Source organism: Eptesicus fuscus, chromosome 9, assembly GCF_027574615.1.
Source record: "Eptesicus fuscus isolate TK198812 chromosome 9, DD_ASM_mEF_20220401, whole genome shotgun sequence".
NCBI classification, from domain to species: Eukaryota; Metazoa; Chordata; class Mammalia; order Chiroptera; family Vespertilionidae; genus Eptesicus; species Eptesicus fuscus.
The window spans coordinates 71,285,656-71,429,834 of NC_072481.1; the positions used below are offsets into that span (position 1 = coordinate 71,285,656).

Here is a 144,179-nt window from a genome sequence, read left to right on the forward strand (position 1 = left end):
CAATTGATTGCCTCTGGGCCGACTGAGCCTGCAACTGAGGTCTGTGCTCTTGACTGGAATCAAACCCTGGACCCTTCAGTGGGCCAACACTCTATCCATTGAGCCAAACTGGCTAGGGGCACTTTCCTCCTCCTGAATCAAGCCTGCCCATATCCCCTTTGCCACTACTGGACTCAACCCTTCCTGCCCAACCTTATCTCCCTCATCCCCAACTAAACTACCATAAAGACCCATTTGTCTCTCTGTTCTATCTTAATGTCCAAATTCCTTCATTCTGGAAAATTTCCTTTCCCTTCCCCTATTCCCATATTGCCACCTAGTATGGTTTGGTTATAGGCTTAAACTCAGCACTAAGATATTTATTTATTTATTTATTTACTTTATTTATTTATTTATGTTTAGGATGAAAAAAAGCCATCATTTAAATACTGCAAGTAGATTTCGTCTGGCAAGAGACAAGTCTTCATAAGTCCTTTAGGGGTGGACCATACCTTTGTTTTGGGAAACTAGATGGTTGGAGATGGATGGAAATAAGAATCCACGTAAGGTTCTTGAGGAGAGAACTGTGAGAAAATCGTGAAACTGAAGGTAGATGTTTTCAGTCTGAGAAGCTGGATGTTCTGTTTGGTAGCAGACATGACGTCTACAGTCAAGTAGGAGTGCGGTAGGGAGGCAGAGAATGTTTCTTGGATTGCAACAAATTTAGCTGATGCTGTATCTGAATTTTGGGTTGTTCCTGCAGGATGTGGGATTTCTTTATTGAGAGTTGCTTGCTAATAACAGCAAAAAGTTCTTACATATTTATCACGTGCCAGGACTGAGATAAAATTTTGCAAGGAATAATTCCTGTAATCCTCACAATTTTAGTGTTTTTCAGATGAAAAAAAGAAGGTTCTGAGAAGTTAAAAAATCATGTCTTGAAAATAGGAGGAAGATTCCAAGATGTGAACACCAGGAGTCTGACTCCACAGCCTGTGTTCCTGACCTCTACAAGTCTTTGTTTTTTAAAATCTCACACTTGTAAAAATGTTTTGGGTTATGTTTTATTATTACCATAGTAGTAAGTGCTTATTATTTGGGAGTATAAACTCAAAAATATTTTACTGGTAGGGTTGTCCAATCACATTTTGCCTCTTTTTCATATACTATCTTGGTATTTGCCTATTGCTCCATATTCATAGGTCATGTTTCTCACAAGGAATTTGAAGTCTCCTTGAATTGTATCTTAAACTTCCACTCTGTGTCCCACAGTAGACCCAATTCTATCCTCCTGAAATACTTGCTGAGTTGAATTAAACTGGTACTCCAACTACCTTCTCCCTCTGGAGCAAAGCAAAGCTAGTGAAAATATGTAACAGTATAGTAGATTTCTAGATCTTCTGGAGAAGGCTAAAGCTGCTTCCAAGCATGCAAACAGAAGAACATCTTCACTTAAAAATAATTATGCTGTACAAACATGAAAAGTGTTATTACAGATTCCCAATGGTGTATAATGGATTTGAACTTTAAAACACCAAAGTGAAGTTAGGGTTTAATTTAGGGTTCTGCTGTTCAGGGAACTCAAAATTGCAGAAGGGCAGAGAACAGCACGCTCAGAGGTGGTTATAGTCCATGCTTTGGCTCCCTCTGTTGGCAGGAAAGAAGCGGTAATTCGGTCATTCTTTTACCTGCAGGAATGCTTGATTCGGGTTGTATAATGGCCACTGTTCAGTGTATGTACTGCCTGTGAAAATTAATCTCTCAGATTTAGCAAAGGGGGAGACCAAACCAACTGTAACTCGCTCCTCAGATGGCAACTAAATACACATCTTCACCCCTTTTACACTGCTGCCTCTGAAGCCAGACTCACGATAAACCGCTTATTGTCAGAGAACACTTGCAGCCCTCATTCTGCTGTGGCTTTCCCAATCTTTTAATTGGCGCACGTGAAAAGTACAACCTTAACTGCTCTTGGTTTGTCACACAAGCCTGCTGACCCTGTATCTTTTTTAAAAATATATATTTTATTGATTTTTTACAGAGAGGAAGGGAGAGGGATAGAGAGTTAGAAACATCCATGAGAGAGAAACATCAATCAGCCGCCTCCTGCACCACCACCACTCCCCCCCCCGCCCCCCCCCCCCCCTGGGGATGTGCCCGCAACCAAGGTACATGCCCTTGACCGGAATCGAACCTGGGACCCTTCTGTCCACAGGCCGACGCTCAATCCACTGAGCCAAACCGGTTAGCACTGACCCTGTATCTTGGTAACATTTTCCATGACATAAGGAGTTTGGAATCAAATATCTAAAATTCTCTGATTCATTAAGTGGAATTAAGGACAAACACACCTTTCCTTAGCACAAGGGTTCTTTCCCAATTCCCCTTGCCATAACTTTTCTATGAGTCTAAGTTGCTATTTACTCATGTCAATGACTCATCATTGGAGAGTGGCTCCACCATCTCCAAGCCAAATTCCTCTGTATGGTATTCCTACAGGGGCACTGAGCATCTCTCTTCCCCTCTACTGCCATGTTCAATCCCAAGGACCAGTGAAGACTCTGAGATGCCACCAGTGCCAGGCACATTGCAGAGTTCGACAGAAATAAGTATGATTGAAAGTCATATCCTATTTTATTTTTAAATATATTTTTATTGATTTAAGAGAGGGAGAGATAGAGAGATAGAAACATCAATGATGAGAATCACTGATCGGCTGCCTCTTGCGCGCCCCCTACTGGGGATCGAGCCAGCAGCCGGATGCTCAACCATTGAACCACACCAGCCAGGCTCACCTTTTTGTTTGTGTGTTTTCTTTGCAGCTTCCCTTCTTTATAAAGGGGACAATAGGACCTGCTCATAGTATTGTGCTGGGGTTAAATAAGAATGTAAGATACCTAGGGCACTAGGATCTCCCTTTCTCTCGTTAGAACACTGATCGAGACGGCTCCGATGCCTGGTGATGCTGAACAGGGAGGAATGGCGCGGACCACGGCCGGGCTGAGGCTGATCCTGGGTCGGTGCAGAACTGGGCAGTGGACCAGGCTGCAGAATGCGCACAGCGGCGGCTCCGCAATTTCCACAGAGGCGGGGCTCGAAAAGGGGCAAACTGATTGGACCGGGAGGCGAGGGATTTCGTCCTGCAGCAGTGGTTGCATAGCAACCACGCAGTTTTTATTTAGATCTTCTATTTCAAGTGGCTTCAAAGTCGTAAAGATAGGGTACCCGGGGCACTGAAGAGCCCCCCAGCCCTCCGAAATCACTCCCCTGATTCGTGGCGAACGCGCCCTTCTGAGCAGGCTCTGGCTTCGGCGCCCGCCACCCCCGAGAATCCCCGCGCCCGCCCGCGCCCGCAGGTCCCCGGCGCCCCCACGCGCGCGGTCCCCCGCAGGGCTGCCGCCCCCGCAGCCGCGTGCTCCGGAGGCGCGGACTTGGGCGGCTGAGCGGCGCCCACGGGGCAGCTCCCGGCCCGGGGGCAGGTCCCCGCGAATGCTGCGGATGGGGGCGCGTCGCCTCCCTCAGTCCACCAGAGCCCGGAGGCCTCCGAAATGTGGCTCTGGGTCTGTGGGGAGCGAAGTGCAACCCGAACCCCGTTTCAGCAAGCCCCGCGCACATAAGCACTCACAAGCCCGCACACCGACGTCGCCGCGCCCGCGCTCCGAGCGGCGGGTTGGGGCCGCCGGCGGCCAGAGGAGAGCCCGGGACCCGCGCGGAGCCGCCGCTCAAAGGTGCGACGTAAGTGCCCGGCGTTACTCGGCCGGCTCAACGGCGCAACGGCCGGCCCGGAGCCCGCATCGCCGGGGCGGGGGACCCGGTAGGCGGGGCGCTCGGGCAGGAAGGGAGCCGGGGAGGGAGCCGGGGAGGAAGCCCGCGGTGATCTGTCCTGCGCGGCGGGGTGCGGCGGCTCGGAAGGTCCGGAGACCCGGCTGCGGCTGCCCTCGGACCGACCGGCAGGGACCGGCGGCTTGTGGCCGCTTGGATCACGGTGAGAGGCGGCCGCCGGGGGAGGACGAACGGATGCCTGCGGCCCGTGTTTGGTGGCGGCCGCCCTGGCTGGCACGGTCTCGGCGACACAGACGGACGGCCGGAGGGGCCTAGGGAACGGCGCCGGGCCCTCGCCTCGGGTTTAACAGAGCAGATGCGCGGAGGCTCCAACAGGTGGCTCCGTGGCGCAATGGATAGCGCATTGGACTTCTAGAGGTTGAAGGCATTCAAAGGTTCCGGGTTCGAGTCCCGGCGGAGTCGTAACCTTTACTTTTTCTTCGCAATTTATTATAAATCCCTGTCATTTCTCTCCTTCCTCTCCTTTTCCTGAACTGTCGAACGCTTCCCGCTCCGCGATCTCTCTCTCCCCTCTGCATTCGGCTTCTGCGGCCCCTTCCCCTACAGCCAGTCCCGCGGGTTTCGGATCACCCCAGCGGCCCGGGGCCGGTGTCTCCGGGCCGGGGCACAGCCGACCAGGAACCTCCCCCGGGAACTGGAAGGAGCGGCCCCGGGCGGCGGCGGAAAAGACACCGTTGGGAATCTGGCCTCGCGGTTTGTCCTCAAAGGAGACTGCGGGGAGGCCGTGTCCCGGGTGCTCTGGGGGAGCTGCCCTCACGCCCAGGGCTGATCCTCCCTTGTCCGGAACGCGACCGCGACTGCCCCGGAGGGGCGAGGAAGGACCAGGAGACGCACCTCCTCCCTTTGCTGCGCGGGGCCGGCTGACCGCCCCTCCCGCCCAGAAGGCTTCCCAATTGTCACCGGAAATCCTCGTGGAATCCTGTCAGAAATGCACATTTCTGGGCGCCACTCCTGGACTGTAGTTCAGGCGATGGGAGGCGGGGCCCAGAACCTGCATTTCTGATAAGAATGCCCGCCCCCCTCCCCTAGATTCCTGTGCAGAGGTCTCAGGTCCCCTCTGCCCGTCAGCTCCTCCGGGCGGAGATTACCATCTGGTACCTCTTCTGACAACTTACACCTTTGCACAGGATTAGGATTCCACCTTATGAAATGCGAGCCAAATTAACGAATAAGTGGAATTTTAAAAATTCATTGTAACAAACGAACTTCATTCATGCAAAAAATACAAAATCCGAAATTGTCAAGAAAGGTACAAGAAAGAGTAAACACCCTTATTGTTCCTGTATCCCAGTCTATACGCCATTCGTGAAAATAATTTCTTGGAAATATTTTCAGATTTTATGCACATGTTAGCATTTTTATATCTATTGTCTTGTGTGTTTATTGATGTCAGTCATTTAGGTGATACACAATTGGTAGTATACTAGCTTTTCTTTTTCTCCTTTCTCTTTATTTCTTTTTAAATATATTTTTTATTGTTGATAGTATTACAGATATCTCCCATTTCCCTCCCTCCCCCGCCCCCCGCATTACCCACCTCTTCCCAGCCCCTACCCATCCCCTCAGGTCTTCACTACCCTATTGCCTGTGTCCATAGGCTATGCATATAAGTATGTAAATTCTTTGGTTTATCTCTTCTCCTCCCCCCAACTCCAGATTGAGGTATACTTGCTCCTTCTATTAAGGCAGGTAGAGCTGCCTTGTTCCACTGTACATGTGTATCATGGAGATTTAACGGCCCCCAATAGTTTGGCATTTAGGTATCCAGTATTTTCCTATTACAAACAATGCTTCCGTGAACACCCTTGTTCTTACATTCTTGTACACAAGTGCACGTATGTTCCTAGGAAGTTGAACTGTTGGGTCAAAGGTTTGTGCATTCTTTGATAGGTATTGCTAAATTGCTCTCATAGAGACTGTATCATTTCACTCTCACCAGCAATCTGTGGGAGTGTCCGTTTCCCCACAGCCCACATGTTATCAAAAAAGATTTCTAGTTGTAGTTTCATGTCTTTTATTATAAGTGAAGCTGAGCCTCTTTACATACACAGAATAATTTATATTTCCTTTTTGTGATTTATCTGCTGTGATTTTTCTTGACTTTTGCTATTGTATCATTTGGTCATATTAAGGAGACCAGCCCTTTGTGATTATGTTATCTTTTCCAGGTTATTAGTCTTTTGGTTTTGTTTATGGTATTCTATTTTTTGCCTTACTGAAATTCATATATTTGGATTATCAATCTTTTCTTTTATGGCTTCTAGGTCTGGGGTTATACTACCTTCAGATTATTAAATAATTTCACCATATTTTAGTGTTTGTAGTTTTTTCTTATATTCAAATCTTTATTTCATCTGAAATGTATTTTTTATAAGGAGTGAGGTGAGAGTTTTGTCCAAGAATCACTGATAATGAATGCCTCTCCTTTTCTACACTAATTTGAAATGTCCCCTTTATCATTTTCTGAATTTCCATATGCATTTGGGTTTCTGGATCCTCTCTTCTCTTTCAGTGATGTGCCTGTTTTAATTCTGATTGACCAGAACTGTGCTATTTTAATATCACAGTATGGCCAGTCCTCTCTAAAAATATGTTTTTTAAAAATATGTTTTTATTGATTTTCAGAGGGAAAGGAAAGGAGAGGGATAGAGAAAGAAACATCAATGAGAAACATCATGGATTGGCTGCCTCCTGCAAGCCCCCTGCTGGGGATTGAGTCTGAAACCTGGGCACATGCCCTGGCTGGGAACCTCTTGGTTCCTGGGTCGACATTCAACCACTGAGCCACACCCGCCACGCCCTCATAACTTTTTTTAAAGATTTTTTTTACCACCTATTCTTGAATTGTTATTTTTCCAACCTAATGTTAATACTTAGCACTTATTGAGCACTTGTTATATACCAGGTACTATTTTAAGTGCTTTATGCATTTTAATGCCTGTAATCCTCCTGACAACCCTGCCCGGTAGATATTATTATCCCCTTTCGTGGAAAGAGGCATCTGAGACACAGAGAGTTGTTAATTTGTCTAAGGATACACAGTGTATCAGGATGGGAACCCTGGAAGCTTGAGTCTGTGTGTAAAACCATAATTCTGTATTGTCTTTTCAGATGAGCTTTAGTTAAAGCTAGTCTGGCTCTAATCTGAGGAGATATTTGTGTTGGAGTTATGTTATTTATATATTAATATAGGGAGGAGAATTGAACTAACTATGATGTTGAGTCTTCCTATTTAAGAATAGCAAGGGATCCCCAGCCAGTTTGGTTCAGTGGATAGAGTGCTGGGCTGTGGACTGAAAGGTCCTAGGTTTGATTCCTGTCAAGGCCACATACCTCGGTTGCAGCCTCCTCCCCAGCCTAGGCCCGTCAGGGCTCCTGTAGGAGGCAACCAATCATTGTATTTCTCTCACATTGGTGTTTCTTTCTTTCTATCCTTGGGTGAAGATTAAAAAAAAAAAAAAAGTAGCAAGGTGCATTTTTTTTCTTTTTTAAGAACACCTATGTCTTTCCATTTGTTCAGTCCTTCTGTGTTCTTAGGAGTGTGTCAAAGTTTGTTTGTTTTTTCTTTAAAAAAATATAAATATATAATTGATTTCAGAGAGGAAGGGAAAGACAGAAACATCACTGATATCAGAGAATCATTGATTGGCTACCTCCCACACGCTCTGTAGTGGGAATTAAGCCCACAACCCAGGCATGTGTCCTTGACCGTAATCGAACCCGGGACCCTTTAGTCCTCAGGCCAATGCTCTATCCACTGAGCCAAATATATATATTCTGTGTTCTTAGGAGTGTGTCAAAGTTTTTTTTTTCCTTTAAAAAAATATCTTACCTTATAATAGACAAATATGCAAATTGACCGCACCTTCGCTACGCCCAAGCCACGCCCACCAACCAAGCCACGCCCACCAACACGCCCACCAGGAAACGGTTGCAGGGACGTTGGGGTGTGGCGGAGCCCAAGGCCAGGAAAGCCTCGGGCGGCTTTCCTGACGTTGGGCACCAGCGGGGAGCCTGCGCCGATCACAGGAGACCACTGGGGGTTGGCTCCTGCGATCGGTAGCAGGGAGGCTGGGGTGCAGCCGAGCCCAAGGCCACAGCCCAGGGCCAAGCCCGGACCCTGAAAGAAGGCAGAAGGCGGTGGCCACAGCCAAGGCCTGGGTCCCCGGTGCCGGCAGAAAACTGGTGCAGGCAGCCAGGTGAATGAAGGTCTATTGCACGAATCTTCGTGCAAACGGGCTACTAGTAAATATATAATTGATTTCAGAGAGGAAGGGAAAGACAGAAACATCACTGATATCAGAAAATCATTGATTGGCTACCTCCTGCACGCTGTGTTTATATATATATATATATATATATATATATATATATATATATATAAAATCTTGAGTTTTTAAAACTTTACTCCTGGATAGTTTTGTTGTTGTTGTAGTTGGGATCTTATTTTCCTTTATATTTTCTAACAGGTTATGGTTATGTATATTAAGGCTTTCGGTATTTTAAGTAATTTAACATCTAGCCATCTTCTTGGATTATCTTGTATTTAAAATACTTTTCAGTTCAAAACCACAATGAGATACCACTTCACACGCATTAGGTGGCCATGATAAAAAAGACGGACAATAACAAGTGTTGGCAAGGAGGTAGAGAAATTAGAACCCCAATACATTGCCAGTGGGGATGTAAAATAGTGCAGCTGCTTTGGAAAACTGTTTGGCAATTCCTCAAAAAGTTGAAAATAAAGTTACTGTATGACCCAGCAGTTCCATTCCTAGGTATATACCGAAGAGAATGGAAAATATGTCTACACAAAACTTGTACATTGTTGTTCATGATAGCATTATTCTTAATAGTGCAAAAGCACAAACAACCCAAATGCCCATCAACTGATGAATGGATAAATAAAACATAGTATGCCCATATAATGGAATGTTATTATATTACTAGCGTTCCCGTTGCAGGAAAAATCCTGCAATAGGATTTCCTGCTGCACTCTACCCCGCCTCCTTTCCTCCCTTGTCACCCGCCCCGCCTTCTCCGCCAGCCCACCTGCTTTTCCCTTCGCCCCCGGCCCCGCCTCCGCTCCGCCCTTGTCACCCGCCCCGCCTTCTCCACCAGCCCGCCTGCATTTCCCTTCGCCCCCGGCCCTGACTTCGCTCCTCCCTTCTCCTCCCCCCCCCCCCCCCGGCTTGCTTGCTTCTTCGAAGCTTTACTCCCTTCTGCAGCTCTTGGTTTCTTTCGACGCTGTCTTGATATGCAAATTAGCCGCCATCTTTGTTGGGGTAATTTGCATACTCGTCCTGATTGGTTGGTGGGTGTGGCTTGGCTGGTGGGCGTGGCTTAGGTGTAGCGAAGGTGCGGTCAATTTGCATATTTGTCTGTTATTAGATTAGATTTGGCAATAAACACAATGAAGTACTGATTCATGTTGCAACATGGATAAATTTGGAAAACATTATGCCAATGATCTTCTTGTGAAAGGAGACAGTCACAAAAGGCCACATATTGTATGATTCCCTTTACAGTTGACCTTTGAGCAATGCAGGAGTTAGGGGTGCCGACTTCCCCACAACTTTTAACTTCCCCCAAACTTAAGCTGTCCCTCAGTATATAGGGGGGGGGTCAGTTCCAGGACCCCTGGCAGATACCAAAGTCCATGGATGCTCAAGTCCCCCATATAAAATGACATAGATCAATAGCACTGAAAATAGGTAAAGAATGTAGTTAATATTTTTTATGCTCATAGAACACAGAGCTGATACTACAGGAGATCCCCCTAACCATCCTTTACCTTATTTCCTCGTCCTAGTGACACATGGAAGAGGGATGGGATGGGATGGTAGGCAGTTTGACAGACATGAACAGAGCAAGGACGATGGGCCAGGTAAAGAAGGTCACCCGGGTGGGAGACAAGTGTAGGGTTGGCCCTCATCCTCAGGGTGACCTTCCCTCCCCTAGCATATTATTGGTCATGCGGTTTGGGCCTCCTAACCCTTCCTCCCTAGAGATAACATCTAGCGGGCAGTTGTATTTCAGTTCCAGGCCCAAAAAGCAGGCAAACCAGACCAGTGACCCCCTGGCTGACCTCAGGACCAGCTACATGGAATAATGACCCCCTGCCCTGGCTGGCTGGTTAATCAGTGGAGACCCTGACCCTGGAAGGACACACCTGGCAAGGTTATGGTTATGTATATTAACCTGGAAAGCTGCTGAATATTCTATTGAGATCTTCCCCTGGGACCTCCCCTAAAAACCACTCCCTTAAAACCCTTAGGACAGCCTGGCTCAGTGGTTAAGCAATGATCTATGAACCAGGAGGCACATGCCCGGGTTTCTGGCTTGATCCCCAGTGTGAGGCACGCAGGAGGAGCCTATCGATGATTCTCTTTCATCATTGATGTTTCTATCTCTCTCTCCCTCTCCCTTCCTCTCTGAAATCAATAAAAATAAGATTTTTAAAAACACACACCTTAGAACAGAAGACCCAGCGCCCCGCTCCTCCTCCTCTAGGGAGCACCCTGGGGCCTTTCTCCTCTCCCTCTCCATCTCTCAGGATCACCACCCCTCAACCTTACCTTCTAAGCTCCAAGGGCCTTCCTTTGCCTCTATAACTTGTTTCCTAAGCCCATTTTTTTCCTATGAATTACTTCTACCTCTGTGATTTTCTAAATAAATGTTCTCTTATAGTTTGAGTATTGGTTCTGAATTCTTTCCCAGGCAAAACTCAAGGACTGAGGTTGCTGAACTAAAGTCCTGTGGTCTGACTCCCACCAGCCTAACACCTGGTGCCATTCTGCAGCCACAAATAAAATAAAATAAAATAAAAAATATAATAAATAATAAAATAAAATGGCATAGATCAATGTATACAATTGCCCTCCACATCCACAGACTTCTCACCATGGATCAAAACAATACAGGTATTTATTGAAAAAAAAAAAAGCATGTAAGTGGACCTGTGCAGTTCAAATATGAGTTGTTCAAGGGTCAATTATATATTAAATATCCCAGGATAAATCCGTAGGCACAGAAAATAAAATAGTGTTTGCCAGGTGCTGGAATGTGAAGTGACTGCTAATGGGTATGGGGTTTTCCTGGGGGGCGAGGGGCGGGGATTAAATGTTCTGGAATTAGTGGTGATAATTTCACAACTTTAATATGTAAAAACTCACTGAATTGTACACTTTTTAAAGGGGAGTTTGGCTCAGTTGGTTGGGTGTCGCCCCATGAACCGAAAGCTTGCAGTCAGGGCACATGTCCAGGTTGCTGGCTTGATCCCTGGTAGGAGGCATGCAGGAGGCAGCTGATGAGTGCTACTCTCTCTCCCTCTCCCATCTTCTCTCTCTAAAAATCAATCAATGTGTGATTGTATGGTATGTGAATTATATCTCAATTTTTAAAAAGGGAAAATAGCCTGGCCAGTGTTGTTCAGTGGTTGAATGTCAACCCATGAACCAAGAGGTCACTGGTTTGATTCCCAGTCAGGACACATGACCGAGTTGTGGGCTTGATCCCCAGTAGGGGGCATGCATTCATGTTTCTACCTCTCTATCCCTTTCCCCCTCTCTAAAATCAATAAAACAGCCCTAACCGGTTTGGCTCAGTGGATAGAGCATCGGTCCCAGGTTCGATTCCGGGCAAGGGCATGTACCTTGGTTGCGGGCACATCCCTAGTGGGAGGTGTGCAGGAGGCAGCTGATCGATTTTTCGCTCTCAATGATGTTTCTAACTCTCTATCCCTCTCCCTTCCTCTCTGTAAAACATCAATAAAATATTTTTAAAAATAAAATTAATAAAACATATTTTGTTTAATTAATTAATTAAAAAGGAAAAATAGTTTTTTAGTTGAATAATTTGTCTTTTCTGGAAATATATTTTCAAGGGAGGTCAAATGGTATTTTTACCTTCTCCTTTCTGATTTTTATGCCTCATATTGTTACTCTTGTAATAACATCAGCTAGTATATTCAGAAAATGGTAAGTAATTTTTCATGAAAATGAAATGGTAAGTAATTTTCATGGCAGTAGTGGACTTACTTTCCTGTTCCCGGTCATTATGGGAGTGCTTCTCCACTAAGCACGGGGTAGTGCGTGCACAGGCACACACATACACATTTATCACATTAAGAGAATATCCCTATTTTTCAATAATCTATGGAGATTTTTCCCCTTTGATCTATTAATAGTGTGAAATATATTAACAGGTTTTCTAATATTTAATCTTTTTTTAACAAATCCCACTTGGTTGTAGTGTATATCTATTTTAATATTCTAATATTTTCAATTTTTGCCTATTTATAAAGATCGACATTTAATTCTCTACCATAAAAACAGCATTGTGTAGAATGGCCCCAAACTGGAAATAACCCAGATGTCTATTAATAATTAATAATCTGTTTGGAGAAAGTGTGGTAGAGTCATATAATTGAGTACAATGCAGACCTTTAAAAAATAAGGAAGATCTACATATACTACTGTGAAAAAATGCCGAGATTAATGGAAAAGGCTGATATGCAAATCAATATGTTTAATATTATTCCATTTGTGTTAACGCTAATAATAATACTAATTATTACATAAGTGCATTACTATGATGGAGAGTGCATAGAAAATTTCTGGACGGACATACAGGTGCTGGGGCAAGAGCCGCAGTGGTATGGAGAGTGGGAACTTCTTTTTTTACTGTGTACCTCTTTGTAATGTTTGAGTCTTCTTCATAATAAACCTACCTTGCAATGGAAAAGTTAATTTTTTTAAAGGTAAAGGAAAAACACCCCAATGCTAATGAGAAAGGGGGAAAAAGGCATTTTGTGCCTATTCTTAGATCACTTGCAGGTGGCATCCCTGTTCCTGCATACCCATTAAAGATTTCCCTAACTTGATTTAACATTTATTGATCCCTTACACTCTACTAGATGCTGGGACTCAGCTATAACTACACCCTCCTACTAAGAGTGGAGAAGCATGTGAACAAGATAAGTCTTTACAGAATGATTCCAGCAGGCACTGTGTCCTGAAGGTCATGTGCACCATGGTAAGGGGTGTGGACTTTACCCTAAAACAATGGGAAGTCACTGAGTAGCTTATAGGGGGGGATGTGTCTTGTATCATCCCTCTGGCTGCAGTGTGGATCCCGGGCTGGAATCGCACAGACCAGAGGCCGGAATACCAGTCAGGGCAGTTGGAATTATCTAAGTAAGAAAACGGTGAGAGGCCTTTTGGCGCCCGCGCCGCTGCGTTGCCCGGAGTGTCGGCGGAGCAACATGACTTCCGCTCTGGAGAACTACATCAACCAAACTGTGGCTGTTACTACTTCTGATGGGAGGATGATAGTGGCAACACTGAAAGGTTTTGACCAGACCCATTAATTTGATTTTGGATGAAAGCTACGAACGAGTGTTCAGCTCTTCACAGGGAGTGGAACAAGTGGTACTAGGGTTGTGCATCGTAAGAAGTGACAACGTTGCAGTCATTGGAGAAATTGATGAAGAAACAGATTCTGCGCTTGATTTGGGGAATATTCGAGCAGAACCTCTGAACTCAGGAGCACACTCAGGAAAAATTACATACATTGGACAGCTGTAAATCTTTGTACAGAAACTGATAATGCTGAGGATGATGTGTGGAATTTTTATAAACGTGTAATTGTGCAATTTTGACTCTTGATTAATAGTGATATGATATGTAAATTATAATATTTTTACATTTTGTTGAATAAAGATTTTTTTTGTCTAAATCAAAAAAAATGGTGAGAGTTGGAATTGAGAAGGTGGTTTGGAGAGACATATAAGTGTACAAATTGGAGACATATCAAGGGAGGCTGAATTGATGGTATTTATTTGATTAATTAAGGGATATCTAGTGGAGAAGGAAAAGCCTCCTGTTTCAAATAGGGCAGATGGGTGGATGCCAAAATATCCACTGGGACAACTAAGAAGAGAGAATGGGTTTTGGAGAAAACGGAGTACCAGTACAGGCCTGTGTTGCGTTTGAGGCCTCTGTGGAACATCCCTGAGAAGAGGTACAGTGGCAGTTGGATAGGCAAATGCCCAGCACTCAGCAAGCTCTCAATAAATGTATTTATTGAAAGAAAAAACGAAAGGAAGGTAGGTATGTGGGAAGAGAGCAAAGGAAAAGAAGAGACAGTGTGGAGCCCAGGAGATGGATCTAGGCTTGAGATTCATTATCTTGCAGATGGCATTTAAAACTCTGGACTTGGACCAGATCATGCAGGGAGTGTGGAGTGAGAAGAGATGACAGTTGACAACAGAAACCCAGAGCAGACATTTGAAGGCTAGGCAAAGCTTAATGAGGTCTTCAAAGAAGCCAAGACAGTACCCCTAACTGGTTTGGCTCAGTGGATAGAACATTGGCCTGTGGACTGAAAGGTCCCAGGTTCAATTCCGGTCAAGGGCATGTACCTTGGTTGTGGGCACATCGCCAGTAGGAGGTGTGCAGGAGGCAGCTGATTGATGTTTCTAACTCTCTATTCCTCTCCCTTCCTCTCTGTAAAAAATCAATAAAATGTATTTAAAAAAAAAAAAAGAAGAAGCCAAAAGGGTAGCCAGAGAGGTAGCTAGAGAGGTAGGAAGGAAACCAGGAGAAAGTGTTACCTCTAAGAACTGATGGAACAGTTTCCCCTAGAGAAGGGAATGAAGAGGAAAAGGGCCACATCTCATATTTTTCTAAACAACTTTAACACTCACCATTTAATTATCTCCCAAGTTTTAAGAAGTATGAATTACCCTCATTTTACAGATGAGAAAATTATGGTGCAAAGATGTTATGAGTAAGATGAAAGGATTAGCTTAGAATGATGGAAAAACGCCTCCTCTTCTGAGGCAAGTAGGAAGAGGACAGAGATGAAAGCATGAAGGTGGTGAAGGGAAGACTGAGGTGCTCATGTTTGAGGACCTGTTTTGTGTGTGCCCCCTTCCGTAGCTGTGCCCAGGACTCCAGGGAGGTATTGACAAAGTGGGAGCTGCCACACAGGGTGCAGACGTTCCCATCTTAATTGCCACTTATGGCCAGTACAGACTCTAAAGACCAGAGGTCAGGAGTGGTTTCATTTCAGGGACTTTCTATATCCCATCAGCATTTAAAAAGCAAAACCTCTCCCAGGCCCCCCTTCATGGTGGCACTGAGCGGCACCTTGGAGATGCTGGCCTTGGTTATTGGCCACTTCCTTTACAGCAGCCTGTGCCCATGCGCCCAGTTCTGAGGCCCCTGGGTCAAGCTTTTGCCACCCCTACCCGCTGCTTTACACCCACTGTCCCCACAGTTCTTTTGTACCAAAGGCCTTTAGTTCTCATGCACTATGCACTCAGAAAAACCCAGGCTTAGTTTTGTTATTGGTTTTTTATTCTCCAGCTTTCAGTGCCAAAGAGGCTAGGCTGTTCGATAGGTGGGCACTGCCCAGGAAATATATTTCAATAAAACCTCATTCACTTTCAGTTTTGTATCTAACCTATTTTTTTGAGTATTGGCTTTGTGCAAGGAACTATGTTGGAAGGAAATATAAAGAGGAATGCGATCAATCTCATTTTCTTAGAGTTATCCTAGTGAGGGACAGAGAGCCATGGATCGGTGATTCCATTAATTAATTAGGATTGGATTTGGCTATGAGTGACAGGAAACTCGAAATAACAGTGGATTTGGCAAGATAGAGGTTTCCAGGGAATGATAGCGATTTGATCATAAGATAACCAGGCTTCTCCTCATTGTTTCTTCCTCAAAATACAACTCCCCGCTCTTGTTCCAAGATGATTGCTTCTGCCTCTCCCATCAGGTCAGCACACAGCTCCTCTCTAAACTCACCTTTCTGTGAAGGACACTTTCCATAAGTTGCATATACACTTTCACTCACATCCCATGAAAAGGTGGGAATCATACCTTCCCTCACCCCCAGGTGGCTATATTTCCAGCTATAAATCATGTATTCTATAACAGTAAAAGAAAGAGAAAAGTTCAGCAGTTTCTGCTGGTGATACTGAAGCAGGTATGCAGATAGCAAAAGTGCAAGGCCAAAATAAAACATAAATGTGACAAAAGAGTTATACTTACTTGCTATGTAACCTTAGGCAGGTTACTTACCTCTCTGTGCCCGTTTCTTCAGTTATAAATTGAGGATAACACCTACCTCATAGGTTTACCTAAATTTTTGTATATGTATGTAATATATATGTTCCATATGTACATGCATATGGAACAGTTACATAAAAATAAGTTGTTATTTGCTAAGTGATTACAAATAAAATAAGAACAAGCACAGTAAAATGGGAAATTCAAGAGTATACACATCAGTGGAGAAAATATGAAAAAGGATTTCATGAAGAAATGTAGACTGTCAGCTCTGTGATGCCTGGGATGACCCTATTCCTTCCCTGGGCACCCCCAGCACCAAGCATAAGCCTCGCACAGAGTAGATGCTCAAAATATTGGTTTCTGAATAGGCCTAAAAGGTCAGTAGTATTTTATTAGGTGGGATGGAGGTAAGAAACGATCTTAGAGAAGTTAACCATATGAACAAAGACATAAATGATGAAAACTCACTGTATCTAGCACCGTAGTTGGCATGCATGGAACTCGATATATGTTGACTGCCTGCAAGCATTCAATATCAACGTTTGGTTTGGCTAAAATGTATTCATCAGGTCCAGGCAGAAATACACATCACTCTAGAGCAGTGGTCGGCAAACTGCGGCTCACGAGCCACATGCGGCTCTTTGGCCCCTTGAGTGTGGCTCTTCCACAAAATACCACGGCCTGGTCAAGTCTATTTTGAAGAAGTGGCGTTAGAAGAAGTTTAAGTTTAAAAAATTTGGCTCTCAAAGGAAATTTCAATCGTTGTACTGTTGATATTTGGCTCTGTTGACTAATGAGTTTGCCGACCACTGCTCAGAGAATTTAATATAAGGGATTGTTACACAGGTGGTAGAGATGCTGAAAGTGTAGGCACCCAGAGATGGCAACAGTAGGAAACCTCTATCACCGCTAGTGCTAGAGAGAGAATGGGAGGAGATGGTGTTACCAGAACCCAGAAGCCTGAGCCAATAGCGGGGAGGCTGCCTGGTGGGATCAAGGAAATGGCAGAGCCACAACCCAACTCAGGGCAGCGAGGGAGATAAATACCCTGACTTCTCCCCTTCTGCTCTCCAGTCTTAGGGCATTGTCTTACCTGAAAGGGAATTCGAGAAATGTAGCTTCCGGCAACCCAGAGTAAAGTAGAGAGAAACAGGCAAATGATCAGCACAAATGGAGTTTGGTGCATGGACAGGGGAGTGGGGATTATAAACCGGTGGTGGCATCATTTTATAGAGGATCTTGAATGTCAGATCTTGAATGTAGGTTTTCCCGCATGTTTTGTTAAGCAAAGGTGGCCCGTAGAAGGTAAAATGCAGGAAGTCATTAAAACTGTTTTAGGAAGACTTCCCCGATGGGGTATGATGGCGAACAGAGAAACAGTAGCTTTCCTCTGAGTACCTGTTACGTGCCAGGCACAGGGAGTGCTAAGTGCTTAGTTAATCATCTCAGAAAGATGATGTTTCTGGTTCTGGATATGAGATGACTTCGTGATACCTGGCTGGGCATATCAGTTATTGGAATAATGTGCATCTGGAGCAAGGCTATAGAGATAAAAGATGGAGATTTTTGAGTCTTCTGAAGAAAGGTGAGAGCAGAAGCTGAAAGAGAGGGAGGACAAAATATTCGAGTCACACAGTATAAGAAATAAGAGGTCAGGCATTAGGGGAAACGTACAAGTGGTGGGCCGAGTAAGAAAGCCAGTGAAGAAAAGTTTATTTTCCTGCAGAAGCCAAAAGAAGCTAGAGCTTCAAGAAGGGAAAGGTCAGCCTGGCCGGCATGGCTCAGTGGTTGAGCGTCCACCTATGAACCAAGAGGTCATGGTTCGATTCCCAGTCAGGGCATGTACCTGAGTTGTGAGCTCGATCCCCAGTGTAGTGTGGGGGCAGGAGGCAGCCAATCAGTGATTCTCTCTCATCATTGATGTTTTTGTCTCTCCCTTCCTCTCTGAAATCAATAAAAAGTTTTTTAAAAAAAGGGGGAAATGTCAGTGGTGTCAAACATTTCCTGGTCAGAAGAGATAAAGACGGGGCGGAGTGGGGGGTGGGGGTGGGGGAGAGCCATTGACTATAGCAGATGGGGTGCATGTAGAAATTGTTTCTCTAACAGGTGGAGTTAAGGCAGCCTAACCGGATGGCCTTGGCCGGTTGAGTGAAATAGGAGACAGGGTAATCTGCTGAGGGTAGGAGTGAGTTTGGGAGGCCTCTGGGAGAATGCGAGCATGCTGTTTATCTCCTATGAGCTCCTTCTTGGAGGGGCTATGTCTTCTTCACTGGTGTACCCTCGTACTTAAGTAATGCATAGAACTCAGTTTTGTGGTTACTAGCTGACTTGCAGAATGATGAATGAATTTGGTGGGAGGTAACCCAAATTGAAAATAAATGTGGAGTAGCACTGAACGCTCAGCTGAAAGTCAATAGCCTCATCGTACTTTCCCAAATCTCAGTAATCTGGACAGATAAATAATAGTTCCATGGCTGGGAGTAAATGAAAAGAACAAACAAAACACCTAGAGAATAAGATGAATGGGATATAGAAATAATTTTTGAAATGTATAACCAATTGGGTCCAAATTGGTTGGGAGGAAAATGTATCCTGATGGGGGTGGAGGATTGCGAGAATAAGTGTCTGGAATGCTTGAGATCATGAGTTCACAATACTTGGGCTTGGGGCCCAGGCACCAGTATTTTGAAACCACATTAGGTAATTACAAGTGCAGCCAAGGTTGGGTTGGAAGGAAAAGAGGGAAGTGTAACAGGAAAGTGGATTTAGATCGTCAAGAGTTCAGAATCCTGACCACTGAAGTTTTTAAGTAATGAGTCGAAGGCCATGATAGTGGTTAGCTGAGGTGCAGTGGAAATGAAGGTAATTGAAATTGATGAGATTGAGCTTGACAAACTGTAGGGTCACCATGATTCCAATGCCTCAGACTAAATCAGGATAATTATGTCACTAAAAAAATAAGTCAACCTTAAAGGACTATAGTCAGGTTAAATATGCAACAAGGGCTAAAGTTGTGATCAAATGAAGGACAAGGAAAGGCACTGGGCCAGTTTAACAACCTTTTATTTCACGTGGACATCTGCTACCCTCCAGATCCAGGCAGCTGAGATGACCTTCTGTCAATAGCTGAAGTAGGGAGAAGTGACAGATATGGCTGGAAGGGCAGATGTTACAGATAAATTCCAAGGGCCCTCCCCCATTTTTTACCCCCCTGCCCTTTGGTAATCATCAGCTTGTTCTCTGTATCTATGGGCCTGTTTCTGTTTTGCTTTGTTTTTAAATATATTTTTATTAATTTCAGAGAGGAAGAGAGGGAGAGATAGAAACATCAATAATGAGAAGAATCACTGATCAGCTGCCTCCTGCTGCCCCACACTGGAGACCGAGCCCACAACACGGGCATATGCCCTGACCAGGAATCAAACCGTGACTCCCCACCCCCACCCCAGTTCATAGGTCGAGACTCAACTACTGAGCCATGGTGGCCAGGCTGTTCTTTCATTTCACTTAGCATCATACCCTCTAGGTGCAACCATGTGCTTGCAAATGGCAATATTTCATTCCTTTTATTGCTGAACTAGAGGCCCAGTGCATGAAATTCATGCACGGTTAGGGGCCCTAGGCCTGGCCAGCGATTAGGGCTGATCTGTGGGGTGACCGGGGACCCCACTTGCACCTGCCTTGGCCTGGCGCCACCCACCGTGGTCCTGCTCTCATCAGGGTCCATTGGGGCCAGCAGCACCTCCACTGCTGCCTGCTACCAGCACCACGCTGCCCCCTGGTGGTCAGCACGCGTCTAATTCCTGGTCAGTTGAACTCCCACCCACGGGGACAATTTGCAGATTAGGCTTTTATTATATCCTATATGCTAAGTGTCTGGTCGTCCAGTCGACTGTTCAGCCAATCAAAGCATAATATGCTAATGATATGCTAAGGTCGCTCAACCACTCCCTATGACATGCACTGACCACCGGGGCAGACGCTCCAACCGGTAGGTTAGCTTGCTGCTGGGGTCTGGGCCAATTAGGACTGGACACACCCTGGAGCCCTCCTGCAGTCCCTCCCCAGTTGGCCAACCTACCACGGGGACTGCGCAAGATGGCCCCGATCGGCCCCAATTGCCAGCCAGGCATAGGGTCCCCACCCGTGTATGAATTCATGCACCAGGCCTCTAGTAGGATAATATTACATTGTGTGTGTGTGTGTGTGTATAAATTCACATCTTCTTTATCCATTTATCACCTATCAATGGGCACCAAAGTTGCTCCTGTATCTTGGCTATTGTAAATAAAACTGCAGTGAACATAGGGGTGCATACATCTTTTTGAGATCCTGTTTTTGTTTTCTTCAGCTACATACCCAGAAATGTAATTGCTATCACATGGCAGCTCTATCTTTAATTTTTTTTTGAAGAATCTCCATCTGTTTCCCACGGTGGCTGCACCAATTTACAATCCCAACAAAAAGGTTCCCTTTTCTCCACATCCTTACCAGCACTTACTGATTTTCTGATGGGTATGAAGTGGTATCACATTGTGATTTGCATTTCCTTGATCAGTGATTTTGAACTTCATTTTTTGTCTATTGGTCATCGATATGTTGTTTCGAGAAATGTCTACTCAGGTCCTCTGCCATTTTTAATTGGATGGTTTTTGAGTGTTAAGCTGTATGAGTTCCCTATATATTTTGGGTAATAACCCCTTATCAGGGATACCATTTGCAAATGTTTTCTCCCATTTAGTAGGTTGTCTTTTTGTTGTTGATGGTTTCCTTTGTTGTACAAAAACTTTTAAAATTTGATATAGTTTTTATTTTTGTTGTTGCCCTTGTCAAAGGAGACATATTGAAAAAGATATTTCTAAGACTGATGTCAGAGTTTATTGCCTGTTTTCTTCTAGAAATTTTATTTCAGGTCTTACACTTAAGTCTTTAACCCATTTTATTTTCATATATGGTCTAAGAAGATGGTCCAATTTCTCTTTTACATTTATCTGTCCAGTTTTTTTCCAGCACACTATTGAAGACTGTAGTGAAAGTTGTGATAAAGCTTCACATTTCAGAGGTAAGCTATGACTTCTTCTTCTTCTACTAACTCATTTTCTCTTTCCTTAATGAACAAGACGTCAACATTTCAGAATGTTGCATGGGGTTTGAGGTCAGAAATTTGGTGCTTGACCACTATGTTCATAGCAGCACAATTTACAATAGCTAAGATTTGGAAACAGCCTAGGTGCCCATCAGCGGATGACTGGATCGGAAAACTGTGGTACATCTACACAATGGAATACTATGCTGCCATAAAAAAGAAGGAACTCTCATCATTTGCAGCAACCTGGATGGAATTGGAGAACATTATGCTAAGTGAAATAAGCCAGTCAATGAAAGAAAAATACCACATGATCTCACTCATTTAGGGATAGTAAAGAACATTATAAAGTGGTGAACAAAAAGATAGATACAGAGACAGTAAAGCATCAAACAGACTTTCAAAGTACAGGGGGAAAGTTTGGGAAAGGTGGGGGAGTTATGAAATCAAACGAAGGACTTGTATGCATGCATATAAGCATAAACAATGGACGCAAAACTCTGGGGGGGGGAGGGCATGTGTGGGTGTGGGGTGGGGGGGGGTAATAGTAAGATATGTACACATATAATACCTCAATAAAAATATTTAAAAAAAAAAAAAAAAAAAAAAAAGAAATTTGGTGCCTGAGTCCTACCAGTCCCTGCTTTGCAAATCTTCTAAGTAGGTTGTAACCATAAGGAAGAACTGCCAAAGTGGAAGTACCACTCGGTGCTAGAAGAGCACCCTGACTGCAGGACTTCTCAGGTAAGCCTTAAGAATAACCCATCATCCCTTACCTTTAATAGAAAAAGTCTGGCTCAGGAATGCCCCAAGTTCAATTTCCGCTTGTTTGGAAGAGGATGACAGGCTTCTCCCTAATAGGGCAAGGGTGACTACACATGGTGACCTCTTAATATAGCAACCTTATTCACTTCAATCTGGTAACTTTCCTTACCTTAGAGAGCGACTATGAAGGAGGTACATGGGAAGTAGAACGTCCTAAATACTACATGCTGAGGCCATTTAACCATGCTAGAACCTTCAGTGCCACACAAAATTTGTGGGTTTTGTTTTGTTTTTATAGCAATTTTTATGTTATACTGTTTAAACTAAGAAAAATTTTAATTATCATCCTACTTTTAAGAGAACATTACAAGGTGCCAGACATGTTGGGGAAGCGTTTCAAACCTTCCAGATTTGCTTAGCTGTCAGCTAAATACTACTAATTCAATAGCATGTAAAAGCACCATGCCGTGCCCCATCAAATCATGAGATACAATGAAAACAATGGTTATTCTGAGTCACTGATTTTTGGGGTAATTTGTAATGCAGGGACAACTGGAACGAACATGCACTATGAACCACCTGTCACCTGAGGCTAAAACAGTTTTTGTCTTACAGTTGGTGTTTAGTGAGTATTTATTAATAACCTTTTCCATTTCAGAAACTCCCCATACCTAATTTCACATTTCATTTTGAGATATTTTCTTTGATAAAACACTGATCTGCTATGACATTTAATTACAGGTCATGCTGTTGACCCTGCTTCATGGAAACTATTAGTAAGTGGAAGCATTCCTTCTTTACTTTTAAAACAGGAAACATTACTTTTAAATTGTGTAACAATGAGATGAATTTTACCCTTTAATTAGATGCTTAAGGAATTGATTACCTAGAAAGTCTTTTTTGTTTTAACACTAACTGAAAATATTATAGGTAGTTATTCTGAATAGTTGCCATTGCTTGAGACTGAATTGCAATAGTATTAAAATTTTTTTTTCATATGAGCATGTTTTCTTCTAACTTGCTATTTCTAAGAGTAGGATCCCATGAATTTATCCCAAAACTTTACTCAAGGTTCTATTGAACTTTGCTATACAGCCTCCCTGCCCCTTACCCCTTTTCATTTTCTTAAAAAACTCTGCCATTTATGGTCTCGATAGCCAAGTATTGCCTCTCATCTCACATTCTTGTTATGGGAAGGACCCAAGGACGTTTTCTCAGGTCTTAATAATAGGAATGTTTCTTTAAAGTAGTTGTTTTTATCTTATGGCAGAACACTGACACAGAACTGATTTTTTGTTAGATGTTAGAAAGTTCACAGCCCACCTTTACCATGTGTCACAGAATTGTTTTATTAACTTTCACCCTGGCTTCATCTAATTTATTCCATCCTCAATTTCCTTTCTCTAATTTCTTCACTTAAAAAAATAGCTGTGTTGTATGCATTTTTTAAATAAGCTGTCTTAAAAACATTTTGAAACAAGACAGGCTATTTTAGAAATTGTTCAAGATCTTAAGGTATTTTGGAAGTCCTTCTTTCATCAGCTTTAACCCAATCTTTCTAGGTAGTCTTCATTATTTTTAAGTCCTTTTGTATCATTCCTTTAGTTTCAACTATGACTTTTATACTGGCCACAAGTAGATCTGTGCATCTCAGTCCAGATCTCTGTATTTTTTGGACCTAAATTTACAGCTAACAAAAGAGCATTTCCTGTCTACTCTCTTTCCCTTACACACACCCCACCCCCTACATCTTTAATTAAAATACTGTTAATTACAATTTGGTTACATATATCTTTGATCATATTCAAGTTTTTTGAATGTTAACAAACGTTATACTTTCTAAATCTTTTAATTCAATTTTCTTTAATAACCAAGCATTGAAAACTTTACAAAATGTCCATTAAGTTTGTTAACGTTCTCTTCCTTTTCCCCCCTCTATGGGTCTAAGCATGGGTGGGATTTTTGTAGACACATCTACTTTTACTCCAAGGGGCACATGATCGAATCTCACTCAAATCAACTTTTCCAAACAGAAAAATCCCTATAAATAAATAGGGCCAGTCTATGTTAATTTTTTGTGATGGTGCTGGTTTCGAAAGACATCTTTGGTAAATAAATAAAGGGGAGAGGTAAAATATTGTGGTCTGCTTGGCGAATCTTAATTGCGAAATTTCTTCTTCTTTCGGAACTTCTTTCCTGCTGCATTTGCTGTTTTTTCAGCCATGATCTCTGAGTACTTCCTCCGGTTGTATCTAAAAATAAAAACCAAACTTTTAAGTTCTAAAGTATGACAAATCAGACTTTAGAAGTTAATGTAACATTTTGGGGAGGTGGAGCCCGCTTTTAAATCTCAAATTTTTATATGTGCATTTTTACCATCTATTCATCACATTTGTACTAAGTTCCTGTGTGTGCATTTTTACCATCTATTCATTATATTTATACTAAGTTCCACCATGTGTAAGGAGCCATACTAGGAGTTGGGGACAGAGGAGTGAACCAGACAAACTCCCTGCCCTCATGGAGCTTATGGTCTAGTGAGAAAAAATGACAACTATAGAGGGAAGCTTTTGAAAACTTTCAGTCACTAGAAACTCATGCACTACATCCAGCTAATATCAAATGCTTTAAATACTTTTGTGGGATAAAAATGTAAATAAAGGACTAAGTAAAACAAAAAGTTGCACTTACCTGTAAACACACAACATACTTCTTAGAACCTTAAGAAATATACCAAAGACCAATGGTTTTCAAAATATGGTCTGGGAATGAGACCCTTCCAGGAGTCCATGAAGTAAACACTATTTTACAAGGATACTAAGACATTGTTGCCTACCGCATGAGTGTACAGGGAGGTTTTCCTGAGGCTAGAGACACAATGTGTTGTATCCCAACAGACTGACATAGAAGCAGATATGAGGCTCCAACTGTCTTTAAGCCAGACATTAAAGAGATTTAAATTTAATTATTTTTGTTTTGTTCATGAAAATATGTTAGTGTGTAATGGGTTTATTACTTTAAAATGAATTGATAAATATTCTTAAAGTTTCTAAATTCTAATTTCCATTATAGTGAATATTGATAAATGGAATCCACAGAACACAAGTTCTCTGGGTCTTCAATAATTCGTCAGAGTGTAAAGGCATCCTCAGACCAGAGAATTGCTACTATAGACTATATTTCCCCATTGGGCTTTGGAAACACAGAAGCACAATTTACTGCAGAAAAATAATGCTGTGGTAGCTAGAAGCTGTCAGTCCAGTTAATTACGAAGTTAAAAAATTCTCTAAACATACAAAATTCCTTTGTTCTAAAGCACATTCACTGTGTTAAGTAAATGTTATCACATTACTAAAGCCGAGGATTAGCTAAAATTCTCTCTAAAACAGAAGCTATTTAAGCCTTTACAACTTTACAGCCCATTCAATGCCCAAAACACAACTTACACAGACTTTCTAACAAATCTAAGGTTAGATTAAAAATAAAACAAAGCCAGCCCTGACCAGGTAGCTCAGTTGGTTAAAGCATCATTACAACAGGCCAAGGTTTTGGGTTTGATCCCTGGTCAGGGCACATATAGGAATCAACCAATGAATGAATAGATAAGTGGAACAATAAACTGATGTTTCACTCTTTCTCTCTCTCTCTCCCCCTCTCTCTATCTCTAAAAATCAATAACAATAATTTGAAAAAAATGAAACAAAACCAAAAACTACCTAACAAAGAAAAGCACATTTTCCATACCCACAATCTGTATTATTTTTAGAACCCTTGATAAATATTTTCACTTTTGCTATTAAACCAATCTGGGATTTTAGCAGAGGTATGCTTTTAAATCTCCTATAATATAATAGAGGCCCGGTGCACGAAATTCATGCATGGAGGAGGGGGTGGCCCCTCAGCCCAGACTGCACCTTCTCCAATTCGGGACCCCTCGGGGGATGGCGGTTGGACATCCCTCTCGCAATCCGGGACCACTGGCTCCTACCCGCTCATCTGCCTGATCACCCCTAACCCCTCTGCCTGCCGGCCTGATCGCTCATAATTGCTCCTCTGCAGGTCTGATCGCCCCTAATTGCCTCTACCTCGGCCCCCGCCACCATGGCTTTGTCTGGAAGGAGGACCAGACGACTGGAAGATGTCCCGGTCAACCCCGTTTAATTAGCATATTACCCTTTTTATTAGTATAGATAAGTAGCTGCTTCAAGGAGCTTTAAACATATTCAAATTGTTCCCATCTTTAAAAATCCTAAGTCCACATCTACTAGCCCTGCCTCTCTCTTCCTCTTCACAACAGAACTTCAGAGAGGTATGTCCATTTCTTCATTTTCTTTTTTTAAATTGCTGAGACTTCTTAAATGTCTTTTTTATTTTAAAAAATATATATTTTTCTATTTATTTCACAGAGAAAGGGTGAGGGAGAGAGAGATAGAAACATCAATGATGAGAGAGAATCACTGATTGGCTGCCTCCTGCACGCCACTTACTGGGGATCGAGCCTAAAACCCGGGCATGTGCCCTGACCCGAAATCGAACAGTGACCTCCTGTTTGACACTCAACCATTAAGCCACAACAGCCATGCCATTTCTTCATTTTCAACTCACTCTACAGTTGTTTTCTTCCCCATCACTTCCCTAAAGCCCCTGCCAAAGTTACTGTAACTAAATCCAAACGAAGTTTTTTTAGATCTTATCTCTCGGCAGCATTTCTGTTAATCACTCCCTCTGGCTTATACCTGCTTAAAACATTCTCTTTCCTTGACTTCTATGTCATTGTGTCCTCCTGGTTTTCTTAATATCCCCTTGGCTATTCTTTCCTAGTCTTCTTTGCAGGCTCATTCATCTCTAACCAGTCAAATATTTTCATCTCTCTAAAGCAGTAGTTCTAAACTGGGAATGCTTATGCTCTGCAGGGGCATTTGGAAATGTCTGAAGACATTTTTTATTGTTATGAATGGAGTATTGCTACTGGCATATAGTGGGAAGAGGCCGAGGAGGCTGTTAAACATCCTACAATGCACAAGAAAGTCCCTCCTAATAAAAAATTATCCCATCCAAAATTTAAGTAGTGCTGCTGTTGAGAAAGCATGATAAAATAAAAGCATTCAAAAATATCTGAAATTTTTTGCTAAGTGGATAGAGCATCGGCCTACGGACTGAAGGGTCCAGGTTCGATTCTGGTCAGGGGCATGTACCTTGGTTGCAGACACATCCCCAGTAGGGGGTGTGCAGGAGGCAGCTGATCGATGTTTCTAACTATCTATCCCTCTCCCTTCCTCTCTGTAAAAAATCAATAAAATATATTTTTAAAAAATAAAAATAAAAATATCTGAAATTTTAAGTTTACGCATATTCTAAAGGAAAGCATACATATTATAAAGTGAAACATAAATTCCTTTACCTTCTAAACTCAGAATCGGCCAGCAGTTCTTCCACAATAGTTTTCTTCCTTTGCTTCTTGGGAATTCGTGAATGGTAGAAGTCAGCTGGATTGTCAACAATGGTGCCAATCTATGAGCAATTGATAAAATAAGTCATATGACACCTGAATGCAATGTTGCTTTCCTATTTCAGAGTAGCTCTTACAAAGTGTATTTATAGAAGTGAAAAACATAAGCATACATTACACCAACATTAAAGTTAATTTTTGCCATTTTTAAGAGCAAAAATAAATCACCTATTCAATCTGCATTAGGTCCTAATGACATTTCTTCATTAGTTTATAATAAACCCAAAATTCCTTATATAATTTAGTGCTAGACAGTAAATTCTTGATGAACAGTGTAATTAGAGGAAAAAAGTGGGACAGATAATATAAACTCTTGTTTTAACTTCCCAATTTAATGAAATCGACACATAAATTCTACTTCACCCCTATTTCATCTCCTAGATCAGTGGTCGGCAAACTCATTAGTCAACAGAGCCAAATATCAACAGTACAACGATTGAAATTTCTTTTTTTTTTTTTTGCAATGAAAACCTCTTTTTATTAAGGTATTATATGTGTACATATCTTACCATTGCCATGAAATTTCTTTTGAGAGCCAAATTTTTTAAACTTAAACTTCTTCTAACGCCACTTCTTCAAAATAGACTCGCCCACGCTATGGTATTTTGTGGAAGAGCCACACTCAAGGGGTCAAAGAGCCGCATGTGGCTCTCGAGCTGCAGTTTGCCGACCACTGTCCTAGATTATTATAAATGCTGCCAGCTTAGAACCTTCTTATTGACCATTCTTCATTAGTTCATAGATTCAAACAAGTAAATTTTACCGAGTGTCTGCTATGTGCCAGGCACTGTCCTGGTTTAGGGAAGCAAAGATAAAGATCTTATGGTCCCTGGCAGTGAGTAGCTCAGTCTTAGAAGGAAGGTCCACAGATAGGTAACTACAAACTTAAAGCATAACACTGTATTATGCTGAACAAAAGATTACAATGCTCTAGAAACTGAGTGACCAATTGTGTCTGAGAGAGAGAAAGGTTTCACAAAGGATGACATTTTAGCTTGGATTTATATGGGTAAAATTTCACCAGCAAACATGGCAGAGCCAAGCACACGCAAAGTCAAATGCCAACAACAGTCTGTGCATGTTCCGAGAAGACTGAATAGTTGAGTGTGTTCACGCATAAGAGGGCTATGTGACAAAGTGAGGGCTGGTGAACTGGTTTGGGTGCAGATTGTGAAAGGCCCTATCAAGGTCACAAAGAATCACTGAAGGTTATCATTAAGTGATATTTGTGCTATCACTGAACAGATTGCCCCTTTTTAAGAATAACTGGCTGCAATATGGAGGATATACTAGAAGGGAGGGCAGACTATTCTAATTAATAATCCAGATGAATGACATGAAAGGTAGTCAAGAACAAAATGAACTTGAGAGCTCCAAAGGATGACTCCATGACTCCATTGGACTTTCATCTGAAAATACTTTGAAAACCAATTTTTAACTTATTTTCTAGTTGCCTGGGGATATCCCTCTACCCTGAAAAGAAGAGTTGGTACAAATGATTCCCTCCTTCCCCCTCCATTCTGTAAGAATTCTTGCTCATAAGAAGCTATTAGGATTCATAGATGGAACACCCACCTTATAGGTTCCTTAACTTTTAGAGAGCTGACCTAGGAACCTAGTTACCATCTGTAACATTGTCTCTCTCTATGGAAAGCCATTACAAGCTGGTGGCTGTATGAATTAGGTTCTGACCATTATATGGCTTGAGCAGATGTGCACTGCAAATATTCATCTATCTTAAGAGTAAACAGAAATAACACTATAATGCTTTCCAAGCTAAAATCCACAGAATGTCACCACCACTATTCTGTTTGCTTCATACCTGGAAGTACTTAGGGAAGCCATCCCTGTCGTTTTTCTTATAAAACCTTTTTGGGTCCATGCCAGCTCTCATCTTCAGTGCTTTGAGATCATTTTTTAGTTCATCTGTTAATTCTGGAGCTTTCATACCAAACCAGCCATCACCTGCTGTTTTTTGTCGTTCTTTCTGAAATTCAGATTTCAAAAATAAACATTCTAACTTTAATAAAGTGTATAAACTATACCTTATTTCCCCCAAAATTGTACACACAGAATATTTCATTAATTAAAACAAATAAGGTGTTACTTTACAGAATGTATTAGTCTCCAGATTTATTTTGTATAAAAGGAATGAAACCACAAAAAGTGATCTCTCTGGTAAATTAGGTAAAGCATTACCAATTTCATACATGAGGGCTCCTTTAAATTTAATTTTGTATTTTAGTAAGAATTGCTGACTTACTGGGAGAATAACCCACAGCTTTAATTTCTATTGTCTAAAATAGCCTACACAAGAGATAATGTATAAAAACATTTTTGCTTCTGAAGCTTATATGTAAACATTAACACTTTCCTTTAGCCACTCAGGTATCTCAAAGTTACTCACTCCAACAGTCCAAAAATTTGTATTACTTCTTAAAAAATAAAAATAACCTGGCCAGTGTGGCTCAGTGGTTGAGAGTCGAACTATGAACCAGGAGGTCACAGTTCCAACTCCCGGTCAGGACACATGCCAGGGTTTCGAGCTTGATCCCCAGTGGGGGATGTGCAGGAGGCAGTCGATCAATGATTCTCTCTCATCATTGATGTTTCTATGTCTCTCTCCCTCTTCCTTCCTCTCTGAAAGAAATAAAAATATATTTAAAAATAAATAAATAAATAAAAATAAATTAGCCCTGGCCAGTGTGGCTGAGTTGGTTAAGCATCTCATCCCATGCACCGAAAGGTTGCCAATTCAATTCCTGGTCAGGGCACATACCCAGGTTTTAGGTTTAGTCCCCGTCAGGGTGCATATGGGAGGCAACTGATTGATATATATCTCTCTGTAAAATCAATTAAAAAAACATATTAAAAAAATTATTCTTTTAAAAACTCCTAGCAAGTGATTTGCTTAATTTTTTGTTGCATTCATACAACCAATATTATCAAGTATCCACCATGTGCATAGGTCTATCATATTAGTGACATTATTGGAGCACCTTCCTTAAATTTCCTCCAAACTCTCTTGATAACTTCTTTATGCTTATCAGTTGAAATGTCAGATGGAAGCAAACCCTCCCACCCCCCCATATTCTGTTTGCTTCATACCTGGAAGTACTTAGGGAAGCCATCCCTGTCGTTTTTCTTATAAAACCAGTTCATTTGGTAGATTAAATAGACCAGATTTTTAGCTGGCTACATACATTAAATTCCCTTCAACAGACTGCAACAGACAAACAGTTCTTGGCCTTTAATGAATGGTACCCATAAGCCTAGAGGAACAGACAAACAGTTCTTGGCCTTTAATGAATGGTACCCATAAGCCTAGACAGTGATCTTACATGGTAATTGTCATTGTTTTTAAGGAAAAAAGTTATATCTATGTGCACCATTCAGTGCACTTTCACTTTGTGAAAATCCATATAAAACATGTTTATGGAACCACATTTTATAAGCCTTTAGGTATCCGTAACAATTTTCTTCAAAAAAAAAAAAAAATTTTAGTTATATAACCATGTCATATATGAGCTGAACATATCTGAACATTCTAAATAATGAGTCACTGTACTTACTCTACGTTGTTTTTGAAGCTGATGTTTTGATTCACGATATGGTGGGACACAGTAGTTTTTTTCAAAATCAGGAGTAATGATGGCTTTCTGCATAATCTGTGAAAATATTAAATTTGTTCTAAAATTACAAAATGTCATATAACTTTTTCATCATTTTTTGCCTTATTATGGAAACATCTCTCAGACTGAAGACTACTCCAAATATATTCACCTTTTTAAAAAAATGTTATTGATTTTGGAGAGAGGGAGATACAAACATCGGAGAGAAACATCAACATCGATCAGCTGCCTCCTACACGCCCCCCATTGGGGATAGAGCGTGTAACATAAGCATATGACTTGCCCAGGAAATTGAACTGGTGACCTCGTGGTGCACAGGTCAACGCTCAACCACTGGACCACACTGGCCAGGCTATATTAACCTTCTTTATGCAAAGTTGTACCTGTCTTTAAATTTGTATATTATATTACAACTAGAGGCCCGATGCACAAAATTCATGCAAGAGTAGGCCTTCCTTCCCCCGGCTGCCAGCAATGGCTTCCCTCTGGCACCGGGGAACCCAGGCTTCCCTTGCAGCCCCAGCTTCGTCCGGAAGGTCATCCAGAAGGACATCCATTTAATTAGCATATTATGCTTTTATTGTTATAGATAAAAATGTTTTAGAAAGCAAACTGAAGGATTATTTTAGGAAATTTATGAAATTGATCAGTTCAACTTTCTTTTACTAATCTGAATTTGAACACATTGGATTTACATTGTGTCCACTTGTATTTATTGGTGTGCAACCAGCCACCTGCACCCAACAACTGGATAATGGGAACAATACCACAATGGCTCTTGAAATCCCTGAAGAAAACCTGACTGGTTTTTAGTAAGTTCTTTTGAAGTTGGTAAACAGCTTGTAATCTGAGGAGACAGGCTAGACCAGTGGTCGGCAAACTCATTCGTCAACAGAGCCAAATATCAACAGTACAACGATTGAAATTTCTTTTGAGAGCCAAATTTTTTAAACTTATACTTCTTCTAACGCCACTTCTTCAAAATAGACTCGCCCAGGCCGTGGTATTTTATGGAAGAGCCACACTCAAGGGGCCAAAGAGCCGCGTCTGGCTCGAGAGCCGCAGTTTGCTGACCATGGGGCTAGACTATTAAGTACATGATACAGATTTTGATTCAACAACATATACTTTTTATGTTATACTAATGAGATCATCCTATCTAGACAAATCTGCTTTTTGCAACTCAGTGTATCTCAGATTATCTTTCAATGTCAATAAATACACAGGTCAACAATTTTCTTAATAGCTGTTATACAACACAGGTTTCCTTCTGACATTTAGTTTTAACAGTTTCTATTAAACATTTTTCCATTAATCATTATAAACACCACCTCTGCACACTTGTGATTATTTCTGTAAAACAAATTCCAAAATGTGTTATTTAAAAATTGTACAGGTAATGCTAAATTGCCTTGCATTCAAATAGTATAAACTCCTACCAACAGTTAATCAGGGCCCTTATCTTTATATTGCCACCAACACTGGGTATTATCTTCTTGTATGTTGTCAGTGGTGTCTCTTGGCTATTTTCATTTGCTGTTGATCATCTTTACACATCAAGTCCTCATCTGTGGGAATGCCTGTAGTTTTTTGTTTTTGTTTTGCTTTTTTTTTTTCATTTTAAATTAGGGTTGTGTTCTAATTTATAGAAATGTATTTTGTATCTTAGTGATATGAATGTGGTCCTTTACTTGTCTTTAAGGTGTTTTTAATTGCTTAACTTGTTAAGCGCCAAGCCTGTTTTGTCTTCCTTTCCCTTTAGCCCACGATATCTGATTTCACCAATATGCTGGCTGCACCAGTGACTGAGGAGGTCTGGATGAAAAGTACAGTGTCAGTCACCGGTGACTGACATGGCGCTTAACATGTTAAGTTTTAAAAAATTTTGTGTAGTCAGTCAAATCTGTTAATCTTTCCTAAATTACTTCTGCATTTTTTGTCTTTTTGCCTAGGATGATTAAATATTATAATAAATACCATTTATATGACTAAAAGAAGCCTTAGCGTAATTAGTAATTTCTCCCAGTGCAAGAACTAAAAAAGACTATTCCTTTGTCTTCAAATTAGTTCATAGGAATACTGCATATATTAATTTGGTCAATAACATTTGACATTATCAATTATTAATCCAGACATCCCCAATTCAGGTTTAGGCTTAGAAGTTTCTGGGTAGTACAGTAGCAGTCTAGACTTTCCTATCACTCAGAAAAGAGAGCAAGCCGTTTAACACATTATTAAGAACTTGTTGTGTGTCAAGTATCATACTAGAGTTTAAGATAGTGGTTCTCCATTGGGAGCAATTGACAATATCTGAAGACATTTTGGGTGTTTGTGAATGTGTGAGTACACGGTGTGAGGTGTGGGTGCTATCTAGTGGGTAGAGGCCAAGTCTGCTGCTAAACATCCTATAATGCGCAGACACTCTCCCACAATAAAGAATTATCCAGTCCAAAATGCAAATATTGTGAGGTTGAGAAATCCTGTTTTAGGAATACAAAGATAAAAGACAATAAAATAACAATTATAGCCGAAACCGGTTTGGCTCAGTAGATAGAGCGTCAGCCTGCAGACTCAAAGGTCCCGGGTTCGATTCCGGTCAAGGGCATGTACCTTGGTTGCGGGCACATCCCCAGTAGGGGGTGTGCAAGAGGCAGCTGATCGATGTTTCTCTATCATCGATGTTTCTAACTCTCTATCCCTCTCTCTTCCTCTCTGTAAAAAATCAATAAAATATATTTTTTTAAAAAATAACAATTATATAACGATTAAATTAACAATAAAATAACGATTAATAATGGATTCAATCGATACTGAGTGTTGCAGAAGCACAAAGGAGGTTAGGGGAAGCACTAGGGTCAAAGAATGTTTCTCAAAGACAGTGATCTATCTCTACATTAGCCTGGGAACGACCAAGGGATGTTTAGGTAACTATAGAAGTCTTTGATGACAAGAACGCAGCAAGTGAATAGAGTTGGAGTAATAAAGGCACCTTAAAAGCTCTGAGGAACCACTGAAAGACTGGTTGGTCGGCAAACTTGCTCAGATTTGTTTTTAGGAAATCTAGGAAGAGCATGGAGAATAGCTTGAAGAACAATGAGTAAGAAGGCTACTGCAGTAGTCTAAAGGCCTGCATGAGCCAGTGACACTGCGGTGAAAGGAGGGAACAGAGTAGAAAGTATGTAAGAAGCCTTGTAGCCTAGGTTTTCTGATTGCAAAATAGAAAGATTCTGGCATCATTAACCATGATAGAGAATACAAGAGGAGGAGCTGGTTCAGGCAGGAAATAGAGAAGTAGGGCAATTAGTGAGGTCAAGTGCCTGAGCACATATCAAAGAACAGACAACAGGCACTTAGATTTAAAGTCTTGAAGAAACACCTGAAGAGGCAGCAAGGCTAGAAAATACAAATGTGAAGCTGTGCAAGGGGACAGCTAAAGCTACCCTATGATTTTCTTCTGAAATTAAATGTACAATTTTAAGTCTTTTTCTGGTGAGGAAGGCAGGCACTCACAGCCTTTAGATTCTCATCACAGTCCAGAACAGTTAAAAACTAAAAGTATGGCAAGAAAAGAAAAGAAAAGAAAAGAAAATATAACTCCCCCTGGGATCATAACTGGTGGGTGCAAGAGAGTCATCCTTTGCAGCTAGGACTTCATAAAAAAAGAGTAACGATTGTTCTGGAAAGAAGGAAAAAAGGAGCACAGCAGGCTTGATGTGATTTCACTGTAGGAAAATTGGTCTCTTATCAAGGACTAATCATTTCTACAAGTAATTGGCTGGTTCTATGTAACTGACCTCATTTTTCTTTTTCTCCTTGATCTGTGTTAGGGTTTTCTTGTTTGATTGTAGTTTGTCTGCATTAAAATTTATATACAAACCACCCAATTGCTTGATACTCAGACCAGGGTCTATGCTGCTGCTTGTCAACTTCAGACTGAAAGAGAAACGATCACTTAAAGATCAAGTAATTAAATCAAAATGGAAACAATTGAGACTATTTCAAAATCACTTTTTCCCCTTCTCTCCCTCTTTACTGTCAACGACCAAAACAAATCCTTATCTTTACAATGAAGTTTTGAAAATCTGAACAAATACATAATCTAGTAAAAGACATTAAGAAAAAAATTCTGGGCCCTAACTGGTTTGGCTCAGTGGATAGAGGACTGAAAGGTCCCGGGTTCGATTCCGGTCAAGGGCAGGTACCTTGGTTTCGGGCACATCCCCAGTAGGAGGTGTGCAGGAGGCAGCTGATCGATGTTTCTAACTATCTATCCTTCTCCCTTCCTCTCTGTAAAAAATCAATAAAATATATTTAAAAAAAAAAAAGGAAAAAATTCTGGGATGAATAATGAATTAAACAAAAAAGTTTTTTGGGAGCACATGCAAATTTATTCCCCAGATTTTCTTTAAGAGGATTAAGGCCATATAATATACCAATAGATTTCTTAACAGGATTTTTATAAAGAAAAGAAGATGAGCTGCCACTGGCAATTTGGCTCAACTTCATATGTAGGTAGTGAGTTAATAAATGTACATACTTTCATCTCTAAAACCAATGAGATAATACATGAAGATAGTAACTCTGATAAAAATTAAAAATAAAACCAATGAGAAAGACAGGTTCTTCTACCCTGAATTTCCAAGTTATCCAAACTTAGAATATTCTGGGTAACCAAAGGATTTGGTAGTGCCACTAAACCAAGGAAGTTTTAAACAGATGAGCATCCATATTTCCCACAGGAACTTTTAAAAAAATATGTCTTTCCCCAAACTTAACAAATTACTCTTCTGCTGTTGGCCTGGTGTCCTGCTATATTAATGTAATGAGAATTTCTACTTTATATTACTGAAAAGTCCTTTTTATAAGCAAGTATACTTGGACTTACAGTCACTTTCTTTCCTAATTATTCATATAAACAGAGCAGCTGAAAGTTTTGATAATCAACCTTTACTAGAAAGTGAAATTCTATTGCAGTGTCTTTAAATTCTCAACCCTGAATGTACATTATAATTATACTACTATGGAGGACCATGGCTTTTAAAAAATAAAAATGCCTGAGTCTATCCTCAGACTGATTTCACTAGGCATCCATTAATATGTAATTCCTTATAAGGATGCCTGTATTTTGTGGATACACTGCTACCACGGCCTATACTTGGGAAAAACAAATTTAAAGCAGAGAAAAAGAAACTAAAGAAGTAGCCCTAAACATTAATGCCTTTCAGTAGGTGACAGATGGCTTTTATTAATTTTCAACTTCTGTACAATCAACATATAGTAAAAAACAAATTCTTTTTCTTTCCTTTTATATTGCTATTAACAATCATACAGGAAAATACTAACAAATGATTTTTAATGTATCACAAAAAGAAGCACTTTTAGCTATCATTGTTGGGAAAAATATGATTAACATAGGCATCCAGAGAGATGAAGGAAATTCTGGATAAAAGAGCTCTTCCATATAGAACTCGAGGCAATAATTTTCTCAATTCCCTGGCTTTTTAATATTTTATATTTTTATGGTAAATTAGCCACTTGAAATGTGTATCAAAAACTTATTTTAAAATAAAGGCAAGACTTACAGTTTAGACGTTGTGCCACTTAGTAAGTCATCTTCATCACTAAACTCATCTTCATTTTCATCTTGGTCTGATGGTTCTTCACTTTTTTCATCCTCCTCCTCTTTTTCTTCCTCAATGGCAACCTCACTTGCCTTGTCTTCCGAATCCAAGTAAAAATTTTTATCAGCACTTAATCCAGGAGTTGTGTCAATTACAAACAATGCATTGTCACATAACTTATTTTCTGAGTCTCCATGTAATGAGCCCCTTTGAACACTATTTTCAACAAAACACATAGTGTCCTCTTCATTCTCACTGTTTTCAGACTGCTGGCTTTCATCACTGCTGAGAAGTAATAAAACAGAATCATCCTGAGATGTGTTGAGCTCAGACTTGTACAGTTTGGTATCACACTCAAAATCTACATCTCTTTCTTCATTCATGTCTTCACTGTCAGCTATAATTGTGCACTCTTCTTCACTACCACCGCCATCACTAGATGCTAAGTCACTTCTTTGTATGGTGCTCTTTCTCTCTTCAGTCCATCTGTCTATTTCCACAACTGCAAATGTTTGAGCTAATGATTTCATTATAGCCTCAGAGTTCAGACTTGAGGGCTTTGATGTAGTTTTGTTATTTTGGGGGGTTGAATGCTTTTGAGAAATTAACTGCTGAAGCCCAGCGTCCTGAAGTTCAGGAAAACTCAACTCAGAATTTTTCTCATTAATTTCTTTCCCCTTATCTATCATTCCTTCAGCTTCTTCATCTAAACTCTTACAATTCTGCTTTGTTATTTCTTTGAGAGGTGCAACATTGGCCTGTTTTTCCTTTCTATTAAGACGTTGGCATTTTTGCACTGTTGGTTTTTTTCCTGACTTTCCATGGACGGAATCATTATCAATGTCATTACAGATTTCATTAGAGAAATTTGGCTTATTTATCTGAGAAAGAGATCTTGCTTGTAAACAAGAAGTTTGTCTAGTATCTGAATTCATAGATGTATTTATCATTTGCTTTTCATTTCCTGGTATAATTTTAGTATCTTTCTCCTCTGTTTGTGCCTGTAATTTCCTCTGCATACTCCTTGTTGTTCTAGTCGCAATACCAGAAAACGTCGAAATTTCTGAGCATGATGATTCAGCATCAGAAATAGCTTCTGAATGTAATTCTTGGCTTGGATCTGTTAGGTATTTAGCCTTACTTCTGGTTCTCGTAGAAGGCACAATTCTAGAAATACCTGAAGCATGCGATTCTGCTTCAGAGACTTCTTCTTCAGTCTGAGACTCACTTATTGAAGTTATTTTCAGCCTTTTCCTAACACTGGACACTGGGGTGCATGCAACTAAGATTTGCCTTCTTCTAGTTATTCTTAAAATGGAATTCTGGGGCTCAGACACAGAACAACTTGACTCTGCTTCAGATGTCTCTCCATCAGTAGCTGGTTTGTTCATTTCTGAGAATGAGGCTCTAGTTCTGCTCTTCCTCTTTCCAGATTTAGGGATTGGACTTTGTTTCCTATTGCTCTGTGATTCAGCAGTACTTGAGTCATCAGATGGAGATTCCTTCCTGCCTTTTGGATTCAACTGAATTCTTTCAGCAGAATTCTGTAAGCCAGAGAACGCACACTGTTAATAAGACATGGGCAAGGTGAGTGAGGCACTACCCTCAGGAGAAAATTTTAAGACAGCACTAAAAAAACTAAGTAAACTAGAAGCACTAAAAAAAACCTCCAGTAAACTAGATGAACACAAAACCCAACACCACCATCCATTATTTAAAAAAACTTACATTCTGTATCTGTCCCTGCATTTGCAGGGCCCTGCTTCACTCGCCTCACCCAAGTCCTTGAGTCTGGCTTTAGAGAGCAAAATAATAATAATGATAATAATGATAATAATAATAGAAAATATTTCTACACCTAAAAATGTCAAATATTCTAGGTGGACCTATATTCCGAAACACATGGGGAAGAGGGAATAAGGAGACTATTATCTCTGAGCAAAGATATGTTTAGGAACACACACCAACAGAACTGGTCGCTGCCCTTACCTTTGCATACGTAAGAGAATTAACGTTCGTTTTCCTTCATCACAGAATCAGAGGTAGCAACAACTAGCGTCCCCGAGAGCCACCAGGCGGCATCACTGTAGACCTCCCCACGCCAAAAGGAGGTGCTGTGGGGTCACCGCCAGCCTCCCCATGAGAAAAGGTGCCCTTCACTCCAAACCCGCTAAATTAGCTCACGCTTGGTGGCCAAAATAAACCCTTAGTACGGTGTTAATAGCGAAGTTAAAAGGTCTGAGCTGTTCATCTGCATTGGAGCTGAACTACCCAAAGCAAGTTAACCAACCTCTCGGTTCCACACTAAGGACCGACCGCCTTAAAGACAGCAAAGGAAGTGACGAGCTCAGCGGCGGCCGGTACGCAGCCGCGCGCTGCAGGCTCGTCCAGAAGCTCCAGCTTCAGGGTCGCCGACCGCCGGCCCCCGCCCCCCACCACCATCACCACCCCCCCCCCATCACCACCACCACCACCACCACACACACTGCGCGGGACCCTGGCGCCGCCCGCCGCCCCCGCTCCCTCCCCCTCCCTGGGCGCCACTCTGCGAAGCGGCGAGCAGAAATGAGGGAGCCTCGCTATTTCCTACCTTCTGCCTGGAGCTTTCAGGCGACGTAGCTTGGATGTCGGCCTGCGGCCGCCCCGACCTGGTGATCACCATCTCACCGGCTGGCAGCCACCTGGCCGGTCTCGGTTCCGGAGCCACGGAAGTGCGTCAGAGAAGGGTCTCGCTCGCGGTTCCCGCGAGAGTTGTGGATCTCGCGAGAACCTCTTCCCTAACCTCCGCCCGCCGGCCGGGTTCCGGCGGTCCCGGGTATTCCGCGGGATTCCCAAGGACTCGGGGTTTAGCGTTTTCTCCGGGCGTACCATCCTTTTGCAGGGAGAGCACGTTGTGGGGGCGGTGACACTCGCAGTGACCGAGGCCTTCGTCCGCGTTTCCCCTTCTCCATCCTTTTGGCAAATTCTAAAGGTTTTAATGTAGCCTGGGGTGTGGCCGAAAGAGACGTTTGCATTACGTATACTTAAAAAAAAAAATCATTCTTGTATTATTTGTGAAGTTAAATATAAATAAAATTTAAATTTAAAGAATTGGTTGGGGTAAAGATGTTTGTTAAATTTCCCGGGAACTCAGACTAGTTAGGAAGGTATATAACCTAAAGGTGAGATGGTGACTAGGGATTGGGAATAAGCAGAAAAGAAGAAATGTTATAGAAATTGTAAAGAGAGTGATAAAAAATGTCTTGCAGTGAAGGGGAGAGAAAGACCTGAATCAATAGAAGCTTTTGGATTTCTTTCAGGATGAAGGGTGGCGAGCTAGAAAGTTTGAGGGGAATGGAAAGAGATTGAAGTAGATGGATGTCGTTGGAAGTGAGAAAGGATGAGTGCCTCACTAAATGTATTCTTTTCTACTTCTTTTATAACAGAAAACCTTTTTCCACCCTTACAAAACAGATTTCTCAGTGGGCACACTGCCACTCAGCTAAATAGCTCCTTGCATTGTTTCCCTTGCAGCCAGATGTGGCTAAGTTTTGGCCAATTACATATAAATTGAGTGTTGTGTAGTTCTTAAGGGACATCTCAAAAGCGAGGATGTCTTCCCTTGCCTCCTCCTCCTCCCTTCCCCCCCCCTCCCCCTTCCCCTTCCCCTCCCTTCCCCCCTCTTCCTGCCTCCTCCTCCTCCTCCTCCTCCTCCTCCTCCTCCTCCTCTTCTTCCTCCTCCTCTCCTCTTCCTCCTCCTCCTCCTTCCTTCTCCTCCTTCCTCTTCTTTTGGTTAATCCTCACCTGAGTCCATTGATTTTTAGAAAGAGTGGAAGGGAGAAGGAGAGACAGAAACATCAATGTGAGAGAAACACAAAAACACATTGACTGGTTGCCTCCTGCATGCACCCTGACCAGGGCAGAGGAACCTGCAACCAAGGTACCTGCCTTTGACCGGAATGGAACCCAGGACCCTTCCGTCTGTGGGCTGATGCTCTATCCACTGAGCCAAACCGGCGAGGTCTTCCCTTGCCTTCTTTAACTTCATTTTACACCATGAAAAGTAGTGTGTGCTATCTGGTTTGCAAGCAGCAAGTTTGTGCCACTTGAGTGATGGTAGAGGCGTGAGAAAGAAGAAAGCATGGGTCCCAGACAACTGGTGGAGCTGCCATATCAGTCTTAAACAGACTACTTCTAGATCTGTTTCATGTGAGAAAAACACTTGTCTTTTTTTTAAGCCACTGTTATTTGGTGATTTTCTGCTATTTGCTGACAAGTCTAATCCCAAATGAAGAATGGACTAAAAAAAGAGAGATGGAGGGTGTAGCCACAGAAGAATATTCCTTTGATGCAGGAGGGAAGAACTGATATTTGAAGCAGAGAGGAGAATGTGAATGTAGGGAAATTAAAGTGGAGAGAAGAAAAGAGAAGGGGATTTTGGATCAATAACTCCAATCCTATCTAATAAAGAGGTAATATGCAAATTGACCATCACTCCAACACACAAGATGGCCGCCCCCATGTGGTCAAAGATGGCCAGCAGGGGAGGGCAGTTAGGAGGGACCAGGCCTGCAAGGGAGGGCAGTTGGGGGCGATCAAGCCTAGAAAAAAGGGCAGTTAGGGGTGACCAGGCCTGCAAGGGAGGGCAATTGGGGGCAATCAGGCCTGCAGGGGAGAGCAGTTGGGGGTCACCAGGCCTGCAGGGGAGGACAGTTGGGGGTGATCAGGCCTGCAGGGGAGGGCAGTTGGGGGCAACCAGGACAAGGATTGGCCCTCTGGAATTTTAGGCATTAACTAAAAGATGAAAGTTTTAGTGCATGAGCCTTCTTTTTTCTTTTTTTTTAAAATGCAGAAATATTTACTTTGGTCTCCTTCATTGTTTTTGAAAATTCTGTTTTAGCTTTTATAAAACATAGAAATAGTCAACACGGTAAAGCAAACATTCAAAACCACCAATGTGGCAAGTTATTGACTTTTTGTGCAGTGAACACACACACACACACACACAATTAGGCTATGATGATGACTTGAGTGCAACCTCCTGTGCTGTGTGCCATGTGTACTCACACCCAGAAGCGACTGCTTCAAGTGCATAATGACAACTTACTCCAGTCACATGTGGCAAAGGCTTGCGGTAAGTGAAATGCTGCTAATTTCCCAAATTAACTTAAAGAAATCCTGGGAGGAGTGACTCCCAGGAAATGAGTGTTTGGACTTCCACCCCCAAGAATTTGGCTTGCCGAAACATTTCACAGGAGTCAGGAAGCATGACGGCAGGAGAGCAAGTTTATTACCATCCATTTCCATTAGTACCCACGTCTATGCACTTCCTTAACGTCTCGGAGACGTGCCTTGCCTGAGAGTTTATTCTGGGGAAAAGCCAGCTAATCACATTGGGAACTTCTGATATGAAAACCACATTAAAAACCTGTTGGCCATCACAGAGGGATGTTCAGTGGAGATGAAGTGGACAGTTACTTAGGCTTCACAGTTGAGCATGGTCTTGTCAGGTGATTCTTTCTTGAAATGCTTGTCTTCACTGTCGAGTGTAAGGCAGATTTCTCATAAGCCCGGGGACAGAGGGAGGGAGAGTCTGGAGAGAAGGCCCCGAGAGCACTCTGCCCCGTGGGCACCAGAATCCATTCACCCTGGGAGCCGCCCCGTGAATGAGACTCAGTATCTATATTATCCTGAATTGGTCTGTCCTGCACTTCGCTGGGAACCTTTGGCTCCAAAGGAACAATAAAGATCTCTGGTCCAGTTGTGACATTCTCCAGCTGGGCTGGTTGTAAGGGACAGTTTCCTTCCAGTGCACGTATTCTTCTGAGCAGCCAACGACTGCAGAGTTTGCAGCAAGCAGCAGACATTCAGAAATAGTAAGTCCTAGTCCCTTGGTTAGAAAAACAGGGAGACAGAAGTTCCACATCCACCTTCTGAACTAAGGAAGTCACAGATAAACTAGCACATGTATAGTTCCCCTTGGCTATTGTTAAGGCTCATTTTGGAAATGGTGTCTCACCACATGGGTACATGATCTGCCATGCGAGGTGACTGTGAGGCAGAGTCCCGCCTCCTCTAATATTCCTGACAAGAATCCAATGCACAAGTCGAACAAGGCAGGCCCTTCCCCATTCCCTATGCTCGTGTAGTCAAACCGCCAACGTGAAAGCCACCCGGAGGAGGAGATCGTGGAGGTGTGTGGCTTCTTCTGACCGTTCCTCCTCCCTTAAGCTTTGATGGTGGAATAAAGTTCGTCTATCTGTGACCTGAAATAATTCCGAAGTTCTGGCCTTTTTGCCTTCATTGTCGGGGTCAGAAGGCCGTTTTCCACAGAGAACAGTTCAGGGTGGAGCGTGATGCCTTTGACCTGCTCGAATGACTTCAGGCCAGACTCCTTCCCCAGCCTCACCAAGTCCTCTAGGATGGCCTCCTTGACTTCCTTGCTGCGGCACAGCTCCTCGAAGGACCCCACCAGGCCTCGCTTCCCCGCCCAGCGGCCCAGCGTCTCCACGTCCGGGACCACGAAGGCTATGAGAAATGCCTGCAAGCTGTCTCCGTGGACGAACACCTGCGCGACGGGTTCGCTCCGTACGTAGATATTCTCGATCTTTTCGGGTGCTATGTATTCCCCTTGTGCCAGTTTAAATATATGCTTCTTCCTGTCGATGATCTTCAAGGCCCCATTCGGTAACCATTTCCCGATGTCCCCTGTGTGCAACCAGCCATGTCTGTCCAGAGCTTCTTTTGTTTTCACCGGGTCCTTCAGGTAGCCTTGAAATACATTTGGTCCTTTCACACACACCTCGCCCTCGCCGTTGGCAGCCAGATAGTTCATCTCTTTCACATCGACGAGTTTTATCAGATTGCAAGGCACTGGGGCACCGACGTGGCCTGCAGTCCATTCTCCGGGGACGGTCAGCGAGCAGCAGGCTGTGCACTCAGTCTGTCCATAGCCTTCATAGAAATGACAGCCGACCGCCGCTCGCATGAACATCAGCACCGTGTCTGACACGGGCGCAGCCCCCGTGACCATCAGCCGGACCTTCCCTCCCAGGTTTGACTGTATTTTGCGGAAGATCAGTTTATCCCACAGGCTGTTGTTTCGAATGACGCCACCGCGAAGCTCTGCTTGTTTCCTCTTGGAGGCGAAGTCCAGTAGCAACCGCTTCAGTGTGGTGTCTGCCTGCCCCAAAATCCTGTCGAACATCCGGTTCAGCAGCCTCGGGACCACGGGAAAGATGGTGGGTTGAAGCACTTTGAGGTCATCCATAAGCAGCTTGAGATCGCCTTGGAAAAATCCTATTTTCGCCCCGTGGCACAGGATCGCACACTGCAAGAGCTGCTCATACATGTGTGCAAGGGGTAAAAAGGAAATGTGTGTGTCACTGACGTTCAGGCCAATCACCTTCTCTGTCACTTTCACAAACGCGGAGAAGTCGCTCACTATGTTGCGATGAGTGATCATTGCCCCCTTGGGGAGGCCCGTGGTTCCACTTGTGAAACAAATTACTGCCAGGTCTTCAGGGGCGGGAGGCTGGGGCTTCTTCCTGTTGGCTCGTCCCAGGTCCTCCAGGGCCTTCAGGCCGATGATCTCCACCCCGCACTTGTTGCCGCGTTCCAACAGGTCGCTTTCATAGGCGTCCATGAGGACTACGATTTTAAGGCCCGGGGTCGACTTATTTTCTACGCCTTCCAGTAACAGGCTGGCCTTCTCTGGCTTGTCCACAAACACCAGGGCGAGCTCAGCATTGTTGACTATGTAAGCGACGGCTTCGGTTCCCAGGGTGTCATAGAGGGGAACGGCCACCATGGAGTAAGCAAAGCATCCATACTCGATGACCACCCACTCAGGTCTGTTCTGGGCAAAGATGCCGACGTACTGGTCGGGCGCGGCCTTGAAGCCCTTGTGGACCAGGGCCGAGCCCACGCACTCGGACAGGTCCGCAACCTGCTGGTAGGAAAGCCATTCGTAGGGCTGGTCTGGCTTCCGAGAGCCCAAACAAGGGCCGTCGTTGGACACGCGGACGCCCCTCTGGAAACCCTCGTAGACGGTCCTGACGTCGTCGTACAAGTGCACCAGGAGCTCGTCGCTATCCAGGAGCGTGGATCTCCGAGCGCCGCCGCTGCCCGCCACCTCCACCGACTGCAGGGAGAGGTCCCCCGGCGGCTTGGGGGCCCTGGGCCTCATGGCGTTCCACAAGGCGGTGAGCGCGGAGAAGGCGCCGAAGCCCAAGGGCGCGTTGGCGGGAAGCCCGCGGACGTACTGGCGGAAGTCGGCCAGCTCCGGAATCCGGAAATACCGGACCAGCTCCTGGGACTGCATGGCCCCGCGCTGGTGGCGCCCTCCGCTGTCTGACTGGCTGAGCCACGGGTTTGGAGATCTTAGACGCCGGAGCTAAGCCGGGGGCCTGCGGCCGAAGGTCTTCCTGGAGGCGGGCGGCACGGGGAGCCGGTCCTCACTCCACCCAAGTCTCCGTCCCCAGGCCGCGCCATCCCTCCCTGCCTGCCGGCCACATCACAAGGAAAGCGCCATCGTCTTTCTCCCCTCTAGACGCCACCAAGCTTACGCCAACCGGAATTCTGTGCCGGCTCCCCCACCCCCCAGAACTTCTCTCGGGACCCACTCCTGGCGTCTGAAGCTCAGGCTCGTCCGGGCCGGCCGGCCGCCCCCACCACCGCACAAACGAGGAGCCGGCCCCGCGGCGCGCGTCACCGGACCCCACGGAGAACCAGCGCCCTGCCCGTGCGGCACCCCCGCCTCAGGCACAGGAGGGGCGGCGCCGAGGCCTCCGCAGCCGCGGGCAGGGCAGCCCCCCGGGCAGGGCAGCCGCGGGGCAGAGGCCGGAAAAGCGGAACGTCCCCCCCCCCCCCCCCCCAACCGAGCGGCTGCTCACGCGCCTCGGCCGCCGGCACTGGAGCTCGGGCGGCGGGGCAGCCTGAGCCCGGCTCCTCCGCGGAGCCCACTGGCGCCGCAGCGGGCACGTCTTCTAATAATAGACGTTCTACATGGTCATTCTGTATTATTACACAGGAAACATTACTTTCAAATTAAGTTTGACTTGTAAGAAGTTCCCAAAGAATCCCATCTCCTGGTTTCAAACCCTGGAGTGTGGGCTGGACCTAGTGACTTACTTATTAGTATAAAGAAAAGAAGGACAAAAGTGATGCGTTACCTGACCCACGCGCGGTGGCCTCCAGCTCCCTGCAAACACTCCCCCCCCCCCCCCCACCCCAACTGTGGTGCCAGGGAGCTCCTACTGCTTAAGGACAACCCGCTGGGCTGGCCCGAGCTGCCCGCAGGTGCCTTCAGCGGCCGCACAACCTCCCCAGGCTCAACCTGGGTGGCAACTCCTGGCGCCTATCTGGTTTGCTGCTCCACCTGGATTGCAACAGTATCGCCTTCGTGGAGGAGGGCGCCTTCCAGAACCTCTTGGGCCTCCTCATTCTGCACCTCAATGGCAACCGCCTCCCTGTGCTCACCTGGGCCGCCTTGCAGGCCCCAGAGCTTCTTCCGGGCCGCCTCTTTCTCATCCCAAGCGCGGCGCTGTGACTGCTGCCTGGAGTGGCTGGGGCACTGGATGGAGAGCTCTGAGCTTGTCGCCCATGTGGCTCCCTGGACTCCGTGGCAGGCCTGGACATCAGTCAGGTGGCCTTTGGGCTCTGACCCATCCAGCCAGGCCTGTGCCCAGAGCCAGCGGTCACCACCGTGAACAGGTTCAGCCGCCTCTTCTCCAAGCTGCTGGCCCGAGGCCCTGGTGGAGGCGGCGGCCACCACCACCTGGAGGCCAGTCATTACCTCCACAGCCTTCCCTCGGTGGAGTGGGAGCCTCGGGCAACAACACCGTTTCTCCTTGGCTCTAGTCTCTGGTTCAGCGTGGCCCAGCACACGGTGTTTGTCCTGTGACCCTGCCACACTGGGTGCCCAAACTGCCTTGGCCAGCGGGGAAATTTTACTTAATTGGGACTGAAAGTGTTTTGTGGTCGCGGGAGAGGGGAACTGGATGGGAGCAGGTGGTGAAAATTCCAGTGGAAGGTGGAAGGAACATTTTGCCTCCAGAGATGGTGCTAGGAAGAGGACAACCCGGGGAAATGTTATGGGGGTGGGGGTGGAGGTGAGGTATGAATTTCTGTTCTTGTCACATGGGCATCAGCTGGAAAAGAAAGAAGAAGGAACATGATGGCCCTCTGATAAGAAGGCTGGGAATTCCTAGAGTCTCAGGGCTCCACCTCCATCCCTCCTCACTCCCCCTCCCGCCATGGACTCACTGCAATGCCTGAATTAGAATCAGTTCTTGGCTAGGTATTGAGAACTGGGCCAATTCTCCTCATGGGGCAACCCGTTGACCCAGACCTTTTGTTTTCTCTCTCAATCCTCCTCTCCCTGGGCCTGAAGACACTAGGGTCCAGGAAGATGGACCAGACAGGAGAGAAGGGGGATGGTGGTGGTTCCTGGAGTCTGAGATGTGTTACTAGGTGGTTCAAACGAAGACCCATTTCATTTACTCCACAATTCTTCCCAGGGGTGGCCTTAGGTGTAAAGGAACTTTAGGGCAGGGTAGGGTAGGGGAAAAAACAAGGAGGAAGTGTCTGTGGACAAATCAATTTGTAAAATCCTAAGATTAAAAAAAAAAAAAGGTAACAGGTTTTCAGTCTCTCATAGGCAAACATGCTCTGTGAATCTCTGGGGAGGCCACAAAATATTTCCTTAGTGTTTTGTGGAAAGAGTGTCCAGAAGATACAGAAATGCTTTGTTAACAGGACAGGAAGTCTCCAGCTTGGGTTCTATTAGCTGTGAAAATTATTATGGGATGCACCCTTAGGTGCTAATAGCCAAGAGGAAAGGAAGCAACCAGTTGGGGGGCGGAGGGAGAGAAGGTGTGAGATATTCCCCAGGAAGGAAGTTGCCAACTGTAAATCCCCAGATCCGAGTGTCAGAGCAAACACTGTATTTCTGCAAAATCCTTGCTTAAGCTGTCCTCAATAACTGCATTTGTCAACACTTTGGAAATCCCTAATCTTAATATCCTGAGTTCCTCTCTCTGTTTGAAGAGGTAGGTTTTCAAAGTCCACAGATTCAAGGTGCACTGAGCTGTCATTTTTTTTAAATTTAATAAATCTTTATTGTTCAGATTATTACAATTGTTCTTCTTTTTTTCCCCAACATAGCTCCCCTCCAACAGGTTCCTACCCCACCCTCTGCCCTTACCTCCCACCCACTGTCCTCATCCATAGGTGTATGCTTTTTGTCCAGTCTCTTCCCGCACCCCCTACTCCCCTTTTCTCCCAAGAATTCAGTCCACTCCCTTTCTATGCCCCTGAATCTATTATATTCACCAGTTAATACTGTTCATCAGATTTTTTATTCCCTTGGTTTTTAGATTCACTTGTTGATAGATACGTATTTGTTGTTCATATTTTTATCTTTATCTTTTTCTTCTTCTTCCTCTTCTTAAAGAATACCTTTCAGCATTTCATATAATTCTGGTTTGGTGGTGATGAACTCCTTTAGCTTTTTCTTATCTGTGAAGCTCTTTATCTGGCCTTCAATTCTGAATGATAGCTTTGCTGGGTAATCTTGTTTGTAGTTTCTTGCTATTCATCACTTTGAATATTTCTTGCCACTCCCTTCTGGCCTGCATAGTTTCTGTTGAGAAATCAGCTGACAATCGTATGGGTGCTCCCTTGTAGGTAACTAACTGTTTTTCTCTTGCTGCTTTTAATATTCTCTCTTTGTCTTTTGCTCTTGGCATTTTAATTATGATGTGTCTTGGTGTGGTCCTCTTTGGATTCCTTTTGTTTGGGGTTCTGTGCGCTTCCTGGACTTGTAAGTCTATTTCTTTCACCAGGTGGGGGAAGTTTATGGTCACTATTTCTTCAAATAGGTTTTCAGTATCTTGCTCTCTCTCTTCTTCTAGCACCCCCATAATTCTGATGTTGGTACGCTTGAAGTTGTCCCAGAGGCTTCTTACACTATTTTCAACTTTTTGGATTCTTTTTGCTTTTTGCTTTTCTGGTTGAGTGTTTTTTGCTTCTTTGTATTCCAAATCTTTGACTTGGTTCTTGCAATCCTCTAGTCTGCTTTTAGGTCTCTGTATAATATTTTTTATTTCAGTCAGTGTATGCTTAATTTCTAGCTGAATTTCTTTATGATGATAGTACTTCTTTTGTGTTTCTAGGTGATATTAAACATTAGAAATGTTGCAAAAGCACTTCCGAGGTCATGTTCAAATAGGATGTGACCATTAGTGGTCAACACAATTTAATGGGTCATAACTGGCATTTTAAAAAACAAAAGCCCTAGCTGGTTTGGCTCAGTGGATAGAGCATTGGCCTGAGGACTGAAGAGTCCCAGGTTGATTCTGGTCAAGAGCAACCAATTGATGTGCCTCTCTCACACAGATTTTTCTCTCTGTCTCTCCCTCTCCCTTCCAATCTCTCTAAAAATCAATGGAAAAATTTCCTTTGATGAGGATTAACAAAAAAATAAAAAATAAAAAAAAATAAAACTAGAGAGAACATAGTCACAGAGCATTACATGTAACATAAAAGTATTGTTTTATGAAACTTGTTAATTTGTATGCATTTATTCAGAATATATATGTATGTATATGTCAGTCTGGATTGCATCATACAATCTGTATTTTATTGTGGGTTAGCATTTAAAAAGTTTGAAAGTCATTAAAAAAAAAGATTAGGTTACAAAAAATGGCTTACTTCTATCTTGTACTTGCTCACTTGTTCATTCTGAGGGAAGCTAGCTTCATATTATGAGCTACCCTATGGAGAGGGCCTATACCTATCGAGAAACTGAGCAAGGTTAGAAGCAGACCAACCTCAAGCAAGTATACAGGCGAGATTAATTTCAGCTGACACTTTGCAACCGTTTGAGACATATTTTTTGTGTTCTAACATTTTATGTAAAGAAATTAACACAATATGTACTTTTTCACATCTAGCTTCTTTCACTTAGTATGTTTCTAAGATTCATCTATGTTACTGTGTAGTGTGTACTACATTCTTTTTAATTGCTGAATAGTATTCCATTGTTTAATAATACAACTCATCCATTCAACTGTTGATAGCATTTGGGTTTCCAGTTTTCAGATATTATGAATAAAGTTCTGTAAACATTTATATATTTTGGGACACGTTTTTATTTCTCTTGAGTGAATATCTAGAATTGCTGGTCATAGGGTAAGTGTACATTAGTTTTGTAAGAAATATAAAATTTTCCAGAGTGATGACATTTTACATTCTTATCAGCAATATGAGAGTCCTGTTTGCTCCATATTCTCACCAACACTTGGTATTCTCGGTCTTTTAAAGTTTTAGTGGTATTTTATTGTAGTTTTAAAGTAATTATTCTGACGACTAAGATGTTGAGCATCTTTTAATGTTCTTACTAGCTATTCATGTTATCTTTGGAGAAAAATATGTTTTAATCTTTTGATATTTTTATTTTAAAAAATGTTTTTATTGACTTTAGAGAGAGAGGATAGAGAGATAGAAACATCAATTGGCTGCTTCCTGCACACCCCTTACTGGGGATTGAGCACAGAACCTGGGCATGTGCCCTGACCAGGATTCAAACCAGTGACCTCTTGGTTCATGGGTTGACGCTCAGCCACTGAGCCACACTGGCTGGGCATCTTTTGCTATTTTTAATTGGGTTGTATTACACGTTCTGGATACAAGATCCTTATCTGATATATGATTTGTAAATATTTTCTCCCATTCTGTGGTAAGTCTTTTCACTTTCATGATGGTGTCATTTGAAATACAATTTTAAAAAATTTGATTATGTCCAATTTATTTTTCATCAGAAATATGTATTGGAAATATTCCCCCCATTAATGGCTTCAATTTTCATTGTCTTTTTTTTTTTGGGGGTGGGGGGTGTTAATCCTCATCTGAGGATATGTTTTTTCATTGATTTTTAGAGAAAGTTGAAGGGAGGGAGGGAGGATGTTGCCTCCCGGACACTCCCTGACTAGAGGCCAGGATTGAAGCTGCAACCCAGGATCGACACGCCATTGACCAGTAGTTGAACCCAAGATCCTTTGGTGCTTGGGCAGACACTCCAACTACTGAACCACACCAGCCAGGGCACATTTTCATTTTCTTAACAGTGTCTTTTGAAGAACAGAAGATTCAACTTTTGATTAAATCTAATCAGTTTTCTTTTATGATTACGCTTTTTTGTTATAAAAAAAACCTTTGCAGCCAGTTTTAATTATTTTGCTTTATTTTAATTCTATACATATCAAAATAAGTTGAAATTCTCAACTAAAAATAAAAAAAAGCAACTAGATAAAAAGAAATTATTTCTAGGGAAGGAAATCCAGATTTTCATTAGCAAGAGTATATATACTGTCAGTGGAATATTTAAGTTGCTGAGGGAAAGTATTTGGAAAATTAGAATTCTCTAGTGTCCAATGACCATTAAGATTGAGAACAAAATAAAGACATTTTCAGACAAACAGGGCCTAAAAATTTATTGCCCAAAGACCTTTGCTAATTACTAAGGACACACTTAACCAAGAAAAAAGGGAACATAAATGGAGTAGGATGCAAGAATCAACAGTGAGTAAAGAAACAAGGAAAATAGTGCTCAAGCAAAATAAGTAATGCATATTGTAAAATATGAATCTTCTTAAAATAATGGACCAACACACAAAAATCTTATATAACATTTTATACATTTATTCATTACTGAGGGATACATATTAAGTTTTTGACTTTTCTGGTAGTGAAACTACGTAAGAGTACATCCTGATATGTTCAGGGGACTTGAGCAAGTTTTAGTCTCTCTTTTATATAACATGACTTTCCCAACCTTACCCACTCTTATCTCATCAGAAGTCATTCCTTTCTCTTTGGTAAGCACAAGATCTTAAAGTGTTTCCACTAAATTTCTGAAGTTTACATTATAAACTGTCATTCAATAAAAGCACATTTATAAACCGGGCAAAAAGGGCCTCTGGGTAGAATGCCTGCCCATACCTCCTCCTCTGATCCTGTCCTAAAGCTAATTTCTTCAGAGGAGTCTTCTAAAAATACTACTTCCAAACCCCATTTCCTTCCATGTATCCCCCAATCCCTTTTCACCACAGCTATCATTAATAGATGCAGGTTTTTATTGGTCTGGTTCATGTACAGATCTCTGTATTTCTGTGTTTACCTGCCAAATACCTTGCACAGTGTGTTACATATTAGGCATTTTATATAGCTGTTGAATGAATGCATGAATAGCTTTATGGCTTGGATATTTAAAAATTATTCATAATTTATTTTCATATACTGTTTGAGTTCAAAATCAGTATAATGTTTCAGGATGTTTTCAACTGTTAAAACAATTAAAATATACTCACACTTTCAATTCATAAGTAAAATTAAAAACTATTATAAATATTAACTAGGGGCCCAGTGCATGAATTTGTGCACCTTGAAAGGAACTGTGGGCGGCAATGCTGCAGTGGGCACAGGAGCGGGTCTCGGCCCATCCTCCGCGCCCCTGCCCAGCCCCTCGTGCTGTGGCTCTAGTCCCCAGTCTGCCGGCAGCCCCGCTGTTCCCACGTGCTGATGGTGCATTATATTTTTGCCCTGGCCAAGTGGCTCAGTTGGTTGGAGGGTCGTCCCGTATACCAAAAAGTTGTGGGTTTGATTCCTGGTCAGGGTGCATACAGGAGGCAATCGATAGATGTTTCTCTCTCTGTCTCTCTCTCATCAATGAAAACATATCCTCAAGTGAGGATTAAAAAAAACAACAATGCTTTCTATTTTGTCTGTATTTTATAGTACATCACTATAGACACATAACAGTAGAATTATCTGGCAGGGAAAAGTTATGTTACATATTTTTAAAAATAAAACTGACATCCCACTAACATTGTGGGAAAACAACAGGTTTAAGTTCTCATATATTAGGAAGTTAAGTTTAAAAAAACAGGTTCAGCACTGGCTGGTGTTCTCAATGGCTAGAGCATTGTCCCATGCACGGAAGGGTATTGGTGCTCCCAGTCAGGGCACATACCCAGGTTTCAGGTTTGATCCTCAGTAGAAGCATGTGTAGGAGGCAGCCAATTGATGTTTCTCTCTTACATCTATGTTTCTTTCTCTTTCTCCCTTTTCCTTCCTCTCTTTCTAGAATCAATGAAAAAATACCAAACATATCCTTGGGTGAGGATAAAAAAACAAATAAGTTCTCATTAAAACAACTTCAAATTTCTCTAAATGTACAATTGGCAGAAAAATGAACTGTCAGCCAATATACAATAAATATATCAGTTGCTTACATTCCCAAATATTGAAAATGATGGGTGGAAATATTAGAACGGAAATATTGTCTGAAAAGAGATATAATTAAATGAAACTTAGATCTTTTATCACTGAAAATGGAGATTCTATTTCAGTTACTAATTGGCTCTGGTAGAGAAAAGTCTGAACTATTCATTCAAAATAAAATGACTTTATTTTCCATTTCACACACAGCTGTCTAAGCTTTGAGAATGGAAAAATTATTAGCTGTTATTTATGATTCAAGTTCTAGCATGGGTTACCCCTAAGTGAATACTCTACTAGTGTCCTGGCACAAGTGGTCTCCAGAATTTACACTCCGCGGACATATCTTATAAGACACCTTGGTCCTTCTGGTGACTACAGTTTCTTGAATGGAAATTCAAGGTAGACTTATCACAAAACAAACTCCCAAGTTACAGTACATTGTGCTAAAGTAAGGCTCCAGTGTATTTTGGAAATGTAATAATAAGCTGCAGTGTTGTGTGTTTTTTCATGTTTACTGGGAAAAAAAAATTAGATGAATTCTTTCTGTCTTGGTCCCTGGATACTCATCTCCCCAGAAAATATATCTGTTATAAACACTATTGATAACTTAGCTTTCAGCTTTAAGCAATTATTTGGTAGTACCACTTCTTTATTTTATGGCTTTTTAAACATTAAGTTCTTAAATATTTGAAAAGTATTCACTATTTTCTGATAGTTCACACACAAAAAAAGATGTGAACATCAGCTAGAAAAATTATAGTCTTAAAAAATCAGTTTTTTCTTTAAAAAGTTTATTCAGCCTGGCCGGTGTGGCTCAGTGGTTGAGCATTAACCTATGAGCCAGGAGGTCACAGTTTGATTCACAGTCAGGGCACATGCCGGGGTTTTGGGCTCAATCAGTAGGGGGCGCGTGCAAGAGGCAGCCTATCAATGATTCTCTCTCATCATTGATATTTCTCTCTCTCTCTCTCTCCCTCTTCCTTCCTCTCTGAAATCAAAATAGATTTTTTTAAAAAGTTATTCGGTAACTAATTAAAGATAGAGAAATGAAACAAACATTTAAAATTTTCAAACATGATCCCTTTCACAAAATGAATCTATAATCTTCTTTGTCAGGAGTGGGGGGAAAAGAACACAAAAGGCTCCTCTTAAGTTTGGATATATTAACAACATACATTTTTCCCCATTTCAAAATAACCCTTCAAACAATCCATTTTTTGTAAGACGAGGGTTAAAAGAAAACAATAAATGTGATATTAAAATTTCCTCTTAAAATATCTTGACCAACTCATTGTATATAGGCTTAAATTAAAACGAGCATTTGTTTAAAGACTTACATTATATGAAAAATGTATATTTCCAAATAAAAAAGTTAACTATATACATTTAATAACATTACACACAATTAATATAAAGGCTATATAAGGCTTTAGGAAGCTCAAAGTCTAAATAAGTTTTATCAGGTAAATCAGTCAATTTAACATTATAATTCTGATGATCAAATTATCTAACCACTAAACCCAAAACCTTATTTATGGTAGGAAAAGAGTCTAGTGTATTTACTTTGAATATGGAACCATAGTTTTTTTTCCCTACATTGAAAAAAGTTGGGCAAATTAGTTTTATATATTAGTTTATATATATGTTTATATTTATCAATCAGATATTAAAATGCATGGTTTAAAAGAATTGAGAGAAAAGAGATTTTTAAAGAACTTCCCAAATTTATAGAATTAAGGAAATCTATAGTATATATCATAGGTCAAAGATTATTTATTTGCTGTTTTCTGGCTCTTTAATGAGGAATTATACTAAATGATCTAAAGTCTCTTTTAGCTCTAAAGTTTTGCTTTTAAATAATTAAGGCTTTTTATACCTCTTTCCTTGCTTTTAGTCCCTCACAGTCAGTTATTAGTGGGGAACAAATATCATATTTAGCAACTTACTCTTAATCCCTGTACCCCCTCCTCTTTCCAGAGCCCACAGTGCCCAGCACATGGTAATTGCTCAATATTTATTGGATATTCTTGAATGAATAGCAAAATATTAAGGACAAATCAAGAATTAAAAAGAATCTGAAAGTAATAGTAGCTTTTATAAAACTTCCAAACAATAATTTCAAAGTTTCTAGTCTCATTTTTATTTTTTTCTGTTTGTTTTTTTTTTTAAGTTGAATTTATTGGGGTGATTCTAGTCTCCTTTTTAGATTTACTTTGGTTTGTCTTTGTAAATAACAGCAAGAGAAAATATGGCACAGGAATACAAGGTTAAATCATTATAGGTAAACTACAAGCAAGGTTATTAAGTAAACTTAGTAAAAAATTGTTTCTATCCATGTATTGAAGACATGAATTTTATTTACACTACTACTAGATCCCAGCTACTCCAGTTACTCTGAGATATAATAATCTTATCAACAGGAAAAATATCTTCCAGTATGTCAGCAGTTTTAACAATTGTAACTAAATTGCTTAGTTATACTATAGAGTAAGAAGCAATTAATGAGTTTTTTGGAAATAAAAAATATGTATACTAGTATACATTATCCTGATGCCTAGGCCAAAATATATCTAACAACAAACATTCTTGATTTCTATTAGTCATAAAAATAAAGGCAAAATATATTGCAAATATTTTCTTTGTAGATGATTTCAATTAGAAAACAATAGTTTAATGAAAACAATACAGAGGTTCATGTGAGTTTACTGATAGGAGGCAAGAGAAGTATTCAAAACTTGACAGGTAACATGTCAAATATAACTAAAGAATATTTGCCTCAATGATACCACAGTAAATAGATTTTTACATATCTCAATTTTATCTTATAGTCAAAGAAAATACAAGTCAGTAGGTTATGATCCTAAGTCATAGTTAAGGACCCCTTCTTTTAGCTTGTAAGATGTAGCCTTTTGATTTGATAATTCCTCTACTTTTAACAATGACTGAATATCGCAGTAGCCACAGTGGCACCCACTCATGTGCTTGAATGTCAGGGATGCTTTCCCGAAGAGCTTCTTGAAAACTTGCTTCAGAAAGCAGTTCTTAAAACAAAAAACAAAAAACAACAAATAAAAAACCAGAGTTAAATTTGAAAACAAAAGCACTTTACTATGTAGGTAAGCATCTATATATATATGTAAAAGCCTAAGCGATCTTGAACGATCTGAACGACTGAAAGGACCAGTGGACTAGTTGCTATGACGCACACTGACCACCAGGGGGCAGATGCTCAATGCAGGAGTGATGGTCAGTGCGCTCCCATAGTGGGAGCACCGCTCAGCTGACTGACCCTTCCCGATGGCCCACCAGCCTGGTGGCAGCCACTCTCTCCCTCAGTAGTCCTGCAGGTCCAATCTCTGGAGAACGGGCCAGGCACCGATGGACCAAAGCCGCTGGCACAATCCTGACAGTGCCGCCGGCCTCCTGGCAGTCAGCCTCGGGCACCGTGGCTGCTTCCCCTCCCTAGAGGCTCCACAAAGAAGAAAGGATATAAAAGCAGCCGCCAGGTGGGTCCTTACAACCAGTGCTAACGTCAGCAGGATGGATCCGGATGCTGGGCTGGCAAGGGTATCCCACTGCCTGCTGGGAGGGCCAATTGCTGATCACGTCCTAGCCCCGACCCCCACTACTTGGGACCCCACCCATGCACGAATTCATGCACCAGGCCTCTAGTTTAAATATAACACAAGACACACCTCAAAATTGAATATAAAATATGCTTATCCTTAATGGGTGCTGTGAAACTGAACCAGGATGTCAGACGGTCCGAGGCAGTTCTTCAGAAAGTATCTATACCTGTAACCCAGCCTATTTAATTCATAACATCTAGTGAATGGAGCCTGAATATTGATACTTTTTTGAAGATCTCCAGGTGATTCTAATATGCTGCTAAGGAAAATACAGGAAAGTAGGAAAAAATGTTACCCATTATCCTATCAACCAGAGACAGACCATTTCCATTGCCATGTATTTTTTCCCCAACGTTTTCCCTATACCTATATATCTATCTCAATATTTTAAAAACTAGAAATCATACTGTAGTTACAGCCTAATTTACTTATTTTTCCACTTATGTGATAATGAATATTTCCCATATAATTAAATGTTCCATAAAAGCATCATTTTTAATAATTTTCAAATATTACATTATATAGATGTCAAAATTTATATATTTCTTTATTGTTGGCCAAAAATGTAGTTTTTGCTAATATTTTGCTAATAAAAATGCTAAAATGAACACCTTTAAAATGCATGTGTGGCTATGGAATGACAAGCTCAAAGTCCAAGTACACTTTGAAGACTAGATATATAACACATTGCCAACTGCTTTCCAGAAAGGCCGTCCAACAGCAGCTGATAATGCTAGAGTGCCAATCTTACCCTAGCCTCAGGAGCACCAGCAGCCATTTAAGGTATCTTTGCCAATGGTTATCTTTTAATTTGCATCTCTTTGATGAAATCATTATTTTCTCTTCCACATTCATGTCCAAACCCTCTACTACTGCCCTGATGTACCATTCCTCTCCTTACTTCCTCTTCTCCAGGGATACTGGCCTCATAGCTGTATCCTGGAATCCTCTAGCACCATGGTCGGCAAACTGCGGCTTACGAGCCACATGCAGCTCTTTGGCCCCTTGAGTGTGGCTCTTCCACAAAATACCACGGCCTGGGCAAGTCTATTTTGAAGAAGTGGCGTTAGAAGAAGTTCAAGTTTAAAAAATTTGGCTCTGAAAAGAAATTTCAATCATTGTACTGTTGATATTTGGCTCTGTTGACTAATCAGTTTGCTGACCACTGCTCTAGCACATTCACACCTTGGGGGCTTTTGCATCAGATGCCCCCTCTTTCCTGAACACTATTTTTCCAGATGCCCACATGGTTGACTCCCTTCTTGCAGGTCTCTGGTTAATGTTGCCTTAGCAAGGAAGCCTCCCTGACCAATAATCCCTAAGCTGAGCACACTTCTCCCTTAGCCAACTTTTCTCTATACCATATATCACCATTTATCATGTACATTATTGTTTGTCTCCTCCCATTAGAAAATCAATTCGGTGAGAACTGGAATTTGTCTGACTTGGTTGTTTATCTCTAGTACTTAGAAACAATGCCTGGAACAGAGTAGTTGTCTGCTGAATCAATCAATCAATATGAAAAGATTCCACTGGGTCAGAAGCAACCATACAGTTAAATATTAAGTATCATTTATACAATAATAGAGGCCTGGTGCATAAAATTCGTGCACGGAGGGGGGGTACCCTCAGCCCAGCCTGTACCCACTCCAATTGGACACCCCTCTCACAATCTGGGACCACTGGATCCTAATCACTCACCTGCCTGCCTGCCTGATTGCCCCTAACCCCTCTGCCTGCCTGCGTGATCACCCCTAACCTCTCTGCCTGCTTGCCTGATCACCCCTGTCTCTGCCTGCCTGCCTGATCGCCCCTAACCTCTCTGCCTGCCTGCCTGATCTTGCCCGCAACTGCTTCTGCCTGCTTGATCACCCCTAACTGCCCTCCCTTGCTGGCCTGATCTCCAACTTGCCCTCCCCTGCCAGTCTGGTTGCCCCCAACTGCCCTCCCCTGCCAGGCCTGATCTCACCCTCAACGGCCCTCCCCTGCCAGCCTGATCGCCCCTAACTGCCTCTGCCTGCCTGATCTCGCCTCCAACTGCCCTCCTCTGCCGACCAATTTGGTTCTGATTGGTCCGTTTCTATGCCAGTCAGTGTCAAAAGCTCCACCTCCTAGGCAGCCATTGGCTCCTCACAGTTGACCCAGATTTGGTTCTGGTTGGTCAGTTTCTATGCCAGTCAGCGTCAAAAGCTCTGCCTCCTAGGCAGCCATTGGCTCCTTATAGTCACCCAGATTTGGTTCTGATTGGTCAGTTTCTATGCCAGTCAGCATCCCTGGGCCTATCAACGGGGCCTGATCAGAAAGGCAGAGCTGATCAGCAGCCCGGTGGAGGCCTGGAGAGAAATGAAGATGGGGCTGTTGGCCAGGCTGGGAGAGAAAGAGAGGCAAGTTCTGATCAACGGCTGCCACAGAGGCTACGGATCAGACCCTGCCTCTCTCTCTGCAGGCCTCTCTCCAGGCCTGATCCACAGCCCCCTAGCCAGTCAGTGCTGGGTCGCCACAGCAACCCAGCACTGACTTCTGGTCTGGTCAAGCCTTTGGTCGTAACGGTCATTACGACCCTGGCTCTTTATTATATAGATGATTTGGAAGCACTAGAGGACCAGTTTGCCCCAATGAACTGCTGTGATATTTGTATAGCACCAATAGTAAACTCCCAATAAATGTTATCTACTATTATTCACCAGGCACTTTTCTGAGTATTTCAGATGTATTAACTCATTGAATCCACACATTAACCCTATGAGAAAGGTAATATCCCCCTTTACAAGGGGACACTAAAGCAGACAAGTTAGATAACCTGCCCAAGATCACACAGCTAGTAAACAGCTAGTTTCATAAGCAGAAAGCAAATGTCTCATTGGGAAAAGTAACATTAACATGGATTTATTTATCAGATAGTCTAAAGGAGAAGAGACTCTTGAGGGAAGAAGGATAAAATTGAGACAATGCTGCAATCAACTGAGCCACTTGGCCAGGGCTTAACTACATACTTTTGATTCAACTACGTTAACTCCTTAGAATCAGTAAACATGACAAATATTTTAAGAGAAGAATTGCTTCGTTCATAGATCAAAGTGTTAAAGATTCGTAATGGCATATGCAGGATCAGTCTATATATTCTAATCAAAGGGTTTAGAATTAAAATTAAGAAGACATCTAGTGTGGGAGCGGGCTAGAAGGGGTCAATGGGGGAAAAAAGGGACATATGTAGTACTTTCAATAGTAAAGATTAAAAAAAATAAGACATCCAATTGTCAAATTATATCAGTAAAACAAAAACATACAAAAAAGGATTACATTTCTCTTCTGAGATACATATGCACTATATTTTGCCATAACAATTATGTATTAGCACATAATCTACATGCCAACATTTAAATAACATGGAAACAAAATACTAGACACCTTAGTCTTTTCCTATTTCCTTTCCTACTAGAAAAAGGATAGATTTTTTTCCAAGTGGAGCTAGATCAGGGTACAGGCTCATCTATGAGCTGCTGGTAACAACTGCTATTGGTAATAATTACTGTTGAAAGAGCCCCCAACCCAAAGTAAAAATGTAAGCTGATATAATATTACTAACCTATGGAAAGTTAAAATTTTAATGGTTTATATTATAGAATGAATCAGCAATAGCAATTCTTTGTTAGATTTTCACTAAAATGACTTTGAAAAAAGTGAATCTGTGCACTATGCTGTACTGGCTGATTTGAAATGTTTCAGATCAGAGAGACAGTATAGCATAGTAAGGAAAGGCTCTAAATTCAGCCAGGTCCTAGGTCAAGTTCAAACTTTACCCTGTGCCAGTGGAGTGACCTTGGCTAGTTTCTTAACCTCTGAGGCTTCCATTCTCATCAATAGAATGCCTAGTTTCAGTTGTTATGAATATTATAGATACTCTCTCTGAGGCATTTAGCAGGATGCCCGGCATTTGAGGAACAAAACTATTAAAACTCTTTCTCCTTGCCCGGCTCAGTGATTGAGCATCAATCTGTGAGCCAGAATATCATGATTCGATTCCCGGTCAGGGCACATGCCTATATTGAGGGCCCCATCCCCAGTGTGGGGCATGAGGGACACAGCCGATCAATGATTCTCGTCATTGATGTTTCTCTCTCTCTCTCTCTCTCTCTCTCTCTCTCTCTCTCTCTCTCTCTCTCTCTCTCTCTCCCCCTTTCTGTCTGAAATCAATAAAAATATGGTTAACAAAAAACAAAAGAAAAACTCTTCCTCCGCTTCTCTCAGAATGTGAAAAATGAGAATGAGACAGATGGCTAACAAAAGTAGTATAAAGTCTTAAGAGGTTATCCACAAGCATCCTAAAAATTAACTGAATCAAAACACTATATAATGCCATCTTTTTAGACATGGAAATAAAAACCCATTGTTTTTTCTCCAGGAATGATCATCTATAAAATATAATTACCTCCAATATGGATATTTAAAATTCACAAGACAGTTGTCACTTAAAACTGCACCAAAAAATGCCCTGGCTGGTTTGCTCAACAGTTAGAGCGTTGCCCTCAGACTGAAGGGTTGTGGATTCAATTCCCAGTCAAGGGCATGTACCTCAGTTGCAGGTTCCTCAACCCCAGTAGCAAGAGCCAACCAGTAGATTTTTTTCTCTCTCTCTCTCTTCCTCCCTCACTTCCACTCTCTCTAGAAAGCAATGGAAAAAAATATCCTCGGTGAGGATTAAAAAACAAAAAGAAACCCCAAAACTACACCAAAAATACTATTTCATACAGCCTGTAGATTTACTAAGTAAAATGCCTCCTCCTCTCCCTACAAAACAGTGAAAAAATGAGAATAGAACAGAATAAACAACAGTATCAAGTATAAAACATTCTCTTCCCAGCTTTCCTAATTCTCATGTAAAAGTTGACAAAAAAATTATTCTACAGAAGGCAGACAAGCCATTCTCATTAATAAAATAGTATTTCTATTAGAACCAAATATATATGTCTTAATAAAATACCTATTCAATCACCAATCCTAAAATGCTTGTTTCAAATTAAATTATCTGCCTCTTTTTCCAGATATTTATCCTCTTTAATTAAGTGCCTCTTTGGTACAATCTTTGCTGTACTAGATAAAATTATATATGATACTATTTAGAATAACTTAAAAGATCTTTTCTGTGTAGCTTAATACTTATAAACCTAAACAGGCCAATATTCAGGAAACAATCCCTTTACGTTTTTCCCCATTGGTACAAACACAAAACTAAAGCTCTCTGAAACAAAAATAAAAGGCATATATGGTTTTGAATTAACCATTACCAATAGTTCTAGGCAATAGCATTGTGCACCTATCACTGTACACAATTAGAAATTTAATTTTAACAAGTAGTTTCTTGTAATATAAAAGCTCGTGACCAAAGTCTATAAATGAAAATCTGTCTTACCTTTTGGGTCATTATGAGTCAATAGCTGTATGTCAAATTGTTTAGCAAATGCAGTCAAATCAGGTGGCATCACACAGCAGGAGGCAAGATTAACTTGGTTACTATTTGGTTTGATCTAGAAGTGAAAAAAAAAAATCATGATATCTCCACTAAATTAAGTACTACTGAAAGTAGATGATGATACAAGGGCTCAGTTTGGAAATTATGAAATATCACATTCTAAAGCACTTAAAAGTTTATAAATTACTTTTACATCAATGTATTTATTAATGTATGTTTTCTAACTCTTGTTAGCAGTAACAGGGAAAGGAAAAATAGCTCTAGGTGGGGGGAAGCCAATATAGTACTACAATATTAAAATGTCTCCTGCTAGAACCTGCAATCTAATACATCTGCCTCAGAAACAGACTTGATGGTTCCAACTACAGAGGGAATATTCTTAAAGGTAGAGGATCAAACACAAATGATAAGTACATTTAATGTTAAAGTATAAAATGGTTATTAAGCAGAGACATTTTGAAAAAGAGAAGAATTAGATAATTTCTAATAGCTCCTCTGGTTAATTTATAGATACATTCTGGACCACCAAAGGCTCTCTAGCAGGGCCTTAGTCACATTCCAGCTACCACCAAGTCCAAGGAAGAAGGGGCAACACTTTCTCTAGGGTCTTCTTGTCTGTAAGAAACTGAAAGCTCTGAAAAGGACAAGGCTGGGATGAAGTAAAAGGAATAGAGATACAGAGAGTAAAGGTAAAATACCAGTAAGCAACTTCACTAATAATTTGTAGGTTATTAGATCAGATAATGGAGGGCGGGGGACAGGGGGGATTAATTTGTGACTCCATTATCAAGTGTATAAACTAAGCCTCATGTAACTTTAAGTAATAGTCAGCAAAATATCTGTTATATATTATAGCCCCTTACTTTTAGGAAATCAGAACCATGGTCTAATAATAGCTAATGAAAATGTAATATTTTTTTCACATAATTAAACGGAAGAAAACTTAATTCATTTGGCTATGAATGCTTCAATACACATTTTCTAGTGTTTTTGTCACTCATTTTAAATGAGACTAATATTAAGTTCAATTAGACATATAGGGTGTCCCAAAAATGTATACACACTTCCATTTCAATTTCGAAACTGAAATGTATTTTAATAAGCACTGTGTATACATTTTTTGAGATACCCTATATATTTGAGGGGAAAAAAAATCCAATTCTGTATATAAAATCAGCCTCAAATTTTCCACATTTGGAATAGTTACTCCACAGTGAGTGTCCACTATATGCACGATACTCAACAGAATACAGCAAGGACTGTAAGATAAACTCCCCCACCCCCACGCCAACCCCCAGTGCTCGTGATCTAGCTGTCCTTTACCTTGGCCCACTGATACAGCTGTTCCAACTGTGTTTTGTCCAGATCAGAGGTACCTATGGCAACAATTTTTTTACTCTGAACTAAGTTTTGTAATTCCTCCCAGTAAGGCTGCAAATGCTCCAAGGAAAGATTAACTCCATCTTCAGTAGGAGGTGAAGCAATGATCAAAGAATCCAGCTGTGCAACTCCAAGGACTGAACAGGCTGATGTGAAGGAAAACACAGAGAATAAAGGTTGGTAACATAATAAAACATCCCCCTGAATGCTTCAAACATCCCACTGAATTCTGTCCATATATTCATTAGTCTTTTATAGAACAGGTTGCTCCGTTTCACAATTTATCTGTTCCTTAGAATAGTTCCATTTTATAAAAACGTTTAAGTGTACAGCCCTGGCCAGGTGGCTCAGTTGGTTGGAGCATTGTCCCGTACACCAAAAAGTTTTGAGTTCGATTCCGGGACAGGGAATACACCTAGGAGGCAGATTTGATCCCCAGTTGGGACTCAAATGGGAGGCAACCGGTTGATGTTTCTATCTCTCTCAAAATCAATAAAAATATATCCTCAGGTGAGAATTAAAAAGGAAAAGTGTAAGTGTTCATTCATCTTCTTGGTCTATGTAGTAGGTAAGTGGATTTCTTTGACCTGTCTCTTCTTGGGGAACCCACAGCTACTTTAGGCTCCTCTCTCTGGGAGAGCAAACCTCCTTGTTTCCTAGGTGCCAGGATTTTTTGGTGCCTTCCTTAGCTTCATAACATTTTCTTCTCTAGTTCTACTAGTATCTCACATAGATGATCATGAGAATGCTGACCTAATATTCTGCAACTGGTGGTCATAGCAAAAAATAAATTTGAGACTGAAAAACTGAATGCATGGTCTTAATCTATATTTATAGAGGTAAATACTAGTAATTTCTATAAAAATAATTTGAGTTTATTTTTAATGATTATTGTGCACTCCACAGTTATATTAAAGAACTAATTATTTAAGTATTCAACATATGTAAATACTGGAAGAATGTTTTAAAAGAAAAAAATACTAGCAGCTACAGTCGTGTTCTCAGACTTCCCATGTCTCTGCCAGCGCTGCCCGGATGGCCTCCCAGAACGGCAACCCAGCTGCCACCAGCGTCACTGCAGCTTATCAAGGAGCCGAGCCCGGTGCGGGTCCTGCCCTGCCTGGGCCCAGTGAGCAAGAGCTGATGACCCTCATGATGTCTGGCGACAAAGGAACTTCTGCCTTCTCTGAATGAGACAACCTTTTCTAATGGGTGGGAACAGCTAGCACAGTATAGGAAGACTTGAGGCATAAGCTCTCCCTTGAGTTCCTCAGTGACTACCAGTAAAACGTGCCCACGGTGAAATTCCTCACCCCCACAAAGATATCCAGCCTAACATCTGCCTGGACACCCAAAGGACAAGTGGTCTGCTCTACATTCTATCAGGACCATCCTGCTCTCCATCCACGCCTGCTGGGAGAACCCAACACTGATAGCCCATTGAACACGCATGCTGCAGAGCTCTGGAAAACCCCACAGCCTTCAAGAAGTGCCTACAAGAAACCTGCACAAAGCAGGTCTCCGGCCAAGAGCCCTGAGCTGGGCTGTCCAGCCTCTCTTCTTTGCTGTCTTTTTCCTTTTTCCTTAGATAGTCTGTCCTTGCCTTGATTTCTGTACAGGACCCTGTGTCTTTAGTTGTGGTCTTGTATTTGTTTTGTGTCTGTTTTTTAAATTAAGTCTGGTTGAGCCCCTGTGATGAATATATTAAATAAATACATTTGGGGGGGGGGGAGATACTGAATAACTGTAATAATACCACAATAACCTAAACCAAGTACTGAAAATAGGTAAAAATGCTTTGTTTGTTTGTTGTTGTTTTGATTTCATCTATAGTATTAAAAGGGCAAAGAATATGATTAAGGAGAATTTCTATCTCCAAACACATAGTTAACAGTTGAATGTTACATCTTTTATATTCCTCTTATATATCAAAATATGACCCTCCATAATTTAATATGATTCTACAGAAGCTTTAGAAAATTAGGTTAGCACTTTAAAAGGTAAAATCAGCTGCCCTGGCTGGTATGGCTCAGTTGGTTGGGCATCATCCTGTGCACTGAAAAGTTGCCGATTTGATTCCGGTCAGGGCACATGCCTGGGTTATGAACTGGTTCCCCAGGAGGGGGCGTGCAGGGGCAGCTGATCTATGTTTCACTTTCACATTGATGTTTCTCTCTCCCTCTCCCTTCCTCCTCTCTAAAATTCAATTAAAAAAATCTTTAAAAAAAAAAGGTAAAATTGGAATGAGTTCATTTTCTATTTTATGTGGGTCTGAACATGGCAGGGGTATGGGTGTGGGAGGGGAGTGATTAACCGGGGATCTTATATGCACATATGCATAACCCATTAACACAGACAATAGAGTGGTGAAGGCCTGGGAGGGGTGGGACGGGGTGGAGGGGGTCAATGGGAAAAAACACACAAAGGGGACACACTTTCAACAATAAAGATACATTTTAAAAAAGATGTAACTAATACATTGACCTACACTAATTTAAAGTCAAATATAAAGATAAAATGTTAATATTTTGCTTACCCATGTCAACTGCATTTTTAGTTGATGATGAAGAATTTGATCCTACCATGAACAGTTTTGCTGGGTAACAAAGGAAATAAAACTGATTACTACATTTGGGTAACATTGTACTATAAAGTATTAACACTGCTAACAATACTAAGATGACAGATAATCCTGAACGTATTGTTTTTTCTTTTCTAGTTACATTATTTTATAGTTTTCGTTTTAAGACATAAAAGTATACTTTCACTGTACTTTTTAAATTGTATGCTAGTTGCCAACAAATATCTGTTTGTCAAAACAAAAAAGCAAATATTAATTACCCATTGGTTAGAAGGTAGGTCAGATAAATAGAAACTTATTACTCAAAATGTACATTTAATGAATTAAACATTAATGGAGCATATTATTTATGCTCTCCAATAAACTATAATATATAGAGAGACTAAAATTGCCTGTAATGAGAAGAAAACGGAAAACAAACAATCCTCCCTGTGACCTCCTGGTTCATAGGTCTCAATGCTCAACCACACCACTGAGCCACTGGATGAGCTCAACTCAACTTCACATGTCTATATTTACTTGATGTAAATTCACTGTTCAAAAGAAATCTAAATTCACTCAAATAGGTAAATGGATTAGTAGGAGAGAAGGAAAGAGAAAATCCAAAAGGAGAATGGATAGAAAACTGGCGAATAAAATACCCTATATAAAATGCCTGGGATTCAACATACCAGTATACCACAAATTTTCCTTATACATTTCTTTTATTTCTCCTTTCCTTTTCACTACTAGATAATCTTCCTAAAACACTGCTTTCCTCGTGTTCTCTATTTAAAAGCCAGCACAGCTCCTCTGGCAGGTGAGTCAGTCTTCACTTTAGTCCAACCTTAGCTCCCATAATCAGACTCTATGCAAACCCTCCCACCACAGTCCCTCGGACCAGGAATGTATGACATTTGAAATGTTCTTCTCTCTCTCAAAGCGACATTTTTAGATGAGTAGAGAGAGGAAAGCTATTCATATGGGGAGAATTTGGGTACTGAAGCTCTCCGGGAACTGAGGACAACTTGTAAGACAGGGGTCCTCACACTTTTTAAACAGGGGGCCAGTTCACTGTCCCTCAGACCGTTGGAGGGCCGGACTATAGTTTAAAAAAAAACTATGAACAAATTCCTGTGCACACTGCACATATCTTATTTTGAAGTAAAAAAAACAAAACGGCAAAAACACCCGCATGTGGCCCGAGGGCCGTAGTTTGAGAACGCCTGTTGTCAGAGATCCAAGATGAATCTAAACCATAATGAACTGCAATTAACCACAGGGGGGGAAAATGTTGCTTTCACTTCCTTTTCAAGACAAACAGCAATGTGAAACGAATAGAAAGAAATGGGTTTTGGAGTCTGGATGGATTCCTGGTTCAACCACTTACTGGGTTGGCTGTCTGACAACTTTCAAGTTATTTAATGTCACCTGTGCAATGAGGATAATAGACCTACCTTATAGAACTGTTTTGAGAATTATAAGAAATACAATAAAAAAGGACAAGCACAATGCCTGGTACAAAGTAAGACTCAACAAATCTCATCTCATATGTCCATCCCCCACCCCAGACAACACAAACACAAATGGTAATAAATAATAGCTACCTAGCACTTAACTTTATGCCAAACACTGTGGTAAATGCTTTTGTAATTTCATGTAACTTACAAATAAGCCTGTGAAACAGATGCATCCCCATTTTATAGATGAAGAAACAGACTCGGAGAGATTAAACAATTTGTTAACCCAAGATGATACGAGTCGGTAACCTGCACATCCAGAAATTTCAATTTAGTCAAGTTCAAGCTTTTCATTATTGTGTTATGCTGACTATACTGAGTGCAAGAACTGGGCCCCTTTTCATTTGTTGAGCTTCACACAGTCTCTGGCAAGTAGTCACTTGATACATTTGTGGAGTGGGTATAATATGTATTTTATTTCTCTCCATGAAACTTGTTGCCCAGACTTCTTTCTACACTCCCAGGCCATCTCAGCCACTGTTTGGCAGTGTCCCACCAGGAAGGGAGGGCTTATGCCTGCTTTGGGTAGACAATGCTCTTAAGACTCCTCTTTATTCTTTCCATTTCCTCCAGCTTAATCGTCCCACTGCTCTGAAGTCCAAAATATAAATTAATAAATGCCTGTGAAGAACAGTAAGGTAAAGTTATATTGTGACTCTACTGAAGTAGCAACACTGACCTCCTGTAACTCCCTCTGAGTTGACATTAAAATTTCTGTGTATCACACTTAGTAACCAAGTCCCTCATTACCAGAAGCAAAGAAAGGCTTGTTGCCATGCCCAATAAAAACTATCACTTCTGCTGTAAGACATAATGAATTGGAAAGGCTAGACTTTACCAGAAACTTTCATTTCGTCTCTTTCATCGGGACTTATCTTTTCAACTGCATGAGATACAGTACATTCCAAGACATCTGGAAACTCCTAAAATAAACACACGATGTTTACAATAAATATAAAATGTTTTAGATTAGCTATATATTTTCTACTATTCATAAAGCTCTTTAGCAGCAGGGAACCCAAAAGATAACAGGGTTCTTTACCTGAGGTCTGAATGGGCTTCAATAATGTTTGGAAAGCCCTGAAATACAGGTAAAACACTGTGTGTGTGAGTTCATTTTCTGGGGAAAAGTGTCTCATTTTGATCAGGTACTCAGATTACAACACATACACGAATAAATGGGGGTGGAGGGCAGGAGGCCTGTAAGGAGTTAGAACCACTAATACCGTAAATAATTTTACTTAGAAAAGAAACCAATGAAAAATACTATTATCCATTCTGGATACTGACATGCTAAAAACTTTCTACATTAATCACATTTTAAACAAAGTAAACAGTGAGGTCTTTCTCACAAGTCTTGAGCCTATTACAGTGCCTGGCCAGTAAGTGTTTACTGATCATGCATAAATAAGGTAAATGGTAATTTTAGAGAAACAGAGACTGATAACAGACATTAATCAATGCATGTCTAGCAGCTATCAAGTCATAAAACTTGCAGTACGCCCAGGGGAACAAGTCTATCCAGCATACAACTTCCTCCATTCTTTTAAAGCAGTCTATGTGATTTGTTATATACCTTTGGCTGATATGGATCCCAAAGAGTGGTTTAGAGACAAGTGTTCTGTAGATAGTCATATACTGACATTTAATGAAACACAGTTCCTTACTGTTTCAGCAGAAACTGACATTTAAAAAATTATTTCTAGTGACTATATTATTGGGGTGATATTCTAGCAAAGCAATTTACCAACCAAAACTACTTAATAATAATTATTGCTTTATCAGGCCAAATACAAATTGGAACAAAATACATTATGAGAAAACTCTGGTGGGAATTGAGCACAGAGAATCCTAGTATCTTGAATAGATGAAGAGTTGACTACACAGTCTGGATTTTCTGTTTAAGCTTAAGCTTACTGAGTCAGACTGCCATCTCAGCATATTAGCCACAGGGAGTTTTATGCTAATTGTCTATTTGACTTCCCAATTAGAACTAAGGAAATTAATTTGCTGCTTACTTCACTTCCCTTTTGGACTGCATGATTTCTTGACCCGCATTTTACTCACCCTGACCAAATCAGGGCTGATTTGGGAACTCCACTCATTCAAGGTCTTTTGGATACAATCTCGAAGCTGCAAAAGGAAGGCATTTTGAAACTGTTAATCAAACTCCATACACTTTCCTGTACTTACATAATAAGAATGTATTGGTTTGATAAGTAGAAAAAGACGTCAATAGGAAATACTATACAAACCAAAATTTTAGTTCTACAAGGTTGTTTGTTCTCTACAACAAAGATAAATTTGCCAAAACCGGTTTTGCTCAGTGGATAGAGCGTCAGCCTGTGGACTGAAGGGTCCCGGGTTCAATTCCGGTCAAGGGCATGTACCTTGGTTGCGGGCACATCCCCAGTGGGGGGTGTGCAGGAGGCAGCTGATCGATGTTTCTCCCTCTCTCTCCCTCTCCCTTCCTCTCTGTAAAAAATCAATAAAATATATTTTTTAAAAAAAAGATAAATTTATATCTATTTTATCCTACTCTTAATTCTCAAATGTTGATGACCTAAAGCAATAATCTAATTATTTTAAAAGTATTTTTGTACCAATAAAATTTTAAGTAAACTGTTAAGACATAAAAACATAGATAAAGAAATGAACAAAAAAAATCAATAATAACATTTATAATGGAGAAACGTGGGTTCAAGCCCAGGCAGCCTGACTAGAACTAATATTAACTACTATGTTATATTCCTCAAAGACAAATACACGATTCTCTAAATGTGGCCAGAGGAACTCCTACATCAGACTCACCTGTGGTGTTTATTAAAAATTCAAATTACTAAGCCTCCTAATAGACCTGCTTAACCACTCCGTAAGGGCAGAACTTTTATTTAACAAGCATCCCAAGCAATCGGTATGTCCTCTGAAGTCTGAGAACCACCAGTCATACCTTACAGAAGTCAATGTGCATGTCAGTCCATACGTCATTTCCTAACACTTAGACATTTGTCTACCGACTGTCCAACCTGTCTTCAATGTTTTCTTATATAAGCAAATAAAATTTTTACACTAACATTATAGTATGTTATAAATTAATTCAAGTGTTTATATTCTTTTATCTCTTATGTCAGTATACTTCAAACTTATTTGATAGTGGTAAAGCAAGACATAATTCACCTCGGGAGGACCTACATACATATAATGGAAAATTTGCAAAACAGTATTTATGTTCACTGCATGCCAGGTGCACTGTTTTTTTTTTCTTAATTAGAAAAAAATATGCTGCTCCATAACTCACTAAATTGATTTATGACTACTAATGGGCAACACTAGCAGTTTGAAATCACTGCCTTACAATTAATTATCCAAGAGCGCAGTGCTTTGCAGTCTATAGACAATCAATGAAAAAATAAATGTGTAACTAGCAGCAAGTCCCTGAATTGCAAAAGCACTTTCCTAAGAGCAATAACAGAGACTATCTGATCTATGACTGCTTATGACAGAAACTGATATGCACACTTTATTGCTTATATCTTAGTGCAGATAATTACAATGAACTGGTTTATCAATGGAAGAGCTCAGTCACCTATGTTAAGATTTACAATCCACAACAATACAATAATCCACATAGATTCAGTTTACAAGGTCTATATCTTCATAGAAAGTATATTTACAATCAAATTTAAGTCCGTAGATAAAAATTAGTTGATAATTATTCCAGGTAATTGCAAGTCAATATTATTTTTAAAAACTAGTAAAAGCTGAGGCAGCAGGACAGACTGTCATTTAACAATTCTATCAGGAGTGCTTTGGCTCAAATCATGGGAGAATTTGATGAAATTTTCCTTTGGAAGGATGGCTCATTTGCCTACTTAAGGCTTTCCTAGTGAATTCCAATTCAGGAAGGTACATCTATTTTCTGGGTATTCATTCGCTCCCTTCTTGAAACCATTTCTTTCTTTTTTTTTTTTAATGTATTTTCTTGATTTTAGAGACAGGAAGGAAGAGGGATGGAGATAGAAACATCGATTAGCTGTCTCCTGCACGCCCCACTGGGAACCGAGCCCACAACCCGGGCACTTGCTCTGACTGGAATTGAACTTTCAACTGCTGAGCCAAAATGGCCAGGCACTGAAACCATTTCTTTAATAAATCTTGGATTCTGAAAAATGTCAGAATAAACCATAGAACAGTCCAATGTAATAATAGGAGAAATTCATTGACTATATCACAAACCTAGTGATTTTTAATCTTTTACATGTTATCTGTATCAACTGAACATTAACCTGGTACTGTTTGTTCTTTGCTTTCTTCATTCTTACCTCCCCCCCGCACACACACACACCCCTATATAGTATCACTGAAGATAAGTATCATTATAATGTAGTGTATCATTAAATCTGCAGTTGTGTAAGAGTTTAAAAAATAGCATATAATTCAACTGGTCAACTACCCTTACAACAAAGAATTGGGCAAAACAGCCCATAATGGCCCATTTAAAATACACGTCTGCCCGGCCAGGGTGGTTCATTGGGTTGAGCCTTGTCCTGTGCACTAAGAGGTCACCGGCTTGATTCCTGGTCAGGACACATGACCGGGTTGCGGGCTCAATCCCCAGTAGGGGGTGTGCAGGAGGGGGCTAATGCTTCTCTCTCATTGATATTTATCTTTCTCTCTCTCTCAAATCAATAAAAATATATAAATAAAGATCTGATTTCACCCTGGCTGGCATGCTCAGCGGTTAGAGCCCACACTGAAGGGTGGCAGGACACGGACCCCTGTGGGGCACATTCAGAAGGCTACCAACTGATCTCTCTCTCTCTCTCTCTCTCTCTCTCTCTCTCTCTCTCTCTCTCTCTCTCTCTCTCTTCCCCACTCTCCCTTTCCATTCTCTCTAAAAATCAATGGAAAAAATAACCTCTGGTGAGGATTAACAACAACAAAAAATCTGCTTTCATAAAATTCCAGTGTAACGAAACATCTGGGCAGAGATCACAGAATAAAAACAAAGCAAATATCAACACTAGAAGAGAACTTTTAGAAATTTTAAACTCTCTATTCAATGTGTAAATGTTCTGTCATGAGTGCTTTATTTAGTTTCTCTATTCAATGAGGTTAAACTGTTTCAAGAAGTATATCCCAATTTGAAGCCCTAGTTATCATGAAGTTCTTTTTTACATAGAAACAAAACATGTATATTTTCCCTACAATATGCTGCCATATCTCAAGTGTTCCTCAAATATTTTCTAGCTTCTTTACTTTTCCCCTCTTATGCTGCACCCAAAATAAAACACACGAACCAGAATTAATCTTTTGAATGATGTTTTTAAAACTGTGGGCTGTGACTCACAACTGCATTAAGAAAGTAAGTTTTAAAAAATAAATTAGGATAGGAAAAAAATCAGAATACACAGTATATAATAAGGGTATATACATATATACATACACTATATACTAGTGTGTGTGTGTGTGTGTGTGTGTGTGTGTGTGTGTGTGTATCTGTATTGCAAGATAAATGCATTTCTTACTGGGTTTGCAGTAAAAGACTTTGAAAGCCACTACTCTAGAGTGTGTTGTAGTGAGATAAGAGAAAATTTCACTTAATATTATCAATATACATGCAAAATGGTATACTGAACCAGCAGCACTGGAGGAAATTAAAGGTCTAGAACTAAATATAGAAACTTTATCTTTGGGAGAAACAGTCCAACTGGAGTGGTTTGAACAAAACAAGACATGCAAACTGAGCTGGAACCTGGACACAATATGGTACAGGATTCTGATTCCTTTTAAAGTTACAACTTTTAAAGTTACAACCAGTGCTCTCATCTCTGGACGAACACTCACTCCAAACACCAGACCTGTGCACAGGCCCAGCACATACTTAGATGGATGTCATGTGCTGCTGTATAGTTTATCATCAACATCTTACATTAAAGAGCAGAAACTGCCTAGGAACACAGCTGATGACGTCACATTCTGATACAGTTTAGGGCATTCTTTTCTTTTAATCAATATTTGTTTTATTGGTGTCACATGGGTACCAGACTTATCTGGGTGATCACTTCATAAGTGGCTTCATAAATGTCTAATCACTATGTGGTACACCTGGAATTAATATAATATTGTATGTCAATTGTAATAGAAAAATAAACAATTATTTAAAAAATATTTCTTTCCGATTGAACCAGGAAATAAGGGAGATAAAATGCCTGTATGGTGAGCGTTTTCACATATATTTTCATCCTCACAACAGCCTGCTGAAGAAGAACATATCCAACTTTAAAGCAGGGAGAGTAACTTTCTCAAAGTTATAGAGCTCCTAAATTGAAGTTTTATTTTGTTTGTTTGTTAATAGAATTGTCTGATACCACCAACATGCCTCCGCAATTACTCGTGCAGAGTCAATGATTTACTGTCCGCTCTGAAATGGAACGAGTGTATGATTCCACATTAACCTCTGCCACTGCAAACCAGTGATTAGTCTTTGGGCAGAGAAACTAAGATTACTCTTCGGCAAGAAAAACATATACTTTGTTTCAAAGCCGAATTTGAGTGTTCAGTCATTTGTCTCACAGCAACAGAGAAACTACTGTCCACATCCCACACGAGCTAAGTGGATTACTACTACTTCATCTGAATTCTCCAAAAACGAATCTCTAAACCATTTTTCACCTGAACACGCCGTGGGAAGAGAGCGGGGCCGAGCGACGCACTGGCCTTCTCTGACCCCACAGCCGGGAGAGGGACCCGATACCTCTGAGAGTTTGGACATCAGCCATAAGCACGAATGGAGGCATCACTCGGTGTAAAGTTGCACCTGCCAAGTTTTTAAAGACCCGTCGCCCCCAGCAGCAGCTTTGGGTACACAGTCGCGGGGACCGCGGCCTCAGCCTCCTCCCGCGGGCAGAGCCCAGGTGCGCCCCGCGCCGCCCACCCTCGGAGCCGCCCGGCCCGCCCGCGGCCTGCCCGGGAGCCCCGCGTCTCCGCCCTCACCTCCTCGCTGTGCGTGGACGGGCACTTCTTCCGCAGGCGGCCCCAGTTCAGCAGGTTTCCCGTCTGCAGGTGCAGGGTGCGGGCCCGCGCCAGGAGCGCCCCGGCCGCGCGACTGTCGGTGCCCATGGCAGCGGCCGCCGGAGGGGGCCAGGAGCGCGGCGGCCGCCGGCGGGGAAGGAGGCCGCCCCGCAGGCACAGCGCCCGAGGCCGGAGAGCCGGGCGCGCGGCTGCCTGCCCCGCGCGGCGGGACCTCGGCCTGCGCTCGGGCCCGGGGAGGCCGGCGGCGGCGGCGGCGGCGGCGCGGCGGCCCGGGAAGGACGCGCTGGTGCTGCGGCTCCTGCCGCTGCGGCCGCCGCAGGAGAGTTGACTCCCAACTGAGGAAGCGTTTCCTGGAAGACAATGACTAAGCAGAAATCGCGGCGCGAAAGTGCTTCGTAACCGTTACCCGTCCCGCCGCGGAGCCGGGCGGGGCGGGGCGGGGCGGCCAGCGCGCTGCGGGTCGCCGGCCCGCGAGGCACTGGCCTTGGGCCGGGGGCGGGCGTGGCGCCGGGAGGCAGGGGGCGGGGAGGGGAGGGAGGGCGCGGGGCGCGCTGGGCGAGGCGGAGCCGCCGCTCGCAGGGCTCCCCCTGTCGGTCAGAGGCCGGCTCGCAGGCCAGCGCCCCTCCGCCCCGGGCCGCCGAGGGCTCGGGCGGTCTCGCCTGCAGCCAATGGGCGGCCACGCCGGCGATTTCCTCCCGCGCCTCTTAAAACACAGCGGCGGGGGCTGCCGAGGCTGAACAGCTGGCAGCCCCTAGCGCGCAGGGACAGGTGTTCATGCACAGGCGCCCCTTCTCCTTTGCTGTGCTCCTCTCTTGGTTCATCTTCATCCTCAAGGGCTTTCCTCCAAACTGCTCCTTTTTCATGTCCTTAATTCAAGGTCTGCTGGCGTAAAGCCATTGGCCGGGCAGTGTGTGAAGTCCAAGAGTAAGAATCTTGGCCGCTGAGAAGCTTAAACTAGTTCCGGAGACCAGGCCTCTAGCATTTCCTATGAAACAGTAAGTAATGACATAGGGCAGTTTCCAGATGAGCTCAGGTGGAAGAGAACACTTAAACCGGCGAGACCTGGGAAGATTTTGTCACCCATTTCCTTAGATTATTTATTCCTATCAAATTTCATTTATGGTGGACTTAGTATGCACCTCAAATTGAACATTTATTGAGCTTTCTTCAAGAAACTTTTACTTTTGTTGAGAGTAATCAGACATATTAAAAGGCAAACTGCTGTTAAAAAGAAAGGTGAGCCCAGCCGGCGTGGCTCAGTGGCTGAGCGTCTACGGATGAACCAGGAGGTCAGGGTTCGATTCTGGTCAGGGCACATGCCTGGGTTGTGGGCTCCATCCCCCAGTAGGGGGCGTGCAGGAGGCAGGCGATCAATGATTCTCTCTCATCATTGATGTTTCTCTCTCTTTCTCCCTCCCCCTCTCTGAAATCAATAAAAAAAAAATTCTTAAAAAAAAAAAAAGTTGAATTCCAGTTGTTAAGAATGGGGGGAGGTGAGGGAAAAAGCTCCTCCGTCTAGGTGGACATTCGAAATTGAGTCAGACCTTGAATAAATATTTATCGTCTGAAGTTGAATAAGAATTCATTGAGGAGAAGGGTAATCCCAGAAGCAGAAATAAACATGAGGTATTTTAATTAACGTAAGCATTTAATTCTTTTGCTGAATTTGCTTTGGCATCATTTCTTGACTTTGTATATTCTCTAATACCATGCAAATCATTCTTGATTAAAGCTTAGAGGTTACCCCTCCTAAACTCTTAGACCAGCCATCTTGCTGGGAATTTATAGCATATTAGTCACTGACATAAACCTATATGGCTTGTAAACCTGACTTTACTAGGCTATTTTAACTTAGGTCACTTAGTCTCTCTGTGTTTTACACTCTCCAATCTGGGCAGATGATAGTTTAAACCATATGAAATTGGTAATAAGGGATCATTTTTTGATGTACAGAAATGGCTAATTTCCATGGTTTCATCTAATATAGCTTTGACCACATTGGGTAGGTATGAGGAATTAATGAGAGAATTTATGAAAAGCCTTTAGTACAGTGCTTGGCTGATTGTAAATGCTCAGTAACTGAGAACTCCTATTATTATTATTTTTAAAAAGTATTTTTCTTGATTTCAGAGAGGAAAGGAGAGGGAGAGAGAGACAGAAACATCAATGATGATAGAGAATCTTTGATCAGCCTCCTCCTGCATGCCTCACACTAGGGATTGAGCCTGCAACCCAGGCATGTACCCTGACCAGGAATTGAACTGTGACCTCCTGGTTTATAGGTTCATAGGTCGACACTCAACCAGCGAGCCACCTCAGCTGGGCGAGAACTCCTATTATTAATGCCCTTGCTCTTTCCCCCTTACAGTCCAGTTTTCATAACATTGATAAATTTATGACATGAATTTACAGCAGCACTGTGTTATCTTTTTTTTAATATTACATATGTAATATCATTTACTTTTCACAGCAATTCAGATTTTGTTAAAAATCTCACTATTAAGTGTTGGGACCCCAATCAAAACCTAGATTATTCATCTTCAAACTCCTTACTCTTCCCTATTGCAATTTACTCTTTGACACAAAAGTGTGTTTGTTGTGGTGATTTTAATTCTTGAATGTGTGTGTGCATGATTTGTATGCTTTTTATGTCTGTATAGCTTTTTTTTTCCTATGTATTTTATTTAGTTATACCCCTGTCATGGCACCATAGTTTTGGGAGAGGGAAACTTACTTTTCTATTTTCCATGCTCCTGTTTAAAACCACTCTCCTCACTTGGCTTGTAAGACACTACACTAATTTTCTCAAAGTAGCTGTTCACAGAACATTAAAAAAAGTACAATGTACTCTTGGAAGCCCAACAGGGGCTAGTGAGCTGTAAGTGTTTCTATTAACGCAGACAGTGAAAGGGTCTTAGATGGGCTAATTGTCATAGGAAGGTCTAATTGTTGCAGGAAGGGATCACATTTTCATTCATTGTTTTACTTTATACCAGAACAAACAACATGTGAGAATAAATACTCATTTTACCTTATTAAGGGACCACCTGGTATATTTTATTCTTAAGGTAAAATGGATTTAAATTCTTAAATTTTCCTGAAATTAGTGTAATTGCTATGTTTGTGTTAGACCATATTCAGGAACCACTAATTGGGTCATGGCCACTCTAGAAATGAGGGTTTTTAAAAGAACTTCTTTAGGATTTTTCTAAAAACTCAAGTTCTTTGGAACCAGTGCAATTGCCACTGTATTTGTCATAAGATTTGGAGAAACAGAACTTGGTTTGGAATATATCATGAACAAGGGCCAAGGAGTGGAAATAACCACAGTGTTTTCTGAAGACAAGAAAGGGAGTTGCCTACCTTGAGCAGGGATACCCCCTGAAGGTGAAGGGGATGAGACCATTATCATCTAGCTGAGGCTTTTGGGCTTGATTTAAGAAACCTCTTGACCTTGACTAGAGCAAAGTGACCCCAAGGAAAACACAAGAAAAAAATATATACTTAAAAATAATATTTTTTTATCCAATAGAAATTTCTCTAGTGTCCAATACTTGTCAGGTGCTGGACGAGGCACCACAAATTCTCAGTGAGCAAAGTGAGACTTTATCCCTGTTTTCATGTAATTTATAGTTGAGTGGAGGCAGCTGATTTTGATAATAAATTACAAGTAAATGTAAAATTATACTGTGGTTGAAAAAAGGGTACAAACGTAATATGTCTGCAAGTGGCGTGTAAAACTGTAGTGGGGAATGACTCAATACTGAGACCAGCATGAAGACTCTGATAGCCCTACCCGTAGATGAGTGAGAACCTGGCCCAGGGGGAATGAAGGCTGTGAAGATGCATCAGAACAGGATGCGTGTGCTTTATTGTGCCCTTGTTAGTAGAAAGGAGAGAAATCAGGTTTCTGGTTGGAGCATTGTCCCATGCACCAGAAGGTCTCAGGTCCTATCCCTGGTCAGGGCTGGTGTGGAAGGCAACTGGTCGATGTACCTTTCTCACATCATTGTTTCTCTCTCTCTCCCTTCCTCCCTCTCTATAAATTAATTTTAAAATGTTTTTAAAAAATTATTTCAATTATTATTTAAGGCTATGAAGGAAAGACAAGACTATTGTGCTGACATGTATGGGAGAGTGGCAACCTTGATAATACCTATAATCTGTTCATTGCTATGCCTAGGCATTGTGCACTTGAGTTGCACTGTTAATAGCCTCAACTGTTATGATTTTCTCTTACTGGGAAGAGAAGAGGTAGGGTTGAGTTGCTTCTACCAAGGAAAGTTAGCATATTTCTACTGAGACTGTGTGGAGTTCTTTTGCAGAAGGCAGCACTTCTCTGAGAGTCCCTCTGGTTCTCAGACAGGCCTGGCTCACCTTCTCAAAGCAGATCGGATCCATTCTTATAACACCAGACGACTTGACAAACATTCTGGGCATCAGGCTCCTGAAATTCCAATATTGCATCCTGAGTAGGACATGGTACCCACAGACCACCCAGGTAAAATGACCATCTGCTAGACACTCCAACCATGATGCTATGTGAAAATGAGAATTAAATGAAATTCTGGGCTTTGGAGTTATTCAGAACTTGGTTTGATTTCCAGCTCTATCTCTTCCCTGGGAGCCAGACTGCTGAGAATTAAATGAGTTAAAAATCATAAATCTCATAGAACAGTGGTCGGCAAACTGCGGCTCGCGAGCCACATGCGGCTCTCGAGTCGCGGTTTGCCGCTCTGTTGACTAATGAGTTTGCTGACCACTGTCATATACTACCCTTTACCTCTTTGCACACAATATGCCACAACTGCCTAATCCTCACAGCTTCCAACTACACGGTAACATTTAGTCTAGCAGTGGTCGGCAAACTCATTAGTCAACCGAGTGGCAAACCGCGGCTCGGCTCGCGAGCCGCAGTTTGCAGACCACTGTCTTAGAACAATGCCTGGGACATAGCAAATGTCCCACAAGTGTTATGTATGCATTTGTGTGTGTATGTTTGACATAAATGTGAATATGCTGTTATTCCATGCAATTTATTTTAAAATTTAATAATGTGATTATTTTCCCATAACCATATATAGTACATAGATGTCTATATCACCCATATTTCAAAAAACCTAGTATTTTATTATATGAATATACTTTATTTATTCTTTGTATTGATGGCCAGGTAGGTTGTTTTCAGGTTTTTGCTAGAATAAACAATTGGCCATAAATATTTTTAGTACTTACCTCTTTGTACATGGGGGAGCATATTTTTCGAATAGATAACTAAATGTAAGTATCACTGTCTTGGTGTGCACATTTTCTATTTTAATAGCTACCACTGAATCAATTTACACTCAAACCTAAATTGCATTTCCTCCCATAGTCACCAACACTAGGTATTATCTGTCTTTTCAGTTTTTGCCAATCTGATGGGCAGTAAGTGGTATTTCATTATTTCTTGATTATTAATAAGATTTATTGTTTTATGATATATTGCAATCAGAGTTCATATAATTTTACATCCGTTTAAAATTAATATTGTACATATGCATTTTCTCATGTTATTAGACAACATTATTTTCTAGTCTCTATAAACACAGACAAGAACATTGATAATTCTTGTCATATTCTTTGGGCCTTAAAACATGTTTAATCAGGGCCGAAACCGGTTTGGCTCAGGGATAGAGTGTCAGCCTGTGGACTGAAAGGTCCCAGGTTCAATTCTAGTCAAGGGCATGTACATTGGTTGCGGGCACATCCCCGGTAGGGGGTGTGCCGGAGGCAGCTGGTCGATGTTTCTCTCTCATCGATGTTTCTAGCTCTCTATCCCTCTCCCTTTCTCTCTATAAAAAAAAAATCAATAAAATATATTAAAAAAAGCAAACAAACCATGTTTAATCAGGGTAGCTATCACATATCTATTGACAGAATGTAATCCCTGAAGACAAACAAGCTCTTATCAAAGTAATTTGACACATTTTACAAAATTCACAAGTCTAGTTTTTTCTCCCTTGGTTACTGTTTCAGTAGCAATTTCAATGACACACGTTAGACAACATTGCATGAAGCACTGGAGACTGCTGTCCAGTTGAGGTGTGGGTTTGCAGTGGGACATAGACCACAGTGTCTCACAGCCATAGGAATTCCATGCTAAATTACTTAATAATGTGCTTTGTGGTGGAAATCTTAAATTGGCACTCAATTACCAAATTCCTTCTAAGAGTGCCTTTCCTGTCTGACAGAACCTGGAAGTAAATACTGTAACTCTCAATCCCTTGCAGCTCTCATTCTAGTACACATTAGATTATATCAAGTCCAGCTACTAGTTTTAGACTTCAAAGGTAGGAATGCAATGAAGAGCATCTTCCTGGTCTTCAGCTGTTGAGTTTTGTTGCAGCCATGTTCCAATGTCCTATCCCCAGCTTTGCAGGTGATGGGGAAAATAAGACATTTTTGGGGGGCTAGCAATCTGAATCTGTGCTAGCAGCCTGAATGCACATTCCTGTTAGCCTATAGCAGCGATGGCGAACCTATGACACGCGTGTCAGTAGCCATTTCTGATGACACGCGGCCGCATGCTGAGGATAAAACATTTGCTGCTCCTGAGGATGAAACATTTGTGAAATAATATTTTTTCCTCAAAGTGACACACTACCCGAGTTATGCTCAGTTTTTTGGCGAAGTTTGACACACCAAGCTCAAAAGGTTACCCATCACTGGCCTATAGTCTAGTCACTGCCCCTTCCTTAATTATCTGGTCTTGCAAGACCTGTTTACCTAAGTACTCCCATTTCACAGAGGCCATAACCATGAACAATACACAACCCCCAGAGGGGGTTGTCAGCGCTGGCGCCAGGCCACGCCTTTAGGTGTGGTCTCACGGCCCCCATCCCAACACACAGGGCTTTTTGCAAAGCCAGTGAAAGGTCCAGAAGTCCAGCCATATTTGGGGGACAAAGAAACCAACGGGTATAAAGGGAGAGCTTCCTCCATATTGGTTTGCTCAGGATTTGGAGAGTAACAGTCTCCCCTGAGTCACTGTACTAGTACATGTGGAACATCTGAAAATAAATGGGCTTTTCCTGTGTCTCCAGTACTCCTGCGTATTTTTCAGTCGCCTGGTAAATTCTGTAACATAGGCATCAGGGAGCAGTTATGGCCACTTTCTGATCCCTGGATCACAGTGATGGCAATAAGCTCTGAAACTCAGCAGGTTCAATGGCAACCTCCTGATTGCCCACCCTTCTTATTGTGGCACAAGAGCAGCTCTCCTGGAAGGACAGTTGAGCAGTGTCATTCTGGGAGTTATTTCTGGAGGCCCAGTCCAAAGCTTGTTTTTCCAACCTTCAATTTTGTGAGGACTTAACTCCCTATATTAAATACCCTCTGCTTAAAATAGAGTGGTGGCTGTTTCCTGCAATTGAACCCTGACTAATGCCATTTCTGTTCTTATAACCACATTTGAAAGGTACTACTATACTGAAAATGTAATAAATTTTTTTTCATCTCTGACAAAATCACTCTATAATTTTTAAATATACATGGATACAAGTGTTCAGACATTTTGGCAAAGTGTTAACTAGAGTTTGCAATTACATACATAAAAGAGTACCCATAATTATGATACACATATTTAAAACTTACTTTTTTTAATGTAATTATTTTTTAACTTTATTTTTATTTTTGACACAATTACAGATGTCCCCATTTCTTCCTCCCATTGTTCACCTCCATCCAGTCCCCCACCCCCTCCCTCTGGCCATCACCGCACTGTTGTCCGTGTCTATGTGTCATGTATATATGTTCTTTGGCTAATCCCTCACCTTCTTTCATCCAGTCTCCTCTTTCCCCTCCCCTCTGACAGCTGTCAATCTGTTCCATGTAGCCATGACTATTTCTATAATGTTCATCAATATATTTTGTTCATTAGATTCCACATATAAGTGAAATTATATGGTATCTGTATTTCTCTGGCTGGCTAATATCACTTAGAATAATAATTTCCAGGACCATCCATGCTGTCACAAGAGGAAAGATGTCCCTTTTTACTGCTGCATAATAGTCCATTGTGTAAATGTACCACAGATGTTTTCATCCATTCTTCTACTGATGGGCACTTGAGCTGCTTCCAGTTCTTGGCTATTGTAAATAACACTGTAATGAACATAGGGGTGCATATATTCTTTCAGAATTCTTAGTATATATTCCAAAAGTAGCCTCATTGGGTCAAAAGGCAGTTCCATTTTTAATTTTTTGAGATAACTCCATGCTGTTTTCCACAGTGATTGCACCAGTCTGCATTCCACCAACAGTGCATAAGGGTTGCCTTTTCTCCACATTCTTACCCGTACTTGTTTGTTGATTTATTGATGATAGCCATTCTGGCAGGTGTGAAGTGATATCTCATCATGGTTTTCATTTGCATTTCTCTGATGATTAGTGATGTTGAATATTTTTTCATATGTCTATTGGCCATCTGTATGTCCTCTTTGGAGAAGTGTCTGTTCAGGTCCTTTGCCCATTTCTTAATAGGATTGTTTAACCTCATGTGTCCCAGTGGTCATTTGGGAATTCTGTCCTCAGAGGTCAGGAGGGACACTGGCCAGGCCACTTCACAGCCCTTTGTCTGCATAGAGCTAGGGAAGACTGAGCCCCGACCCCCAGCGTGGAGCCCGGACCAGCGTCGCCCGCCACCAGACGGGGTCGAGCGGAGTCCAAGATGGCTACTCCGCCCCCGCCCCCTCCCTTTAAAACTTACTTTTATATAAAAATATTAAGTTCTAGGAAGATTAAAAATAGGGGAAAACTCATAATTCTGATATGCATTTTTGAGAATCATAGTCAGAGATAGATAGATGATAGGTGACAGAAGCATTGTAGTAGAATTGTTGGGAAAGCAAGATCATTGCATCAGACAACTTCAAATCCTGGCTCCAACACTTGCCAGCAGCATGTTTTTGGGTAATTTTTTATTCTTTCTAAGCCTGGGTTTTCTTATAAATTGAGGATAATCCTAGCACTCAACTCATATAGTTATTAGGTAAACAAGATAACATATGTAAAATTCTTAGCATAGTATATGACACATATAGCTCAATAAATGTTAGCTGTCATAGGAACAGATATATACAGATATATTAAATTATTTTGCATGATTTACTCTAAAAGCACAAGACTTTTAGGACTATTAAAACTTTCTGGCAAGGAGACTATACTTATTGGTTTCTAGTTTTAGCTAGTTCTGTAAATTTTCCTATATAATAAAAGGCTAATATGCAAATTGACCGAATGGGAGAACGACTGGTCGCTATAATGTGCACTGACCACCAGGGGGCAGACGCTCAATGCAGGAGCTGCCCCCTGGTGGTCAGTGCGCTCCCACAGGGGTACCACCGCTCAGCCAGAAGCCCCGAGCCAGGCTCATGGCTGGTGAGCGCCTCTCCCACCTCCATGGCAGTCGGACATCCCCCGAGGGCTCCTGGACTGTGAGAAGGTGCGGGCTGGGCTGAGGGACACCCCCCCTCCCCCGCCGAGTGCACAAGTTTCGTGCACAGGGCCTCTAGTTTTACATAATTTATGGTATGTTGGCTGCTTTCTTCAGAGATTCATCCAAAATCCCTGAGGAAATACTCGATGATGAAAGAAATGTATTCAGAGCTTGCTAATACTTGCTATTCTGTACAAGTTATGTTTTAAATCTGACTAGTAATGAGCCAACTTTGGGTTTTCATGAACTTGCCAGATGTGGTTTGGGTACCCATGGACTTTAGGACCAAGTCTAAACGTCAGTGCACAGTGGAATGTGGTAACCTTGTCTTAACTGTCCCTGATAATGACGACCCCATCCCAAAATGAACACGGACTAAAGTCAGGATAGCGTGTTTGCTGTTAAATGAAGAATTGCCATTAAAAAAACAGAAGGGGTTGGAAATCCCTCACCCTCGCTGCTGAGCCCAGGGGCAGGGGCTCAAGTGATAAGCAATGAAGGGAACTCAGGAAAGCTGGTAACTTTCTCTCGTGTCAGAATCTCATTTGTGAAGTGAAGGAACTGAATTGGAGGATGTTATTTCCCAATGACTGACCCATTTGTCAAAAAAAGAGGACTTTTCTGAATAACTGGCAACTGAGAAAGCAAAGGTTTATTATAAAGATTGAGATTCAGAGATAAACGAAGGAACAGTATTGTAATATTTAAAGATATAATGAGAAATGTGTTCTCATTAGAAGATATTGAGTGGATGGAGGAGTGAGCTGTTGGTTTTCTGCCATCGCTGTGAGATATACATGCCTGGCATCCTGATGGCTTAAAGGATGAGAAACATGAAGCAGACCTGGACCCAACCTCCAGCTTGTGACAAGCCCAGCTGAGCCCAACGCCCAAAATACCTAGTTCCTTAGTTGACCTGCATGTCGTAAGTGAGAATGAATGTTGCTTTACGCCATTAAATTCTGGGGCTGTTTATTATTAATCATTTGTGGAAATAGCAAACTGATATAACCCCCAGCCACTTTTCTACTTCAGTGTTTTTTCTTCCTTGCTGATTTGTAAGAACTAAAGACATAATTGCCTTGTTAGTCTTTTTTATCTTTTTCAATTTTCACCCGATGGTATATGCTTTTTGTTGTTGTTTGTGTGTGTTTTTTTTTTGTTTTTTTTTTTGCTTTTTTTTTAGAGAGATCTATTGGTTACCTCCCACACATGCCTAGACCGGGGATTGAACTGGCAACCCAGGTATGTGCCCTGATCAGGAACTGAACCCGAAACCTTCTGAGGTATGGGACAATGCTCCAACCAACGGAGCTGCTTGTTGGTCTTATGTCACATAAAATTTCTCCTTTTTAGTGTTTTATTTTTGGTTACTGTGTTTATTGATTTACAGAAGCTTTTTATTTCTTTATGGACAAATCTGACACTTGTCCTCATGGCTTCAGCCTTTGGTGTTTTGCTTAGAAATGCCTTTCCACCTAAAGATAGCATATCTCTATTTCTTTTAGTATTTTTATTATTTTCATTTTTTTACACTAAAATGACTCCATTTGGAATTTATTTTTATAAAGGATATGAAATAGGTATCATCCAATTTGTATACATACTTGGGTCTGTTTCTAGTCTTTCAATTCTCTTACATTGTTCTGTCTTGTATCTAGTAGCACACTATCGTGCTGTTTCATTCATTTATTTTAATCTCATGGTATGATTTTATTTACATTGATAAAATGATGCTATACCATTTGAGGATGCATATGCAGGTATTAAAAGTAGAAAGGAAGAAAATGGTAGTCACAAAATTCAGGAGAGTGGTCACTTCTGAGAGTGAGGGTGGGGTTGTGAATTTGAGGTGCACACAGCTGGCTTCTGGGGTGCTGCCAACATTTTATTTCCTGACCTGAGGGAGGTCACACAGGGGTTCACCTTTATAATAATTCTTTAAACAGCACCAATATGTTTTACTTACTTTCTCTATGAAGACAATTTCTCACAATTTAAGAATGTTTTTAGAAGTTCTTACTATACTCAAGAGTCTGTAAAGAGGATTTTACAAATAGCCAGAGGGGTGGATCCTTACACTTGGGAAGGTTCCGTGCTGTCAATATAGACGTTACACCGGCCTGGTTCACAGTTCATGAAAGTGGAAGATCTCTGAGGGTGGTTGCTCACAACCTCCACACCTCCTCTTCCATTAGACATTCAGACTTCCAAGTCAGGCCCCTTCCTTCTCGGTCCTTCTTGCCGTGTTGCTAAATGCCCACCTCCAATTCAGGTAGGCCATGTCTGTGCCTGCTCCTTCCCCCTTTGCCCAGCCTCAGCAGCTTTCTCTGGTCTGTCTCGACCACCCTTACTACCTCTTTGAAACGCTGTGAAGGTCACCAAGTCTCAACAGTGGAGCTATCATTGCCAAGTATTCTTCACACACTTCTGATCTGTAAGTCCACTTATCATCCACTTTCAGGGCGTCCCACTGCCTGTTGGGTAAAGTCCAAATTCTCTGCAGGCCAGCTCCCTGGCTCCAGTCTGCCTTTGGCCTCATGCCTTTGACTTTGTACACAAGCCCTGCATTCAGGGCAGCTGAACTTTGTGCCTTTCCTTTCTGAACAACCTTCCAGCCTTCCTTTGTTCTCCCACCTCAACATCCCAAACAGCCCTCTCTTCAAGGCCTCACATGCTCTCTTCATGAAGCACCTTCTCCCCACTCCTGCCCCACTCCTCACATGCCCCCATTCTTTTCTCCCGTGGATATGACCAGTTAGCAGCCTTGTCTGGTTTTCTCCCCCCCACTCTCCCCTCCCACCTCTCCAGTGCTCTATGTCCATTTTGCTCAGAGCCCCTTCTGGGATTGCCCGTGACCTCCATGATGAGGCCCATCAGGGGTTAAGGCCAGCAGACCCCTTCAGTCCTTTTTCAGGTCACTCCCACGTGTGAACCCTCTGCTCCAAGCAGAATCTCCTCTTCTCTGTGTCTGAAGCAGTCGGCGGTACCCAGGCCACACCTCCAGTCCATTCTCTCCCCCCACCCCTACCTGCCCTCTCCTTTGTGTGTTGAAACCCAGCTCGTCCTTGTGCACTATGTTTAGATGGCACCTCTTCTCCATGGAACCTTTCCTCATTACTCTGGTTAAACCTTCTATTTCCTACCTCTGAACTTTTGTGACATTTAATTTCTACTCACATTGGTCACAAATGTCCTTAAATTCTTTTTGTATTTGCTTCTCCAGCCAATTGAATGACCAGTTCTTGGAGGTGGTGTGCTATTTCTTAGACTTCTATCTTACTATCTCCCATGGCTTTGAGTGTTGTGTCTCAGTGCCATAGGCGACTTAGTGAAGACATGTTGATTGAATGACTACCCGTGTACCTAATCAATTCTGAGTAAGGACAGGGTTCCCTGGCTTAGGCAACTGCACCTTTAACTTCTTCATCTCTTACTTTTCTCAGTTGCAGAATGGTGATGATTTTACCCCATAAAAGAATGGGACAAAGCTAAATTGGACAGATGCTCTATACTTTCCAATGTCGTATATTTTTATTATCGCTTAAAATAAATTTGCTTCTTAATTGAGAGGAAGCCAGTTTCTCCGGGGCGTGGCTGCATTCTGCAACTAACTTGTGGTAAAAGTTGATAGGGTTTGGATTCTATTAGATAACTTAGGGAAAAGAAAACATCCAATGCCCAATTTCAGTAAACTCTATTTATTAAAGGCCCTCAAGCTCTGTACCCACAGGGGAAACAGGCAGTGCCTTTCCCCTTAGGTAAGCTGAGGCCTGACCCAGCCCTGTGCTGTGTACACCATCAGACCCCTACACCCATCTCCCTGCTGGACATCTCCATTTGGAGGACCCACCAGCACCTTGACCTCTTGACAGCTAATGCTGGCTCCTTGTTTCCCCTCCTCACATGTTCTTTATCTCACTCGGCGGCACCACCTCCAGCAGTTCCCAGGAACCGTGGAAGCCAGCAGAGCCCCCCTGCCCTCCCTCCTTTATTGCTGCCACTCCCCATACTGGTTTTCCTAATGAAAACCACCATTGCTTTCATCGCTACCGTTAGCCCCCTCTGTTCAACCATTGTGGAAGCCTCTTCCTGCTGTGGATTTTCACAGCGCCACCTGGTGGTCTTTCTAAACTGCAAATAAGCGCCTTTGCCTCTGTTTCTGCTGTCTCCCAACGAAATGATACTCCTCTCCTGTTTGCCTCTCCTGTTTTCATTCTTGGAAACCCTGCATGGATGTCGGTACTGGACTGCGAGCACCGTGGCTCACTCACTTTTGTATTGCTGGACCCAGCACACTGCCCAGCACCTAATAGCAGATGCTCAGTTCATGTCTGTTGACTTGATTGTGCAAATCAACCATCGCAGGCTGGTGATCTCCAGAGAGATGAAATAAGCTATCTTCTCTTTTAAGTAGGCATCTTTAAGCTCCCCAGCAGCTAGTAGCCACTGCATGACTTTATCCTGCCCTGTCCCTCTGTGCATTTGACTGTACAATCCTCCTCCTCTTGAGTGCCATCTACTTCTCATCAGCCACCCTCTCCATGTCGGTAAGCGTGGTTTAGTGGAAGGGTCACTGAGTTTGGAGTGAGTAGACCTAGGAACTCATTTACCTCTGCTAGCAACTAGCTGTGTGGTCCTGAACAAGATAAGTTTTTTTTTTTTCCTTCTTAACCTCAGGTTTTTCTTTTGTAAAATGGCAGTGGCAGTGGGTTAGACTAAAAGGAGTGGTTTTAGAAATTCTAAGAGGTAGAGGTGCAACAGCTGTCACTGGGGACTGGACCTGGCCTCAGCCAGAGCAGCTCTGTCCTGGTGTGTTTTGTTTACACACCTTGGTAATATTTCATTTGAGCAAAGGTTCCTCAGTCAAAATCTATTTTAAAATCCCTGACTAGATGAATTTTAAAATCCCTCCACCCTTTTATTATCTCAGGAACCACAATTAACAATCTTATTAATCAGAATAGGTTTAGCTGGTCTTCTGAAAAGGATTTTTTTTTTTTTTTTGCCCTGGGGCAATTTCTCCATTTAGTCTTTTTAAAATTGAAATCTAATCATAGGTTCGCTGGTTCTCTGGACTGACTTGTACAATCTTGGCTTGCTCGTATTTTTATTGTCTTTCCAACTTCTGCTCTTAGTTCATGCTGAGGTTTGCTGGCTGACTATAAAACAGCTCCGCAGTGAGGTCATCCCGGAGATTAGCGTGCCACTCGAAGAGCTCAGAGGCAGGCTCAGACTTGCTTTCTATAAGCTGAGTGGATAGAGAACCAGTGGGCATTGCAGCTTTCATTTTAACACTCACCATTGAAAAAAGCATTTGTTAAAAAAAAATTAAGATGCAAACTAAAATTCAGTGTATTTGAATATAAAAGGAAAAAAACAACACAGGCCCTTGTTGGGTAGCTACCATGTGCAAGGTTCTGTGCTGGGGGTTGGTGGTGGTGGTGGGGGGCGGGGGGGAGGGTAGTAAAAACCAAGACTGCACCATGTTATGTCTTAGGGCTTCTAGAGATCAGAAATCTTCCGAGAATGATTCCATTAACCTAAAATTTGAGATTCATAAATGTTTGTTTCCTATTGAAAGTAAAAGGAGTCCTTGTGAGCCATTTTGACTTTGTTGGTCTAACCTTTACAGATGAATTTATTCAGACTTGCTCTTTGTGATCTGACTCTGAATTCTTTGCCGTTTGGACGTGAATGGTTCAATGGACAGAAGGCACACTACAAATTCTGTAATAACTGTTACTTAGTGACTGAGTTACTGTTTTTTAAAATGAAGCAAACTTGCCAAAGAAAGCATGGACTTTTGCCTCCATGCCTTTTCACGTGCTGTTTCGTCACCCTAGAACATTCTTCTTCCTGTCCTTACATCTTATTACTATGACTAACTGATACTCCGAGTCTCTCTTTAGAGCATGATGTTCTTTGGGAATTTCTCCTCAGTCTGGGTTATGCACCCATCTTGTGTCCTAAAACATCTTGCACTTATGTTTGCTATAGAGAGCACTTGTGTTTTATTGTCTGTTTCATCATAACTTATATATAGGACTTACTGGGCACTAACCATAAACATACAACATATATATGAATGCACTTAGTCTTCTCCATGCTATGAGGTAGGTACTGTTATCTTTACCATTGTATACATGGGGCACTAAGATATACAAGGTCAAGTGAGTTGCCTGGGTCACATACTAGCTAGCTGAGATTCTAATCCAGGCAGTCTAGCTCCAGAGTCTATACTCTTAAGCATGATGCTTTCCACTACCAGGACGGTCTTGCTACCAGGTATAGCTCAGGGGCCAGCAACTTGCTTGGCCATTAGAAGGCATTAAGGCATACTTGTTGGAAGAGTGGATGAAGCATCATCCTCACCTCCAGGAATTTCCTGCCTGGGGCCTAGTCACAGAGCTATAATATGAGGTCAGACCCAGGGCTGAGGGCCTGAGGGGCAGGGAGAGACTCATGCTATCTGGGAGGTGGGGGCTGATGTGTGGGCTCAACATTCTCCCACAGGAACTTGGGTCTCAGCCAGAGAACTACCTGCCTCTCTGATTGTGTCAGGACAACCTGAAATGTGTTTTGTTGTGAATCTTGAACTAGTTACGCAGATGACCTTAATTTTAAGAGAAATATTATGTGTTTGCTTTGTAGAAGTCTATTGAAAACGAAAACAAAAATTTCTTTCAGTGCCAAAGAGTGAAGAAATTAAACTTGCACAAGAACCATCTGTACAGTGGAATTTCCAAAGCTCAAAGAAAGAGCAACTTTCTTTTTAAAAGGATTTTGAGGCTGAAGAGCTTGTGTAGAAGAAGCTGTCATGAGCCGGCCCAGTTTGCAATGCCCCAGGTATGGGCAGAGGTGGGCTGAGGACAATTGTGAGGGAGGACACATCCTGCCTGCCCTGCAGCTCATTCATCTGGAGAGTTAAGGGGTGCGGCATTTACAAGAGTTGGTAAAATTAACAGGTGTTTTTACAGCACTCATTCATGCATGGTCAGGTAGGCTTTAATTTACAGAGTTGATACTTTTCAGCAGGAATGTGAGAAAATCTTTTGGTAACAAAGGCTGTGCTTGGTCTTGCCCCTGCCTACAAACATGCCAGATTCTTTCGAAGCATGTGGGTTTCTTGCCCCTTCCGCTCCTCTGGGCCCCTCCAAGTCCTTCCCCCTTTCCACTGAGCCCTTCCAAAGAACTCCGCTGCTCACTCATCCCCCCATTTTGGGGAATACGACAACATTTGTAATTTGTAGTAAAATGGTAAAGGCAGTATAATACGATTCTCTCCCACATCAAGTTGTGGGGTTTAAGACCTGCTCCTGCCAATTTCTTTGGCATGCCACTTAACCTCTCTGAGCCTTCACAATAATAACGGTTCCTGTGAATGGAATTATTATGGGGATTAACTGAGAAGATTCATGTAATGTGGCTGGCACAGTGCCAAGCACAGACCACATCCTCATAGGCCAATCCCCTACAACAGGGCCCCAGGAGCCTCCTTTTGTCTCCGAGTCCTCTCTGGTGGTGTCCCAGAAGTGACTTTGGGGTTGGAGATGGTCTTGTTACACACCACATGTAGTAGACACAGACACAGGGGAGTGGGGCAGGGACTAAAACTACTCATCCAGTGTCTATGTCCCTCGTGATGGGAAGAAACCCTTCTCGTCTACAGAATAGAATATGTTAGAGCAGCTTAATTGCTGGCTTATTTGTTAACTAAGTCAGGGAGAGTTTAGCTGAAGATCCTAACTATCATTGGGAGCATTAGTCCTTATTCACTCTACTAGAGGACTGGTGCACGAATTCGTGCACAGGTGGGGTCCCTAGGCCTGACGGGCGATCAGGGCTGAGGGATCGGGCCAATAGGGGCCAGGCTAATCGGGGCCTGCTGGCCAGGGGAAGGAATAGAAGGGAGGGACCACCAGAGGTTGGCCGGCTGGGGAACAGTGGGAGGTTGGCTGGCTGTGGAGAGGGATCAGGGAAGGTTGGCTGGCTGTGGGAGCAAATTGACCACCAGGAAGCAGCTCCTGCATTGAGAGTCTGTGCCCTGGTGGTCAGTGCACATCATAGTGACTGGTCAACAGGTCATTCCAGTCATTTGGTTGTAACGGTCACTTAGGCTTTTATATACATAGACTAGAGGCCCAGTGCACAAAATTCGTGCATGGGGGGGGGGGCGGCGGGGAGGTGTCCCTCAGCCCAGCCTGCACCCTCTCCAATCTGGGACCCCTTGGGGCAGTTGGACATCCCTCTCACAATCCAGGACTGCTGGCTCCCAACTGCTTGCCTGCCTGCCTTCCTGATTGCCCCTAACTGCTTCTGCCTGACAGCCTGATCACCCCCTAACCACTCCCCTGCCAGCCTGATTGATGCCTAACTGCTCCCCTGACAGCCTGATTGCCCCTAACTGCCCTCCCCTGCAGGCCTGGTCACCCCTAACTGCCCTCCCCTGCAGGCTTGGTCCCTCCCAACTGCCCTCCCTTGCAGGCCTGGTCCCCCCCAACTGCTCTCCCCTGTAGGCCTGGGTCCCCCCCCAACTGCCCTTTCCTGCAGGCCCGGTCACCCCCAACTTCCCTCCTCTGCCAGCCTGGTCACCCCTAACTGCCCTCCCCTGCAGGCTTGATTGCCCCCAACTGCCAACCCCTGCCGGCCATCTTGTGGCGGCCATCTTGTGTCCACCTGGGGGCAGCCATCTTGTGTGTTGGAGTGACAGTCAATTGCATATTACTCTTTTATTAGATAGGATTGCCTAGATAGATCATCCACAAGGTTCATCTTGATCCTTTGATTTTATTTACATACTAGTAGCCCATCACATGATGTTGCATGCAGTAGGCCATGTGGGAGCCGGCGGGAACCGCAGTGCACCACCGGGAGCCACGCTGCTTCAATGGGAGCTGGGAGGGACCCATGCTGCTTCCGTGAGAGGTGGGCCTGCCGTCTCCTCTCTGGGCCTGTGCTCGGCCATGGAGGCTACGGGCCAGCCCCCCCCCCCCCCGTCCCTAGAGGCCCTCCGCGGCTGGGGTGTCACCGTGGCGACGAAGCAAGCGTCCCGCCCCAGCCGCCTTGTGCTTGCTGCCCAGAGGCCCTCCATTGCCGCGGCGATGAAGCAAGCATTCCGCCAGGCCGCTCACGCTGCCCGCTCTTAGCGGCAGCCCCCCCCAGGACTGGGGGACTCTGGCGAGGCTGAGGGGACTGGGCACTGCCATCTTGTGGCTATGGGTGCCGCCATCTTTGTGATGGAATGATGGTTAATTTGCACATTACCCTTTTATTAGATAGGACAAGATACTGAAGTCAATCCAAATAGACCAAAAAGGTTTAAGGCCCAGAACTGGCAGAGGCACCTGGGAACCCACCGCTCTACGCATCCTGCTGGGGCTCCAACTTCCTGGTACTTACTCCCCCACAGAGCAGGCTGCAGGGATTTTTTGTGGGATTAAAGAATAACTATTCTGAAGGTCTCACTATGAGTAAGCAAAAGCTCACTGGGGCAGAGGCGCTTCAGGCTCCAAGTCGGTAACTTGAATTTGGGCAGCCTGATCTCACAGTGTGCTGCCAGGGCAGAGAGAAGCCATAGATCTGCGTCCTGGATCCCTGGGTTTGGGGTCTGCCACTGTGGACAGGAATAGGCCAGTCTCTGCATGGGGTTTTTCATTTTTGCAATTCTAAGTTCTCAGTTGTTTAATCCAAATTAGCTGGAACTATGGGGTGGTGAGTGGGTGGCCTGGAGAGACCTGAATTCTGAGCTGTGAGTTCAGCATTTGGCCCTGACCATGATTCATGGAGAAATTCTTTTAAAAACATAAACCCTATTGCTCTGTGCCAGACATTTCCAGGCTGTTGCTAACATTTGCTAGGCATTACTACTTTGCTTAGGCAGGCCCTGTGCTGTGTGTTTGACAGGTGTTGTTTCATGTAACCCTCATTAACAGCCCTTCAAGGTAGGCATCATATCCCCACTCTACAGATTCAAAACTGAGATGCAGAGAGGTTGGAAACTGGCATAGAGTCAAATAATTAGAATGTCAGAGAATTGAGACTTGAACCCAAGTCTCATCGATGCCCAAGCCTGTGCATTCAGTAGAACAGAGGAAAAACATCAACAAATTCTCTGCTCTCCCCCAAGCTCAGTGAAATCGGTGGGAATAGAAGTAGTCCCTTTTCCAGGTAACATAGTCGCCTAACTCCAACACCTTGGAAAAGGGGTGTGAATTTGCCTCCAGAGTTGCCTCAGGGAGGGAGGCTTGGGCTGGTACTGCCTGGTGTTGGCAGAAATAAGGTCTGAGCAAAACTTGTTCTGTGGGAAATGGGGTGTGAGGACTCTCAAAGGAAAGTCTAGATTTACTTGTTTGTATAAAGCGCCAATTGCAACGGCCTTGGTGAGATTTTTGCCCTGTGACCCAGACTGTGAATGTTTGCTGCAGAGTTTGCTTTAGGCAGGAGGACTTGGGTTGGGCCGTATCCAGGGCTGAGGTCAAGGTTGGGTAGAGCCCAACAGATGTGCTTTTCAGATTGGTTAGCTCCTCTCCTATCTGCCGCCCCAGGATCTTAGCCAGCACCTGACCCAGCTCTTGACTTCACAGGCCCGGGGACAGGGGACAGACGGCCTGAGAGGTGAAGGGATTTGCCCAAAGTCAGAGAGGTCTGGGGAAGACTCAGAAGTCCTCTTTGTCCCTGGTAAATGGACACATTGAGAACGTTGTGGGGGAGGTCTGCCCTCCCAGTTACTTCTGTTGGCATTTAACTCTCCTTTTGTTAAAGTTTCTCTTCCAGGGACAGACACTTTAGTAAGTGCAGTTATTTGTTGGAGTTTTGCCCCTTTTTTCTTCCCCCAGGGACTGTGAGGAGCTTCTCAGTGAGCCTGACTTGAGAATGCCTGAAGGGTCAGGCCAGGCCAACAGGTTATTTATTCAGGAAATGTTTGTGGAGCTCCACTCCCAGAGCTGGAGGCTACTGTGGTAATACCACCACTCTTGCCAGCACAGGAGCTACCAGTTTGGTGGAGGCCACATACGAATCAGGCGACCTAAGGTAATGTTTCAGAGGATGACCCGGGGTATTCCTGGAGCAGGACTGGTGTTAACTCACCCAGGGAGGACTCTCTGCAGGGGTAATGAAACAGCTGGGAATGGAAGAATGAGCTAAGGAGCAGGTGAGGGGTTGCAGGTTGCAGAGAAGTGACAGTTTGGGGACTACACCTAGTCCAGTGCCTGGAGCAAGAGCTGGAAGAGGGGAGAGACGAGGCTGGAGAGAAAGGCAGGGCCAGACCTTGTGAATCTTGATGAAATCACTGGGACATTTTCTTGAGAGTAGCAGGGTGTGAGGCCTCAGGTCCATCTCTCTCTCTTGTTTAAAAATGATCTCAGAGAGGAAAGGAAGAAGGGAAAGAAGAGAGAGAGAGAAACAGTGTCAGAGAGAGACATCCATCGGTTGCCTCCCATACATGCCTTGACCTGGAATTGAACCCGAAACCTAGGTATGTACCGACCAGGAAATCGAACCCGTCACCTTTTTGGTGTGCGGGACGATGCTCCAACCAACTGAGTCACACCGGCCAGGGCTCAGGTCCACCTCTTGTTTGCAATCTAAGCATGTGTGACTGTCCACAAAAGAATGTATTTTCCTAAGAACTCTGGAGGCAGAGTAAGTCAGGACCTCTAGGCCGGGGGTAGTAACTCGCCCTGGTGCTTCACACGGGCCCACACACCAGCCTTTGCCCTGGGACATCGTTTGGTTCCAGACACTGGGGCAGGGAAGCGGCGTGCATCCCACTGCCCTGTGCTTTATCTCCTGCCACCGGTCACACGTCACTGGGTGCCATTACCGTGGGCTCAGGCTCTTCCCGCACTGCAGGGAAGGGCTCGATCCTTAAATGTCAAGTATCGTATTTTGTATATATTTTTTCTAAATGGGACTGCCTTCTTGCATGTTACTATTATGAAAGTATATGTTTCTAAGTGAAAAAATAAAAATCCCAGAAGTGTCTACAGTAGAGAGTGGAATTTCTTGCCTCACTCATAATCCCATTTCCCCAAGAAAATTATGATTCTTCCAGGCTTTGAAAGAAGTGCATATATATGTGTACCCCAACAGTATCCCAAGTAAAAACAGGCTCTCAGGCCCCTCAAAATGTCCTTCAGCTCTTTCTGGAAGACCCCAAAAGGGTGCCCCCCTGTGTCCGTAAACCTGTCAGTTGGATGCGGCTCCACAGGACTTCTCCGTCTGCTTCTCGAAGGCTTCTTTCGTAGCCACTGCTCACAGAAGCTTGGAGGATGTTGCAGAAGCCAAACACCAAAGTCCGTGCCATTGGTGCTGTCTCCAGAGTTTTCAGTTCTTGGCTGGCAGAGTCGGGACGGGGAGTTTCAGCCAGAGGTGGGGAAAGGGCCATGTGCTCACAATGTGTCCACCACCCTGTCACCGGAGGCTCCAGGCCTGCTCTGCCTAGATCCCAAGCGCTGTGCAGCAATCCCAGGCGCTGCATCGGGCTCCCCACGCTGTTCTGTGGGGCTCAGCAGGCTCTCCTCTGGGCTCCCAAGGTGCTGTGCAGGGCTTTGCAAAAAACCGCTTGGGGCTCTATTGGGGTGTGGGGCTATCCTAAGTGCGTCACTGGGCTGCCCCAGGTATTGTGAGAAGCTCTAGCAGGAGCTGCGCCCGAGGCTTCCCCAGGTGTTTAGGCTCAGGGCACCTTCGGTGTTGTGCGAAGCTTTCTCGGTGCTGCACCGGGCTCCCCGAGGTGTTTCTTTGGCGCTGGCAGGTGCTGCGCGGTGCTCCCAAGGTGTGAGGTGGGCCTCTGGGGCACTTCTCACAGCTCTTGTGCTGGGCTTGCCTGGCACTGCATCTGCCTCCCAAGGTCGCGCTGCACTCGTCCGGCACTGCTCAGGGCTCCCCTAGGCGTTGTGCGGGGCCTCACGTTCACTGCTCCGGGCTCCCTAACACATTGTGCTGGGCTTTGGTAGGCGCTGACCTGGGCTTCACAAGGCTTTGCATGGGATTCTGGCAGGCGCAGCAGTGGGGGCTTTTCACGGTGTTGGGCTGGGCTCTTCCATGTAATGCGCGGGCTCTCCCAGCAGCTCCACAGGCTCCCAAAATGCTGCATGGGGCTCTGGCGGTTGATGCACGAGGCTTCCCAAGATTTGGCGCAGGGCTCTCCCAGCCATTGTGCCAGGCTCCCCGCAGCGCTCCCGGGGCTCTCCAAGCTGTTGCGTGGGGTTCTAGCAGGCACTACGTGGATCCCCCCAAGTTGTGCAGGGCTTCTCCAGGCACTCCTGGGGCTCTCCCTGGCAGTTATGTGATGCTGTCTCCGGGGCTGCACTGGGCTCCCCAGTTGTTGCTTGGGACGCTGGCAGGTGTTGCTCGGGACGCTGGCAGGTGTTGCGAAGCGCTCTTTCAGGCGCTGCTGGGCGCTTTCAGGCTTGTGCGGAATGGAACTGTTTCCGGCGCGGCACTGGGCTCCTAAGGTGGCTGCTGGGCTCCGGCAGGTGTGGTAAGGACGTCTGAAAGTCTCACCCAGGGCCACTGCAGGCACTGCTCGGGACTCGCCCAGATGCTGAGTGGGGCTCTCTCGGGAGCCGCACTGGTTCCCCAAGGTATTTGCTGGGATCTCCAGGAGCTGCTCGTTTTACTGTTGGAGAAGTAAAAAGTTGATTGAAAATTAATATCCAGAAAATGTGAAAAATAGTATAACCCAGAGATGGAATAATTTATGGTCATATAAATCATGTTTTTCTTTTAACAATGTTCACAATATATAGTTTAAAAATGACTCCTAAAGAGTTGTGTAATATGATTATAATTTTATACGTTAAAACATTATTCGTGCCCTAGCTGGCTTGGCTCAGTGGATAGTGTCGCCTGCGGACTGATGAGCCTCGGGTTCGATTCTGGTCAAAGGCACATGCCTGGGTTGTGGGCTCGATCCCCCGTGGGGGTGTGCAGGAGGCAGCCGATCAATGGTTCTCTGTCATCATTGATGTTTCTATCTCTCTCTCTCTCTTCCTCTCTGAAATAAATAAAAAAATATTTTAAAAAACCATTATCCATGTAATATACAGACAAAAATACTGAAAAGACTTGAAAGACATGAACTGCCAGCAGTGGCTGCTGGTGGGTGAGTACCTGATGCTCATTTATTCAATGGGAAATTTTGCAGTATCCCAATTTTCTATAATGAATATGCACTACTTAGGCAAATGGAAAAAAAAATTAGGTTTTTGTTTGATTTTAAGAGTGTCAGTTGACCATCCTGGTCCAGTTAGGTTTTTATCATTCTTGCCAGAAAAGGATAAAAGAATAAAATGTTCCTAGATTTTTTTAAATGCCATCATTAGATAATACTTCAAAAACAATTTAAAAATTACTTAGAGTTTTCTAATAGTATTGCTAACAAGGTTTTTAAGGAATTAAAATTATTAAAAAAGTAGTGGGTTATTTGAAAGGAAACAATCTTTCCACACTAAACTATGACCCCTGATTATTACACTAAGAGGAAATCTGAAGCAATCTTCAGCCTTTGAGATATTGACTAATGGTGCACTTCTCAAGCTTCCCTTTTCAGACTCATGGGGTCTCTTTGCCAGCTGGGCTGTAGGATGGGGAGACATGAAGTCCCCCACCCAAGAACCCTGGCTTAGCATCCATGCCTAGGAATGCTGGAGCTACCCACGGCAGGGTCTCCACGAAGGGTGAGAGGAACTTCCAGCACACACCTCTGAAGGGTGTGGCTGACACCTCTGGCCCCTGGATCAGCTGAGGTAGACTGACCTTCTGTGTCATTCCTGTGCATAGATGTGACGCTGTAAGGGTCCCCCATGTAAAGGTGAATACAGGTACATCTTGGAGATACTGTGGTTCTATTCCAAGGCATCACATTAAAGTAAACATTGCAATAAAGCAAGGCACATACATTTTTTGGTTTCCCAGTGCATATAGAACTTATATTTGAAATATACTGTAGTCTGTTATGTGTGCAATAACATTATGCCTAAAATATGCAGCCCTAGCCTATTTGGCTCAGTGGATAGAGCATCAGCCTACAGACTGAAGGGTCCCAGGTTTTCGATTCTGGTCAAGGGCACACGCCCGGATTTTAGGCTCGATCTCCAGTGTGGGGCGTGTAGGAGGCAGCCAATCAATGATTCTCTCTCATTACTAATGTTTCCATCTCTCTCTCCCTCTCCCTTCTTCTCTGAAATCAATAAAAAAGGTTTAAAAAATGATGCATACACCTTAATTTAAATATACTTTATTGCTAAAAATACTAACCATCATCTGAGCCTTCAGAAGTTATAATCTTCTTGTTGGCAGAGGGTCTTTCTTCAATGTTGATGGCTGCTGACTGATCAGGGTAGTGACTGCTGAAGGCTAGAGTGGCTGCGGCAATTTCTTAAAGTTTTCTGCATCCACTGACTCTTCCTTTCAGGAACAATTTTTCTATAGATTGTGATTCTGTTTGAAAGCATTTTACTCACAGTAGAACCTTTTTTCAATATTAGTCAATCCTCTCAAACCTGGTGCTGCTTTATTAATTAAGTTTATGTAATATTCTAATTTCCTTGCTGTAATTTCAAAAATCTTTACAACATCTTCACCAGGAGTAGATTCCATTTAAAAAATAGAATATCTCTTTCCTCATCTATAAAAAATGACTCCTGCCCTAACTGGTTTGGCTCAGTGGATAGAGTGTCAGCCTGCGGACTGAAAGGTCCCAGGTTCGATTCCGGTCAAGGGTATGTACCTTGGTTGTGGGCACATCCCCAGAAGGAGTTGTGCAGGAGGCAGCTGATCAATGTTTCTCTCTCGTCAATGTTTCTAACTCTCTATCCCTCTCCCTCTCCCTTCCTCTCTGTAAAAAATCAATAAAATATATTTTTAAAAAAACACTTCTCACCCATTAAAGTTTTATCATAAAATTGTAGCAATTCAGTCACATTTTGAGGCTCCACTTCTAATTCTACTTCGCTTGCTATTTCCACCACATCTGCAGTTACTGCTACCACTGAAGTATTGAACCATTCAAAGTCATTCATGAGGGTTGGAATGAACTGCTTCCAAACACTTGTTAATGTTGATATTTTTACTTCTTCCCATGAACCATAAATGATCTTAATAGCATCTAGAATGGTGAGTCCTTTCCAGAGGTTTTCAATTTACTTGCCCAGATCCATCAGAGGAATCTCTATGGCAGCCAGAGCTTTACAAAACATATTTATTAAATAAAAAGACTTTAAAATTGAAATTACTCCTTGGTCCATGAGTCCAGAATGGATGTTGTATGAACAGGCATGAAAACAACATCAATGAGAACTCTTGGCTGACCAGGTGCGTTGTAAGTGAGCAGTAATATTTTCAAAGAAATCTTTCTTCTGAGAAATGGGCTTAAAGTATTCAGTAAACCATGTTGCCAACAGATGTGCTGTCACTCAGGCTTTGTTTTCGGGGCAAAGTAGATTTGGCATATTCTTAACGGCCCTAGGATTTTCAGAATAGTAAATGAGCAATGGCTTCAACCTAAAGTCACTGGCTGCATTTGCCCCTAGCAAGAGAGTCAGCCAGGCGTTGATTTCTCCTCTCCAGCTATATTGCATTTTCTTCCAATATAGAGCCCCTTTTGCTTTCATTGAAAACCTGCCCTAACCGGTTTGGCTCAGTGGGTAGAGCTTCAGCCTGTGGACTGAAAGGTCCCAGGTTCGATTCCGGTCAAGGGCACGTACCTCGGTTGCGGGCACATCCCCAGTAGGGGTTGTGCAGGAGGCAGCTGATTGATGTTCCTCTCTCATTGATGTTTCTAACTCTCTATCCCTCTCTCTTCCTCTGTAAAAAATAAATAAAAATATATTTAAAAAAAAGAAAATCTGCTGTTTAGTGTAGTCACCTTCATTCATTATCATAGCTAGATCTTCTGGATAACTTACTACAGCTTCAGGCTCAGCTCTTGCTGCTTCCCCTTGCCCGGTTATGGTATGGAGGTGGCTTCTGTTCTTAAACCTCATGAACCAGCCTCTGCTGGCTTCTGCTTGTCTTCTGAAGCTTCCTCACCTCTTTCAGCCTTCCCAGCACTGAGGTTAGGGCTTTGCTCTGCATTCAGCTCTGGCTTAAGAGAATGCTGTGGCTGCTCTGATGCTGTATCCAGCCCACTAAAGCGTTCTCCGTATCAGCAATAAGGCTGTTTTGCTTTCTTATCATTTGTGTGTTCCCTGGGGGAGCACTTTTCATTTCCCTCCAGAACTTTTCCTTTGCACTCACAACTTGGCTGCCTGTGTGGTGCAAGAGGCCTAGCTTTCAGGCTATCTTAGCTTTTGACATGCCTTCCTCATTCAGCTTAATCATTTCTAGCTTTCTATGTAATGTGAGAGGGCTGTGACTCTTTCACTTAAACACTTAAAAAAAACCACTGTCAGGTCATCAATAGGCCTACTTTCAACATTGCTGTGTCTTGGGGAATAGGGAGGCTTGAGGAGAGAGAAAAAGATGGGGAATGGACAGTTGTTGGAACAGTAAGAACACACAACACTTATTGATTGTGTCATCTTATACCAGTGGTGCCCTGAACTAGTTATGATAGTAACATCAAAGGTCACTGATCACAGATCACAATAACAAATCCTATATAATAAAAGCTTAATATGCAAATTGACTGAACGGTGGAATGACCTGTCACTATGATGCACACTGACCACCAGGAGGCAGATGCTCAATGCAGGAGCTGCCCCCGCTCACAGACCCCAGGCCAGCCAAGACGGGTGCCAGCGGTGGCCTCCCTCCCAATCGCCCTGACAGTCACCCCACAGATCGGCCCTGATCGCTGGCCAGGCCGAGGGACCCTACCCATGCACGAATTTCGTGCATCAGGCCTCTAGTAGTATAATAATCATGGAAACATTTGAAATATTATGTGAATTACCAAAATGTGACAGAGACAAAAAGTGAGCAAACGCTGTTGGAAAATCAGTATTGATAGACTTGTGGGATGCAGGTTTGCAAAAACACCTTTTATTTTTTAAAAAGCAAATGATCTGTGAAGCACAATAAGGTGAAGTGCAATAAAATGAGGTGTAACTGTATTTACTAGTAATGTCAGTCCAGTTAAAATTCCAGGTGTCTGGAAAATGCAAAAAATGATTATAAAGTTGATGTGGAAAATAAATATGTGAAGGAATTGTCAAAGTAATAAAAAATAAAAAATCTCAAGAGGGGATTCGCCTACCAGATATTACAAGGTAGCTGAACAAAGCGCTGCCATGGAAACAGCATGTGCTGCTGTGGGAAAATGGAGCCGTACAGCATCTGGAGGCAGATCTGAGCCCGGTGTCCCCGGGAACTGGGGGGTCAGGAAAGGGGCCATTCACTTTGACAAGGAAAGGCCACAAGGTGACCCAGAGTTATGTTGTGACAAAGTAACCTTAGGTCCTATGTCAGTGAATGAAACATAAATTCAAGATGGCTTGGAAATCAAAATACAAAGCAAATGAAAATTATAAAATTAGCCTAGAATATGGAGGATGTTTGTTTAACCTTACAGTAAGGAAGACTCTTTAAAGCAAGACAGTGTAAAAAGAGAAAACAGCTAATTTTCAGGAAAAATCACTCCAGTAAGATTACAACTTACCTCCATGCAGATGAAACCAGGTTGTGATCTATTTACTGTGGAGATAAATGAAAATACATAAAATAAAATAAAAATGTTGCTGACACTGAGCTTATTTTACACTAAATTCAAGTCAATTTTCAGTCGATTTTGAGTCCTGGCCCCTCAGAGACTCCTGGGTCCAAGGAAAGGGGACAGCACCTGTGCGCTTCCTCCCAGCTCTGGTGACCGGAGCACCTGTGTTTTTTCACTTTCCTTTTGTAAAAAACCGGGAATGGGATCGCTGCTTCATGTGGTAAACACTTATTTCAGTTTTTAGGAGGATGGCAAACTGCTTTCCAGAGTGGTGTAGCTTCCCTTTCCCACTAGCAATGTGGAGACCTCCAATTTCCCTTCAGCGTCACCAATACTTGGTACTGCTGGCCTTTTGATTTTAGCCTCAGAGTCTGTAGTGGTACCTTCTGCTATTCATCTGTGCCCCCTAGTTACAAATGAGGCCAACCATCTTTTTTTTTTTTTTATCCTCACCCAAGGATATGTTCTTATTTATTTTAGAGAGAGGAAGGGAGAGAGAAAGGGAAAGAGAGAGAGAAACATCAGTGTGAGAGAAATTGACCCTTTGCCTCCCTTACACACCCCTACTGGAGATGAAACCCACAACCTAGGTATGTGCCCTGACTGGGAATCATTTTGATGCACGGGATGACACTCCAACCAAATGAGACACCCAGCAGGGCAAGGTCGAGCATCTTTACACATGTCCACCTTAGTAAACAGTTCTTTTGCTCCTTTAAAAAACGTGGTCATTATTCTCATCATTGAGTTTTGAAAGTTTCTTATGTATTCTGGATACAAGTATATCATTGGTAAATATTTTACTTGTACCTGTTGCTGCTATTGTCATTTTCTGAATGGTGACTTTTGAGGGGCAAGTGTTTGTAGTGTCTGATGAGCAGCAGCTCAAGACATAGACCTACCAGAGTCAAGCCCAAGCAGAGTGAGTATAGAAATGATGTAACACAAACATGCACACCACACACACTCACACTCACATGCACCTCATCACACACATATCACACACACTTACACACACATAGGACCATGCCCACACAGAAGCAAAGAGCTGTGACTAGGTGGTGCTAGCCACAAGGTGACCTTGGGCCTCATCCCAGCCCTGAATAAACAGGAATGATGAAACAAGGGCACATCCATACCTCTGGCCATATTTGTGTTCGAAAAGACGGAATTTTGTTTCTTGATGAGGCACCTGAGCTCTGTCTTTGTCTTAGATTCCAATAATTGTAAGTGCTCATCCCCTTTGACCCTAAAAAGGAGAAATGAGGAAAAGGTCAGTTAGGAATCATCACCCACTGTAGGCACCTACCCAGCTCCCCTGAGCTGCACCCTGGGGCGTCAGGTCCTCATCCAGTTTGCTGGGAGCTGCTGGACAGACGGCGACTGCACAGCCCGCCTGGCCTTGGGGCGGCAGCCAGCAGCTCCTCACACTCTCCTGAGCCTGCTGTCCCCACCCCTGGTCCCTGGAGGGGCCGCCCTGCCGGCCTCTCAGCCCAGAGAGTAAATATGGACCTATGAGTGGTGCCCGCCCAGCGCACTAGTAATTGAGCTGAGACACTGGCTCCAGCATGGGACAGGAGCAGCCCCCTTGGGTTGCTCGCCCAGGTGCGGGGAGCTCCATGGAGCAGAGCCTCCTGCCCTGGCCTGAGCAGTCTCGACAAGTGCTCTTGCTCTCGTTGTGTTTGGACCTGACTTATCTGTCCTGATTCACTCCACCTGGCTCCTCCTGCATTCTTCCAGCTTCCCGCCCAACCTGGGAAACAGCTGGAGGACATAAACTTGCACGTGGGTATATTCTAGTGCAGAGGTTGGCAAACTCATTAGTCAACAGAGCCAAATATCAACAGTACAACAATTGAAATTTCTTTTGAGAGCCAAAATTTTTACACTTAAACTTCTTCTAACGCCACTTCTTCAAAATAGACTCGCCCAGGCCGTGGTATTTTGTGGAAGAGCCACACTCAAGGGGCCAAACAGCCGCATGTGGCTTGCGAGCTGCAGTTTGCCGACCACTGTTCTAGTGGGTTTGCACAAATACCATCAAAATCAGCTTTGTGCGCATGTCCTCTGTGTCTCCCAGAGCTCACACTTACTCTGAGTACATTTATGTAACACATTGAACTCTGACATAACGATAAAGTAGGGGAGGCACAGCACACAACTTTAAACCTCAAGGTGAGGAACTTTGAGGCCTGAGTGCAAAGTTCATGCTTTAAAAGGATGTCCACCAGTTTTCCCTCCAACATCAGCTCGGGGCAATTTCTAGAATCCTGCTCTTCCTTAATTTCACCCAGGATGCTCTCTGTTCCATGTCCCATGACTGTGGCTTTTCTTCTCCGTCTGCAGTGGGCACTCTCCACGTCCTGCGTCTTCCCAGCAGATCTCACCCTCACAGTGTCTCTCCCATCACGTTCTGAGGACTCATCAGGATGCCCCTGTCCCAGGCTTCAAATGGCAGCGTCCAGCTGCAAGCGGCTTCCCATGTGGCCCCTGCAGTGCCCCCTGCAGCGTGTTGGTGAATTGTGGACTCTGTCCTCTGGAGTGCGGAGTGCTTCTAGTGACTCGCAGAAAAGGCAATGGGACCACCTCCACGCCTGGGTTAGAGAGGCTGGCTTCCACCTTGCTGCCCCCTCATGTCCAACACCACATTTCCACAGAGTCCTGTGTTATTTCTTGTGCAGGGACATGGAGGGCCAGTGATCTCTGGGCATCAGGTATCACCCAGATAGTGTGGCTGGGGGAGAACTGTGGCCCCTTCTGGCCAGTCAGGTGGGTACGAGTCCCCAGGAAAGGAAAGGACATGGAGTCAGAGAGGCTGCGGAGTATTTGAGGATGTGGAGAGGGGGGTGAATTATATTTCATAGCTGCTACAAATGGACTTTCAGAAAACTTTGCCACATTATGCCCTGTGCAGAGTTCCATTAAAAAATGGGCAAAGGGCCCTAGCCAGTTTTGCTCAGTAGATAGAGCGACAGTCTGCAGACTGAAGGGTCTTGCGTTAGATTCTAGTCAAGGGCATATGCCCAGGTTGCAGACTTGATCCCCTGTAGGGGGCATGCAGGAGGCAGCTAATCAATGATTCTCATCATCGATGTTTATCTCTTTCTCTGAAATCAGTAAAATAATAATAATAATAATAAATAATGGGCAGAGGACCTGAATAGAAACTTCTCCAAAGAGGACATACAGATGGCCAATGAACATGAAAAATATTTAATGTCACTAATCATCAGAGAGACACAAATTAAAACCAGAATAGATAACACCTCACAGCAGCCAGAAGGGTTGCCATCAATAAATCATCAAACAACAAGTGCTGGTGAGGATGTGGAGAAATACGAACCCTTGTACACTGCTGGTGGGAATGCAGACTGGTGCAGCCACTGTGGAGAGCAGTATGGAGTTTCCCCAAGAAATTAAAAATGGAACTGCCTTTGTGATCCCATGTGATCCCATGTCTGGGAGTAAATCCTAAGAATTTCCAGACATGAATCAGAAAGACTATATGCACCCTATGTTCATTGCAGTGTTATTTATAATAGCCAAGATCTGGAACAGCCAAGTGCCCTTGAGCCGATGAGTGGATAAAAAGCTGTGGTACATTTACACCACAGAATACTATGCAGCTGTAAAAAAGAAGGAAATCTTACCTTTCATCGCAACAGCATGGATGGACCTGGAGATTATTATGCCAAGTGAAATGAACCAGTCAGAGAAAGACAAATATATATGATCTCACTTATATGTGTAATGTAATGAAAAAAATAAACTGATGAATAAAATATAAACCGAGGCTTAGATACATGGAACAGACTGACAGCTGTCAGAGGGGAGGTGGGAGGAGGGGACTGGGTGAAAGAAGGTGAAGGGATGAGCCAAAGAACATTTATGCACAGACACAGACAAGAGTGTGGTGATGGCCAGAGGGAGGGAGGGTAAGAGTTGGGTGGAGGGAGGTGGGCAAAGCGGGTGGGGATCTGTAATAGTGTCAACAATGAAAATGAAGTAAAATACTGGGGAAAATGTACATGTGTAACATAAGAGGACTATTCAATAAATTTGGGTACATATATTCAATGGTCTGCTATATTGCTAATAAACATATTACTGTAAAAGACTAATTAATGAATAAATAAGACAAACATGAAGCTATATATATTATTTGCAAAGGATATATACTATGATATTAACAGCAAATGTCTATAGAAGGATTACAGTTTATATGTTTTGTTTATTGTGATATTTTCTGAATTTTACATGATGAAAATAAATAATTTATAAAGGGGGGGAAGTATCAGGGTAAAAAAATTTCCCCCTTAATACTTGACTGATAAGATTTTCATGGTTATCTAATACAAAAATATCTACTGTATTGTTTTATTTGAAATTACTTTAGAGCTCCTTTTTAATGGCTATTGAAGGCAACAGTAAGGCCTGTAATTGAAGAATCAAAAAAGGGAGAGATGGGGTGAGGAGAGAAAAAAGGAAAGGGGAGGGAGACAGAGAGGGGAAGGGACAAAGAAGGGAGGGAGGGGAAAACAGATGCATTTGACAAGGGACCCTTTTAGCTAACAGTATGATTAATACCTGCAGGATAAGAGCATTCCTCAGAACAGAAATTTGTAAATCCTGAAAAGGTGGGAGACCAGACAGCGCTGGGCTATAGGTTGGGGGTGGGAGTGCCGGGCCCAGCCCCAGGGGCAGGACTGTGGGGAGCTGGTGGCCCCAACCCCAGTGTGCAGCCCTGGCTGTGGCAGCCTCACCTCCATGGCTGCCGGTCAACCATGGCCACGCGGTGAGCAGCCAGGCAGCCCAGGGGAGCCCAGCAAAGCCCAGGCCCCGGGCTTGGCCACAGCATCCTCAGCTCCTCAGGTTGCACAGGCCTGTGATGTGGCCTAGCTTGCAGGTCAAAGTTCGCACTTTACTGGGAGGCCCCGCCCACGCGTCTCCATGGCTACAGCCCGAGGCGCTTCCCCATTTGCTCCAGAATCTGCAGGTGGTCCGCCCACGCGCAGCCTCCATTGGCTGCAATCACAGTCCCTAACCGACCCCAACCGACCCCACCCGACCCCAACCGACCCCAACTGACCCCAACGGTTTCCGAAGGTCCCCAAGGATCCCAACCGTCCGAACATCCCCAACAGTTGCCAGACCCCCTTCCCTCCTGGGCAGGCATCGCTGTGGACAGGACGGGGGAGGAGCGCCCGTCTGAGGACAATGAAGCTGGAACCCTGATCAGGTCCTGGTGAGCCAGTGAGTCCCTCCATTAAGTGAGCCCGTTGCCTTAGGATTTGCCTGGGTTTTGTTTTGTTTTTCTGTTTGAACCAGTTTTACTCTACCTTCTATTGTCTTTTGAGAGAATAGAGGCAAGAGAGGAAGTCTTTTTAACCTTTTATTAATAAACAAACAAATAATAGAATCAGTATGGGTCAGTTTTCTAAAAGGATTTTCGTAAGCCTTGAAATTACTTTGTTTTATCAGGGCACATAGGGATAACTGAAATATACTTAATTTGAATTAATTAATTCAAGCTGAATTCTGTTGTTAGTGGTGACATTCATTGTACATAGAAAAAAGCAGCTTTTTGTGTGAATATGGGAAAATATGTAAATGTGGCCTTGAGGTCTATCCTTAGGGAGAATAACATAACTTATTCTGTTTGTTTTTTTTCCTCTTAGAAAATCCTCCCTTTAGCTTTTCCTTGTCCCTGGCCCAAGAATAAGCCTGCCTCCTTGTGTGTCCTGTGTGTTGTAAGGGTTGTTGTATGCAGGGCGCCATCTGCCGGCCGTAGGAAGAACCGCTGTGGGAAGACCGCCTTTTACAGTTCAGGGGACTCCTCAGAAAATGTTGTTTTCCTTCTAATTCCACCTCAAACCTGGAGTAAAATTCCAGGAGGGAAAACAGCTTTTAATAAACATGGCCAGGTTGGGATTCTAGTAGTGGTTTGACTTGTTTCCGTGACTCTGAGCTTGGAGTCACATATTTTAAAAAATATCATCATGGAAAGTGCAGATCCCTGTCTTTATTTCCACCCAGATGAGTCAGTTAGAAATGATTATTGCTCCTGTTTGTGCCCTTGATCTTTAATCCAGGGAATGCTTTGTTCTATTCATTGAAAGGATTTTAAACATTTTTATTGCTGTCTCTTGCTTAGTTTCATCTTAAGAACATATATTTGCATCTGATAATATCAGAGTAAAGAACGACTTCTTGAATATTTTTCTTCCTATGTGCATGATTTTTAAGAAATCAGTGTTTCCTTTAATTAATGGCTATGTAATTTGAGTTTATTGAAAGGTTGTGTAAAGCTCTTTAATATTAGAATATTTTCTTGTGTTTTACTTACTGTTCATCCTATATAATATCCTATATAATAAAAGGGTAATATGCCAATTGACCCTAATGGCATAAAGACCAGGACCCCACCACCAGGGGGACGCTCAACATAAGAGGTGCCCCCTGGTGGTCAGTGGGGAGCGCTGCTCAGCCACAAGCCAGGCTGACTGCTGGGAGCGCAATGGTGGTGGCGGGAGCCTCTCCCGTCTCCACTAAGGTGTCTGACTGCCAGTTTACAGCTTAGGCCCCACTCTCCTGGGAAGCGGCCTAAGCTGGCAGGTGGACATCTCCTGAGGGCTCCAGGGCTGCGAGAGGGCACAGGCTGGGCTGAGGGACCCCCAAAGTGCACGAATTTATAAAAATATGCATACAATAATTTTAAAATTTAACTGCATTCTTTATTTGTTTCAAATTACCTTTTAAAAGCAGGGAAATTCTACATTATCATAATTTTACTATAAATTGGTTGTAAAATAAAAACGTGTATTTTTAAAATTCTTTCCCAGGTGCCAGAAGCCAATTCCAGCATGTCAGTAGGGCTGAATCATCTGGGAATGGCTGAGGGCATTTCTCCAAACCTGAAAAGGATGCATAAAATGATTGCTTGCTGCCAGACAGCTAAGGGCATTTCAATCTACATGTTATTGCCTCCTACTGGCCAAACACCTGAACAGCCATAAGCAAATCCCCAACCTGACAATGGATTGTATATACGAAACACTACCCTTTGATGTATATATCTCCACCTGGCCTTAGGACAAAGTGTGTTAATAAAAAGCAAGGGGTCCTGAGACAAGGAGAACTTAGTTCCTTTAGCTAAGTCTTCTCTGACTCCCCATAATGCCTTCCAAAATTATGTTTCGTCTCTGGACTCTTATTTAATTTATGCACAGCGCCTTCTCCAAGTTCCTGAAATCATCTTGATGCCGGATCAAGAACCCTGGCACCCAGGATACGTTTATTGATATTTTACAGAGAGAGAGAGAGAGAGAGAGAGAGAGAGAGAGAGAGAGAGAGAAAGAAACATGGATGAGAGAGAGGAACATGGATGGGTTGCCTCCTGAATGTGTCCTGACTGGGATCCAACCGGAAACCAGGCTTGTGCCTCCACAGGGAGCAGAACCTGCAACCTGTTGGTGCCTGGGATGATGCTCCAACCAACTGAGTCACCCAATCAGGGCTCAAGTGTGAATTTTTATTATTTTTATTTATTTATTTATTTATTTATTTTTAGCAACCAACAATTTTATTTATTTATTTATTTTAAAATTTTTTATTAAGGTATTATATGTGTACATATCTTACCATTGTCCCCCACCCCACTCCCATACATGCCCTCACCCCCCAGAGTTTTGCGTCCATTGGTTATGTTTATACGCATGCATACAAGTCCTTCGGTTGATCTCTTATCTCCCCCACCTCTCCCTAAGCTTCCCCCTGTAATTTGACAGTCTGTTTGATGCTTTACTGCCTCTGTATCTATCTCTTTGTTCATCAGTTTATAATGTTCTTTATTATCCATAAATGAGTGGGATCATGTGGTATTTTTCTTTCATTGACCGGCTTATTTCACTTAGCATGATGTTCTCCAATTTCATCCAGGTTGCTGCAAATGATGAGAATTCCTTCTTTCTTATGGCAGCATAGTATTCCATTATGTAGATGTACCACAGTTTTCTGAGAATTTTTAAAATAGAAAAAGAAATTGATTGGCTTGCTGTTCTATAGTATATACAGTACATAAAATGGATTCTGACACAGGTCATTTTTATATAGGTTATTTTTTAATTACAGTTTTTTTCCTCACATTTTCATGGTATATGCCCTATTTTAAACGTGAATAATGAAATTCCACAAAGAGGAAAGGAATTAGGTTAATGTCTTTGACACTCATTTAACCTAAGGAGCAGTTGTGTATCAGTATCTTTCCCCCATTGGTTTCCAATAACAATTGAAGATCCTATTTCTTTCTCCTGCCCCTCCTTTATCTTTTGCATTGCTCCTTCCTTCTCCCTCCCGCTCCTTTCCACCTTTTCCTCTTACCTTGTAATTTGGTGTTCATGCCTGTTCTCTGGAAACTTCTTTCAAGATCACCTTTCCAAGTCCAAGGAGTATTTGCTGAGGTCATTTTGTACATTTTAGTGATGTGTGTTTCTGAAGTAATTAGCACTATGTACCATATCTACAGCTTTAAACACTTTTTTTACATTTTTATAAAAATTTATTCTTGGATTAGTGAGCTGGACATGGACAGGTTGCATCGTGACCACCGGGGTGGAGTGGACGCGCTCTCTCTCTCTCTCTCTCTCTCTCTCTCTCCCCTCCCTCCCTCTCTCCGTCCCCCCCCCCCCTCCCGCTACCCCCTTGTTTCGGCCTAACAGTCAAGAAGGACAGACTCCCCCACCATGTGGATGAAGGGCTGCCAGTTACACTTTGAAAATTCGGTTCCCTGGCGAATTTAGGAATTTCCTTGAAGGGAAACACGTCCCTCACTGTGCCGCCGCCAACGCCAGCTAGGCCTGGAAACATCCCTAAAGGATAGATAGTAATAGAAGCAGGAACGGTAAGCACTGCAATGTGTTTTCTGGGGTTTTGTTTGTTTTAGAGACCTATGAATTTATAACGCTGTGATAAGCTTGTACCTTCACACTGCATTGTAAGCTATGTAAATGTGGAATCGCGTTAAGAATGTACTATTGTATGTGGGCTGTACATTAAAATGAACGAATGAATGAATGAATAAATAATAAATTTAAAAAATTTTAATTCTTATTTATTTATTCATTTTTTTTACATTTCTTGACTGTGTTCTGTTTTTCTTCCTGATTTTGCCCACCCCCATATCCATATAGATATTTACTCAAGGTTCAGTCTTGGCATCTCAGCTCACCCTATACAGTTTCTTATTGATCTTATAAACCCACAGAGCATAAACTGTAGGTGGCCCTAAAATATTTCCTGGCCTTGACTTTATTCTAGAATTTCAGAACATTTCCATTTGCCTTCTAGATCAAATTTAATTTTCCCCAAATTTTATCTCTCTTATTTCTCCCTATCTCTATTGCAATGAGGGCAGAAATTTTGTTTTGCTTTTTATTACATTCCTAATGTCTACTATAGTATATTGCAGCAGGAAATGCTCAACAAATATTAAATAAGTGGCTTCCCAGGAACTAGGGCCTTGACTCTTGTAATCATTGTCTACTTCTCTTTTATTATCACCCCTAAGGCTTTGAATCACTTTCTTGTTTTCCAGTCATGGCCTGTGGTCAGCCCTCATTCTTCCTACCTGGAATTTTGTAGCAGTTTGCTAAATGGTTGAACTGTATTTGATTTCTCCTCTTTCTGGTCTGTACTGCCTGTTAGAGCCACCATTTCTTGTATAGTTCGGGTCATTCACTCAGCAAGTATCTCCTGAGCACCCACTGTGTGCCAGGGTCTTTAATAGATGCCAGTATAAAATGATGTGCTATCCTTGTCATAAGGAGCTTATAGTCTAGTAGGAGGAAGAGAGAGAAATAAAAAGTTCATTGGATATGATGTGATGAAGGCTAGTTACGATATTTCCAAGTTTGCCTGACTGTGTGGGGAGGAGCCTAGCTCTGCCTGGAGAGGTCAGGGAAAGACTTGAATGACTTTAAGGTACAGAGAGTTTGCTTAGTAGACAAGGAGCAGTAAGCACCCCTTACTCTGAGGAATCAGCCTGTGCGTATTCCCAGAGGCATTTCAAACCTCTGCCCACAGGACTGTTGCTTAAAGTGTAAACTGAGTAACCTACTCCTGTGTTGGCTCCTTTCACTTCCTTCCACCTTTTCCTTCACTCATTCTTCTGGACCAGTAACACCTCAACTTTCTTCTGAGATTTATTCACATTGTCTTTTCTGTCCTTTTTATCCCATTACCCCATCCACTTATACAAGTGGGTTTTTCCCCCATCCTGTTTTCCCAAGGTTGCTGTTTGCTATTTCTGTTTGGATAATTGTAGAATTTATCGTGATTTAGTTACTTAGGGAGCTGGCTCTTTCCTTTGGTGGATTTTGAGATCCATCTTATTCATTTTGCCCTACAGCCACTGCTGGAGACTTCTGTAAATAATAGACACCCGATAAATTTTGACTTCCTGAATGTGTATATCTGCAAAGGCACAATGTCTACATGAACGAGCTGCAGTCTGTGGTTGCAATTGTGTGCTTGTTGTTATGGGTGATGGCCAGCTTTTGCTTCTGTTGAGGCAAGACAGACAGACTTTCTTCCACTCCAGTTTCTGTGCAAAAGTGGAAATCCTGTCACATGGATTTTCCTCCCCGGGAATGATTTGTCCTCAGCATTTGCTCAACTTTGTCTTCTTTGGTTGAAGGAACACAGTATGACATTGGTACCTGCTAGACAGTTTATGGTTTTACTTTCCTAAGGTCATGAAATTGTTCTCCTGTATCCTATTCTAAAAGCTTTTACAGTTTGTTTCCTTATTTTTAGGTTATCCATCTACCTATACTTATTTTGTGTATAATGTAACATTTAAGTACAGTGTTATTTTCCCCCATGTAGATATGAAAGTGTCTCAGAATTTACAATTCTTTTTTAAAAATATATTTTTATTGATTTTAGAGAGGAATGGAAAGGGAGAAAGAGATAGAAACATCAGTGATGAGAGAGAATCATTGATTGGCTGCCTCCCTCACACCCCCTACTGGGGGTCGAGCCCACAACCCAGGCATTGGTCCTTGACTGGAATTGAACCTGGGACCTTTCAATCCGCAGGCTGATGCTCTATCCACTGAGCCAAACCAGCTAGGGCTATAATTCTTTTTAAGCTAAAAAGACATGAAGCAAATTTATTGAGATACAAATTATAAACCATAAAATTAATAATATCCACTCATTTCAAATGTACAATTCAATGAGTTTTAGTGAATTTGCAACCATCACCATAATTTAATTTTAGAACATTTTCAACTTTCCTACCATTTACAACTAATCTGTCAATGGATTCCTATTAGTTTTTCATCTTGAGATCTCTGCAGCATCCAGTACTGTTGGCCACTACTCATCTTACAACTTGGTATACACCTTACTTTTCTTTGGATATGCATAATTTTAATGCAGAACTTAAAAAAAAAAAATGCAACATTCTAAAAAAATCCAAAATGTACTGTTGATACTAATTCCTATGAGTTTGCTGTGCTACTCCCCTACTTAAAACAAGAAATTATAGAAACCATTGAACATCTACACTAATAATAGGGTAAGATGCAAATTGACCATACCTTCGTGATGCCCACCAGCCAATCAGGAGTGAGTATGCAAATTAACCCAACAAAGATGGTGGGTTAATTTGCATATGCAGGCGCTGATCGGCCGGAGGCGGGGTGGGATGCTTGTGTCGTCGCCATGGCGATGACACAGGTGTTCCGCGCCGCCTCAGCCACTCCAGGCCTCTGGGCAGTGTGGGAAGGTGGAAAGGTGGCTCTGGGCCAGAGCAAAGGCGGTGCCAGCAGCCAGGGAAGGAAGTCCCATTCTTGCATGAATCTTTGTGCATTGGGCCTCTAGTTTAGAAATATTTAGCATCAAAAACTTTAAAATCTAACTATTTAGTAGCCCCTCAAATAGGTACAGCCTGCATTTATTAAAAAGTAATTTCTCTACAAAGAATCTTATCAGCTATACAAAAATCTGTAGTTTTTATACTGAAGCTAATATTGAGCTGCCCTTGAAATCACATTCTTGGCAAAACAACCGCCTGGGAAGACACATAATACTCCAGACATATCATTACAGGATAGTCATTTATTCTTCATCTTTACCCTCATCATCATATTCCTCTTCCTGCTCCTCCTCCTCTGGTGTATTCTTCTTTGAGCCTGTTGGCCTGCCAGGGCCCTTCTTTCCACTTCACTTTTGTCCTGGGCACAGAATGCAGGAATATCCTTTCCATATTTCTCCTTTAGCTTAGCTGCTTTTTGTTCAAATGGTTGCTTGTCTTTGGCTGACTGTTCAGACCACATTTCACCCAGTTTTTTTTGCAATATCCCCATTGGACAAATGAGGGTGTTCACTTTTGGCCTTTGGGCAATGTTCATAGAAAAAAGAAGAAGAAGGCAAATGGAGGAGTTTAAGGAGCTTTGGGATCTTTTTTCTTTCCTTATCTTTGGGAGAAGTATATATATTAAATTTAAATTATTTATTGTTTAAAGTATTACATAAGTCTCCTTTTCCCCCATTGACCTCTCCCCAACTGCCCCCACCCCCCAGCACATGCCCACCTACGCCCCCATCCCCTATGCCTATGTCCATTGGTTATGCTCATATGCATGCATACAAGTCATTTGATTGATCTTTTACCCTCTCCTCCCTCCCCCTCCCCCGAGCCCGCCTTCCATCATAGGTTCGACAGTCTGTTCAATGCTTCTATGACTCTGGTCCTATTTTTGTTAATCAGTTTATGTTGTTCATTATATTCCACAAATGAGTGAGATCATGTGATATTTATCTTTCTCTGACAGACTTATTTCGCTTAGTATAATGCTCTCCAGTTCCATCCATGCTGTTGCAAATGATAAGAATTATACTTTTACAGCAGTGTAGTGTTCCATTGTGTAGATGTACCACTGTTTTCTAATCCACTCATCTGCTGATTGGCACTTAGGCTGTTTCCAAATATTAGCTATTATAAATTGTGCTGCTATGAACATAGGGACGCATATATCCTCTCTGATTGGTGTTTTTGGTTTCTCGGGATATATTCCTAGAAGTGGGATTACTGGGTCAAATGGGAGTTCCATTTTTAAATTTTTTGAGGAAACGCCATGCTGTTCTCCACAGTGACTGCACCAGTCTGCATTCCCACCAGCAGTGCAAGAGGATTCCTTTTTCTCCACATCCTCACCAGCACTTGTCAGTTTGTTGATGATAGCCATTCTGACAGGTGTGAGATGGTACTGCAGTGTCATTTAGATTTGCATCTCTCAGATGATTAGTGACTTTGAGCATGTTTTCATATGTCTCCTGGCCTTCTGTATGTCCTCTTTCAAAAAGTGTCTATTTAGGTCTTTGCCCATTTTTTGATTGGATTGTTTATCTTCCTTTAAGTTGTATGAGTTCCCTATAAATTTTGGAGATTAAAGCCTTATCAGAAATAACATTGGCAAATATGTTCTTCCATGCAGTGGGCTTTCTTATTGTTTTGTTGATGGTTTCTTTTGCTGTGCAGAAGCTTTTTATTTTGATGTAGTCCCATTTGTTCATTTTCTCCTTAGTTTCCATTGCCATAGGAGTTGTGTCGGTAAAGATATTACTATGAAAAATGTCTGCTATTTTGCTGCCTATGGCTTCTTCTATGAGTTTTATGGTTTCCCATCATACGTTTAAGTCCTTTATCCATTTTTAGTTTATTTTTGTGCATGGCGTAAGTTTGTGGTCTAGTTTCACACACACACACACACACACACACACACACACGTGTGTGTGTGTGTGTGTGTGTGTGTGTGTGTGTGTGTGTATCTGACTAATTTTCCCAACACCATTTATTATAGAGACTGTCTTGACTCCATTGTATGCTCTTGCCTCCTTTGTCAAATGTTAACTGAGCATAATGGCTTGGGTCGATTTCTGGGTTCTCAGTTCTGTTACATTGGTCTATATGTCTGTTCTTGTGCCAGTATCAGGCAGTTTTGAGGACAGTGACTTTGTAGTATAGCTTGATATCTGGCATTGTGATCCCTCCAACTTTGTTCTTCTTTCTAAAGATTGCTGCAGCTATTTGGGATATTTTTTTATTTCAGATAAATTTTTGGAGAGTTTGTTCTAGGTGTTTGAAATATGCCATTAGTATTTCAATGAAGATTGCATTAAATCTATAGATTGCCTTGGGTAGTATGGACATTTCAATGATGTTGATTCTACCAATCCATGAACACGGTATATTCTTCCATTTGTTTATGTCTTCCTCTATCTTTTTTTTCAGCATCCTGTAATTTTCTGAGTACAGGTCCTTTACCTCCTTGGTTAAATTTCTTCCTAGGTGTCTTAGTTTTTTTTGTTGCAATGGTAAATGGAATTGTTTTTTTAATTTCTCTTTCTGTGAGTTCATGATTGGTGTATAAAAAAGCCATAGATTTTTGGGTGTTAATTTTGTATCCTGCTACATTGCCAAATTCATTTATTAATTCTAGTAGTTTTTTTGATGGAGTCTTTAGGATTTTCTATGTACAATATCATATCATCTGTGAATAATGACAATTTTACTTCTTCTTTTCCAATTTGAATGCTTTTTATTTCTTCTTATCTGATTGCTATGGCTAGCACTTCCAGTACTATGTCTAATAGGAGTGGTGAAAGTGGGCATCCCTGTCTTGTTCCTGGTCTTAGGGGAAATGGTTTTAGTTTTTGCCCATTGAGTATGATGTTGGCAGTAGGTTTGTCATATAAGGCTTTTATTATGTTGAGGTATGATCCTTCTATTCCTACTTTGCTGGGAGTTTTTTTTTTTTTATCAAGAAAGGGTATTAAATTTTGTCAAATGCTTTTTCTGCATCAATTGATATGGTTATGTGATTTTTGCCTCTCAATTTGTTTATGTGATGTATCACGTTTATTGATTTGTGGATATTGTACCAGCCTTGCATCCCCGGAATAAATTCCACCTTGGTCATGGTGTATGATCTTTCTAATGTAATGCTTGATCCAATTTGCTAGAATTTTGTTGAGGATTTTAGCATCTATGTTCATCAGGGATATTGACCTGTAATTCTCTTTCTTTGTAGTGTCTTTATCTGGTTTTGAGATTAGAGTAATGATGGTTTCATAGGAAGAGCTTGGAAGTGTGCCTTCCTCTTGAATTTTTTGCAATAGTCTGAGAAGGATAGGTTTTAGTTTTTCTTTGAATGTTTGGTAAAACTCCCCTGTGAAGCTGTCTGGCCCCATACTTTGGTTTGCTGGAAATTTTTTTGATGATTGCTTCAATTTCCTACTTAGTTATTGGCCTGTGGAGATTTTTTGATTCTTCTTGGTTGAGTTTTGGAAGCTTGTATTTTTCTTAGAATATGTCCATTTTTTCATGGTTGTTTAGTTTGTTGGAATAGAGTTGTTGATAGTATTTTTTTTTTTTTTTTACAATCCTTTGTATTTCTGTGGGGTCTATTGTGATTTCTCCTTCCTCTTTCATTTCTGATTTTGTTTATTTGGGTCCTCTCTCTTTGCTCTTTGGTGAGCCTGGCTAGAGGTTCATCAATCTTGTTTATTCTTTCAAAGAATCAGCTCTTGGTTTTAATTAACTTTTGTATTTTTTTTTTTTGGTCTCTGTGTCATTTATTTCTGCTCTGATCTTTATTATCTCCTTCCTTCTGCTCACTCTGTGCTTTTCTTGTTGCTCTCTTTCTAATTCTTTAAGTTGTAGAGTTAGATAATTTATTACCATTTTTTCTTGTTTGATTTTTTTTTTTTTTTTTTTAGTTAGGCCTGTAGAGCTATGAACTTCCCTCTGAGAACAGCTTTCACTGTGTCCCATTGATTTTGGATTGTTGTTTTTTCATTGTCATTTGTTTCCAGGATGTTTTTAATTTCTTCTTTGATCTCTTTGATAACCCAATCATTGTTTATTAGCATGATATTCAGCCTCCAAGTGTTTGAAATTTTTTATTGTTTTTATTGTAGTTGATTTCTATTATTATGCCATTGTGGTCTGAGAAGATGCTTGATATAATTTCAGTCTTCTTGAATTTGAAGAGACTTCGCCTGTGCCTCAATATGTAGTCTATCTTTGAAAATGACCCATGTGCCCTTGAGAAGAATGTATATTCTGTAGTTTTGGGGTGAAATGTTCTGAAGATGTCAAATAATTCAATCTGATCTAGTGAGTCATTTAGGATTACTGTTTCTTTGCTGACTTTTTGTCTATAAAGGATTTATCTAGTGATGTTAGTGGGGTATTAAAGTCCCCTACTATGATCATATTGCTATCAATCTCTCCCTTGATATCTTCCAGAAGTTTTTTTTTTTTTTTTTTTTAATGTATTTTGGTGCTCCTGCATTGGGTGCGTATATGTTTAACAGGGTTATATCCTCTTGTTGTATTGATCCCTTTAGTATCATGAAGTGGCCTTCCTTATCTCTTGTTATGGCCTTCACTTTGAGGTCTATTTTGTCAGATATAACTATTGGTACCCCAGCCTTTCTTTCATTTTCATTTGCCTGAAAGGTATTTTTTCATCCCATCACTTTGTCTGTGTGAGTCTTTTGTTCTGAGGTGGGTCTCTTGTAGACAGCATATACATGGGTCATGTTTTCTTATCCATTCAGCCACATGATGTCCTTTGATAGGAGCAATTAGCCCATTTATTTTTAGGTTATTATTGATGGGTACTTGTTTGTAGCCATTTTTATCTTTTGTGCCTGTGTTCCTTTCGCTCTCTCTCCCCCCCCCCCCTTCTTTTTATAACAGACCCTTTAGCATTTCTTGCATTGCTGGCTTGGTAATGATAAATTCCCTTAGCCTTTTTTTTTGTCTGTGAAGTTTCCGATTTCCCCTTCAATTTTGAATGATAGCTTTGCTGGATAGATTATTCTTGGATTCAGTCCCCTGCTTTACATTACTTTGTATACTTCATTCCCTTTCTTCTGGCCTGATGTGTTTCTGTTGAGAAATCACTGGGTAATCTAATAGGAGATCCTTTGTAGGTAACTCTCTGTTTCTCTCTTGCAGCCCGTAAGATTCTCTCTTTGTTGTTAATGTTTGCCATTGTAATTACGATGTGTCTTGGGGATGGGCCTTTTTGGGTTCAACTTGTTTGGGATGCTCTGTGCTTGTGTGACCTTTTTCTTCCCTGTATTGGGGAAGTTTTCTGTCATTATTTCTTCAAATATGTTCTCTAATCCTTGCTGCTCTTCTTATCCTTCTGGCACCCCTATTATACCTATGTTACTTCGTTTCATGTTGTCCCAAAACTCCTTAGGCTTTCCTCCTGCTTTCAATTTTTTTTTTCCTCCGGTTGCCATTCAGATTGGGCTTGTTTCTCTGCCCTATCTTCTTGCTCACTAATTCAGTCCTTTGCTTCTCTTAGTCTACTGTTGAAACCTTCCATTGTGTGTTTTATTGTAGCTATATCACTTTTGATTTCTTCTTGATTCTTACATAAGTTGTTGATTTTCTCATACATCTGGTTTATGAATTGTATGACCATTATTCTGAATTCTTTTTCTGACATATCACATGGCTCCATTTTATTTAGTTCCTTTTTTGGGGGATATTCCTCCTTTTCTTTCCTGTGGGGGTTGCTTTTTTGTCTCCCCATTTTTGCTGTCACTGAAGGGTCCAGGTAGTGAGTTGAGTGGGGCCTGAGTTGCAGTGGCGGGCTAGGCGGGAGCATCGTGCACCCTGACAGTCAAGGGCGGGCTTGGGGTATTAGAAGGCATGGCCTGGCAGGAGCCCTGCGCATGCCAAGAGTCAGGGGCCAGCTCGGGTGCCTGCGAGATGTGGCCACAGACATTTAGGGGCTGGCTTGGGTGCTCGGGAGCTGTGTGGCCACCACAGTCTGGTGGGAGTGACACACCAACATTCAGGGGTCGGCTGGGGTGCCCAGGAGATGTGGCTGGCAGGAGCCATGCATGCCAACAGTCAGGGGTGGCTTGGGATGTGTGGGACCTATGCCGCCATAGTGGGTAGGTGGGAGGGGAATACCCTCCAGGACACTCAGAAGCCTGAGGCTGGGGTGGCTTTAGTGTTGGTGTCCATGGGTCTGCAGCTGTGGTAGCAGGTCTTTGTCCAGAGTGGCTATTGGGTCTCAGTTTTTGTCTGAGGCCAGTCTGGGTGGTGGTGAGGCTGGGCTCCTAGTCACAGCAGCTCTGCCCTTAAAGATGGCATGGTTTCTGTGCCAGCACCACCACCAGGGAGTGATTGAACTGGTAGCGGGGGCTCCCAGTCTACAAGAGCCTGGTTTGCCAGCCCCGAAAAGTCTTGCAGTATCTAACTGTCACACACACACACACACACACACACACACACACACACACACACACACCACACTTTCACATACTCCCCTTTCGCTCCCTCACTCTCTCATACTCTCTTCTTCACTACTGTTCTACCAGCTGCCAACTTTGAGAAGTATATATTTTTTTATCTCCTTATCATAGTGAGCTTTGTCACTCTGCCATATTTTCAAACTTTGACTTTTCTTTTGCAGATATGGTCTTCCATCTCTTTGAAAATTTCTTGGAAAATTTGGCAAAATTGAAGGGAAGACTCTGGTTGGGTGCTGTTTCTTCTTGCGCTCTTCTTGGCCAGGTTTGCATGACTTAAGGAATATCCCACTGACCATTTCTTTTTAAAAAATTTATTTAAATTCTTTATTGTTGAAAGTATTACATACTAGAGGTCCGGTGCACAAAATTCATGCACTCAGGGGGTCCCTCAACCTGGCCTGCACCCTCTTGCAGTCTGGGAGCCCTTGGGGGATGTCCAACTGATGGCTTAGGCCCGCTCCCTGTGGGCCATCAGTTGGACATCCTTAGCGCTGCTGTGGAGGCAGGAGAGGATTCCGCCACTGCTGCTGCGCTCGCCAGCCATGAGCCCAGCTCTGGCTGAGCAGCGCTCCCCCTGTGGGTGCACACTGACCACCAGGGGGCAGCTCCTGCATTGAGCATCTGCCCCCTGGTGGTCAGTGCACATCATAGTGACCCGTCGTTCTGCCACTTGGTAGATTTGCATATTAGCCTTTTATTATATAGGATGTCTTATTTTTCCCCCATTGACCTCTCCCAGCCCTCTGATGTCCCCCAGCATTAAAAAAAAAAATTTTTTTATTTCAGCACATGGGGGATGATATTTATTTCCCAGAGGGTGCCTGAAAAATCTCTACTTTTATTATTTTTCAGCTTTATTGAAGTATAATTAATATACAAAACTATACATATTTAATATATAATTTGATGAGTTAGGACATATGCATACACAAATGATACAATTACCACAGTCAAGGTTATAAACACAGCCATTACTTCTAGAAGTTTCCTTATATCCCTTTGCTTTTTATTTTTGTAAGAATACTTAAAATGAGCTCTACCCCCCTTAATAAATGTTTAAGTGCACACCTTATTGTTATCTATAGGTGGTATGTTGTCCAGCAGATCTATAGAAGTTAATCATCTTGTATAACTAATTTCATACCCATTGAATAACAAGTCATTTTTTCCTCCTCCCATTCCCTGGCAAGCACTATTTTATTTTCTGCTTCTATAAGTTTGACTAGTTTAGATACTTCATATAAATGGAATCATGCAGTACTTGTCCTTCTATGACAGATTTCAGACCTGTCTTCCAGGTCCATCATGCTATTGTAAATGTTAGGATTGCCTCCTTTTTTCAGGCAGAATGATATTTCATTGTGTGTATATGCAACTTTTCATTTAACAATTCATATATTCATGAATAATTGGGATGTTTCCATATCTTAGCTATTGCGAATAATGCTGCAATCCACTTAGGTGTGCAGATATCTTTTCAGATCCTGATTTTGATTCTTTTGCATAAAGTATCCAGGATTGGGATTGCTGGATTACATGGAAGATTTATTTATTTATTATTTATTATTATTATTTTTTAATATATATTTTATTGATTTTTTACAGAGAGGAAGAGAGAGGGATAGAGAGTTAGAAACATCAGTGAGAGAGGAACATCGATCAGCTGCCTCGTGCACACCCCCTACTGGGGATGTGCCCGCAACCAAGGAACATGCCCTTGACCGGAATCGAACCTGGGACCCTTAAGTCCACAGGCCGACGCTCTATCCATTGAGCCAAACCGGTTTCAGCGGAAGATTTATTTTTAATTTTTTTTTTTTTTTTAGGAAACTCCATCCTATTTCCCATAGAGGCTTCATCATTTTACATTCCCATAAGAGTGAACAATTGTTCCAATTTCTCCCCAACCTCACCAACTTTCCTCCTCCTCTTCCTCCTTTATTATTATTATAATTACCATCCTAAGTGCTGGAAGCCAATTCCAGCATGTCATAATTGCAAGAGTTTCATCAAAAGGTTGATGGAACTTAGGGACTCAACAAGGGCTGAGTCACATGTGTAATCACCTGTTGGAATGGCTAAAGGCATTTTCCCCAGACAGCTCAGGGCATCTTAATTTACACGGTATTGCCTCCTACTGGCCAAACACCTGAACAACCGTAGGCTATTCCCCAATCTGACAATGCTTCTGTACCCTACCCTTTGAAGTGTATTAACTCCACCTTGCCTTAGGACAAATTGTGTTAATAAAAAGCAAGGGTCCTGAGACAAGGAGAACTTAGCTCCTTTAGCTAAAGCTCCTCTGACCCCCAATGCCTTTCAAAAATATCTTTCATTTCTGGACTTCTACGTAATCTACACACAGCCTTTCTCCAGTTTGCTGAACCCTTCTTAATGCTGGAACAACAACCCTGGCACCTAAGGAGTGTGAAGTGATACCTCATTGTGGTTTTGATTTGTATTTAGCAATGGTGAAAAATAAAAAGCTTTCCCTCTAAGACCAGGATTCCCACTCTTGCCACTTCTATTCAACATATTACTGGAAGTCCTTGCCAGAGCAATTAGGCAAGAAAAAGTGATAAAGTTATTCAAATCAGAAAGGAAGAAGTAAAATGATCTACTTGCAGATGATATAATGTTATTGATAGAAAGCCCTTCAGACCTTGGGGAAAAAACCCCCACTCTGATTCAAATTAGTAAGTAAATTCTGTGAAGTTGCAGATATATAAAATCTACTTGCCAAAATCAGTTATATTTTTATATACTAACAATGACCTACCTGAAAAGGAAATTAATAAAACAATGCCTTCACAATAGCATCAAAATTAAAAAATTAACTTAGGAATAAACTTTATCAAGGAGGTGAAAGACTTGTATGCTGAAAACTACAAACATTGATGAAAGAAATATACAAATGGAAAGATATCTAGTGTTCATGGATTGAAAGATTTACTATTGTTAAAGTATTAAATGATATTCAGAATTTTTAATTTGTTCTCCCTGTCCTTTTCTTACTGATGTGCCCTGCGACTGTTTTCATAAAGTTTATATGTCATGTTGTGTGGGTCTGTTTCTAGGATGTCTAATGTCCCCATTGATCTGTCTTTTGCTAAACCAGTGCCACGCCCTCTAAATTACTTTAGCTTTATAACGGTTTTACATATCAGGTAGAACACTTTGTTCACTGTGTTTAGCTTTGTCTAGCTATTTTTGGCCTTTGAAATTTACATATAATTTTACAAAAGTGTTCATGTTCCTTTAAAAATCAAAACCTAGTCTTGATTAGAATTGTATTAACTCCATAATCAGTATGGGAAGATTTGCTATTTGTACATTATTTGAGACTTCTAAATATTTATTAGTATGATATCTCTTCATTTATGAGGGTTATATTTCTTATTTATGTTAATAAAGCTTTATGATTTTCTCTGTAAAAGTATATCTTTGGTTAGATTAATTTGTAGGTAGTCTGTGCTTTTCAATATAAAATGCATTTTTCAACTTTTGGGTTGTTATTCAGATGAACATAATTGATTGTTTTCCCTTTTAAAATCCTTTTGTTGAAATAATTATAGACACAAAGTTACAAAATAGTACATAAGAGTCCAGTGAACCCTTCAGCCATTTTCAACCAATGGTGACATCTTATATAACTGTAGTACAATGTCAGATCAGGAAATTGACATTGCAATTATATTGTCAATTAGATTACAGGCCTTATTCAGTTTTCTCATTTTTGAATGACATATTCTCTCTCTCTCCCCCCCTCCGTCTCTCTCTAGGGCTTGAGCCCAGGCCCCTTATGTGGCACTCAAAGGCGATGGCCACGAACGGTATGTTGCAGGGCTTGAGCAGCATCGGACAGAGTCTAAGCAGAAAGCTGTGTTGATACCACGGAGACTGCAGTCACGCATCACCCAGGCCCTGTCCATAGAGAGTGCTGCTCTCCTGGCCCATCCTGCTCCCATCCATGACCAAATGTGGAGAATGGAGTGCGGACCCCCCTCTCTGATGCCTAATGCCTCAGACCCAAACCTGCCTCCTTGGTGCTTGGAAGCTGCTGGGCTGAAGTGTGGACCCTGGGCCCTTGGCCCTGCGAGGAGTGCCACGGCCACTCCAGCTCCAGCACCTCAGCTCCAGCACCCACTTGCCCATCCAGCCTAGGGAAATCTGGGCGACCGTCCTGAAATGAAGACTTTGATCCAGAAGATGACTGAAGGGTGAGACGCAGACACAGGAGAAACCCGAGGGGAAGCCACCAGAAAGCAGCAGCAGGGACTTTCAAAGTGGGTATCTGTGCAGACACACACGGGCTGACACGGTGCTGGATGGATTTACCTGATGGGATTGACAACAGTCACAGCAGCCAGGCTGATGCAGAGGCCACAGAGCTGGAGAACCACCCACGGGAGAAGCAGACCTGGCTCAGAGCTGGGACAGCTGCCCTGAGAGCACAGTGACCAGCACCAGCCCGGCCCCACGTGTAGGGGCTCAGGCGGCCCAGCAGCCCAGGTCAACGCTGAACCCTGAATTCTGCTCTGGACGCCGGGTAGAGCCCAGCCCTTCGTTCTCATGCTGCCTTGAGCATTTCAGAGCTCTAGGAGACATCAGTTATCGGGACCACTGATCACATCTAGCGCTTTATGTTGCCTCACAACATACAGACGGTGATCTCATTTAATCCCCACAAGAGGCTGCAAGGAGGGGAAACCCCCAGCTCAAAAAAGTAAATGGACTCTCAGGGATGGGGTGCTACCTGCCCAAGCTGCCGGGTCCCACCTAGAACTTGGTGCAAGTTTCCATGGTGTCCCCAGCCTGCAGCCCATGGGCCAGCCTGCTTTTCCCTGCTCCCCCTTATTCAGGCCAGGGCTCCCTCCCAGCCAGGACTCTCTTGGTCCCCCTGCCCCCTTCAGCTCTGTAATCGTGGAAAATGAGCCTTCTGGGCTCAGCCTGGAGTCAGGAAATGACCGCTGCCCTTGAACAGAATCCCTGAGAGAACAGGTGGTGGGGTCCTCAGGGGCATGCTATCATCAAGGGCCCTGGGCCGGCCTCGGAGGCCAGGGTGTGCCATGCAGGACACCCCGACAATGTGCGGCCCTTTGAGGCTCGTCTCAGTACCCACAGGCAGGCCTAGAAAAGCTTGGCCTCTCTGTGCTAACAGAAGGCACTCCCTTCCGAGGCCCATGTGCACATCTGGGCCTGTGACCTGCTGGGGCAGGGGCTCATGTGGGAAAACCTGAGAGTCCGTGCTCTCCTGCTTCTCTGTCAGCAGTGCCAGTGAGGGCGCTGGGAGTGTGTGAGGCCACAGCACTGGACTCTGCCTGGAAACAGCCCTTGCTTGTAGGGGAAGCAGCACCGCAGTGTCCCTTCCACGTGGCTGTAGGTTAAATTTGGAACCCCCCAGTGGGTGCAGGGCCCTGGGTGTCCCCCGGCCTTGTGCCCCAGCACTCACAGGTGACCCCACACAGAGAGCAATAGAGGTTTCCATCACATGAGGGTGTTTTGACCTGTGGGCAGTGGTTCACTGTAGATATTCTTCTACCTCCCGTGCTCTTCCCCGGATGGATGGAAACACGTATGCCAGTTGCAGCATGGGGCCTGGCAGGTGCCGCTCGGGCCTTACCAAGGTGGTACTCAGGGCCCTCCCAGGGACTGCTCAGGGCTCTCCCGGGGACTGCTCAGGGCCCTCCCAGGGACTGCTCAGGGCCCTCCCCGGGACTGCTCAGGGCCCTCCCCGGGACTGCTCAGGGCCCTCCCCGGGACTGCTCAGGGCCCTCCCAGGGACTGCTCAGGGCCCTCCCCGGGACTGCTCAGGGCTCTCCCCGGGACTGCTCAGGGCCCTCCCGGGGACTGCTCAGGGCCCTCCCGGGGACTGCTCAGGGCCCTCCCGGGGACTGCTCAGGGCCCTCCCGGGGACTGCTCAGGGCTCTCCCAGGCGCCCACTGGGCTCAGCAAGGTGTTGTGTGGGGCTCAGGCAGGCTCTCCACAGGCTCCCAGGGTGTGTAGGGCTTTTCCCACAGCTGCTGGGGCTCTCTCAGGCGTGTGCGAAGCTTTCCCCGGCTCTGCCTGGGCTCCTTGGGTTGGTGCAGGGGGTCTGCAGGCGTCTCCCAGGCTTAATGCGAGGCTCTTCCAAGTGCTGCACTGGGCTCTCAGCTGCGGCAGGGGGTGCTGGCAGGCGCTGTGCCAGGCTCCCAAGGTGTTGCTCAGGGCTCTTCCGGGCATCGCTCTGTGGCGCTGCTTTGGGCGGCCCTAAATTCTCATGGGGTTCTGGCAGGCAGGGCGAGGGCTGTCATGGTGATGCGCTGGGCTCTTCCAGGCACTGTTAGGGGCTCGCCCAGGCACTGCACCCAGCACGGGGGTGGTATGTGGGGGTCAGGCAGGTGTTGCACGGGGCTTTCCAAGATGATGCTCAAGGCTCTTCCAGGCACAGTTAGGGGCTCGCCCAGGCGCTGCACCCAGCACTAGGGGGGGGGGGGGGGGGGGAGGGGGGGGTTGGTGTGTGTGGGACAGGCAGGTCTTGCATGGGGCTTCCTTAGATGTTGCTCAGGGCTCTCCCACGTGGCGCTGGGCTTGCCTGGCACTGCATCTGCTTCCCCAGGTGTTGGGACTGGCCCTCCCAGGGTGTTCGGGGCTCTCCTAGGCTTTGTGCGGGGCTCCCCCAAGGGCTGCCCCGGGCGCCCTAACACATTGTGATGGGCTGTGGTAGGCGCTGCATTGGCTTCCCAGGACTTTGCACGGGGTCTGGCAGCGCAGGCGCAGGGCTCTTCCGGGCACAGCTCAGGCTGTTCCTAAGCGTGTGGGCGGGGCTCTCGAAGGCGCTGCCTTGGGTCCCGAGGCGTTTCTTTGCCATCTCCCCTCTGGGCTGACACTGGTGGGGTGGGGTGGGGTGCCTCGCTGTGGGAAACTGGACGGGCAAATGAGTTCAGAGGCAGCCTGCGCCCTGACATCCTGTGTCCACCACTTAGGACGGGGGGATGGGCAGCACCGTGGGCGCTGAGCTACCCAGGGGCGGCGGATGGCCAGGGCAGGTGTGTGCCGGGGGTGTCCCCAGCAAGCACCTGACAGAGGCTTGCAGTGAGGGACGTTGAGTTGTGCATTGTAAAGTCTTTAGCACATTTTCCAAGTCCTCATTCGCTCCTTTTCATTGGATAACATGGAACGACCCCTGAGTATCCTTGTGAAAGCGGCAGTGGTCCAGGTCTCACCTCCTTCCTGTCCCCGTGGCTCTCTGCCCCCTCCCTGGGGCCCCCTCGCCTCCCACTGGAAGCCAGGTGCACTCTCCCTGCACCAACCCCACCTGAGGGGCAGACACTTCTGTGTAAGCATCTGCGCTTTTAGCCAGGACAGGAAGAAAGTGAGCCTCACGGGACAGAGAAGAGATGGTGTGTATGGGGAGTGGGAGACAGGATTCTGGCACCTGGAGAATGGGAGGTGCATGAGTGAGGAGTTGGGATCAGGAGACAACCCCTGGGGTTCACTCAGTTTAGAGGACAGAGCTCAGAGGGAGAGTGTCCCTGGCAGTACCTGGACCCGCTCTGGTGGAGGACTCCTTCTGACGCCCCTCCCCACTCTAGACCACAGGCAGGTGATGCCAGTAAAAGGATACTCCGTACACAACGTACTTCCACATGCCAGGCAGCATGGGAATAAAAATGCCAACATGGCTAAGGCCAAGGTCACAAACATGGCCCAGGACACTGCCTGGTATCGGTGGAGGGGCTTCGACCAGCCGTTCACTCTGGACAGGCGAGGCGGCAATGTCTGCTGTGCTCTGCTTGCGGGTTCTGGGAGGACCCTTCTCTGGCTCCTGCCACAGCCGTCCATCTGCAAGAGGAAAAAGGGAGCCTGGCAGGTCATAGGCCTCTTTCCCACAGCCAGGCCTGGCCAGGGACACCCCAGGGCGGGAACTAACCACCCTGCATTCCCTCAACAGGGGAATCCAAGGCACTCCTGCGGAGCCATCCAGGCAGCCACGACACAGCTGTGGCAAACCGCTCTGAGAGGGAATGTGGCCCACAGGGCTCAGGAAACCAAGGGGCACCCACCCACCAGCACCCAGGTGTGGGCCCTGACTGGCCCTCGTGCCCAGGGAACAGCCTACAGTGATGCAGACAGCTTAGGTCAGGGTCAGGAGCATGGCCCAGGCCATCAGATAGGAGGGGCTTTATAAACAAGTCTGGGTCTTGGTCATAAACGTGCATGGACTCTTCAGGAGACCCATCAGTGTGAGATGAAAACCCGGGTCAACACCAGGCCCTCCTCCCCGGGGGCAGTGAGGTAAGGCGGGAATAGATAACTGCTGGTGTGATGAGGTGATCCTCTAGTCCAGTGGTCGGCAAACTCATTAGTCACCAGAGCCAAATATTAACAGTACGATTGAAATTTGAGAGCCAAATTTTTTAAACTTAAACTATATAGGTAGGTACATTGTTATTAACTTAATTAGGGTACTCCTAAGCTGGCCTTTGCTAAAAACGTCCTCAATCTGATTGAGGCACGTTCTCTGAGGTTCTCTCATTCCAACTCGTATACTTGTTTCGTCTATCTCCTTTCGTTCATCCTCTATGTCCAAACCATCCAACATACCTTTCTCAATCCTCGACACTACATCTTCTTTTACTCCACAATGTTCCCTAAAATTAACTTAATAAACTTTACTTAAAGTTTTAAGTCTTAGTTAAACTATAGGTACGTTGAATAAAACGATATCATACTTAACGATATTATTTATTGATAAAATTAAATTCCTTACAATTTACCTTAAAATATCCATAAAATTAAATCATGAAAATGACTGACAAACACTAATGTGAGCAATGACCTTGCATCTCCTTGGAAAGTTTGGGTATGTTTTTCATTTTTTGCACGATTCCAGGTTCTCATCAATAAGACGACTTCTCAATTTACTCTTGATAAGGCTCATGCTTGAAAATGATTGTTTGCATACATATGTAGACCCGAATAAGGAAAGAACAGCAAATGCTAGTTTTTTCAGTTGATTATATGAGTTAGGAATACTATTCCAGGTGTTAAAAATCAACATATCTTCCTTCTCCAGGTCTTTCAAAGCAGACCACTTGTGCTGTGAACTAAGTTCACATTTGTTTTTCTCCAATATTTCTGTCAGCACAAAGATGTTCAAATTTCGAGCTCCACAATTCTTTGTTTTTTAAATCCAGCAATAGCATTTCAAAGTTGCCAATGTCAATATTAAAGGGAGAAAAATCTAATTCTGTTACAGTAGCATTAAGAGGTTTTTTTTAACAAAGGCTCACGTCGCTTTGCTGTTTCTGAATTCCTGAAACCTGTTGAGAAAAGCTTCCCTCATATTTAAAAGTGTTGTTTTGAAATAGCAAATGTCAATATCAGAATTATTTTCTTGGCGATGTTTCAACAGGCTTGGAAAGTGAATCAAAGTTTCTCTTTCAAAATCTCGAGCGAAAAGATTTGTTTTCGAATGAAATAACTTCTAACAGAAAAAATTGTGTTTCCTTTCCCCTGTAGTTTACGATTAAGCTGATTTAGATGAGACGTAACATCTACCATGAAATAAATTTTTTGGATCCACTGATCGTTAGTTCTGGATAGTGAACACCCTTCTCAAGGAGAAATGCTTTAATTTCTGTTAATGAAGTGAAACGTTTCAAAACATTTCCTCTTGATAACCAATGTACCTTGTTATGCAGCAGAAGATCTGCGTACTCTCCATTTCAACTAAAAATTCTTTAAATTGGCGATGATTAAGAGCTTTAGCTATAATGGAGTTGATAATGTTAATCACCAATTCCATAACTTTGCAAATTTCTTCTGGAAATGTCTGCGCACAAAGTGCTTCTTGATGAATGATGCAATGGTAAGTATCTCGTGATTAATTTTTTCTTTCAAAATAGCAACAAACCCGTTTCTTACGCCGGTCATACTTTTCGCCCCGTCTGTTGAAATTGAGACAACTTTATCGAGTGGAATATGATGTTTTTCAATGCACTCAATTACAGCATTTGCTATATCCTCTCCACGTGTTTGACCGTTGAGTGGCAATAATCCTAAAAGTTCTTCTTTAGGACCTCTAGATGAAATCGTACAAAAAGCGAAACTTGTGCTGTATCATTTATGTCACAAGACTCGTCAACTGCTATTGATAAAGCTGAAACCAATTTAAGATCTTCGACTTGCCGGTCGGTTATATTCGAAGACATTTTGACTGTTCTATCTTTCACTGTTTTAGCAGACAATGGTAACTCTCTAATTTTTTTTAGAATATCTGCTTTGTTCTTAAACTCCCGAAGTAGCTCTTCGGATGCATTTATAAAACAACTTTTAATGTATTCTCCGTCTGTATATGGTTTTCCTCTCGTAGCAATCTCTTGACTAACCACAAAACTTGCAATATTAACATTGTTGGAAGATTGCATCCAGTAATTAAATACAGAACTTGATTTTTCTTGACTCTTCTGAAGTTCAACTGGTTTCTTCCTTGCATCACCGACAGGATATTTAGTACTAAATGACACGTGTTTAGTTGTAAAGTGTCTCTCCAAATTTGATTTCTTGTTATGTGCCAATTTTTCCTGACAAGACAGGTCGGAAGGCCATTTAAGTCTTGAATAAATGCGAAAGTCTTGGTCAATTCAACTTTAAATTCACGGTTTTCGTCTTCCGTTTTTCTTTGCTTCTTCTTTGTAGCCATGTCAAACAGGGCACCTAAAAAAAGTTTCATTTTATAATAATAAAGCCACCAACACAAAATAATTACAATTCTTAAATTGATGATAAAATACCTGTAGGATTTGCAGTTGTTTGGAAAAATACAGGTAACTTTATGCTTCGAGTAGGTACTTTTGTCACCTGTGCGTGATTTGCGGACGGACGAGCACAGACCACTGCACATGAGACTGCTGGCTGACTGGCTCACTCAACTCCCGCAGGAGTCGCGCGCGCCTCCCCCTGCCCGTCTCCTGTCGCCCGACCAACCGACACCCCACTTCTTCTAACGCCACTTCTTCAAAATAGACTTGCCCAGGCCCAAAACCGACTTCTGCTCATGGGCTACGAAGTTTCAATCACACTGTACGTGCGTGCCCACACGTGGTATTTTGTGGAAGAGCCACACTCAAGGGGCCAAAGAGCCGCATGTGGCTCGCGAGCCGCGGTTTGCCGACCACTGCTTTAGTCTATAGAAATCCTCCCGCAGAATTCTTCCTGCAAGTTCCCCTCAAAAACAGAACCAGAGGCCACAATTCCTGAGAGTCCTGTGTTATTTCTTGTGCAGGGACAGGGAAGGCCTCTGACCTCTGGGCATCCGGTATCGCCCAGGTAGAGAGGGTGGGAGGGAACTGGGGCCCCTTGTGCCCAGTCAGGTGGGCAGGAGCCGGCGGGAAAGGAAAGGACATGGAGTCAGAAAGGCTGTGGAACATTTGAGATGTGGGGAGGGGGTGAGCGACATTTCACAGCTCCTACAAGTGGAGTTTTACAAAACTTTGCCACACTATGCCCTGCGCAGAGAATTTCATTGTGTCTTCAAATAAAATGCACAGAAAATATAGTTATTGTTAAAAAAAATTCTTTGACTCTTATTAGTTGTGAATTCCCTTGGGAATTTTCCCCGGAGCACATTTGGCTTTCTCCACTGCTTCGGCCATCCACTGTGGGTCTCTGGGTGTGACAGCAGGAGGACATGGGACCACAGTGGCCCCGAGCTTACTTGGGTTTCATGACAATCTCAGGGTGACCTGAGAGAATATCACTTACAAAAGCAGAGCAAGGTGCCTAGGGTGTGGGTGCGGGAGAGCACAGAAGGTAACATTAGTATAAAAACACGATTCACAAATGAAGACATCATGCAGATACAGAGCAGAATAACAAAATAACTTAGCCAAAAATCAAAGTCTCTTAACATGGAATGTGAAGAATTATTGTAGATCTTGGAAGTGAGAAGTGAAGTGATAATTATAAGAAAAAATGTAAGTGACATGGAAAACAAAACTAGTGACAATATTATGTGTTAGGGTTTCCAGAAGAGGCAATGGAGAGGATGTAAGAGAAGAAACAAAGTGAACATATACTCTGGGTGGGCAGCGTGCCCTCTCCTGGCCTGCCTCATAGGCTTGCTCCTGGTGGTCAGTGTGCATCATTGCGACTGGTCATTCCGCCATTAGGGTCAATTTACATATTACCCTTTTATTATATACGATAGAAATAAATATGGGCTATTCTATCTCCCAGGGCTCCTTGGGAAATGGCTGATTTCAGCTGGGGAAATGACAAGATGAACCTGAAACATCTTGTTGTGCCAGAAAACAAGAAAGTGCTCGAACCATGATGTGAAATGTGTTAAAAGGACACAGGAGCCAGCTTGTTGGATTTCCATTGGCTAAATCAGGGGCAAATGGAGCATTAAAATAAATAATAGAGTAAATAATTAAATCCATTGCATAAAGTAGGAAACCATGAATTCATGAAGATGTAAATAAATGATCATATTAAGTGTTTGAAGAGGAATGGCATAATTTACATAGTCTCAAAACTACATCTCCACAACATACTCATTCATTACAAAGGGAAGAGTAATTTCACAGAGGAGAAGTCTGACAGACACCTGTATAATCATGTAACCACAGTTAGCATTATGAGGATGGTCAAGTACAGATCCTGTGCCATCCAATGGTGCAGAGCCAGTTGTCTCCTGCTCGCCCCTCTTTTCGTCCCTCCTGTAGTTTTCCAAGGGCCTCACGGGCCGAGTGTAGACGTGAGCCTGCGTGATCAAGGTCCACCTTTACCCATGGGAGCGGCCCACAGAGGCCCGGAAAGCAGGCTGTACGGTTTGGGTAGGGAGCTCCAGAGTTCTGGTTCTGGTGGGCATTTCCCTTTGGTCTTGGGAGTGAAGCAGTTGGGGAGGACCAGCCTGGGGCCGGCAGGGAAGGCTGGGTGGCCAGCCAAGGAAATTAATCTTTCTGAGACTCGGGTTCCTTTTTATTAAAACAAATGTATACGGGTTCAGTTTCTAAAAATTGGGATGTTTTCTTGCCCTACAAGCCTGTGGTTCTGTGAACCTGGAAATTCTAGTAGCTAAGCTTTCCCGAACTTGAAAACCACGTGAAACAAAAGGTGGTAGCAAGTCTGCTCTGTGAACACAGGTAGACAAGCTGTTCATCTCCGGGACCTCCTGAGGCCTTGAGTCCCCGCACTGAGGAGAGCAGCGAGAACCGGGCCGGTGGGCTGAGGCCTGCAGGCGCCTGAAGCAGCTGTCCCTGAGGGTGACGCTGCCGGGTTTTGAGGGGACAGCCTTCTTTGCTCCATTAGCCCCCAAGGCCTGCTGGTGCAGAACTTCCTCCTCATTGGGGGCCCCGGGGCAAGCACCCAGGAGCCGCTGAGACCCTTTCTTCCAAGCCCAGAGCTTTGCTGCCCTGTTGTCCGGCCCACCTTCCCCTCCCCTCTTCCCTAAGCCACCGCAGCAGCACCACCGAAGCGCCCCGGGAGCGTTCACGCACAGTGACAGGTTCTCTTTGGGCCCCAGCTCTTCCAGAGTCTAGAGCTCCCCAGAGCACAAGGAGCAGCTGAGCAAACCTGGCAGCCAGCCATGCTCTGGAGCAGCCCCTGCGTGCTCTTATTTTCTGAGCAACTCTCTCCATTTTCTCCTCTTCTTTGTGAATCTCCCTTATTAGACCAGAGAGGGAGGCCTTTCCATAGACCAGCATGTTCTCAGGAGATTTGGGCCAAGCTCCAACGTGAAACCCCTCAGACCCAAGCCAACTATGGGCATGCCTCCTCCTCTCTATTTCTCTGCTTATGGTTTCCCACTGGTATTTTTTTTCTTGTTTGTTAAATCAAGCCTTATTGATAAATGGAATTCAGAATATCTTACTAGGAACAGCAGCAGGCCCAGCCAATCATGATAGTAAAATGTGGCAATCTCCTGCTATCTGTAGGAAGCTGCTGCTTATCGATTAATAATTAAATGTAAGAACTTGCAAAAGAGCTGCAAAGAACCAAGGCATTTTAGCCCCAAGACCGATATTCTTATGAATATATTGTATAACATGCAATACTCATGGTAACAAGTAGAGAATTAAAAGACAATTAAATGAAGGGACCAGCTTTATCAACAATGCCAATCCCACTGCCAAGAACATTAAGATAGTTTCCAATTAATCCCCTGGATGCTCGGCTTTATGATTTTGGAATTTTTCTCCATAATCATGTGCACAGTTGAGCATCTAGCTGACATGGCTGCTGCTCTTTCTGTCCCAACCCCAAGTCCAAACACAACATGACTTGAAAGGTCTATATATCTGTTGCATCACACAACAAGCCAAACATTTCTTATAACTTTGATAATGATTGAAAGCAGTTCATAATTAAATATGAGCATTTTGTACAAGGGCAGTTACACTTTACAAAAAACAAAATCATACAACAAAAATTGCTGGAGTCTGATTTACAACGTGAATTATGGTTTAAAATCACGTTTAAATAAGTCTCAAATTTACAAAAAAGAAAAAATCAGTTCTGGGCTAGCTGAAGTTCTCTGGTGTAACACTCACCCATGTCATATGCCCTTCTTTAAAGTTGAGGATGAATGTTAAAAGGTTCAATGAAGTTGAGCTGTACTCTCCTTTGGAGGTGAAGGTAAACTCCATGGCTAGATGAGCAGTTTTACCACATATCATCAGTCGATGTAGAGTCAGTGTCATCATTTTTGTAAGGATTCAGTCTATTGTAAACGGCTTCCATTATATTCCGCTTGCTTGCCAATTCACCTCCTGGTGGGAGGCTGGGATGTTCTCACTTGCTAATATGCTCATCACATGGACTAAGTCGGGGACGCCTTCCCCCTGCTTCTTCATGATTTCTTCTACTCTGCTTTCCAGGTACTTGTCCAACTCGGCCTCCTTCTCCTCTGCTTCTGGCAATACTTTGGGTGCATTTGGGAAACAGATCAATATCACACTCATGTTGTCTCGCCTTCCCTTATACAAACTGGTGTCGACTACTTCATTGCAAACTTTCTCGAGGTCATCAGTGACTTCAAGTCTGGATCTTAGAAAATCACAGAGATCTTCCTTTCCCATAACATCCCAAATACCATCACATGCAAGGATAATGAACTGATCATCTTCTTCAGATCTTTCAGTATCACGGACGTCAGGCTCCGGTGAGACAAGCTGCCCGGTCGGACCTTTTCCATGGACACATTTGTAATCAAAGCCCCCAAGTGCCCTCGATACAGCACAGAGCCATTCACACGCTGAGTCATTACAGAACCACCTGCACTCTGAATCCGTTCTTTTCCCAGCGGATTACTTGGTTTGTGATCTTGTGTGAAGAAATGAACTTTCCTGTTCCTACAAAGTAAACCTCTCGAGTCTCCACAGTTAATGAAATAAGTCTGGTGAGGAGAAATGAAGACACCCACAGCTGTTCACCCACCTCTAGCTGCACCATGTTCCTTCTCTGACATAACTCTCATGTGTTCATCAATCTCCAGAAAACCTGTTTGATTCCATTCTTTACATTTTCAACAGAAGGTGCTCCTGCAGACCCTTTAAAATCCTGGTTATTGGTGATGTGATCTAACAAATGCTCACAGCAGTATTTGGCAACCTGAGAACCAGCATGCCCATCACCATGTCTCAAGTCCGCTTGGCAAACCAGGTACTTGTCCAACAGCTGTATGTGCATCCTCCATTTCAGCTCGCCGGCCTTGCGTGCTGCTCAACCCACTATCGCAACCCACTACCCTGCCCCTGGCATTGTGTTTTCCTATCTTTGGCTTGTCTAAAAATGCTCCCATTATGTCTTTTTTAAAAAATTACTTTATTGATTAAGGTATCACATATTTGTCCTCATCCCCCTCCCCACATTCCCATCCCAAACCCCTCCCCACGCATGCCCCCTCCCCCTGTTGTCCGTGATCACTGGTTAGGCTCATATGCAAGCACACAGTCCTTTGGTTGATCTATCTCCCTTGTCCCCACCCTCCCCTACTTTCCCTCTGAGGTCTGACAGTCTGATCAATGCTGTTCTTGTTCATCAGTCTATGTTGTTCATCATTTCCCCTAGATGAGTGAGCTCATGTGATACTATATGTCTTGATCCTTTAGGTCCGGAGCAGCCACGGCCGGCAGGTCCCCGTGGACGGGGAGGGGGTGGGATGGAGGTCACCAAGGGGGCTGCGGGCCAGGTCAGGCAGGAGATGGGGCAGAGGAGGGGAGGAGCCAGGCTGCCTCTGGGACCTGGCTCTTAGTGGGCGCCCTCCAGGCTCAGATCATTCTGGCGCTGGAGCAGCGGGCGAGAGCCGGTCCCTTGCCTGTAGGTTCAGCCACCACCACCGAGCAGCACAGCAGAGCAGCCAGACAGAGAGCTGTCTCTGATATTTTCAAGCATGGCTCCGCTGTTGTTCCACTTGCCCTTTGCCACTGTCTTTAGGTTTTTGAAGGCAACATTTTCTTGGACCTACATTTTTTTCTGTTTCTTTTTTACTGGGTTTGCATAGCATTGAGTTTGGCAAGTATTGTTGAGTGTTTTCTGCATGACAGAAGCTGGGGGAAATGACAAAAAAAAGAAAAAGACACAGACTTTGCTATTTGGGAGCTCAGGTGGAGTGGAGACAGGCAGCTAAACTGAACTTTTCTTGCGAAGGGTGAGGTATTGCCTATACCTGAGCCTTTCCAGTCCATGAAGCCGCTCTAAAAGCCTCACAGCCCACCACACCAGGAAGGATAGCCCGCCCCACTCCCTGCTCTGTCCGTGTCTCCGATGTTGCAGTTGCTCATTTAAATCCCAAACCAGCCCGGATGCCATAGTGTGATGCTGAGTGTTCACAGCACACTCCTGGGCTTTCCTGAACTCTGACCCCAGGTAAATGGTTTTATGGTTGTGACCATTGGTAGATTTAAAAAAAAAAAGTCAAAACCAGGTTAAGCTCTGAGGCTACCAGTGTTGTAAAGTCTATAATTATTTGGAAAGTGGCCAGCTGGGAGCCGGGAAGGGTTAAAGTTGTGTCTGCCTCTGGAGAACCAGAGGACTCTGCATCCTCAGGAAACTGTCAGCCGCTGTGTTCTCTGTCCTCCACGTCCCAGCATCCTTCTCCTCCTCTTCTGTCTCCTGCCCTTGGCCCTGCCTGGATTCTGGAGTGTGGCCATGGACAATGTGCTTAGAGAGGCACTGCCCCATACCTGTTAGAACTAGAAGCCCCTCTGAGGGCGTGCAGAGGAGCCTGCCTTGACAAGAAGTCCGTTTGTTCTTCTTGCCCACAACTCATTTGAAATGGTTTGGCTGAAAACTATTATTCCTGAATCTTGGTCGGTTTTTACAGGAACAATGAGGTGTCCTGTGACCACTGCCTCCTATCGTCACTGCAGAAGAGCACACGTGAGCTCTGGAAATGGCCGGGCACTGTGCGAATGAGGCCTTGCCATCTTAACCAGCTACAAAGACATGTGGGATCTCACATCCAACCCAAGATCCACTCTCACCTGCCCTTGCCTCGTCTTCTCCTGTCTGAATTGCACCCATGAGGTAGGCACTCAAATGAGCTGAGCAAACAGATGTGAAACCGAGATTCAAATAATACCCAGGTAACAATGGCTAATGCTCACATGCATCGCCACTGGGTGTTTCCTTCAAACCCTACAGAGCAGACTTGGCATGAATATCAAGATGAGTCCATTCACTTCCCCCCAGTTTGAGAATCCTGCCATGACGGGCACTCCTGCGGCAATGACCCTCACAGAAGCTCACGCAACGACAGGAAGCTGCTCGGCCCATATTATGCCTAAAACCATACCAGACGGTGCACACCAGGGTCAGTGAACATAGACAGTGTGTGATAAATACGTTTGCATTTTATTTTTTCCTTAAAAATAAAACAGACGCACATACACATACAGAAAAGCAGATCCACTTGACGTGAGAGTGATGTCCAGATCAAAGCTCCCAGTAGGATGCAGTGGGCTTCTACCTCTGTGGTGTGGATGAGGAGGGTCACTTTCACCATCAGGTGTCCCATTCGGCTTCCTTCTGAGAAAGCCCCTTTGGGGATCTGTGTGTGCCCACGTGTTCGTTCCTGCTGCCGAGGCCTTACTGAGGCTGGCTGGTCGGCTTGGGCGGCCACGTGGCAGAGGCTCCTGCACTTCCCGCTGCCCAGAGCTCCTTTCCTGCTGCAGAGAACGGCAGTGTGGGAGGAGGTCAGACCTGCGGACAGAGACCAGATAGACTTTTGTCATCTCGCCTTTCTGAAGAGATGGTACAACAGCGTTTAGATTTTAAAAGTTAACTAGCCATCAATTAATCCTTGGAGGAAGCTCAGCCAAGGGCACTGTGATTCTGTCCGATGCCCAAGGTTAGGGCTGTGCTGTTTCCGTGTTTGTGAACAGTGGGCCAGCTGACCCCTCAGGTCTGTCTGGCTCTAAGGTGCAGACGTCATGAGGCTCACGCCCTCTGGGTGGTACATGCTCACATCTCAGAGGAAGTTCCACCTCTGGGTGGTTTCCAAAGGCTGCCATGGTGTCTTAGGTTTGCTTTTTAGTCCTAGAAAGTGACCAGGCTCTTCCTGTCTTAAAAGCCAGAAAGGCAGGTTGGACATGAATTGCTATAGGTCACAGACCATCAGCTCCTCTCACCTGGCCCAGAGATGGCTTGGTAGTAGCCCTTTAAGAGAGAATATCCCTGGTGGGGGTTGGGAAGACATCGATAGTTGTAGGCAACACTTTTGCTAACCAATAATATATTCTAAGCCATAAAATGGATTCATACTGCAAATGGCTTTCAAAGACTAATTTTCTACAGTATAAACAGCAGATTAAAGGCATTTCTATGAGAAAGAGTGGCTGGAAAATCTTAGCCAAGCTAACTTTCCCTGGACAGGTACCTTTGCTCAGACATTCCTGGGCCCTCTGGGGAGACAGGGGACAAGTCAATCGTGCCAAGTAGCCATTAGGTCTCTACTAGGCAAAGGAAGGGGACATTCATCCTAAGCATGGCCTTGGAAGGGAGTATGTCCAATATTGGCAGTATTTGGTTTCCTTGCAACTAGAAACTGGTGGGAGGAATGAGAATTTTTGGGAAATAAGGTTTTGCACATCTTTGCTGGTTGGAAAAGTGCTTTGATTTTATTTGATTTGCTCTCCAGGTCAGTATAGAGAGAATGACTGAGATAGTTTGTCCCCTTATCATCCCAGGCTTAAACCAAGGCACCTGGGTCTGGGTGCCCTCTCTCTCTCTCTCTCTCTCTCTCTCTCTCTCTCTCTCATTTTGGAATGGGGTGGGAGTGCTCCCTACATGGGCCTGGGGGTGTGATGCCAGGGCAGGAACCTGGACGCACCTATCACATGAGTTATCACTGGCCAGAGTACATACCTTCTATTGCTTCTTCCTCTTTTGTCTTTTCTTAAATAATTTTATAAAGAACAAAGAGCCCTCTTCCTAAAACAGACCATACTTGCTTTAACCAAATGTGTTTACCATTGAAATCAAGTGCCACTTAATTCTTTCTTTTCCTTTGAAATTCAAACACATGACCAGACATAGATATCAAATATCCCAACAATCAAGACAATTTATTATACGCCTATTTTCCCTGCTTCTAATTTCCAAAAATCTAAATTCTTTTTGCTGTAAGAAAACACATGTGGGAAAAATCTTTTAAAAAATGCTCTCTCACACCATCCAAAGTGTTTCCTGACTATAAAAGGAACCCACACCACTACCAATTGAAAGTCCTTTAGCACAGAACTTGAGGGGAGGGGTAGATGGGGACACGCAGTGTGTGTGGTTGAACAGGAGGCATATCTGAGCCTTGGAGGCCCTCAGGCCCAGTGGACCAAGCAGTGGGCTGGGAAAGCGTGGCGGGTACCTTGGCTTGTCCGCTGGCTCCAGCAGCTAGGGGAGGTCGCAGCTCAGGGAGGTCGTGAGTTTCAGTGTGCTGCTTAGCAAAGTTCACAAATACCTGAAGGCAAGAAAAGAGCAAGAATAAGTATATGAGCAAGAAAAGAGAAGAATGGTCCCCTCCACTCACCACCCACCTCCCCACCCCCCACTGGGCTTTCTCTTTTCCAGTCCATATGCAGCCCTGCTGGAGCAGCTTGTGTGCTGCAGGAGGGGAGGCTGGCCCACCTGAGGGGCCTGGCCACCAGGGCCCTGCACAGGGCTTGTTTCTTAGAATTCCGAGCTGAGCCATAGGAGTGCCCCTGGGAAGATTCAAAGGATGTGGGGTAACAAGGCAAGGCAGATCCCAAGTAGCAGCATCCTTCTAAGCCTCTAAAGAAGAAACTAAAAGCAAAAAACAAAACAGGATCTGATCTCATTTCTCCTCTGTCCTTTAATCAATGTGCAGTGTGGCCATGACTCCTGCTCATGCCTTCCTCTGCTTATGGCTGAGAAGGTGCTGTTGAGCCAGCTCCTCAAAGGCTATTGGAGACTTGCCGATGTCAGTGCTTTATTGCATAGTCTCTAAGGATGTCTACTTAAAATAAACACACAGCAGCAACAAAATACCCCAGAAAAAACTCAAATGTCCAAATAAAGAAAACATGATGTAGACATACAATGGAATATTACTCAGCCTTTAACAGAGGGATATTTTGACACATGCTACATCATGGATGACCTTTGAGGACATTATGTCAAATGAAATAAGCTAAAAAAAAGGAATAGAACACTGCATAATTCCACTTATATTCGGTATGTGGTGTAGCCTGCATTAAGTAGAACAGTGGTTACTGGTGGCTGGGGTTTGGAGGCTATTGTTTAATGGATAGAGAGTTTTAATTTGGGAAGGAGAACAATTTCTGGAGAAAGATGGTAGTGATGATTACACAACAATGTGAATGTACTTAATGCCACTGAGTTGTACATTTAAGACAGGTGATTATGTTATACATATTTTACCACAGTAAAAGTGATCACATTTAGAAACCCTGACACATGGCATAAATATGTATCAAAACTCACCATTTTTTTATACATAAGTTAAGCCACAATAAAGTTGATTTGAAAAGAAAAAAAAGCCACCACCACAAACCAGGAAGGTTGAAATAAACTCATAGTGTAGGGAGGGAAGGATGAAGCAAACTCAGTGAAATTTGCTGATGACTAAAATAGTGTTAGACAACAATTTCTGACAGACTGAGTTTTAGCCCAATGGACAGATGCCCAGAGGTTAAACCTCAGGCATGTCCTGCCTCCCTGTGGTGGGGATTCCAGCCCTGGTTGGGCTGTCCGGTCGGGACTTTGCATGGCCCTGCTCTGCACCCGGCTCCCTTCGGGGACTTGCCTGGTCCAGCGTGGTCTGTGTGACCGAGTACTCCTCGATGAGCAGGCTGTCCCTGTGGGAGATGAGCAGCCGGAAGATCCTGGCCAGGGAGGAGGAGGGGACCTGGAACTGGAGCAGGTTGTGGTGCCTCTCCCTCTGCACGCTGCCCGGGAAGTTCCCCTGGAAGAACTGCTCCACGGGGTTCGGGTCGGGAAGCAAGTCGTCCTTTGGAGATTTGATCTTCATTGTGACGATGTAGCCATCTCCGAACCTATGGACGCCCACCACAGCGTGGTACAGGCCTGTTAGTAGTTGGGTCTAAGGCAGTCTCAAAATCAGGAATAGACTCATCAAAAGTATTGGGGATTAAGGTCACCCTATAAGCCATTTGTGTATGTTTAAAACTAGGAAGTCACCACATCTATGTCAAGCTTCCTGTGTCCCACTCCTGGAGGCATGAATGTTCCCTGTTCCTTTTCCTCTGACATACTTGCTAAAGTCAAAGGTGTTTTAGCCTTCTACAGAGATCACCGACCTGCCCAGATGAATATTCTCCAATTTAGTGGTATTTCCAGTCTGGCCCTTGCATGAGGTACATGACTGGCTGCCTATTCAGCCACCATTTCCCCCTCCCTGATTTAGCCTCTTCTTAAGTCCCTAGGATTTTCAGAATAGTAAATGAACAATGGCTTCAACTTCAAGTCACTGGCTGCATTAGCCCCTAACAAGAGAGTCAGCCTGTCCTTTGTTGCTTTGAAGCCAGGCATTGACTTCTCCTCTCCAGCTATATTGCATCTTCTTCCAATATAGAGCCCCTTTGCCTGCATTGAAAATCTGCTGTTTAGTGTAGTCACCTTCATTCATTATCATAGCTAGATCTTCTGGATAACTTACTACAGCTTCAGGCTCAGCACTTGCTGCTTCCCCTTGTCCGGTTATGGTATGGAGGTGGCTTCTGTTCTTAAACCTCATGAACCAGCCTCTGCTGGCTTCTGCTTCTCTTCTGAAGCTTCCTCACCTCTTTCAGCCTTCCCAGCACTGAGGTTAGGGCTTTGCTCTGGATTCAGCTCTGGCTTAAGAGAATGCTGTGGCTGCTCTGATGCTGTATCCAGCCCACTAAAGCGTTCTCTGTATCAGCAATAAGGCTGTTTTGCTTTCTTATCATTTGTGTGTTCCCTGGGGGAGCACTTTTCATTTCCCTCCAGAACTTTTCCTTTGCACTCACAACTTGGCTGCCTGTGTGGTGCCAGAGGCCTAGCTTTCAGGCTATCTTAGCTTCTTTGCTCAGCTTAATCGTTTCTAGCTTTCTATTTAATGTGAGAGGGCTGTGACTCTTTCACTTAAACACTTAGAAGCCATTGTCAGGTCATCAATAGGCCTACTTTCAACATTGCTGTGTCTTGGGGAATAGGGAGGCTTGAGGAGAGGGAAAAAGACGGGGAATGGACAGTTGGTGGAACAGTAAGAACACACAACACTTATTGATTGTGTCATCTTATACCAGTGGTGCCCTGAACCAGTTATGATAGTAACATCAAAGGTCACTGATCACAGATAAAAATAAAACAGTATAATAATCATGAACACATTTGAAATATTATATGAATTACCAAAATGTGACACAGGGACAAAAAGCAAGCAAACCCTGTTGGAAAATCAGTTGCTGATAGACTTGTGGGATGCAAATTAAAAAAAAAATTTTTAAGTGCATTATCTGTGAAGCACAATAAGGTGAAGTACAATAAAATGAGGTATGCCTGTATTTAATATCAGTCCAGTTAAAATTCTAGGTTTCTGCCGAAACCGGTTTGGCTCAGTGGATAGAGTGTCGGTCTGCGGACTGAGGGGTCTCAGGTTCGATTCCGGTCGGGGGCATGTACATTGGTTGCGGGCACATCCCCGGTGGAGGGTGTGCAGGAGGCAGCTGGTCGATGTTTCTCTCTCATCGATGTTTCTAACTCTCTGTCCCTCTCTCTTCCTCTCTGTGGAAGGTCAATAAAATATATTTTAAAAATAAATAAATAAAATTCTAGGTTTCTGGAAACTGAACAAAATGAT

General features: G+C 43.2%; 4 protein-coding genes, 1 non-coding gene and 3 pseudogenes across 6 annotated transcripts; 3 read left to right on the top strand and 5 right to left on the bottom strand.

Moving 5' to 3' along the window:
* The first annotated feature begins 4,139 nt into the window (after positions 1 to 4,139).
* TRNAR-UCU (transfer RNA arginine (anticodon UCU)) lies at positions 4,140 to 4,224 on the top strand. The gene is given in 2 exon segments: positions 4,140 to 4,176; positions 4,189 to 4,224. It is a non-coding gene; the product is annotated as a tRNA-Arg (tRNA).
* Positions 4,225 to 13,022: 8,798 nt separating this feature from the next.
* On the top strand, positions 13,023 to 13,483 carry LOC103298022 (U6 snRNA-associated Sm-like protein LSm8; annotated as a pseudogene).
* An 8,127-nt stretch (positions 13,484 to 21,610) lies between these two features.
* Positions 21,611 to 39,216, bottom strand: DNTTIP2 (deoxynucleotidyltransferase terminal interacting protein 2). Of its 2 annotated transcripts, none has more exons than XM_008154740.3 (7): positions 39,112 to 39,216; positions 36,483 to 38,065; positions 34,695 to 34,833; positions 30,841 to 30,936; positions 29,091 to 29,255; positions 27,161 to 27,270; positions 21,611 to 24,011 (listed from the first exon to the last, which is right to left on the bottom strand). In XM_008154740.3, exons 1-7 carry the CDS (start codon positions 39,181 to 39,183, stop codon positions 23,918 to 23,920), a joined length of 2,259 nt encoding a protein of 752 aa, XP_008152962.2. In that variant the 5' UTR covers positions 39,184 to 39,216; the 3' UTR covers positions 21,611 to 23,917. The 2 variants fall into 2 exon arrangements, with proteins under 2 accessions (XP_008152962.2, XP_054577366.1); XM_054721391.1 differs by having other exon boundaries at positions 36,483 to 38,086.
* A 2,550-nt stretch (positions 39,217 to 41,766) lies between these two features.
* On the bottom strand, positions 41,767 to 45,109 carry LOC103298023 (long-chain-fatty-acid--CoA ligase 1-like). Its single transcript, XM_054721392.1, has one exon. The coding sequence runs from the start codon at positions 44,821 to 44,823 to the stop codon at positions 42,727 to 42,729; it is 2,097 nt and encodes a 698-aa protein (XP_054577367.1). The 5' UTR covers positions 44,824 to 45,109; the 3' UTR covers positions 41,767 to 42,726.
* A 6,071-nt stretch (positions 45,110 to 51,180) lies between these two features.
* Positions 51,181 to 74,724, bottom strand: GCLM (glutamate-cysteine ligase modifier subunit). Its single transcript, XM_008154755.3, has 7 exons — positions 74,340 to 74,724; positions 69,411 to 69,476; positions 68,182 to 68,266; positions 65,800 to 65,859; positions 63,207 to 63,409; positions 61,824 to 61,938; positions 51,181 to 55,825 (listed from the first exon to the last, which is right to left on the bottom strand). The coding sequence occupies exons 1-7, from the start codon at positions 74,463 to 74,465 to the stop codon at positions 55,656 to 55,658; spliced, it is 825 nt and encodes a 274-aa protein (XP_008152977.1). The 5' UTR covers positions 74,466 to 74,724; the 3' UTR covers positions 51,181 to 55,655.
* LOC103298000 (ubiquitin-conjugating enzyme E2 C-like) lies at positions 64,299 to 64,801 on the top strand (annotated as a pseudogene).
* A 60,685-nt stretch (positions 74,725 to 135,409) lies between the features above and the next one.
* Positions 135,410 to 136,661, bottom strand: LOC129147063 (protein phosphatase 1A-like; annotated as a pseudogene).
* A 2,043-nt stretch (positions 136,662 to 138,704) lies between these two features.
* On the bottom strand, positions 138,705 to 142,495 carry LOC129150346 (retinal-specific phospholipid-transporting ATPase ABCA4-like). Its single transcript, XM_054721396.1, has 3 exons — positions 142,143 to 142,495; positions 140,724 to 140,816; positions 138,705 to 139,063 (listed from the first exon to the last, which is right to left on the bottom strand). The coding sequence occupies exons 1-3, from the start codon at positions 142,365 to 142,367 to the stop codon at positions 139,058 to 139,060; spliced, it is 324 nt and encodes a 107-aa protein (XP_054577371.1). The 5' UTR covers positions 142,368 to 142,495; the 3' UTR covers positions 138,705 to 139,057.
* Between the last annotated feature and the right edge of the window lie 1,684 nt (positions 142,496 to 144,179).

Bases quoted from the DNA above. Each gene is read 5' to 3' on its own strand.
- LOC129150346 (XM_054721396.1), bottom strand. From the start codon at position 142,367: ATGAAGATCAAATCTCCAAAGGACGACTTGCTTCCCGACCCGAACCCC. The intron at 140,817-142,142 runs GCAAGTCCCCGA...TCTTGCCTTCAG, and splicing joins CACAGACCACGCTGGACCAG to GTATTTGTGAACTTTGCTAA.
- LOC103298023 (XM_054721392.1), bottom strand. From the start codon at position 44,823: ATGCAGTCCCAGGAGCTGGTCCGGTATTTCCGGATTCCGGAGCTGGCC.
- DNTTIP2 (XM_054721391.1), bottom strand. From the start codon at position 39,183: ATGGTGATCACCAGGTCGGGGCGGCCGCAGGCCGACATCCAAGCTACG. The intron at 30,937-34,694 runs GTCAGTTACATA...ATATTTTCACAG, and splicing joins AGGAGAAAAAGAAAAATGAG to ATTATGCAGAAAGCCATCAT. The intron at 24,012-27,160 runs GTAAAGGAATTT...TTTTATTTTTAG, and splicing joins GCCGATTCTGAGTTTAGAAG to ATACAACCGGAGGAAGTACT.
- GCLM (XM_008154755.3), bottom strand. From the start codon at position 74,465: ATGGGCACCGACAGTCGCGCGGCCGGGGCGCTCCTGGCGCGGGCCCGC. The intron at 69,477-74,339 runs GTGAGGGCGGAG...TTCCTTTTGCAG, and splicing joins CGTCCACGCACAGCGAGGAG to CTTCGAGATTGTATCCAAAA. The intron at 68,267-69,410 runs GTGAGTAAAATG...TGTTTATTTTAG, and splicing joins TCAGCCCTGATTTGGTCAGG to GAGTTTCCAGATGTCTTGGA.